The sequence below is a fragment of the Podarcis cretensis genome (assembly GCF_951804945.1).
Source record: "Podarcis cretensis genome assembly, chromosome: 11".
NCBI lineage: Eukaryota > Metazoa > Chordata > Lepidosauria > Squamata > Lacertidae > Podarcis > Podarcis cretensis.
Window position 1 is genome coordinate 37,198,765 of NC_137180.1, and position 144,179 is coordinate 37,342,943.

The 144,179-nt window shown below is 42.7% G+C and overlaps 2 protein-coding genes and 1 long non-coding RNA gene across 8 annotated transcripts; 1 reads left to right on the forward strand and 2 right to left on the reverse strand.

Moving 5' to 3' along the window:
- The first annotated feature begins 25,528 nt into the window (after positions 1-25,528).
- On the forward strand, positions 25,529-65,809 carry PDE8B (phosphodiesterase 8B). Of its 2 annotated transcripts, none has more exons than XM_079995419.1 (22): positions 25,529-25,873; positions 37,742-37,801; positions 40,917-41,107; positions 42,901-42,960; positions 43,939-43,996; positions 49,779-49,867; positions 51,490-51,568; positions 51,837-51,977; positions 52,383-52,471; positions 54,076-54,136; positions 54,602-54,653; positions 55,088-55,165; positions 55,600-55,676; positions 57,727-57,891; positions 58,490-58,535; positions 59,463-59,601; positions 60,578-60,776; positions 61,540-61,757; positions 62,248-62,377; positions 62,832-62,999; positions 64,249-64,378; positions 65,246-65,809. In XM_079995419.1, exons 1-22 carry the CDS (start codon positions 25,547-25,549, stop codon positions 65,365-65,367), a joined length of 2,679 nt encoding a protein of 892 aa, XP_079851545.1. In that variant the 5' UTR covers positions 25,529-25,546; the 3' UTR covers positions 65,368-65,809. The 2 variants fall into 2 exon arrangements, with proteins under 2 accessions (XP_079851545.1, XP_079851546.1); XM_079995420.1 differs by having other exon boundaries at positions 37,745-37,801.
- LOC307226963 lies at positions 58,555-60,706 on the reverse strand. Its single transcript, XR_013843745.1, has 2 exons — positions 60,591-60,706; positions 58,555-58,858 (listed from the first exon to the last, which is right to left on the reverse strand). It is a non-coding gene; the product is annotated as an uncharacterized lncRNA (long non-coding RNA).
- On the reverse strand, positions 63,543-92,924 carry WDR41 (WD repeat domain 41). 5 transcript variants are annotated; one of them, XM_079995677.1, is made up of 14 exons: positions 92,482-92,924; positions 89,685-89,797; positions 81,140-81,188; positions 79,226-79,357; positions 78,293-78,355; positions 76,797-76,908; positions 75,956-76,018; positions 74,701-74,808; positions 73,180-73,361; positions 71,220-71,341; positions 70,397-70,485; positions 69,753-69,886; positions 68,644-68,821; positions 63,543-63,900 (listed from the first exon to the last, which is right to left on the reverse strand). In XM_079995677.1, exons 1-13 carry the CDS (start codon positions 92,530-92,532, stop codon positions 68,669-68,671), a joined length of 1,371 nt encoding a protein of 456 aa, XP_079851803.1. In that variant the 5' UTR covers positions 92,533-92,924; the 3' UTR covers positions 63,543-63,900; positions 68,644-68,668. The 5 variants fall into 5 exon arrangements, with proteins under 5 accessions (XP_079851803.1, XP_079851802.1, XP_079851801.1 ...); XM_079995676.1 differs by having other exon boundaries at positions 63,543-63,910; XM_079995675.1 differs by having other exon boundaries at positions 63,543-63,873; positions 92,482-92,915.
- Positions 92,925-144,179: the final 51,255 nt, after the last annotated feature.

The window sequence follows — 144,179 nt, forward strand, 5'->3', positions numbered from 1 at the left end:
GCTTCCCAAATGCTGCTGGGTGGCGCTGTGAGTTAAACCACAGAGCCTAGAACTTGCTGATCAGAAGGTCGCTGGTTCGAATCCCCGCGACGGGGTGAGCTCCCGTTGCTGGGTCCCTGCTGCCAACCTAGCAGTTCGAAAGCACATCAAAGTGCAAGTAGATAAATAGGTACTGCTCCAGCGGGAAGGTAAACAGCGTTTCTGTGTGCTGCTCTGGTTCGCCAGAAGCGGCTTCGTTATGCTGGCCACATGACCCGGAAGCTGTACGCCGGCTCCCTTTGCCAATAAAGCGAGATGGGCACCGCAACCCCAGAGTCAGCCACTACTGGACCTAATGGTCAGGGGTCCCTTTACCTTTAACTACTTAATAGAGCTGAGCACTGTCTGGTTTTCAACATCATGATATACCAGCAGCTAAACATCACGATATTTCAATATATTAGGGGTAGGCAACCTAACGCTTGTGGGCCAGATGTGGCCCAATCGCCTTCTCAATCTGGCCCACGGACAGTCCAGGAATCATTGTGTTTTTACATGAGTAGAATGTGTCCTTTTATTTAAAATGCATCTCTGGGTTATTTGTGGGGCATAAGAATTTGTTTATTTTTTATTTATTTTTCAATATATAGTCCGGCCCACCACAGAGTCTGAGGGATGGTGGACTGGCCCACAGCTGAAAAAGGTTGCTGACCCCTGTGATATACATATCATTATGTCTGAAATTGGAGATCAGGTGTAGGGATGGGGAGGGGAGAGTGACCTCCACCACATGGTTCGAGTGGGAGGGGATGGGGGTGCATCAAGCCACAGTCCGTCCCTCCGTAGCAATGATGTTTGTCCACTGGCTGCTGCTTTCCTGTTGACTGAGAAAAACACCTCCGCCTCCTCAGTGCCAGGGGAAGGTAGTGCCACGGTGCCTCAGCAATGGCCATGCCTCCCGATCAGCTTAGATCAGCAGTGATGGCAGCTGGCCTGTTTTCTCTGAGACAACTCAGATCATTGGCTGAGATCATGCAATATTGGCGGTGCCTTGAAATCAGCTGCCTGGCTATCCCTCGCATGAGCAACAATGTATTGCTGAGTCAAAATCGTTGCCGTGGTGTGATTTTGAAACTGATTTGGGCCAATATGAAAAATTGCAATGCTACTGCTTAAAATTTGTACTGCATCTTCCCCTCCCTCTTATGTTTTAGATACAACACAGTCCATAATTATTGAAATAATCAGGATACTTACTGTTAGAGGGGACTGCAACTTATGTTTAACATTTGAGTCACATGAGGGCGGACTTTTTAACTCTTAGTGCCATCATCCTATTACAGCAGCTACCTGGTTTTTATGCAAGTATACACAGTCATTTTAAATTGTTCACTGATGAAGTTGCATTCAGTTACCAAGCAAAATCTTGGTATTTGGTTCCAATTACCTACTGAAACCCTTTTAGTATGCAAAGGCAGTGTTCAAAAGAGTGAATCCTGGTTAGAGAGCAGACTTTTAACTTGCAATCACATACAGAGATGCTTGTTTGTAAAAAAAAAAAAAGAAACCAAGTAGTTTATTGTAGGAAATACATACTTAGACTAGAACTAGGAATGTTTCTACCCAACTAGTCTACAGTAGAACAAAGCCATGTTGGCTCCTTTGATCTCTTGGAGGGTAGTTCCAGAATGACCTCTTAACTTCAGGGCAGAGAGAAGTGTAATCTCACAATATCATTCTAATATCATGATGCCTGACAGAGTAAAAGAGTTACAGTGGTGCCCCGCAAGATGAACGCCTCGGAAGACGAAAAACTCGCTAGACAAAGGAGTTTTTTGTTTTCTTAGCCGCTTCGCAAGACGCATCTCCCTATGGGCTTGCTTCGCAAAACGAAGCTTGCCCCGCAAGCTCCGGGGATAGCGGGGAAGTGCAGCGCGTCTTCCCCGTTGTCCCTGGACCTCTTTTGAAGCAAGGGGCGGCAGGGAGAAGATCGCTTCTCCCCGTTGCCTGCCCCGCAATCTCCGGGGACAGAGGGGAAGGCGCGCCGCCCCTTGCTTTTACCAGGTCCAGGGACAGGCAACGGGGAGAAGCAATCTTCTCCCCGCCACCCCTTGCTTCCCCTCTGTCCCCGGACGGTCTCCATAGGAACGCATTGATTGATTTTCAATGCATTCCTATGGGAAACCGTGCTTTGCAAGACGAAAAGCTCGCAAGAAGAAAAAACTTGCGGAACGAATTAATTTCGTCTTGCGAGGCACCACTGTACAGGTTAAAGGTATAGGGATAGTCTGGAAATCTGGAGGTACCTAACTGTCTTAACCCATGCAGGACCCCTCTTCTGCTGAATTGCACCCAAACTTCCCAACAATCCTCAACCTTAAATTAGATAAGATTATAATAGCTTTTCAGTAAGAGGGTGTTGGACTAACTTTCATTGTGAAATCTGGGAATGGTTCTCAAAACAAGGCAACATGTACACCTGTGTAATTGCCATAGGCATGAGCAGAACAAAAATGAAAATACAAATGTTCGATTTTTCTAGCCCACCATTATCACATATCCAAGGTAGCTAAAAAAAAGGCAGGAGAATAAAATTATTTCTAAGTAGTCATGCTGCTACTGTAGTTTCACCCTCAAAAGTTTTACACATAGTTCCATTGGTAGAGCATCTATATTTTAAATCGGGGATGGCCAACTCCCAAGAGACTGTAATCTACTAACAGAGTTAAAGACTGGCAGTGATCTACCCTATTTTGGGGGGTTCAGTTCACAGTTGTTCAGCTTTTGTGAGGGAGGAGGAAAGCCCATTTCTTTGGGGTTCAAGGCAAAGGTTTGAGCTTTTTTGAGGGGAGCCAAACTTGTTGAGCTTCTTTGGGGGGAGCCACTGAGCTACCAGTGATCTATCACAGACATCCAGTGATCTTCCGGTAGTTCACGATCTACCTGATGGACATGCCTGTTTCAAATAAATGGGAGGGGGGTGTCCACATTTTGCTTTGCATGGAAACGTATTTCTAGTGTGTCAAAGCTCTGGATCCAACTTTCACAGCTTCTCAGTCAACCTATAAAGAAAAGAGAACATTTAAGGATTATTGCCTATGGTATGACTTGTCTAAAAAACAAATAGTTTGTGGCTCCTTGTACAGACACTGTAATGGGAGCTTTGCATAACTACAAAATCTACTCCCTTAAGCAGTCATTAGGTTTTGGGGGAAAAGATATATGCAACCAGCAATACGAGTTCCTACACAGGTCAAAGGAACAGGACTTGCTTTTGCAGTTTTGATTTTGGAGGCTGTAACCAATAAATGCAGTACATTTAACTGCCTTATTTTCTCAAACCTCCATTTAATCACACGCATTTAAGAAAGGATTTGATAAAATTTATGCAACCAGGACAAGAGCAAGGTCTTGGTTCAATCTTTTTCTGCAACCAACGCAACCTTAACAAGCTTGGTACTCCCATACCATGGAAAATCTCCACCCTCGCCCTCTTGATATAATAAGCCAGAAAGAGCCTAGTAATGTTCCCACAGAGAAGTGTGTTTGCTTTACTTGAAAATTCCTTCAATGAAAGCAAGTATTTTTAGATTGTGTACTCCTGTGATTGGGATAAGGGAGGGAGGGAGGAGAACCAAAGCAAACCCCAACCCCTTTCCCCTAAAAGCCTTGCTTGTAGCAAGCAGTTGCTGTAAAAACCTCCCTTTAAGAGAAGCCCACATTGTCTGAGGGCTGACAAACTAGCAGCAGGTACTTGCAAACTACTAACATCATATGGGCTTTAAAGTGATTCTTTTCTAGTAGTCTTTCTCCTCCAACATCCCATCCTAAAACACTTACCTGAGGGGGTGGGGTGTGCAGTAATAAAAATGTCACAAGTGCAGGTAGCAGTGTTAACTCCCAGCACTTAGAAAACGGACCAGAAGTACACTCTGATGTATTCGTTTTACCTGGTGCTTAGTTTTCACCACTTACAAGGCCACTCAATACCTCACCTTGCTGCACTGATGGAGCGAGGCGTGCAGCAGCAGCAGCAGCAATGGTGCGTCTTCCTCTACTGCTGCTGCCCAATAACGCGACAACACTGGACTTAAGCGGGAAAACGCTCCGGACTGTGGCTCCGCCCCGCCCCATACCTTTGAGAAACATGAGCTATTACAGGACACCGAAGTGTTCTAGCCCGAGTTATTCACGTTACACCGCCGCATGGGCATAGCTAAGGGGAGCAGGGGGGCAGCTGCTCCCGCCCATCAAACAAAACTATAGGAATACTGAACTGACCAATCACGTCGGTTCTGCCCCCCTAACAAAAGTCCTGCCCCCCCTAAAAAAAAAAACAAGTCCTGTCCCCCCCTAACAAAAATCCTGACTACACCTATGCATAGCACTCTGGAGTAGAAATAGCAAGGAAAAGCAACTCTGCACGTGTTCAGAGGCATACTTTCACTCCGCAAGTCTAACGTGTTTTTAACATTAAAAAACAAACAATTCAACCGTGCGCAAGGAAGATGTTTCATGATCTGCTAGCGAAATAGAACTACGTACTGGTCACCAAGGCCTACACACCAAGGCCTAGGAGTAAATCCCACTGAATTCCGACAGGACTTACTTCGGAGTAAAGAAATGCGTTTGCTTGTTTGCGCTGCGAAGTCCGCGCCGCTGCTCACTGCTAAATGGTTGCAGAATCTTGCTTTTCGGATTCAACGATTATCGTTGTTCTGTATCCTCCAGTTGGCAGTCTCAGCTTGGTCCGGGTTCAATCCTACGGCGGCCTTGCAAGTTGCTTTCTCTTTCCATATCTCAATTTAGAAGCAGTTAGAGGCTGAGCGATATCTCCATTCCACCCAGCTCATTTTCCTTCCAGCCCCTTTTCAGATCTGATGCAAAGCGAGCCTTCGCTTGAAAGTCCGGGGGAGCAAAGCCACGGCGCATTCCTCCACCTTCCCTGACTCGAAGAGAGCCATCTTGTTCTGCTTAAAAGGTGCAAAACGTCACGTGCTTTCTCTTAAAGAAGCCGTGCTCTCTTCTCTTTCCGCCCTAAAATTCATTGACGTTCAAAACTCGTGTGCTTTTCCCCACTTTGAAACAGTTCAAAATTATTTTGCAGTACTCTGGGGGCGGGGAAACCCAGATAGAGCTTTCACATATGCCCTGCTGTCAAGGTAGATGTAGAATTCATGCATCTGATTTTGCCTGCATAAATACTATCTCTTGAAATTCATTTTTGTGAAAGATTGTGCCACACTGTTTGTAGCACACCACAGTATTGCGCGAACTGCGGGTGTACATTTGTGCTGCACCCCCTACTTACAAAATGTTTATGGTGTGCATCTTATGAATAGGAAAAAAGTGTGAAAACCAAACATCAAGGGTCACACATCTGGTTTCAGTCCTCACTCAAAATTTTCAAGCCATCCATGCAGTAGAAGGTGTGGGGAATCCTTGGCCCTCCAGATATTATTAGAGTACAGTAATTTTGTTTATTATCGCTGGCCACTGACTTTGTTTGCTAGGGCTGATGGGAGTTGTGGCATAGTAACATGCAGAAAGCCAAATGAGCTCTGCTCCTGCTGTAGCCAATAAAGGACTATGCACCTTATTACTATTATTGCTGTATTTACTTACACATTTGTTTTATTTCCTGCCATATTGCCTGGTGGGACTCAAGGCAGCTTACAAATAAATAAAAGAATCAGAAAAAACAAGTAAACATTAAAAGAATTAAAACTATACAAATATAAAATATGTTAAAACCTACAAATAATTACAATAAAAACAGCACTGCACCAGCCCTTTCATTAAAAGCAGTCAATTCTCAAAAGCCTGTTAGAACAAAAAGGTCTTAAGACACATGCTGGCATAAGAACAAGGAGGGAGCCAGTCTAGCTTCCCCAGGAAGGAAGTTGCAGAGTAATGCATAAATATCTCAAATATATATAAAACAGTCAAAAGTAGTGTGCCTGACATTTTTCATTATGAAAATAATCAACAGAAATAGTTGCAGAGAAACAGATGTTTATGCAATTTTCTTATGTGCCCATCTACATGAAGTTTTCTGTGTCTGAAATGCATGACATTTTAGGTGGACTCACGGATCCTTCCATTGAGAAATGTAATTAATTTCAAAAAAGTCATGTACAATTAGAGAGCAACTTCTAGCCAGAAAGTTTATGTTTTCATTGACTGACAATTTAGGTAATTTTGTTTAATGTAGTTAAAGGCTGCCGTTCAAGGCCATACCTTCACAAACCAAAGAAAAAGGCACATCAAATTAGCATACATTACTATGAGACATCACTCTTGCATCAGACCAAAACAGCAACAAAGATTTCAGTAAATTATATCAACAGCTCTGGGTGCCCAGAAACAGCCTCAGGGATAGTTTTTAAGGGCTCATTTGAAAGCTTGTAATGAAAGTACCAAGTGCAATCTACTCAAAGGAAGTTCCATTACAGTGGAGCCACAACCAAGAAGACCATGCTTCTCATGTCTAACTGGTTTTATCTGTGAGCAGGACCTCTGAAGGTGATCTTAAAGTATGGTCTGGCTGCGGGATCTTATTTACATAGCCTGGAGAAGAGAAGATTAAAGAGAAACATGATAGTGATCTTCAAATATCTGAGAAGCTGATAGTCAGGAGATGAAGCAGACTATTCTCTGTTATCCAGAAGGGAGGGCTGGAACCGGTTGCTGGACCGTTTCCTACACATGAGGAAATTATGTTTTTATTTCATGTTGTAAGGAGCATGGCGTCAAGCTACAAATCAAAACCAAATCTTCAGTTTCCAACAGTGTATCCTTTCATTGTCTACATTACATTAATTACCTGCGGAAGAACATTCTGTTCTGATGTGTTTAAAAGGCCATGAAATGTTTGTGTATATTACAGGAACATTTGCCAGTTTGTTGGCTCTTTGGAGCTAGAACATTAGATGCAACTATGATATCAGTAGGCATAATCACCTTATACTGAGAGGCACAGAGTTGCTTGGTTGGGGCGGGCATTGTTTACTTTGGGACTCTGCTGCTCTTTCTTCAATATCAGTGTTCAGCATCCTTGTTTAAAACTGGATGGTGAAATCCAGTGTCAAGCCAGCAGACTTCCACTCACCCAATGGAAATCCTCTTCCTTTCCTGCTGCTCCCAGATAATTAAAGATCAAGCAATGGGCAGCTGATGTCTTACTCTGGAAAACAAGCACAACTGGTTATCTATCACTTGTGAGAATGGTCTGCTGTCAAACCTCTCCCCCCCCCCTTTAACAATCTTTAGCAACATGGGCAGGGTAAGAATAATAAAAATTATTATTAATAATGATTAAACTTGCCAGTTTCAAAGTTTCTAGCTTTGTTTACTAAATACAAGTAAAATGAACATGCAAAAAGAGATTACTCTCTAATAATAATAATAATAATAATAATAATAATAATAATAATGTATTATTTATACCCCGCCCATCTGGCTGAGTTTCCCCAGCCACTCTGGGCAGCTCCCAATCAAGTGTTAAAAACAGTACAGCGTTAAATATTAAAAACTTCCCTGAACAGGGCTGCCTTTAGATGTCTTCTGAATGTCAGGTAGTTGTTTATCTCTTTGACATCTGATGGGAGGGCGTTCCACAGGGTGGGCGCCACTACCGAGAAGGCTCTCTATCTGGTTCCCTGTAACCTTACTTCTCGCAATGAGGCAACCACCAGAAGGCTCTCAGCGCTGGATCTCAGTGTCCGGGCTGAACGATGGGGGTGGAGACACTCCTTCAGGTATACAGGACCGAGGCCGTTTAGGGCTTTAAAGGTCAGCACCAACACTTTGAATCGTGCTCAGAAACGTAGTGGGAGCGGCCACTCCCAGTCACCAGTCTAGCTGCCGCATTCTGGATTAATTGCAGACTTCAGACAATTAGACTCTAGGACTTCAGACAATTTTCCAATTCCAAATTGCCCTAATTTTCCAAATCACAATTAAGAAGCAATACAATAACGTGTTGGGTCTGCTGGTTCAGAAAGACTTACAATCAGTGAAAAACTGCACGTGTTAAAAATGTCAAGTCTTTCACAAAGCCTACTGCATACTGAATAAAATAGTTTTGCATCGCTACAACCAGCAGACCAGGGTCATAATTTGTATGGCGAGTTTGTACTGCATTACTTTCACCCCTGCAGTAAACCTTTGTCAACAAGGGGCAAAAGTTTCAATCTTCCTAGGCTAATTCATACATAGCCAATTTTGCAGAGAATCCTCTGCTTTTTTATTGGTATCATGGCGCAGCCAAAAGCAGGATGTGTAAATAAATTATATTTTCATTTCCCCTTCACTGTTCCCACTGTTTTGGAATCTCACTGTCATACCTGACACTCTCAGATAGTTGGGAGAACTCAGCATTTTGTAATTAAATATGTTAGTCCAATTTCAGCGACTTCCATACAATGTTGTACTTGCCCATAGATTGATTCAGGCTCCTTATTTTCCATGCACTTTGGTGCATTCTGCGAAACTAAAGACAACTTGCTATGAAATTGAATCTTTAAAAGAGAATGATTTATTCTAATTTAGCTTCTCTGATCATGTTTTCCAATTCCCTTCCAATTTCACATCCCTTCATGTTCTTGATTTCCACTTTTCCCCCCCACCGAGTGCTGCTAACTGCTGCATGCCAGGATGCTTCTCCTGGAGCAACAGCAATAATGGCAAACATACTGCTGCATGCCACCTCCATCTCTGAGTGGTGTGAGATTCCAGGGGTTCCAGACACATGATGGAGGGCTTCACAGCATTAACACCCCAAAAAGGTCTTGTTTCTCTTGGATTCAAACAGAAATCAAACTGTACTCCAACGACTCTCTCTCCAGCTTGCTGCTTTTCCTCTAGCTCACATCTCTTCAACCTCACTGGCTAGGTCCTTCTAACTTTTGTAATATGAATGTTTTTTATTGAAGCTTGAAAAAGAAAAATGAAAAGTTAACATCAAATACCAAGCATTTTATTCAACATAAAAACTGGAAAAGAGAAAGACTTCAGATTTTCTTTCATCTATATATAAAGGTAAAGGTACCCCTGCCCGTACGGGCCAGTCTTGACAGACTCTGGGGTTGTGCGCCCATCTCACTTAAGAGGCCAGGGGCCAGCGCTGTCCGGAGACACTTCCGGGTCACGTGGCCAGCGTGACATCGCTGCTCTGGCGAGCCAGAGCCGCACACGGAAACGTCGTTTACCTTCCCGCTGGTAAGCGGTCCCTATTTATCTACTTGCACCCGGAGGTGCTTTCGAACTGCTAGGTTAGCAGGCGCTGGGACTGAGCAGCGGGAGCGCACCCCGCCACAGGGATTCGAACCGCCGACCTTTCGATCGGCAAGCCCTAGGCGCTGAGGCTTTAACCCACAGCGCCACCTGCGTCCCACGTTCATCTATATATAGACTTATGCAAAACAGACTCATGCTCCAGAATAACAGCCAACTCTTTTGCTTTCCACAAGCCAACCTTTTTGCAGTCTTCAAACCCGTATATCATAAATGGCTCTGCAAAGTCTCATAGTTTTCCAGTCCTGTCTGGAGATATCAGGGATGGAACCTGAAACCATTGGCATTCAAGGCAGATTCTCTGCCACTGAGCTATGATCCTCTCTGCTGCACCACCACCACCACTCCAACAGAAGCTGCCCGATACTGTGTCAAACCTAGCTCAGTATTGTCCACACTGACTGGCAGCAGCTCTTCTACCAGATGTCAGGAACTGAACCTGGGGATTGAATAGGTGAAGGGCAGACTTGCATGCTGCATGCACCTAACGTTCAGATGGCCTTTACAAGGGGCTGAGTGCCTTGAACCCCTGGTCTATCTGGCAGCAAATCACTATGTAAAGTCTGGGGGTCAAGTCACACAAGCAAAGTCCAAAGCTCAGGAACTGCAGTCCAGAGTCAATCCAAGTAGCCAAGTCTGAAGTCCGGCAGCCAGAATAGCCAGTCCAGAGTCAAACCCAAAGCACATTCTATAGAGGTCCAGGAGCATCCAAGCTGAGGGCCATCAATATGGCCAGCTGAACAGACACAGCATCTCAGCTCTGCTTCCCTTTTATACCTTGCATACTGATTGCGGCATCTGGGCTTGATGAGGCTTGTGACTCTCACCTGTTATGAGCCTGCTCCAGCTGAAGAATCACATCCCTCCTCCCAAAGCTAGTGAACCCCACCTGGCCAGCTAGGGAGCTGAGCTGTGGGCTCTTGCCTCTCTCAGCCTCCTAGAATGTATCTCCTGCTGCTCCCTAGGCCTCAGAGCCGCCATCTTTGTGAGGACAGGGGCCCCTCTGGCTCTGGTGACGGGTCCTGCTGTTCGGATTCCTGTGCATTGACTTCCATCCCTTCAGCATCCTCTGGCACCCTGTGAGTACTTCCTTCCCCATCCTTCTTGTCCCAGTGTATCTCAGTCCCAGCTACACCCCTCGCTGGGATTCTCTTCCTCCTCCCCATCATCCTACCAGTTCATGACACCAAACCCTCTAGTATGGCAGGCCCCGCTCTGTGGAACTCCTTGCCAATAGAAGTTCTCCTTGCCAATAGGAGCCATCACTGATCGTTTTAAGATGTCATCTAAAGACTGTATTATTCAGACAGGCTTTCAAACCTGAGGTTCTTTGTCAGCTAGCTTATACTGATTCAGTTGACTTGTTATTTTTTGCATTACTGTGTTTTTAGTCTACTGTGTTCTGATATTTTATGAAAATGTGGTTTATAAATATTTAAATCAATTACTTCAACATGCACATGTTAGGGAACATGGCCAATCAGATCTCTCCTGTAAGTCTCCTCAAGTCTTTAGAAATGGATGCATACAGACTTACCTGTTTACTGCAAAAAAAAAACCTGTTCTGGCTGTAACAACACAATTTGCATAATGTGTGCACAAATTGCAAAATGCTTTTAGACCTTGGCATACAAAAACTTGTTCACTCATGAAATCACTGGCTGTTCTGCCTAGGATTCTGTTTCCCATTTGTAGTGTGCGGATATTTGCTGCTCAGCCTTACGGAATCAGGACGTGCAGAATTGTAAATCATTTTATCACAGTTAAGGTACAATAGAAATGTTTTTTATTCCTATCTGCCTGGGTTGCTAGAGCTACATATATTAACACTGTTACCTTCCACCTGATGAAACCATCCCTGCAGTTCACACTTCACAAAATTTATTTGATCATTAAATAGAGATCCAGGAAGGATTCTAAGCTCCCTCAAGGAATCTGAAAGCCTCATAGAGAATTGTAAAATTCAACATAACTACATCTGCCCTCCTTCACATTGTAAAATAATAATTAATAATTAAGAACTAGGGCAACTAATTCTTAATGGAACTAAACATGATTAGAAGATGCTCTAGCTCAGTGCTACAGCACTTGCTTTGTATTTATTAATACACGTTATTAGAGGTCAATCCCCAAAATCTCCAGATACTGCTTTATAACGCATTGGACCATTGGTTTATGTAGCTCAGTACTGTCTAGCTTGGCTATAGACAGAAGTCCTCTACGGCACCAAGGTCTCAAGCAGGTAGCAGTGCTGGAGGAGACAGGCTAGATAGCATTGAATTTCATAGACCAAGAGCGGTGTGGGGTTTGGCGAAGGAGGTGGGAGGCTCTGGCAGCCCTTCCATCTCTTTCCCACAGCTTGGAAAGTGTTAACTAGGCTTTGAGAAGGAGGTGGGAGGATTCGAAGACCCTGTCAAAGCCTCCTGTGTCCTTCTCCAAACCCAGTGCCTTGTTTACCAGGCTTTGAGAAGGCGCCCCCCTTGGTTCAGCACCTAGAACAGGGGTAGGCAACCTAAGGCCCATGTCGCCTTCTAAATCCGGCCTCTGATGGTCAGTGAATCAGCATGTTTTTACATGAGTAGAATATGTCCTTTTATTTAAAATGCATCTCTGGGTTATTTGTGGGGCCTGCCTGGTGTTTTTACATGAGTAGAATGTGTGCTTTTATTTAAAATGCATCTCTGGGTTATTGGTGGGGCATAGGAATTCATTCATTTCCCCCCAAAAAATATAATCCGGCTCCCCACATGGTCTGAGGGATGGTGGACCGGCCCACAGCTGAAAAAGGTTGCTGACCCCTGACCTAGAGCATAGGCACTGCTCACACAGCCCTAAACCCACCCCTGCCTTCACAGCCACACAATACTTTGAAAGCATGTGGCATTCCCCCAAAGTATCCTGGGTACAGTATGTTGCACTTCACTGAGCTACTATTCCCAGCAACCTTAACCAACCACACGTCCCAGGATTCTTTGGCGGGGGAGTCGTGTGATTTAAATGTAGGTTGAATGTCCTTTTATGTTTGGTATGGCTGTGGGTGCTTCTTTTGTGCTTCTTCTGCCTCTCTGAAAAGACAGGTGCTCCCAGGTTGCAGGATACTTGCTGAGTCTTGGCAAGCAAGCAGTTGGTTGTCTTTGTTTTGTTAAGAGAGAGAGAGAGAGAGAGAGAGATATGTTTTTGTCTTTACCAGCTAGCCGTGCCTACACAACATATCATTTGATTTCCAAAATACTTGGGGGGGGGGATAGGCCTCCACATCTGTGCATTCATCAATTTCCCCCTTTGTTCCCAGCCTCGCTCATCACATTTTCATTAGGGAACAGCTGTTAAATGCTCCCAGGGTTTTGTCTTTGTTTCACTTATAATTCTTGCACAAACACAGAATGGCTAATTTATAGCTGGAAAGAATGACAGTGTGAAGCTGTTTTTAATTTAGCTTGCTTCGGTTTTGATGCTAAACTGCAGCTATATCAAATTATTTCTTGGTTTTTTAATGGCCATCTTCTCTATAAGTCATCCTATTTCTTTGCCTATATCACAAACGAGGAATTTGCCTGGTGGGGAAATGCAGTCCTCTGTATCGAACGGCGTGCAATGCACTCTGTGTTGCCATTAAAGTTGGCCTAGAAGCTACAGCACCAGAAGAATTGCCACAGCCCATTGATCAGGGATCAGGCAACAATGGCCATATACTACCCAGACACAGAGGCAGCCAATGAATTGGCACTGGCTTGACAGGTAGCAGGGTAGCAGGTGTGGTGTCTTCCAGCTCCATGGTAAGAGCACTTTCACATGTTGTAAAGGTGGGGGCTAACAAGCCCACAGAAGCACTCACTGCTGGGAGCATCCCGGTCACTGCTAGTGATCAAGAGGTGGGCTTCCCTCCTAGCATAGGAGCCAACTCCTAGAGGCCGTGGGTGCTTTGGCCACCACACACACACAAAAAATTGAGGACAGCAGTATAGCTAACTGCTTGGGTGCCTGGGGCTTTGTGTGTGCCCTGCACAGGGGTGGGGAGAGGTGCCCGTGAGATGGGACAGGGCAGGGTGCACCAGAATCACAGTGCCCGAGCCCCATTCCACTCTGGCACCCTGCAGGACTGCGTTGCTTTTTCAGGCAGCGCGGAGCCTGCAGGCACAGGAAATATGTGTGGCTTGGGCACGGTAAGCGCCGCCCCCTGCGGTGTGGTGCCCAGTGTCCCCCACCCCCCTAGCCACACCTCTGTTTGAGGGGGCTGGGCCCCCACAAAGTTGATGGGCATTCCCATTCAAATGGTGTGTATGCACTGCGTCATGTGATTGATTATGCGTGGCGGGGCTTACCCGGGCCCCCACAATATTTTATTCAAGATGGCACCCCTGCCTCCTAGCGTGCAAGGAGAGGGTGTGGGAACAATCCTGTTCTTTAGGAGACTGACCTGTTAGATTCAAGGGAAGATATATACAGTGGTACCTCTGCTTACGTACTTAATTCGTTCCGGAGGTCCATTCTTAACCTGAAACTGTTCTTAACCTGAAGCACCACTTTAGCTAATGGGGCCTTCCGCTTCCGCTGCATCGCTGGAGCACGATTTCAGTTCTTATCCTGAAGCAAAGTTCTTAACCTGAGGTATTATTTCTGGGTTAGCGGAGTCTGTAACCTGAAGCGTCTGTAACCTGAGGTACCACTGTAGAGCAATAGCCAGCAGATAGGGCACAAAGGCCCTAAACCTGGATGCTCAGCAGGTATTTGTGAGGGAGTGCCACATACCACAGACTTTTCCTTCATGAGGGAGGAAGAGGCTAGAGAGAGTCTGCATGGTCCTTGCATCTTTGGGGTTTCAGTGGAACTCTGTGTATGTGGTGACAGCTTGTTCTGCACCAGAGGTGAGGGCCACATTTCCTTCTAGGGAACTTTCCAGGTGCCACATGCCAGGGGCAAAAATGGAGAGAGCAATGAATGTGAATGTCACCTTTGTATAGTAGACAAGTTTCTGCACACCTCACATACCTCTTTTGTTTTCAAAGTGCCTTTCCTCCGTGTTTCCCAGTTGCCAACATTTCCTCTTTTGCGCAGAAGAGATACAGCCCTGTGCCATGTCCTGTCATCTGAGTTGTGGTCTACATATGTGGGCTTTATGTCCTGGTGATAGTGGTGTGCTGAGTTACACCATATCCCATGTTCTGTCAGGATAATGTGGGTGCGAAGGTCATTGACAGAATGAGCAGTCCTAATTCCTTCCCTCCCACTGAAGTTAATGGGGAGGAAATTTCTCCTGCCATGGCTTGGCTATAAATTCAGTATTGAAAATTGAATGTTTATTTGCAAAAACAACCTAAGGGCACTGGCATGGAACTACGCCCTTAATTAAAGTCTGATATCTCACCACTTTTTTCTCTCTTGCTTCCTTGCCTCAAGGAAGCATGCAATGTAGCCGGCATTGTGAATATTGACTGGTCCTTATAAAAGTACTGTGACTTTTGTTACATTCAGCTGACAAACACTCTCTGGAGCAATACTGTAGTGTGGATGAGTTCATTGATGCATCTTCCCACTAGAGGGTGCCTGGACTGCAATGTTAGCAGAATCACATTAAGCAAGTACCGGTGTATATATTGTTGAACGCCACCCCAATCTCTGAGCGGTGCAAGATTCCAGGAGTTCTGGGTGCTTACCCAGGGTTTGTGTTTCCTTTTGGAATGAAGCACAACGGCAACTGGTGTCTTTATGATTTACAGTATTTAATACATACAGTGGTACCTCGGATTACAGATGCTTCAGGTTACAGACTCCGCTAACCCAGAAATAGTACCTCGGGTTAAGAACTTTGCTTCAGGATGAGAACAGAAATTGTGTGGCAGTGGCACAGCGACAGCAGGAGGCCCCATTAGCTAAAGTGGTACCTCAGGTTAAGAACAGTTTCAGGTTAAGAACGGACCTCCAGAACGAATTAAGTACTTAACCCGAGGTACCACTGTATATACAACCTGAGCCTAAGATGGAGGCGTTCACAGCATTCACACCTCAATAGGGCCTTGTTTCTCCCATAGTTGCAGGCTTGGATTCAAGCAGAGATCTGGCATGGCTTTCTCTCTCTGCTTGCTACTTTGCTTCTAGGTCACATCACTGCCCCCTCTCCAACTCTCTACTTTAAACTCGGGCTTTATTTGTTGAGGGAGCGGCTCCCACCCATTTGCCACCTTGCACTGAGCCCCTTAATCCCTCTTAATGGCTCATCACCATCACCTTAATCGTTATCACCTCACCAGGAGGCTGGCCTGGCTATTCAAAGAATTAGAAGCTTTGATCAAATTCTAATACTTGTTGGATCCAGGGGTTAGAGGAGCCTGGCACACAGTTTAACACCCCAAGCTCACAGCACTATGCTCCTTAGGAGTCTGTCCTCATTCACTAGGTAACCTGTGCTCCTAAATTTCTCTCTCTTCTTTTTGGTCCCTCTGCTGCTTTGCGCACCTGCCATTCTGCTGCCAGGTCCACATCTTGGTGATGCATATGCAACAGGATCCTTGCCCTGTTTGATGGAACCTGATTGTCACAATGCCTCTAAGTAATACCTTCACACCCTCCCTCTCTTGCAGATCTCAAGTGATCTCTAAAGAACATGAACAACAATAGCAAAAGTTGCTATAATAATGTTGTTGTTGCTGTTTAGTCGTTTAGTCGTGTCCGACTCTTTGTGACCCCATGGACCAGAGCATGCCAGGCACTCCTGTCTTCCACTGCCTCCCGCAGTTTGATCAAACTCATGCTGGTAGCTTTGAGAACACTGTCCAACCATCTTGTCCTCTGTCATCCCCTTCTCCTTGTGCCCTCCATCTTTCCCAACATCAGGGTCTTTTCCAGGGAGTCTTCTCTTCCCATGAGGTGGCCAAAGTATTGGAGCTCAGCTTCAGGATCTGTCCTTCCAGTGAGCACTCAGGGCTGATTTCCTTCAGAATGGATAGGTTTGATCTTCTTGCAGTCCATGGGACTCTCAAGAGTCTCCTCCAGCACCATAATTCAAAAGCATAAATTCTTTGGCCATCAGCCTTCTTTATGGTCCAGCTCTCACTTCCATACATCACTACTGGGAAAACCATAGCTATACGGACCTTTGTTGGGAAGGACCTTTGTACTGCTGTAACAATACAGAGGGTTTAATTCCAGACAACTGAAGTCACCTGAGAAAATATGAAGATGAAGTAAATAGGCTGATTTGTACTGGCACACACCCAATTGTTTTGCTTTTAATTAGGGAGCAGACTTCCATGCCACATCAAAAACTCCATTTGAGAATCTCCTCAGTTTCCAGAGCCATCTGTAATGTTAAAAAGGGGCTTGCTGCTATTTGTGAACCACAACCCCACCCCAGGCACCCGGAAATAATTGTACTTTGTTTGTAACCAGACTTTGATTTTTACTAGAGGCACCCATGGTTGTTGCTTGTTGACATTTACATCTGGAGGCAGTTAGGCCCTTTTGTCACCAACTGGCACTTCTCAAATGACCTCATCTTTGTTTCAGAGCACAATGACTAACTCCTTGCATTGCTTCATGGCCAAGTATTGTCTCTTACCAGCTTCCACTTGTTTTTCTGGCCTCTGAAGTCTTGTTTGCCTCCTCTCTCACTGGGAAGAGTTTTAAGAGCATTAAAGGTGACTGGATACAGGACCATCTCCAGCAACATTTATTTTGAAAGAACCCATTGTATGGGTATGTTCAGTGCCATAGTTGGTAGTGAGAGATTCCCCCCCCCCCCCCAGGTTAGATTGGTTGGTGACTTTGGGAGTAAGGCTGGTTGCCTTTCCATGTAATATGTGGCTCAGCTTGCTTGAGTCACATGCTTGCCAACAAATAAGGGCAAATGGGGAAGAATGATTTCCACAACACCAGTATCTGTTTTGGAATGGGACGCTGAACAATCCCACCATTGGAAGTTGGGGAGCATATTTGTTGCTAGAAAACCCAGTTCTGTCCTACTTATTTGGACTAGGTTGAATAACTCCTTCATTTGGGGGGGCGGGTTGTGCTTTTTATTTTTATTGTTGTAAGCCACTTTGATATATTTTTCATGACATCACCATATAATTTTTTTCATAAAAATAAATGTTCTGCCACTGAGCTGCTTCCCTTCCTGTTACTTTACTGCAACAGTAGGTAATATGCATTCTACAGTGGTGCCTCGGGTTACAGATGCTTCAGGTTACAGACTTCGCTAACTCAGAAATAGTACCTCAGGTTAAGAACGTTGCTTCAGGATGAGAACTGAAATTGCGCAGCAGAGGGAGGCCCCATTAGCTAAAGTGGTACCTCAGGTTAAAAACAGTTTCAGGTTAAGAACGGACCTCCAGAATGAATTATGTTTGTAACCCGAGGTACCACTATGTTTTAAAGGGCTGCCTTTCTGTTGCTTCCTGTTTGTTTACATCCTCCGTACTAGTGGGTATGTCTCTCTTGGGACTCAGCTATTCAGCTGCAAATAAAATGTTTTAAGTGTAAAGTTCATTATACAAATGTGACACTAGGTGGCAATGGTGAGCTATGACAAATTCAATATTTATTTTTTCAAACCGTTTTTTAAAAAAGCATTTTTGGTTTTTTTTTTTATATGTGTCTAGATTCCACCTTGGGACGCAGGTGGCGCTGTGGGTTAAAGCCTCAGTGCCTAGGGCTTGCTCGGTCCCAGCGCCTGCCAACCTCGCAGTTCGAAAGCACCTCCGGGTGCAAGTAGATAAATAGGGACCGCTTACCAGCGGGAAGGTAAACGGCGTTTCCGTGTGCGGCTCTGGCTCTGGCCAGAGCAGCGATGTCACGCTGGCCACGTGACCCGGAAGTGTCTCCGGACAGCGCTGGCCCCTGGCCTCTTAAGTGAGATGGGCGCACAACCCCAGAGTCTGTCAAGACTGGCCCGTACGGGCAGGGGTACCTTTACCTTTACCTTAGATTCCACCTTGGATCTCCACTGCACAAGCACCAAGAAGGTGTGGCCTGGATTGTGGAGCTTGTTCTGCAAAGGGGGCTGCTCTGTAGGTGTTCCTGCCACTCTGCACACTTCACTTGATTTGATGGACTTTTGCAAAACTCTTCCCAAATCACACACACACACACACACACACACACACACACGGAGATGTGTATTAGTCTGTCAGCATTACAGGAATGGTCAGATTTTAAAAATGCCACCACTGAATGCAAACAACTTTGATTTATTGACTTTTCCAACACACAGAATTTCAGTTGCAGGTTTTGTGAACAACAATCCCTGGCAGCTGTGTTGTGCTCTCCCCATACTTCCTTGATCTCTGAGTTTTATTATTATTAATGACTTATTACACATACCGTTTCTATTGATTGCTCTGTGTTGACCCAGGTACATTTTTTTTCATGCATGGTTACAGAATCAGGATACAAATGCTATTGTTTAACAAAAGCAGATTAATAGGTTACGCATGGCCTCCCATAGAAACTTTTTGCATGCCCACACGTAAGTACTGCTTTGGGCACTGGGCAAGTTGGAAACTGAAGTTAAAAACAGAGAAAAACAACAACCCTAAGTCAGTTCCAAATGTGAAAAGCAAACCTCCCAAATGTTTGTATTGGAAAAGATCTCAAGTAGGTAAACAAAATCCATTACCTGAAACAACTGCTATAGGAATAACCCTGTTAGTCTGTTGCAGCAGACAGTCTCATAGTGGCGCCTTAGAAGGGGTTGCTGTCTGAGTGGATTAGGTTGCATTCTGCTTGAAGGATCAGGGAGTCTTCTTCACCCCAGGCTTGCTCCTGGAGGCCTTTGTGGTGGCTGAGTGCCTTTGTTCACTTTTGGTTTCTGTGTGCCTCTAAGCTAGTCTGCTGCCTGTACATGTGATGGAGGATGATGTCTCATCACCTATGTTGAAGTACAAGTCAGTCCAGTCAGCATGGAATGGGAGGGTAGGGCAACACAACCTTATTCTTCATCTCAAGCAGCAAAATTGTTTGGGATGGCGCTGCCAGCTGCTGGGGATGAACAGAGAGGGGTGCTTGTAAACTTCACAGGAGCATCTGGCAAAATGGTGTGTGAATCAGGATTCTGGACTAGAAGGATGCTTGTCCTGATGCAAAAGGACTCTTACAATGTTGATACTGCAGTCAGTTGGACATAACTAACTTCATTATGTATCTGAAACAGACTCAGTAAAAACCAAGTCATCTTAACACTTGCAGCAGGCAGAATAAATCCTTTATTTTGCAGGAGCGTAAAGTTTTAATATATGTAAGGTGTTGTTGTTTTTGGCCTTATACATATAGGTTGTGCTCAGATGTTATGTTAAACCATTTTTTAGTGTGATGACAATGAACTGCACCCCAGCATGGCGCCAAGGAGGAGTTCAGAAGCATTCAATTTCAATTTTCATTAACCAAAGTTTAGCATGTTGTCCCAATCCTAAACTGTGATTAATGTTAGCTATCATTTGTTTAAGCATGCCAGCTTCATAACCCATGTCTGAAGCTGACTTGTTTCAAACAAATTATATTTGACCCACAGATTGTTGAGTTTGGACAGCACAAGAAGCTATGGTTAATCTAACCCAGGAGTAAAAGTTTCCATACTTCTCAAAGCTGAGTGAGACAGAGAGAAGAACATTCATGCCAGGGCCTTGTCCTGATCATGTTTAGCTGCATTACATCCAAAGGTGGACAATAATTAACCACCAGGAGTTTTGGGACAAATCCTATGAAATCTGCTTTTCCTATGTGATATTGCTATTTCATGTTACCAGAACAACTTAGGATGCAGTCGTGGAAAAGCAGCCACCATGCCATAGTTGGAGCACCCTCAATCGTAACACATATTCTCACAAACTCCTTATAAGGGGATCTTTGTGAAGCATGACCCAGAATGGACTGCTTTTCCTGCTGGCTTTTTAATTCATGAAGATAGTAATCTGGAACTGGCCTGTACTATTGTTGGATAAAATGTTGCTGTGTGCCGTTGTATCTCTAGGAAACAGTGACCATGTGAAAGGGCACTGGTTCCTCTTACTATAGCTCAAGCATAAATGGGAGATGCTTTGAGAACCAGTCATTCCATTGGAGGGGAGGACTGTTAGGGAGGGTGGGAGTAGGAGGGGCAGAGATAACTGACCATGACTGGAAGCATATAATAGAAAGTTATCTTCAGTCACCTGAGATGAAAAGCTGTTACATCAACTAACTCTAAATTAAATAGGCATTGAAAGAAAAGCTAGTGCCAAACCATTTCCATCAGTCTTCTGATTTTGCTTGGAGTGCTACACTGCCATAGGAATCCCTTCTAATATGAATGGAAGTAGACACCAGGAGACAGACTTGCCTCAGAGGAAGGTAACGAGAAAATGGCACAGAGCTGCTAGAGATTTGCTAAGGAGCAAGGAAAACTAAAGTGACAGACGATTGGGAATGTTGGCAAAGAGATCTAACATAGAGCACCTTTAAATCCAGAGTTCTGATGGTAAATATATTAATACTAATGCCTTTTTTCTAAATAGCTGAGCAGAAGGGACAAATGAATAGTGTTATCAATGGCCTGCAGGTGCTGTATTCAGGGTTTGTTTTATCTATTGCTCAAATATAAGTTGGCATTATGTGTTTTACGTACTTTGAACGCTAATGTGGGTAGCTATTATCTGCCTCCTTGGGCTATTAAAATCTGACAGTTGTCAAAAAGAAAATGCCTAGCAAGTGTTGGTGGATTTCCCCACCTCAATAAATAGCATTAAGTGTTGCATGTGAATCTGATATATTTATGTTACTTGCTATGATTGTGACATAGATTATGGTTCCTTTGTGCTCTATCCACACCCCTCAAAAGCTTCTCCTGTGGCTTGGGGGACCCTGTGGAACAGTAGGGGACATGGCCTAGAAGACTGCCATAGACAGGGGAAATTGGATGCCCTACGTTGTATAAGTGAATTCACTTTTCTGCTAGCACAAATCCACTATGGCCTATGGCCCATTGTTGTCCTTCTAATTATTATTTTGCTACTGCCATTTAATCTGTTGTGTGTGGTGCACTTACAGCTTCTGGCTGCAAAACTAACATTCAACATAACCTCTTAATAACAACAAAGACACTGCTTTAAAGCTTCTCTTGCTGAGAGCTTTGTTTACTGCACAGTATTGGGATTTTGCCCATGCAGATCCTTTAACTGATTGCTGTCTTTCTGTTTCTGTACAGACATGCTTTTAATCTCACCATTGTAAAGGAAATCCTCCCAGAAACTATTGTTAAATGCTTCTCACTCCCCCAAGTGATGGGAAAATCCAGGGACAGTATTACTAGATTTTGTTTCCTAGGGAGCAAGAGAGCAAGGAAACTTACAGCATCTTAGCAAGATATGCTTTGTTGGCAAGTAGGCAAGCACAACATAAGTGGATGCATACAGACTCTCCCTAGAAGGCAGCAGATCCACTTTTCTGCACCAGATCCCCAGACAGGGACCCCCTAGGTGCTTTGCCTTCAGCCAAATCACAGCAGTCTCAACTCACATTTTGGGTAACTTAAACAACAGGCAGCCATTGCAGACAGGAGCTGAGCTTGGCTACTGTTCAAAATTGGCACTACTGCCCACCATTGAAAAGGATCTGGGACTCCAACAGGGAGAGCACTGAATGGTGGCACATCTGGTCTGGGCTGGGCTGGGCTGGTGAAGGGCCATATAGACTCATAGACTCACAGAGCTGGATCATCTAGTCCAACCCTGAGGATCATCTAGTTCAACCCCCTGCAATGCAGGAATATGCAGGTGTCTCTTACGAGGATCAAACCTGCAACTTTGGCATTGTCAGCACCACACACTAACCAACTGAGCTATCCTGTGTGTATGCCTGACCTGGTTGTCTGTTGGGGCCATGTCTGTTTTCTTTGAACTCTCTGTTGATAGTGTAGACAATTGCTCCCATCTTTTAAATATCTGAATCCATCAACAAATCTCACTTGTCCTTTCTCTATTCCACACCTTGAAAATTCTTTCAATACTTCCTCATAAATCACACATTCTATCTGCATTAGTATCTCAGTAGCTTCCTTCTGCATTATTTCCATCTTGTCAATATACAGCTTAAACAGATCACAAAATCCAGTTGTGGTATAGCAGTGCTCTGCTATCATCCTCCAAGTCTTGGGAAATAACTGTAGCAATCTTATGAACACAGACTAAGATGAGACAACTCCATCTCCCATCTTAGTCTGTGTTCATAAGATTGCTACAGTTATTTCCCAAGACTTGGAAGACAATAGCAGAGGACTGCTATATCACAGCTGGAGTTTTGAGACATTTCACTTTGTTTGTTTATCCAGTTTATGTTCCCCTCTACAGCATGGCAAACACATCAACAATAAAAAAGCATTTTAAATACAGTTATAAAAACATCATTGTCATGCAGTGATTCTGGACTTCACAAACAGTATATTTTAGCCATCAAACGCCTGGGTAAACAGAAACATTTTAAAAATTGTCCTGAAAGTTAGCAATATTCGAGACAGACACACCTCACCAGGGACAGCATTCCACAAATAGAGAACCACGACCGAAAAGACCCTGTCATCAACCAGGCAGCCGCTAGCGGTAGCACTACTGACAAGGTCCCCCCTGCCAATCATAGGATGTAATATGGTTGATACTTGTTTGTGTCATCTTCAATTTGTTATCCAATATAGCACATTCAACATAAATTCTTGTGGCACCTGAAAGCCTAACATAGCATAAGCTTTTGTGGCTCATGGTCTTCATCAGATGCATGAAACATTATCCTGAATTAACAAGCATACAGACACAATTCAAGATTCCAGTTTATGCATCTGATGAAGTGGACTGTGGTCTATGAAAACTTATACCTTGGCTTTTAAGCTTCTACAAGGTTCTTTGTTGCTTCTGCTACACAGCCGAATATGACTACTTTTCTGGAAATTATGACACCTACCTCTTTCTCAGAATAGCTGTTGACATACCATCATTATTAGATTTGTATTGTATGTCTGGAATCATCTTAAATCATTTATTAGGAACACAATGTACTTTTGTAGCACTTTTATCTAAGTGCTTTTAAAATGTGTGTAAAAGTAAGAACTAAGATGTGCCTCTTATGCAGAGCTAAGTGAAAGGAACCATGAAAAAGGGCACCAGAAAGTGTTGTTACCAGATTTGCATCCTTTTATGCCATCGCACTCACAGGAATCACTGGGTGTGCATGCACCCAGATGAACATCACACCCACCATGTGGTCTCCTGTGGATTATTTGTCCCAGCATTGCCTCTCTACATTTAGTGGTATGGAGCAAACACAGCAGATTTGTTTACCTGAGATCTCGAATCCTGCTCTGTAGAAGGATCAACTTTTCTTTCTACTGACCCAAACATGGAAAGCTATGGAAAAGGTGGGGATGAGGCAGCTTTCCCCCACCCCACCATCAGCCTTCTTCAGATAGGCATTCCATCAGGAGGAATAATAATAATTATTTATTTAATTTGCATACTGCCCTATACCCGTAGACTTTAATTCCGGAATTAAGATTGCCAGAAGAAATATCAACAAGCTCAGATATGCAGATGACACAACCTTGATGGCAGACAGTGAGGAGGAATTAAAGAACCTTTTAATGAGGGTGAAAGAGGAGAGTGCAAAATATGGTCTGAAGCTCAACATCAAAAAAACAAAGATCATGGCCACTGGTCCCATCACCTCCTGGCAAATAGAAGGGGAAGAAATGGAGGCAGTGAGAGATTTTACTTTCTTGGGCTCCATGATCATTGCAGATGGTGACAGCAGTCACGAAATTAAAAGATGCCTGCTTCTTGGGAGAAAAGCAATGACAAAGCTAGACAGCATCTTAAAAAGCAGAGACACCACTTTGCCAACAAAGGTCTGTATAATTAAAGCTATGGTTTTCCCAGTAGTGATGTATGGAAGTGAGAGCTGGACCATAAAGAAGGCTTATCGCTGAAGAATTGATGCTTTTGAATTATGGTCTGGAGGAGACTCTTGAGAGTCCCATGGACTGCAAGAAGATCAAACTTATCCATTCTGAAGGAAATCAGCCCTGAGTGCTCACTGGAAGGACAGATCCTGAAGCTGAGGCTCCAATACTTTGGCCACCTCATGGGAAGAGAAGACTCCCTGGAAAAGACCCTGATGTTGGGAAAGATGGAGGGCACAAGGAGAAGGGGACGACAGAGGACGAGATGGTTGGACAGTGTTCTCAAAGCTACCAGCATGAGTTTGATCAAACTGTGGGAAGCAGTGGAAGACAGGAGCGCCTGGCGTGCTCTGGTCCATGGGGTCACGAAGAGTCGGACACAACTAAAGGACTAAACACCACCCGTAGATCTCAGGGGGAAGGAGGAGGCAGCACCAGAACAGAAGACTCAGCCCCTGAACTATGCTCATTCACTGTGTAAATCCCTCTTCATGATCAGGAACCCTGCACAGAGAGAGCCTTCTCCTTTGCATGTACAGCTATAGGTGTGGGGGCACTCTTCACATTACAGTGGTTCCCATTCATTCCTATGGAGAAAGTGAAGCAGCAGCGCTCCTCACACATCCCTGTTTACCAGCTCCATTTCCTTTTGCCGACCCATTGAGATGGGGCAAATTGTGGCCCTCCGGATGACGGTGGGACTCCAGTTCCCATCAGCCCCAGCCAGCACGGCCAATGGTCAGGGATGCTGGGAGCTGGAGTCCAAAGAACAACAACAGGTTGCCAGAGCCAAACAGCCTGGCGCTCGGCCTGTGGCCAGACCTCAGACGTAGGCGCGAGAGGCGCGCAGGGCTGCGTGCGGGAGAGAGAGATGAGGGCGAGGAGAGATGAGGCTGCCACTAGAGGCCGGAGCAACCGGGATTGCAGCAGCCGCGAAAGGTGAGCGAGGCGGCGGCGGCGGCGGCGGCGGCGCAGCTGTTGGCAGGCTCTGCTCCGGGCAGCAGCAGCAGCAGCAGCGCGCCAAGTTCCCCCCGGAGGGCAGCCTTCCGGGTTCCTCTCCCGCCTCCCGGAGCGGGGTATGAAAGGATGCCCTGATGGAGCGCCGCGGCGGGCTCCAGCTGCCCCTCTGCGGCCGGCGGCTCCCGCCTCGCCGCTGGGGCGCCGTAGAGAGACCGCGAAGCAAACACCGCTTGGCGCCCTGAGGCGGTGAAAGGCGAGGCGAGGCGATGTTCAGCAGCCCCAGGCCGGCGCTGGCGGCTCCCTAGGCTGGGCTGAGCAGCGCTGGGAGCTCGGAGGGGGCCTCTCTCGGCCGCTCCTCCCGGGGGGCTTGCTGGGCGGCGAGGCGGCAGCGGAGGGATGGGCTGCGCTCCCAGCATCCACGTCTCGCAGAGCGGCGTGATTTACTGCCGGGACTCGGACGAGTCCAACTCCCCGCATCAGACCACCACCATCTCGCAGGGCACCGCCGCCACCTTGCACGGCCTCTTCGTCAAGACCGACGCGGCCGACTCCATCCCCTCGGTCCTCGCCTACCAGAGCCGCCAGCCGCCGCCGCCGCCGCCGCCGCCGCCCAACTGCCCGGCCCACAGGCGCAGGAAGCCCGCCGGCCGAGAAGGCAGGAGCGGGGTGCACCACTGCTGTGGCGTCGAGGCGGAGACTCAGACCAGCCAGACCGACGTCAAGGTAAAGGAGGCGAGGGGGGTTGGTGCCAGCACCGCGCAGGACAGCCTTGGGGGCCGAGAAGGTGGGAGACTCAGCTGGGGTGGGGTGGGGGGCAGGAGGTGAAGAAAAGGGTGGCTGGGTGTCCCGTTGCCTCACCAGGGGTCAAGGCGACCGCTTGAAGGAACCACCCTAAGCAGGCTTGGACGAATATCGACATTTTTAAAATCCACCCCAGTGGGGCCTATGCACTGGAAGGCAGAAACTTTTGACTGGCAAATCTTTTTCCCGTGGGACACCCTCAATACATGTTGGCTATTAATTTGACGTGGCCTTGGGCTATGGGAGGTGCCCCACTGGGGTGTGGGTGTGTGCTTTTGAAACTTTAGCCTGTGCCAAGTTTACCACCTTACTCCTTTTCTGACCGACTGCCTGACTCCTAAAGGGCAACCTTGGGGTGGGTGACTGCCCCCCAAAAAGGGACTTTTAGATGGGTGTCTCTTTACTTGTTTCCCAGGAGATGAGCAGCATGAGCCACAAAGAGAGGAGGGGTAAGGAAATGGCAGCATCAAGTGCGCTCTATGTTTTTGTCTCCTACACGGTGCTGTTTTCACTGGCAGTGGCAAAAAGCCTCTCCTGCTCTGAACAGAAGAGAAGGGAGCATGGTGCTGAAAAGCTGCAGCTTGTGCTGGGCAGAGATGCTGCTGCGGATGCACATGGGATGCAGCTGAAAGGAGCTGTTGCCATGGCACCCTAGTGACTCACTCCTGCTACAGGTCCCTCCCATTCTGGCCAAGTTCTGGTACATGCACATAGGTGACCACACTCACGTACAGTATTGGCAAGCAGCTACAATGCTGAAGCTCAGGGTCAAAGTTACACCACATCCCGAAGGCTTCTGTGCATTTAGCTTTTGTCAGGCCGTTTGCCTTACTCATGAAAAGTGTGCCTGCATTTATTCAACTATAGTATTCTAAGATGTGGCAGCAGAAAGATGGGTTAATGCAAAGATGTATTCCGAAAGGACAAAAGCATGAATTAATTTAAATGTGACAGTTTCCAGAATGGTAGCCATGTTAATTTGTCTGTTGCAGTAATAACAAGCCATGGGACCTTAAATGATCAACATATTCATGAACTACAACTGATGGAGTGGACTATAGGTTATAAATGCTTATGCCGTAATAAATGTTAGTCTTTACGGTAAGATGCTGCAAGACCTTGTAATATGAGTGGGAGATGAAGGGTGTGGAATACTGTGTGTCTATCCACCCCGCCCCACAGCTTTTTAATATTCTGGATAAACAATGTGTCAAACTTAGACTGTTTCTGGGAACCTGATTGATTTTTGTTTACAGTAATGGGCGACTAGGCTGTTAGCAGCCAGAAGTATTCTGAGTTCCTGGGACTGGGAGTCCATAGAATTTAGCAAGATCAAACATATACACAGCCAGGGTGGTGTAATGATTGGGGCATTCAACTTATAAAAGGGAGACCAGAGTCATATCTGTGTTTGCAGTGAAGTCCAGTAGGCAAACTTGGAGCTGGTTATCATCTCTCACCCCAATGTACTACATAGAATTCTGTAGATAAAATGGGATAAATGCATGTTACCCTGAACTCTTTGGAGGAAAGATGGGATACAATGGTGAGGAATAAATAAGGCAGGAACCAGTCACAATGGGTAAGGGATATTGAGTTTCTAGCTACAGTATCTCAGATTCATGAAATCAAGGCTAACATCAACATTTAAAAACAGATGTCAGAATTAGAAGGGGGGGGGAAGGATAGGAAAGAGGTAGAGACTAATGGCCAGAATGAAAGATCAGCACCAACTAGACAGTGTCCTGGTTCACATGCAATGCTACATTAAACCATGAATATGTGTGAGTGAGCAAACATGGGTTCCTGGACAAAAGATAATAGCTGCAGTCAAAACCTGGGGCTTAGTCAGACATAATACTAAGCCAAATCATGGCTTAGCTTTCAATAGGGCAGCAGCAGCAGCACGACCAGAGGAGGTGTGCAGTCTCCAGGCACCTGCATGTTTGCTCATCCACACTAAGGACACAAACTGGGCCAGTGTGTAGAAGACAGTACTGAGGTCTAGAGGAAGGACTAGAGAAACAGAATGAGGCAAGGACCAGGAACAGAGTTGTAGGGTAGATAAAGCTACAGTCATTAGCTTAGGGTGGGGAATTACATACTGTTCAAACAGTGACGCTGTTCAGCTTTCTCAGTGGAACCACAATACAGTCTGAAATACCATTCTTGGTACCTGTGAATTAAGACCTCAGAATTAACAGCAGTATAACAGATGGTATACCTATTGCCCTGGAGTGTTTCCATCATTCTGGACCATTTCCAATACTGGCTGGAAGACCATTGCCATTAACGTCTGGAAGAGCATGGGTCCTCACCCTGGCTGCATACAGTCAGTCTAAGTCGATTATGCTTGGCAAAGAGCAAGTTAAAGATCCGGCTATGACAGCTAGAAAAGGGATGGGGAACCTCAACTAGCCCAGGTGTTTTTGGACTCCAGTTCACATCAGCCCCAGCAAGCATGGCCAATAGTCAGGGATGATGGGATATTCCAACAACATCTTGAAGTGCTGCATGTTCCCCAACCCTGTTCTGGACTCATGAAAATAACACATTCAGAATGCCTTCAAATTAAATGGGAATATTTGGGTCTCTGTATGTATTTGGAGACATGGCGTTTCCCCTACTGTGTAGGTAAGTGAGTGCAAAGGGCCGTCCAGTACTCCGGTCGCAGAGAGCATGCTGGCAGGAAACCTTTGTAGTTGGGGATGCAACTGGCCAGTGACTTAATCTGGATCACATTTTGTAAATATGGAAACTGATAGAAATAAACATAAACACATGAAAAACTCATGCTGTCAAGTTGCAACCAGTTTGGTCTTGGTTGGACATTGTAATTTGCATTTGTTGCTACCACTTTCTGCAAACATTTGAGGGAAGGAGTTTGTAAATTGCTTAAAGGTAAAGGGACCCCTGACAATTAGGTCCAGTCGTGAACGACTCTGGGTTTGCGGCGCTCATCTCGCTTTAAAGGCCGAGGGAGCCGACGTTTGTCCTCAGTTTTTCCGGGTCATGCGGCCAGCATGACTAAGCTGCTTCTGGTGAAACCAGAGCAGCGCATGGAAACACCGTTTACCTTCCCGCCGGAGCGGTACCTGTTTATCTACTTGCACTTTGACGTGCTTTTGAACTGCTAGGTGGCAGGAGTTGGGACCGAACAATGGGAGCTCACCCCGTCACGGGGATTTGAACCGCCAACTTTTTGATTGGCAAGCCCAAGCGGCACAGTGGTTTAACCCACAGCACCACCCGCGTCTTAACACCATATTTAAAAGGAATGGTAAAGAACAGGAAGAGTCTTCAGTGACACCATTCTCCTCTTACCTCCAATTCATGTAGAGAGAAAATGTGCCACTCTGCCAGGAATTTCACTGGGTAATTTATCCTTCGGTGGGATAGGCAGGCTTACAGCTGCAATGCCATCTGTCTCCCACGCTGCAAGTAAATCATAACTACCTGGACAAATAGTCCCATTTGGGTACAATCTTATAAATCACAGTGGTGTGTCAGCAACCTTAGCAGCATATATACATTATGGTGTTTTTCTTGTTCAGCTAAAGTTTAATTACAGCCCCATCTTTTATAGTCAGGGCAGATTAAAGCAGGTATGTTGAATGGGTTTTGAACTCAGAAGTGAAAAGTAAGTTCTTAATTATGCCAATTTGCTTTGCAGATAGCTTAGAAGGCTTTGTGTAGGATTTCTATAGATAGGGGTGCTAGTTAAATGATGAGGTGCTGGCAGCAGTTATCATCATTATGAACCAGTTATATAACTCTATTATAACTTTTTTAGTATTCTTGAGAAGTAGAAAGATGTGTTCTCCTCTCTCTTCTTTTATAATAAAGTCTGAAAATTCACCAAGCAATATTATAACATAGGAAGAGCTAGAAGGAATCAATAACAACACCTATTTGCCATGCTGTGCTACAACAGGGACAGCACAGAACTGAGAGATTTCTGGATTAAGAAGGCTAGCTTAAATGCTTCATAATGCTGGTTTATATTCCAGACTTTGGAAATCTAAAAATATATCAAGTCTAGCTTTTCTTAATGATGATGAGGACCAGAAACCTATTTTCAAGAGATAGATGAAAATAATTAATAAATTCTTTAGCAACTTGAAGCTGTTGGCTCAGTACACTGCAGAATGCAAGGTCATGTAGTGTGTAAGGCAACATTTTAGGGCACAGAAACCCAGTGCAAGGGTGAGTGTTGAAAAATGTGAAGTTTGGTACATTATTAACAGGTTGTACTTCAAATAGTTATTTTAGTTCTGAGCATTATTTAGCTAATGAGTGCATTTGTACTGCAGAAATAGTTATCAATATTTCATTCCTTAAATATCAGTCCATTTTGTAGTTTCCTGATACAATAAAAAAAATTTTTTATAGGAAATAGTAGCATATATAAATACTACCAGTTACTGCATCAGTCCAATGAAAGTACTATAGGATTTCCATATGAATGAAAACAAGTTGTGTTGTAAGGGCACAAACTAGCCAATAAGCACTATGAAAGTTTTATTATTATTATTAGGAAATATTTCTTGGCTTCCTGAAAACTGGCTCTGTGTGGCACATCCAATTATAAAAGGTCTTTAAAAACAAATAGCACATGGTCTGTGCTGCAGTGAGCTTTGATAAAGCAATTAAAAATTAACAGGAATAGAAAAGACAAATATTCTTTCAGTAGGAATTCTACCCAGGCAAGGATTTCATCAAAGAGATGGTATAAAATGAATGAAGAAACAGAATTATACAACTGTAGAGTTGGAAGGGATTCTTGAGCGTCATCTAGTCCAACCCTTGAGAAATGTGTTTTTCTCTTCCTGCTGGCTAATTGTATTCTACCCACACAACACATAGGTAGTGAGTGCTGCTTGCAATTGGCTGAACTCTTCAGATGTTAGAATGGAGCTGGGATGAAGGCAGTGGGCTCATGGTACCACTGGCATTGGTTTGGGTCTTCTGCTGTCACAGTGAGATAAGCAACACAGAGTAGCAGAATATCTTAGAATTTTAAGACTAAGGACTTGTCCACAATACTTTTTGTCCTATGCCTAGAAAACATGGGTCCAGGTGGCTTTCTGCTTGACCCACTTTTTATAGGCATGGGTCCGCGTGGGTTTGCCTTTGCCCCAACACTTTCCCCGCAAAAAACCCCTCTAGCACCAAGTTGGAACAAATGTCAATCTGCAGAAAAGCTGATTGCCATTTGTTCTGATCCAGCACTAATGACTGGGCTTCCCCGGGAGAAAGTGGTGGGGCAAAGGGAGGTGTGGATAATCCCTAAGATTAATGTGTGAGTTTTGTTAAATTAACCATATAAATAGTACCTATAGGCTGATGGCTTTAGAAAGACACACTGATAATGCAAATTGATCAGATGAACTTGGGCCAGTTGTACTCTCTTAGTCTCATCTACTTTCAGAGTAGTTGTAAATTTAAAGTAAAGCAACCCACAGTGTGGCTAGGGTGTTGGACTTGGGAAACCACAGATCAATTTCCAATTTGACTATGAAGCCTACTGGAAAACCTTGGAGGCAGTCATGCACTCCTAACCTGTGTCACCCTACCAGCTCAGAGAGTTCTTATGAAGATAAATATGTATTATTTGCCCTATAATATAAACTGGTAGATGATACCATATGCCTTGGGGTTTGATTGATTTTTTAAAAAAATACAATTATAGATCAAAGCAATTATTGGGAAGAATGCCATGCAATGCAAAAAGAAAAAGGAACCTATGAACAGATTTGGTGGGGTTGTTCCTAAATTAAATTTTAAGATTAAGATGATGAGCATGATAAAGACAAATGTGAAATTTGCTTTTTTTGTTTCCTCCCCTTCATTTTATTTAGATTCATTATCAGTTATGAACAGTGATCAGATTTGGGCTCTTATGCATTTAGATTTGATGAGTAATTATTAATGGATTAAATCTCTCTCTGTGTGGAGAAAGTAGTTTTTTAAAATATATATAATGGCCTCTTGTTTCAGCCAAGATAGTAGCCAGATTCTGTCCAGAATTTTTGCCCATTCCTAAGCTAGAAAAAACAAATCTCAATCACATGAGCACTTTTTCACTGTGAGATGTCGAGACACTATTATGATAATGCACTTCTAGTAAGTTTTACCTCCTGTTTAATAATTAGCCCTTAATGCAAGGCTCTGTGCTCTTTCTTCTGTCATTTCATGCCAGATGTAGAAAAGGAGCACATCAATTCCATTAAAGCTGTCTTACAGATATTAGCTTGCTATTTTAGGGTTTTGCCTTAAATTGCTAGCAATTTAGTGTCAATGTTCCTTGCCTGTTCTAAATTCCTTTTCATTTTAGACAGGGTTTTAAAATGTGGGTGGGTGGGTTGATGCATCCTTGAGCAGAGGGGAGGATGAGCACACCATGGAATAAAAAGAAAGAAAAATTGGAGAATAAAATATTCATAAAATAGTGGGGGATAGGTATAAAATAGTGGGGGATAGGCTTGCTTCTCTTTTGCACTTTTTAAAGAAGCAGAACTGGCTTGGTAAAATCTCCACGGCCTGGTTTGATGTTAGTAAAGTGTAGAAGCTTATTTTATTTCACAAAATTTATGTGCCACTTGATTGTAATAAAACCTATAAGTTGTTGGCATCTGTCTGTCTCGGGGCACAATGAAGGAGTATGTCTTTGGGGGAGAGTTACAGCTGCAGAGTTACAGTGCCTGCTGTGTCTGAAGAGACGGATACAGGAGAGACATGTTTTGTTGCAGCTGGGGCAGATGAGGGTGTCCGGTTGTGCTGCTGCAGATGCACCATTTGTTTTCTCTGTGCTCCTCCCCTTGGTCATTCCTCCTCTGGTCACTGACGTAGATACATGATCTGGCTGTTTGTCTCCAGGCACTGAAGTCGTCTGCAGGGGGTCCCCAGATGGTGGGGTTGATGTTTCCAGCCTTCATTTCTTGTCATATCTTTGTAACGCTGAGCTGGTCTGCCAATGGGCCTGGTGCCCGAAGGCAGTTCCCCGTACAGCACATCCTTGAGGATCCTGCCATTCCTCCATTTTGTGGACATGACAAAGCCAGCATAGACATCCCTGAGACAGGAGTGCAAACATGCTGGAAATGTGGGATTGGGAAAGCACATCTTTGTTTGAGATTCCATCCTGCCATGTGATGCAAACCTATAAATGTTTTACCAAAAGAACAACAACCCACCATTACATTTATTAAGAAAAGGCAGTTGAAACAGGTATTTAAAAACATTCAAAAGATAATTGAAATCAGCACTAAGCTAAAGAGTGATTAAAACATGTATATGGTATCTGAAGAAGTGTGCATGCACACAAAAGCTCATACAAATAAGAAACTTAGTTGGTCTCTAAGGTGCTACTATCTGCAGCGTTGGTGGTATAGTGGTTAGCATAGCTGCCTTCCAAGCAGTTGACCTGGGTTCGATTCCCGGCCAACGCAGTATTTTCCCTCGCCCTCTTTTCATTCTTAGGGACGCGGGTGGCGCTGTGGGTTAAACCACAGAGCCTAGGACTTGCCGATCAGAAGGTTGGCGGTTCAAATCCCCGCGATGGGGTGAGCTCCCATTGCTTGGTCCCTGCTCCTGCCAACCTAGCTGTTCGAAAGCACCTCAAAGTGCAAGTAGATAAATAGGTACCGCTCTGGCGGGAAGGTAAACGGCGTTTCCGTGTACTGCTCTGGTTCACCAGAAGCGGCTTAGTCATGCTGGCCGCATGACCTGGAAGCTGTACGCCGGCTCCCTCGGCCAATAAAGTGAGATGAGCACCGCAACCCCAGAGTCGGTCATGACTGGACCTAATGGTCAGGGGTCCCTTTACCTTTACTAAGGTGCTACTGGAAGGCTACCTACCTGTAACTAGAACATGTATAACGCTCTACATATCTGGATAGGCTTGCCTAAACAAAAGTGCCAAAAAGGGTACAGCAAAGGTGCCTGCCTGGTGTCAATAGGCAAGGAGTTCCAAAATGTAGATACTGCCGCACGAAAATATCAATTTCTTACAGGTGCAGAGTGAATATCATGTGGTACCTGTAATAGTGCCAGTTCTGGTTCAGTGGGGACATATGAGGTCAGGCAATCCTGCAAGTAACAATTTGTCCCTATAGGCTAGTATTGCCTACTCTGACTGGCAGTGACAGTCAGGACTCCTGGTCATTTTAAGTGGAGATAAGGGTTAGATTAGAAGTTGCCCTAATTGTTTTGTTGCTTCCCATGCCAGTGTGAGCTGCCAGGCGGTAAGAGGTAACACAGTCATCTGAGCCTCTTTCACACATTGCTGAAGCAACATGGTAGCCAGTCCATTGAGCTGTCCTGGGACTTGCCACACAGCTGTGGCTACAAATGAAATAGAGCCGAGTCACAGCAAAAGGTGCAGAGGAGCATAAGGAACTGAAAGGTGCAGAGGAACGTCTGAAGGCTAGTGCCAGAAGGAAAGCCCATTCCAGGCACACATAGACTGGGCTCTTCCAGCCACTAAGTCAGCAGGGATGGTGCTCCAGCACTGATTAGAAGCTCATCTGAACATTTATGTGCTGCCGAAGAAGAAGAAGAAGAAGAAGAAGAAGAAGAAGAGGAGTTTGGATTTGATATCCTGCTTTATCACTACCCAAAGGAGTCTCAAAGCGGCTAACATTCTCCTTTCCCTTCCTCCCCCACAACAAACACCCAATGAGGTGAGTAGGGCTGAGAGACTTCAAAGAAGTGTGACTAGTCCAAGGTCACCCAGCAGCTGCATGTGGAGGAGCGGAGACGTGAACCCGGTTCACCAGATTACGAGTCTATCGCTCTTAACCACTACACCACACTGGCTCTCAGAGGAAGGAACACTTATGCAAAGGGAAATTATTTCAGATGGGAAAATGTAGGGAACCCAGCCCCTCCTCTCCACAGAGCAAAACACTCTTAACCACACAGCCACAAGAGCAGGCAGCAGGAAGGCCCCTGGTGTAATCTTCCAGGGCCAAACCCAGATACGGCCTCCTTCCTTCCTCTTGCCCTATGCATAGGGAGATTCCCAGCCATATATTATGATGGAACTGTGTGTGTGATCACAGCAAGCCAAAGGCTTTAGGTGCTCAAACCATGTCTACAGATTTCAAAGAGAAAGGACTGGGAAGAACCAAACAGAGAAGTAAGGGAAGCTTTCAGAATGACTAACACAAGGACTGTAGCTCAGTGACAGAGCACATACTTTGCATGTAAAAAGTCCCAGGCTGAATCTTTGACACCTCCAACTAGTGCTGGGGGAGACCCCTGACGAGCTGCTGCCAGTTAGTGTAGGCATTCCTGAGTTAGAAGGACCATTCATTTGACTTTGCATGAGGCAGCTTTCTGTGTTCCACTCCGGAAGCAACAGGTAAGTAAAGTCTGCCATTGTGAGAAAAGCTTGGTGCAGTTTATCTCACAGTAATATTAATTTAAAAGGCTGGGCAAAGTCAACAAAAATTTCGCAGTGTGATAATTTTGTATTATTGCTGTGTGTTGCACAGCCACAGCCCTTTGAAGTACTGTTCGAGTAAACCGTAGCGATTGTAAATACTTTGCTGGGTACTGTGGACAGTATCAGTGAAGTGCACCTAATTCCCACAGAAATTAGCTGTATTTTTATGAGTTTGGGGTGGTAAACTGGGTGCCAGAACTCCTCTAATCCCTGGATCCAGCAAGTGTTAGAATGTAATCAAGGCTTCTAATTCTCGGAAAAGCCAAACTAGCCTCCTGGTGAGGTGATAGCTTGGGTGATGAGCCATTAAAGGGGTTAAGGTGCTGGATGCAAGGCAGCAAATGGGCAGGCCCCTCTCCCTCAGGAGATAAAGCCAGAGTTTTGAGCAGAGATAGCAGTGATGGGACCTAGGAAGGAAAGCAGCAAGATGGAGAAAGAAAGGGAGAGCAATGTTTGGTTTTTGTTCGATCCAAGGCTGTGGCTATGGGAGAAACAAGACCCTTTTGGGGTGTTAATGCTGTGAACCCCTTCATAGTAGGCTCAGGTTGTATTTATGTGTAAATGAACCATATTTCATAAAGACACCACAGTCTCCGCTGTGCCTCTTTCCCAAAAGGAAACACGAACCCTGGGTAATTGCCTGGAATCTCGCAGCGCTCTGTGATTGGGGTGGGGTGCAACAGTATTGTGCTTTTTCTGTAACTCACTTTGAGAGCCAGAGTTGAGCTAATTAAGGACGGTATCATTAATATTAGAATAAATAAAGAATGTAACTTGCATCTGGATTCCACTCAGAGAGCAGAGTTGAAGGCAGATTATAGGTCAGATTATGAGTCAAATATTGAGTATTCATACTAGATTTGCTTGAGAGCTGTTTCAGGAAGGATATATTATGCTAGTATTATGAAGCACTTTAGTTCCCCCTTTGGAAACTGAAGTAGGGGACATCTCTGACTCCGAGCAAAAGCTGGAGAAGTTTGACTCTCACAGATACCCACCGTCATAACTTTCACAAACATTTTTAATATTAACTTCCATTCACTGAAGGTGAATGGAACCATCATTTTCACAACCATCATTCACTATGTAGGCCAACCTGAACCACATTGCAGTAGTGGGTCAGGTATGCATACTAAAAATAATAAACTACTGGTATATAGACACAGGTGCAGTCCACCAAAAGCTTCAAGATTAAATTCATTTTCCAAAGGAGATCCTATGAAGGTAAGAAATTGCTGTTTGTTTATTTGCCCTATGCCCAGAGCAGAAATCAAACCAGAGAATACAATCAGTATTTGCTGCTGCTGCTGCTGCTGCTGCTGCTGCTGCTGTTTTCAGCCTGCCAATGATATGTTGTTGATTACTGCCCCCTCCCGCATTTGTATTATGTTTTCTTTGCACTGAAATGAATTACCTTTGCATTGAAATGAATAGTGTATTCAAATGTATTCAAAATTACATAATTATGTAAAATTCCACCACAGTGGACAGAGAAATAATGTAGTTTTTATTGGACACCAAACTGCATCGGAAGAGGAACAGTGGTGTATCGGAAGAACATGGGTTGGAACAGAAATACATCCCAGCTTGGAATTAATATACATTATACACAACTCAATCTTATGCATTTTTCTTAGGAAATAAGTCTCACTAATGTCAATTGGACTTACTTTACATACAGGACAATGCTAGTCTGCATGTGGCTATGTCACTCATATTTAAATATTAAATCATTCTAAAAGGCATTTAGGGTCACAATGAAACTACTGTAGATTGGAAATTTAGGCTTTTCAAGAAGGCGCAGCTTGCTAGGGCATTAAACGTTAGTCATTTGTTGGGATCTTATGCCTTTGTAGCCTTGTTCAGACTGACATTTGGGAACTAGTTTACAGTCCTTTGCTGTGAACCAGTGGCGTAGCGTGGGGGGTGCAGGGGGGGCCGGCCACACCGGGCGCAACATCTGGGGGTTAGGGTTAGGGGGCGCAAATCCACGGGTTAGGGGGTGCAAATTACTTGCCTTGCCCCGGGTGCTGACAACCCACGCTACGCCACTGCTGTGAACTTTGAGCTTGAATTCCTGCTCCACCACTGTAATAAGCATTAGAGTCTGCACATGGATGCTGTGGGATAAATGTGCAGAATCCCAAGGGTCATTCTGTTACCCTGCCACATACATAACCAGGCCATGTGTGAACTAAGCCCTCGTGTAAAACTTGTCATGTTAATGTTTGTTTTGTATTAATTATATTCCCTTTTTATTTTTGTGTAATATATTCAGATAAATGCTGTTAACATGGTCTGACACTGGGGCAGAAATCTTAAACACTGTTTTCATTTAGCAGGCTTCAGCAACCGAGACAGAAATTGGGCCCATGAGGCTGACACAAGATCCTATTCAGGTAGGACATTTTTTCATTTTAGTAATAACTATTAAGTTCAGTATTAAGGTTCAACTAACTGCTACAATCCTTCAGCTCAGGAAAATACACAGATTAAACCATACACTATCTGTATATGTAAAAAAAGACCTGTACATTTTAAACTTTATTCTTAGGATGACTGCGGAGCTAATAGATCATTTGAAACCAGTTACAAAGATTCAGTAAATTGTGTGATATTCAAATTCTGAAGCAGCTTGCCTTACTTGAGAATTATAAATAAAAAAGTAATATCTGATGGTATCATTTTCTGGGAATATTGAGTGGTATCCAATGAGGTTCTGCTAGTGCAATGATGCGTCTATGCCATCTCCAAATCTGCTCTGCATGGATTGGATATTATCCCCAGAACACACTTATGGAGCACTCAAGAAGAGGAGAAGGGAGCTCTGTGGCACAGATTTTGTGGAAACTGAACTACTTTAGTGGATACCACCTCCAGCATTAGCATTAAAACACCTGCAAATTTGTACTTTCCATCTTCAGTTCTTAGTCTCCAGCATCATCCCAGAGTCAGGCTCTATCTCAATATGTGGAAGTTGTACTTCTGGCTGTCAGGACAAGTAGCCAAAGACAGACCTATCAAGCATCTTTTTCATTATAGGCCATAATATTCTGCAGCAACAAATTGCACTGGGTAATTGCCTGTGGTATAGAAAAGTACTTAAAACCTCTGGCTTTCAATTTTAACGACGAGTTCCTAAGTTTTGTATTCTGAGAGAAGGAATTAACTTTTTTACTTGCTTGCCATCTCTCAAGCAGAGCTGCCAGATTTCTGTTTTAATTAATCTTCCTGAAAGCCAATCCACATAGTCAGGGCACGGAGTGGGAGAGTCTGTCTGGGACAATTTAGTTTCAGAATGCAGGTGGCAAGTGGCATGTTTGGACATCTCCCCGACCACAGGGATAATAAGAAGGCTAGAACAGGTTTTGGCCCTGAAGCCTGAGCATTTGGTACCAAGACATTGAATCGCACATGGTTCTAATGCTTTCTAGAGGAATTCCTTAGTTCCACAGATTCAAGAGCTATTTACTAGGTGTGACTGGTCTGTACAGAAAGAATCAGTTATAGCAAAGTTTTAAAAGGATAGAACTTTTCTGCCTACTTGAGTTTCACATGCCATACTGGCTTGTCTTAGAACTTTTTGAAGTACATTAATAGTCTACAGCCGCAAGCACTCAGCTTTCTTAACAGATTAGTCATACACTGACGTTTGTGGTGGTGCAACAGTCGTATTAATCATCATCTCACTTATTGTTGGGAAGTCAGCACTTCAGATAGCTTTAGATAATGCAAAATCAAGGTCACCTTGCCAACCTGCAGATTAAATGCATTGACTTTCATATGGCAACGCCATGGCAAAGCACAGTCATCAGAAACCAGCTAAAGAGAACAAAACTTTCTTTCCTTAACCTATACACAGGATGTCCCAAGGATACTAACAGGACAATCTATTCATATGAAATAAACTGAACTTTGAAACTCTGTACATTTTATGCTAAAAGAGTTCTAGCTGGGTACTTTGAACAGTTCTTGTCAATTTTTTATAAACAACGAATCTTTTCTTTCTTGTATTATATTTATTCTAAAGCAAACATGCTGCATGACCCACTAGATCTGCCACTGTTGGAGCATCAGTGCCAGCATTGGCACTGGTTTCAGGCACAGATCTTGTGGATTTCAAATGAGATTTTATGCAATTTTGGTGAGATGTTGTCTAAAATTAGTGCCAGTGGTAGAGGCAGGGTGGGGGATAGCCACAGGAACACCACATCAGGGGCTCCCACTACCTGAGATGACGGTCTAACCCCACCTAATGGCTGTACCAGCCCTGGCGATTGCTGTGATTTAATAATTTGTGTATATTTCAAAACAGAGCAGTTCAGTTTCCTATGTTGCTGGCTATATAAATTTGAAAACGACTAGTAAATGTCACAAAGATGACAACATATTTCCTTCTTAAAGCGCTCTCGTGAAAAATCATGAATTATTTACAGTGTTGCTTTCTCACTCAGCACATCAGAAAGCAGTTCTCATTTTGTCACTGCCTTGGGATTGGCAGATCTACCACAGAGACACTACAGAAATGTACAGACATTTGAGCGCACATAATTCTTTAAAGATGCATGAGTGACAACCCTTGGAAGCAGAAAATCCACAAAAGTATCTATAATATGGCCATTTGGGTACTGTATGTACAGTTCTGAATGGGAGATGTGGTGACATGATATGGAGTATTACCTCCTAGAATGATGAGGACATTATTAAAAGTAGAATGAGAGAGGTTAGGGTGAAGCCCAGGTCTTCCCTGCCATATACTTTATCAGCCCCTGACTCATTCCCTTTGTCTCTTGAGTAGTGTTTGTCAATTCTGAATTGAACGAAACTGTAGCTACCATGGATGAATATATCACCCAAACAATTTCTGAGCTGAACATTGAAGGTGTTAAATACTTCTAGTAAAGAAAGCCATTCCATACGATCAAAGGCCTTGGCTGCATTCCAGAATAGTAACTCTGTGGGAAACTTCAAAATGTTTGCATGGTCTCTATAAGATGAGCAGCAGTCTTAGCATTACTAACCATGCTTCTCAGTTTGCTTAAAAAATAATATCCTCATTATATTAAGATTTTTTGCTAATATTGAAGGCAGGATTTTATAATCAGAGTTCAGTATTAATACAAGAAAACATGATATGTTTCCATACCTAGTTGTGAATTACTTAGAGTTGTATTGTGGGTCTGATTTCTTGCACTTTCATTACTAATAGGCCGGTTGGTCAGCTGTGTGAGTCTCTTTCCATATTTAGGAAATAGCGCTTCTGATTTCAGTTACTATTCTCATCATTTAACAGTGTTTTGCATTGGCTTTTGTGGCAAGCACATCCATAAATTTCATCATTCAAAAGTGTGTGTTTTAAATGCTGCCAACTTTTGGAAAGTGAGCGGAGCAGTGTTGCAGTAATTTTAAAAACAAATAGTGTAATTTTAACCGCAAACATTATTAGGTTTAAATCCACAGTATAGGAAGGTGTTTTAAGTGTGACGACAGTAGCTTGCCTTCTATATTTTATAGGTGTTGCTGATCTTTGCGAAAGAAGACAAACAGAGTGATGGATTTTGGTGGGCTTGTGACAGAGCTGGATATAGATGTAACAAAGCTCGGACGCCCGAGTCAGCGCTTGAATGCTTTCTTGATAAACACCATGAAATAATTGTCATAGATCATAGAAACTCCAGATACTTTGACGCAGAAGCCATCTGTAGGTAATTAACTGCCCTTGTTTTTCATATGAAACTTGGAGTGTGAGTTAACGGTTCCACAATAGTACTATGGTCACTTTATTTAGTGTTGCCATACATCCAGAATTTCCTGGACATAGCCGGGATTTGGCCATCAGAAACAGTGTCCAGGTGGAAATCTCTGAAGTGTCAGCAAAAATCCAGATGTATGACAACCCATGTTGGCAGTGTTGTTTTTTGTGATTTTCCTTAAAAATAGTTCAAAAACTTTTTTGAGATTTTGCACACACACAAAAAGCTCAAACTTTGGGCAGTACTAAAAGAAACACTCAACAACTTTTTTGTCTGCATTTTCACCTTTTGAAATATGGGAACTCTACTTTATTTCTAAGGCAAATCAGTGCCTGGACCGTGCCACTTCAGACTGCATAGTAGGAGAGATCACAGAGCATAGTTAAAACTATTTGCTACCACAAGATGTGGTGATAGCCACTAATTTGGACTGTTTCTGGAGGAGAAGACTGCCAGTGGCCGTTAGCTGAGACAACAATATGTTTCCTCCGGAAACAAAGGCAGTATGTGTCTGAATAGCAGTTACTGAAGATCACACGTGTGCCATGGAGGACTTAGCCAGATTTTGGGCTTAAATAAGGGTTTAGTTGACAACTATGCATGCCAGACTAGAAAGGCCTTGAAAATGCACTCTAAAGGACTTGATAAGCACATATATGCTTTTGTTCTTATGATTATTCTATGATTCCATAGAAGAGCTGAACTCCTGCTTTATAGAAAGTTGAATATCAAAGAGAATAGGAACATAGGAAGCTGCCTGATATTGAACAGATTGTTGGTCCATCTAGGTCTGTGTTGTCTGCACTGACTGGCAGCATCTCACCAATGTTTCAACAGACAATATATATATGGATGATTTTTTTTGTATGGAGGAGCATTCAGTTAGGTGAGCCCCTTCCTGCAGTCTGATGTGACATACATTGAGGTTTACCACCTCAACATCAAACTAGACCCTCAACACCAGGAATAAAAGGCATAAATGTGAGGTTGAATACTGCAAGATAGTTCTCTGCAAATCAAGCCAAAAGCAGTCTTTTGTTTTCACTTCTGAAAATAAAAAGGTTGTAGGCAACTAAACTCAGAGCTGACTTAGTAACCTTGTACTTGAGCTAATTTAGGGTTGTGTGGGTGTTGCAGAGCCTGGTTGCATGGTGGAACAATCAAACGACCTCCTCTAAAGTCCATCAATAGAATCATAGAACTTTAGCGTTGGAAGGGACCCTGAGGATCATCTAGTACAACCCCTGCATTTCAGTAATATGTAGCTGTTCCATATGGGAATTGAACCTGCAACCTTAGTGTTAACGACACCATGCTCTAACCAACTAAGCTATCTTACCCAGGTCTGAGAAATATGTAAAGATCGGGTATATGTTGAAAGATGAATGAAACTGATAGTTTCTTTATTTCAGCTTCTAAAAGTTACAGATTATACGCACACACACACACACACACACACACACACACACACAAAACCAAAAAACCCCCCGGAGAAACACATATGTAGCCACAGCTTTTTAAATTATTTCCTCTGAAGATGTTCTTGCTGCTAAAGAAACAAAACACTGTTTTGCTTATAAAATAGCTTATCTCTTCAGTAATATTAACTGCTTCAGACGAAACAAATTTAACTTTGGTTTTGTGTGCAATTTGCCTGCATAAGTAAGAATCCACTCATAGGTTGAAATATGGTGTTTGGTGTATTAATTTTTCAATGATTATGACATTGACTTTCCTAATTTCAGGTCAATCCGTGCTACAAAGCCTGCTGAACACACTGTAATATTAGCTGTTGTTCCACAAATGTAAGTATTTTTTGGCAAGAATGTTTTCCAAATTACACTTTTTTAATGGGTAAGGTTAACTAATGAACAAAATATCTTAGCAGTGGTTGGACTTCACATCCATAAATATGCTAGTGATAAGTGTTTTAATTGACTCTTTACTCAGAGAAGGACAATACAAGTCTCTCATTAAAATCTTAGATCAAACTATTTATTCAGACAAGAATGTCTATTCACTTCAGAATGTGGTTTGGCACATTATTGAAAATTCATACATTTCCCAAAACTCCTGCACTTAGGATATGGTGCTGTTGCCATTGAGAAAGGACCCACCCACCCCCCACTGCCGCCGCTGCCTCCACCACCACCATCATTAAATTTATACACTGCTTAATTGTACAAAAACCTCAAAGGGGGTTACAAAAAAAAAATTATAAATAATACATACAGAAAGTCATCAGCTGCCTCCATGGGAACTCCTATCACAAATCTGCAAGAGCAGAATATGGTGTTTTGAGGTTCCTTCAGGATTTAATACTTGCAGGATTTTTGTTCTCAGGCCAAAATGCAATTAAAGCACATTGTGACCAATAGCACACCAAAGCTATTTGCCTTGTGGGGGTATGATGATGAGTTTAACTACTTAGCCAACATACATTGTGCAGTCTAGATTTCTGACTCGTACCAAGCTCATGTTGGCATAACATAACAAATAAGGAAAGGCAATATCTGCAAAACTGATATTAAGAGGAAAACTCAATGTGCTAGAGTAAATATATATTTTGTGCTTTATGACTTCTATATGTATGAATAATATTATTGCACTAATTCCCAAAGGGGTAGCTATGGTAATCTGTGTTGCAGCAAAAACAACAGGCACTTTAAAGATTAACAAATTGATTGTGGCATAAGCTTATACATACATAAATACACATACTTGAGGGAATTATCAGAATTTTTCAGATCTCTTGGCTGACAACATTTTCTACAATTCCGTAGGTCTGGTAACCAAGAAGAAACGTCTGTCCTACGCCTTCTCCATGCAGGTTTTAACAGGGTATGTAGAAGTTATTTTCACTTTCTTTAAGTGATAACTAATTTTTCAGTCTCCAGTTATTTTCTCTCAATGATTTGATGCAGATGTTGTCAAACACCTGTTCGTCAGCCACCCTGAGTGATGGTGCATACGCATCAGAATGATGAGGTAGAAATTCTCATAAAAACTGAAAATACACACTTTTGTTGCATGATAGCTTTGAGAGCCCCCGACCTTTACATTTTAACTAAAAATGTCTGAAAAGTAAGCAGGGACATTAAGGGAAAGCTATTTTCAAAAATTAAATCAGGGTTCTCTAAGGGTATCTTAGTAAGCACCTTTAGCTGCCTGGTCCTCTGTGGTCAGCCCTGAGCAGAAGAGGACTGGAAAGCTGGCTGCCACTTTATTTGCCTTTAAGATCCTTATGTAAACACAAAATGAGTCTGGGTGTAAGGTCAGACTCCACAAGCAACCACCTGAACTTCCCAATAAAGACCTGGTTACACTGGAGAACTGCATTTTTAGATGGATTTAAAAAGAAAAACAAAGAGGGACCAACTGTTTGGTGTGTGTTAGTGTGTCCCCCCCTTATTTATTTATTTATTTATTTATTTACATTTCATATTTAAATTATATAGATAAGACACATAAACTTTGAATATTCAAATACTGTAAATAAAACACGTCATGTATTCTTCGCCTTTAACATTGCAGTTGTATATCCACATATTACCAACTATTGTTACACCTTTCCCTCTCCCCATGTACCCTTTTGACTCCCCGCCCCCCCCCCCCCGGCATGGCTTCTTTAATTCTATTTACTAATAGTGCTATTGTGTTTATACTTACTATCTAACTTATTCAAAATTCCATCTTCAACATCATAATTCTTGTCTTTGTGAGCTCAGTCTAAGCATAGAGTTGTGTGTGTTTCTTTGGTGCAGCCGCAACGAAAGATTTAAAAGTTTTACTTTTAAACTAATCAGACTTCTGTGTTATTTCTGAATATTCTGGTTAGTTCAAGCTATGGTCATTTCAGAGAAGCCAGGATCAGAAATGACTTATGGTGCTGATTTGTTCAGAGCCAGCAGTGTGGGGGGCATCCCCTTTTCTGTTGTTTTTGCCACCTGCTTTTTTCTTCCTCCCCACTTTGACATCCACATGAATTTAAGCCCAAGAGTCACATAAAATTAGACTTGGCTCCTGCTTTTAAGCTATCCAGGGTTATCCAGGTTCACACATAATGAGGATCCTGGTTAGTTTATTAAACAAATAAACTGGTTAGTTTATTGAACTACAACTCCTATCATCCCTGACCACTGGTCATGCTGGTTAGGAATGATGGGAGTTGTAGTCCAACAACATCTGGAGACCCAAGGTTGAGAAAGGCTGGTTAAAAGCAGGTGTAGATACTTCCTATGTCCTCATGACTACGTCAAAGGAGGTGTGTGTGTGTGTGTGTGTGTGTGTGTGAAGACCTGAGTCTGATGCAGGTTCTTGCACGTGATGCTAAACCCAAAGTTCAGTATTTGTTTCTGAATTATTTCAATGGATATGAGCTTAATGCTCTGATGATGCAATTTAGCATTGAGTCACAAAAATGGCATGCTCATTTGCAGGCTGAATTGATCTGCATTATAGCTGGCCACCTCACGAATCTGGTGACATTAGCATGCATCCAGATGGAAAATAATCAAACATCACCAACCTACATTTGTAAGCTGTGTCATGGTGCTGTAAATGCAGCTTGGTTTTAAGATGGGCTCATTTTGAACCTGCCACTGATCCATCAGCTCCCTTATGGACAGATCAGTTTGGTCTTGTGAATCAGCATGAATGACCCAGTCTAATAATCTCTTGGTGCGAATTCTATTGTCTTTCTTATCTTTCTCTCTCTCATGTATTTGCTGCAATAATTACAACCAACTTGTTCAGACAGGATCCCATTGAATATCTCCATGCCATCTTTAGGTTGTGTATTATAGCTCATTCTTGTTGCCCTTGTTCTCAAGTGACAGAAAAAGGATTAACATACCAAAGAATAGGCTTTAAAATAATACTGAGTGGGTGGACAGACACTTCCTATGCTTCACTGGTTGCCTTCTGGGCTGCCGTTTGTTCACAGGAAAAGCAGCCAGAGGCTGAGCCTCTGATTCATAGAATCATAGAATCATAGAATCGGAAGAGACCACAAGGGCCATTGAGTCCAACCCCCCTGCCAAGCAGGAAACACCATCAGAGCACTCCTGACATATGGTTGTCAAGCCTCTGCTTAAAGGCCTCCAAAGAAGGAGACCCCACCACACTCCTTGGCAGCAAATTCCACTGTCAAACAGCTCTTAGTGTCAGGAAGTTCTTCCTAATGTTTAGATGGAATCTTCTTTCTTGTAGTTTGGAACTATTGCTCCGTGTCTGCTTCTCTGGAGCAGCAGAAAACAACCTTTCTCCCTCCTCTATGTGACATCCTTTTATATATTTGAACATGGCTATCATATCACCCCTTAACCTCCTCTTCTCCAGGCTAAACATGCCCAGCTCCCTTAGCCGTTCCTCATAAGGCATCGTTTCCAGGCCCTCCTCTGGACACGTTCCAGTTTGTCAGTGTCCTTCTTGAACTGTGGTGCCCAGAACTGGACTCAACCTGGATTCAAAGCACAGTCACCTGGAAGCAACTTCATTAGTATTGATGAGGCCAAGGGAGCAATCCTAACTCCCAGTGGGGGAGCAGTATGGTTGAAAGGAGCAGCAGGGCCACCACCACATCCAAAGCTACACAACATACACCAAGGAACAATTTTTTGTTGAGCCTGCTCTAAGCTGGCACAGCAAAGAGGCCAGCTCTCATCCCTCTCTGGCAGCTATAATGGTTTAGGATCCAGTAGATCCAGTTCCAGGCCTTACAGCAGGTACTACTAGTGTGAACTTCACTGACAGTACCCTGTCCACAGTCCACACCAGGGGCAGTGAACTCTGCATCTTCACCAGCAGAGTTGGGGGGAAGGACACCTGTGCTGTATCCTAACTCCCTCCAGCAGCATGGATCAGGGGTTAGGATTGCTGTAGCCATTTCAGAGGTTTGGGGTTTGTGTGTACAATAAGAATAAATGTATATTATTCATAGTAGCCTGCTTTTTTCATTAGGACTTCAAAGTAACTGGTCAAAGAATAAGGAAAATGTAAACAAACATTATAGGGAACTACAGCGTATTAGATGCTGCCATTTGTTCTTCAAGTTCCCCCTCCCAACTCTGTCATTCCTCATCTCAGAAGAAAACTGTTTGTCAGCATTATACTTTTGCTGCTCGTTGCATTTGCCAGACCTGCTTTTTCATATATATAGCCTAAATTACGTGAGAGGGACTTACTCTATAACAGGAACATCCAATGTGAAGCCTTCCAGATATTCTAGGACTCCAATTCCCATCAGCCCCAGCAGAGGCAGAGGAAGTGGGGTGCAGTGGGGCCATCTACCCCAGGTGTCTACACTGAAGGGTGACAAAATGCCGGGCGGCACTCATCGTGGGGCCTGCAGCGTGCCCAAGCAAAGCATCTCTCCTGGGAGTGATGCAGTAGCTTGGGCGTCTGCAGGCTCCGCAGCTTGGAGGCTGAGTGGGAGGAGGTAGGCAGACTCCTTGGAGGCCCCACGGAGCGTCCTGCCCTGGCTGGCCCCACCCCGCAGGGGACTGGCCCCGCCCCAGGTGACCGATCAGCTTGCTCCACCGCTGAGCCCCAGCCAACATCAACAATCATCAGGGATGGTGGAACTTGTAGTACAACATCTGGAAGGCAACACATTGACTACCTCTGCTCTGTACCATTCTGTGCTATTAAAATGACATACTTTTTATCTGACAGCCAGCTTCTCAAAGGTCCATTTCTAGTCCTTCTACTCAGGGATTTACTTACCCTGCTGTACAATGCAGTTGTAGTTGCAAAAGCCACATCCATTCTGTTCTCCTGTCTGTTGGTACCACTTTAATTTACAATCACATATGCATGACATTTTAGGGGTTCAGTACGCAGTCTCTGCAGTTTGCAGAAGTTTTGCCCAGGCTGCTTCCCCCTCATCCACCAGCCCACATTGCTCACAAAGGCAAGATTAGGATTAAGGCAGGCTCTGCTTGCACAGTTCATTTCCCCCCCCTTTGTCCCTGAAAGCTTCCCCAAAGCATATGGGGCCACCTAAACAATGTGTCTGTCTTGTGGAGGCTATAGTAGGAGAGGGGAATTGCCCAAACTTCGTAAGTGGAACCCTGTTGGATTCAACCCAATAAAACATAAATAAAAACTTAATTCAGAACATGGAATACATTAAGATAAGCATCCAGAAGCAAAAACCAAACTGTTCCCTTACACACTGCAATTTACAATTTGCTCAATTTGCAGTGTACAAGGCACAAAGCAATGTTCCCCTTCTTTTCCTTCCTAGGGAGAAAGTAAAAATCTAAACTACGGGCATTTGCACATATCAGTCTTAAATTGCCTTTTAGAAATTATTTATGTTGACATCTGATTCATGTGAAAGAGAAGGCCAAAGAGATGCAATTGTAACAAGGATGTTATTTGGCAACGGCAGATTTTGTATTAATTAAAAGCCTGCTTTAAGACTCATTACTGAATCCCCTACTGGGTCAACACTTGTAATTCTAGAAAAGTGGGGAGAGGATATTATGGATCATGTTTTCCTTATGCAAGAAAATGTAGCATCACACCAATAACCAATACATTAAAATTTGTGAAAGTGATTTTGCGCCTACAATGGTGACTGTGACACTGCTACTTTTTCAGTGGGGAGGGGAAGTGGAGACTTGTGTGGCATATTCTTACTGCTATAATCCTTTCAGCAAAAGACTTTGAAGTTTCTTCAAAGGTTTGTTTGCTGGCCATAGAAACGTTTGTTCATTTATAAGGCAAGTAACATCAGAAAGTACCATCTGCTGAGATAGCCATCAAAGTCTCCATGTGCTCTTAAAAAAGCCCCCCCCCCCCGATCTTCAGTTAACAACCAGTCTTCCAATGCAATACAGCTACCAGTTTCACTGGCAAAAATCTATAATCGTCAGGGAGAACAGAAATAAGACACCAAATGTTGTGGCTCCTGTATGGCGCAAATTATTTTTCTCCTCTGGTTTTTACTCAGCATTGCCAGTGACCTTTCAAGCACCTTAACCTTGAGCAGTTGCTGTCACTCAATACCTGCCTTACTAGGGATAGGGTAAAATGTTAGAACTTCCCCCACCCTTCCATCTTTTAAATCGCACCTCTTATGACTTCATGATTCTTATGATTTCATAACTGAATGCTTCATCAGGCTGAACAATTTTAGGGTGAAGACACATTCTCTTTTGTGGGGTAGGATTCATGCTTTCAGCACTAAATGGCCATACCTCTTTTCTCCAGTTTTGTGATTGCCTCCTTCAGGCATGAAAAAAAATCCATTCTCCATATCACAATGCAATATGCTTGCAAAAAGCTCGTAGAAACTGTGTAAGGGGCTGGGAAAAGAGACTCATTGAGACATTATTTATGCCCACTGGTGTGGACAGAACATAGTAGGATGCAGACATTAAAAAGTACAATACTACCAGTGAAAGAGAATAGCAATTTCACTTTTGGCTCATTCTGTGTGGAACTGATGGGAGTCGCAGTTCAACAACACCCGGAAGGCATCATTTTGGTACCCTGGAATAAACAATTAGCAGGCTAGATGGACCAGTGGTCTGACAGCTTCATATGTTTCCTGTGTTGATCATAAATATATGGTATCTTAATTGCATATAAGGCTTTTTTTTCTATCCCCTAGAGATTTTTGGAGAATAGTGGCATCACTGCTTGTTACAATGAACTGATTCAAATAGAACATAGCGAGGTGCGATCACAGTTCAAACTACGGTACGTAAAAATATGTGTGAAAACTTCATGTTCTTGACAGAAAGTGTCCTTGACAGAAAGGAGGTGAGCCCATCGCTAGCATGCAGCCCGGAGGGGGAGGAGAAAGGCGGGGCGGCAGCAGGAGGAACCACCTCAGCCCGCCCTAGCCAAAATCCCAGACATATGCTTAAATATTTAAAAAATCCCCCCGGATGCCCATGTTCCGTGTACAAGACGACCCACAATTTTTTACTTTTGTTTTTTTAAAGCAAATAACCTCGTCTTATACACGGAAAAATACGGTAGTTCCAGGATTTGGGAAGTGCAGACCAAATAATTAACCATCCATCAGGAGTAAGTGCTATTTGGGGCTTGCACAGGGACTCAGCTTCTAGTCACTTGCCTCAGTCAGACTCCTTATTTCTTAAATTCCAAGTATTCACCTTTCTTCCACTGGGCTTTAGTTTCTCCTAATCAGAATATGTTCACCTAAGTAGAGCATTTTGTATATAGTTGGTATCACTATATGAAGCAAACATTCCTTTCATTTTTCTCCTTCCGGGTCCCCCCCCCCCCCACCTGCTGTTCTTCCACATGGCTTCAGGGAACTTATACCCACCCACTGTCTGAGTTTAAGGTGTTGGCCAGATGGAACAATTCCCACTCTTCTCCCTCTGCATTTTGTCCTGGAGGGGGGGGGGTCTGCCGCTCCCCACTCCAGAGTCAATTCTGTGGGAAGAGAGAAGGGAAAGTCCTGTTGCCTAAGCAGAAGAACTTGTGCAGGGTGTCCACTAACACGATTCATTATGTCAATCCCACCCAAAATGTATACAAATGTGTGCCCTCTTTTGCAAGTGGAGCTGAGGGTCCAATCTACATATAGGCAGTGACTATTCTTGACACTTCCAATATGTGTGTGATTGCATGTGCGCGTATTGTGCCGAAACTGGAAGTGACCCAAAAATGTCACAAAAATGGGTGGGGCAGTGTGTTTACAAGCTTTTCCAATGGTGTTTCAAATGTATGTGATTTCACTTCAACATACAGCACCTCAGAACATAACCCCTGCATAAATGAGGTAAGTGTACTGGGTCCAGAATATTCTGCTGGCCCCTCTGCTCCAAAATGTACCATCAGTATTTGCCATCCACAAGTCAAGGGGCTACCCAATAAATCAAAATAAATTTGACCCCCATGTGATACTAGACTTCTCTCAGCAAGTGCACATTCCACATTGTAACAGGAATGAGGGAGTCATGGGGGTGACTTACAGAGGAGGATTGCTTATCCCCTCCTTCACTTGAGAATCTTCCCCTTTTACCATTTCCCCTCACTTAAGCTTATTCATTGCTCTGGCTAAAGGAAGCATTTACAGAGAGAGAATAAAACGCAGGAGAAATGCAGACAACCAGTATTTTCTTTGCAATATCTACACTGTGAATACATTACATATTGCCTAACAATCCTCTCCATAGATGTATTGTAGAAAAATACATTGAAAATCCTGGTAGAAATGGAAACATACAAATGCAATACATCTTGCAATGTTTTTAAAATAATTCTTTGTGTTTAGTTCATGCATCGATGTAATCCTGACCTGTTACACTTGCAGATATTAATGGTGTATAATTTGTTAATTTCAGGGCTTGCAATTCAGTGTTCACAGCACTGGAACACTGTCATGAAGCCATAGAAATAACTAGCGAGGATCATGTAATTCAGGTATGGAAAAGGTACATTTTTCTTACTCTTCAGAAACCTGTGTATCGATATATCAGTTGATTGAACACCACTGACTTCTGTGGTTGTATGTAGACGTTTGTGCCATATCCCTCCTTTCCTTCTTAAATATCTGTTGGGGGAGGGAGTTCTACAATGGAAATGTATCTAACAGTATTCATACTGGGGACTGAATGTAGCATAGGCATGCGGAATGCATCTTTAAGTTCACGCTTTCCTTGGTTGCTCACATGGTTTCTTTGGCTTATAGTATGTCAATCCAGCCTTTGAACGGATGATGGGCTATCAAAAGGGAGAGCTAATAGGAAAGGAACTCACTGAGCTTCCAAAGAGTGACAAAAACCGTGTGGACCTACTGGACACGATCAACACTTGTATAAAAAAAGGAAAAGTAGGTGACTAGCTAAATTCTACCTCCTGTCTCCTTAAACCTCCTTAAACTGAACAGACCTTTGAGATCATTTTCCTCTGTTGGTAAATTACAAATCTAGGACACCTTAACTTTATTGGAGAACATGTGCAATTGGATAACCCTGTAACAAAACTGTAAGAGGGAAAGAATTGTGTGTGTGCATGCATAAAATCTGCTTTTGTGCAGAGTTTATTGCCATGTGGAGATTCTGGGATGATGGATTCTCTGCTTGTAGCTTGCTGTCAGTGCATCTATGATTCTCTCACGTAAAAGGTGTCTGAGACTGTGGTGTCACAAAATGCTACCAGCTTAGAAATATTTATTTTAAGAAAGGGGTTTGTGATCTGAGCTTCCTAGAATGTTGTTTTCACTCAACTTGTTTAGGAATGGCAAGGAGTTTATTATGCACGGAGGAAATCAGGAGACAGTATCCAACAGCATGTGAAGATAATGCCTGTAACCGGCCAAGGAGGGTAAGTTTGTTAATTAAAAGTGCACTCTGTTGTAATGGTTTTCTCTGTTATACATACGTATATAAATAGATGGAATCAGGTTTGACTGTGAATATATACACCTATATGCATAATTATATTTCTATCAAATATACTAATTCCATATAATAGTGCCATGTTTCTTGGCACAGGTCTGGGCTTTAAAGCTCTGTGTCTGAGTGTGTATTTCTTCTCTCTCAGTGCTTTCCCTAGGAAAACCCACGTTTTCTTCTCTCTCAGTGCTTTCCCTAGGAAAACCCACGTTTTCTTCTCTCTCAGTGCTTTCCCTAGGAAAACCCGTGTTTCACCGCCAAATCAGAGTAAATGGCAATTAGGTTTTCTGCAGATTGGACCCAGTTTTATGTGTTTGATTCCCCTGAATCTCTGTTCTATAAGCTGGATTTTCTGTTTGCTTGTTTTAGGATGTGTTTTTTAACAATATTAAAATAATAATAACAGTACACCGCTTGTATAAATGCTTTAAGATAAAATAAATATTATCCCTGCCTCCCTCCCACCAGCTGCTAATCCTCAACTGTACTTCACCTGTGACTCTCACCAAATGCTAGTGCCATTGCCAAGGCACAAGCCTTGTATTACCTGGATTACCTGAGAGTCAAACCACATGTGATGTGGAAATTCCACGACTGGAACACCCATCAAAGCAACCTTGGGGTTAGGGGCAAATAGTTGAAATAGGGGCAAATAGTTGAATTCCCCTATGCATCTCTGATTCAAACTACTCTCCATACGTTTTCATAGAAAAAAAAGCTGTGAGGAGTTTCAGACTGCAATTTTGTGCACCTTTACTAAAGAGTAAGTTCCCCTGAATTTAGGAGAGCTACTCACATAGGATTCCACTGCTAGTGATGGAATTCCCATGTTGCACATAGTTAGACTCATAGTTGTCCTTAAATAATAATAATAATAATAATAATAATAATAATAATAATAATAATAAAATAAATAATAATAATAATTTATTATTTGTACCCGCCCATCTGGCTGGGTTTCCCCAGCCACTCTGGCGGCTTCCATAGAAACCAAAAATACAGTAAAATATCACAGATTAAAAACTTCCCTGAACAGGGCTGCCTTAAGCCCTGAACAGGGCTGCCTTAAATAAGGTCTCATCTCTCAGTCTCATTCTTTAAAATGTGAACATAATTGACCTATTCTGTAGGATGAGATGAATAAACAAGTGACAATAATAATTATAGGATTTTTTTAATTTGGAAAAAAAATATTGAAAATACAGTAATTTTATGCAATCTATAATTATAATAAGTCAACAGCATCGTATGACTGAATATTGTCCTGATACTTATCATTCCAAAACATCACAGATTAAAAAAAATCACTCTAAAAAATGTTTCCGTTATTTGCTCTTCTGCAATATGTTAATTTAGACATTAGATTTTCTCAAACCTTTCTGACAGTGATGGAGTAGTTAATTAACAGGTTTCTTTTAATTAATCAGATCTGAATTTTTTATTTAAAGTAAATGGTAACAATTTAATCACCAGTTGTGCCAAAATTATTTTATTTAGTAACAGTGCTTTTGTTGTTTTCGTTAATATTGGCAGGAAAATCCGTCATTTTGTATCTATCAAGAAGCTATGTTGCACCAATGACAGCAACAAACAGGTACTGTGTTTTCTTTGTAGTATACAACCGCCTTTCTTGATATCATCCCATAGTAATAACTGTTTTTCTTCACACAGCCAGTACATTATGTAATATTTAAAATATGAGTGCCAAAACTCACAATCTGGAATTGTGATGCTGGTCTGTGACCGTATTAATAAATTCATTCATTCACTCATACTATCTGGAAGACTTCACCAGGTAGCATGCAAGTTTATTTGACCAAGCAAAATGACTGGGCCAGATTTTGGGGAGAGAATTATGCAGTCTTTCAAGTTACACAGAATACATCATGTAGCAAAATTTGGTCCTAGGGAAAGCTAAATTGTTTACAGGTGCAAATAGAGTTGTCAGAAGAAAAGGAAGCACACATCTGCATACCACAAGGTTGTCTGTGCAGCTAAGGTTTAGCTAAATCAGAAGTTTATGTGTCTATTTCCTTTTCTTTTTTTCACATGACACCAGACCTACAAGACCCATCGTGATGAAAAGTGCGCAGGAGACCAGTTTCAGTCAGGTTAGAGAATAATCTTTCTTCAACTGGCATCATTTTATAATCATCTAAATTCTCTCAGCAGTGTGTATGTATATATATTTAAGTACCATCAAGAATCTAGCAGAACTGGTACTTTCCCCCCTGAGGGCTTTCCTAGAATTATGCCTACAGATTATGCCTTCTGCCATGTTGGATGGTAGATGCAAAGAGATGCCTGTCTCTCAACAGATTTGCAGGTAGAGAATGTAATCCATTATGTATTGAAATGTGCTTTACATGGTGGTTCAAGGGCAAAATTATTGAGAAACATTTTGGCTAGCTTAACAACCTACTCTGATCAAGAAAATAATTTTTCTTAAATATCTTTATCCGTAAATGAGAAATTAGTTAAAACAAATGTGTGTGTGAAAATAAATTCTGGCCACTTTTAAAATACCTTCCTGTAATATTTCTAGACTCTCACTCCTTCAGATGCAAGAACAGGAGAAAAGAATCTATTGATGTCAAATCAATAACTTCTCGAAGCAGCGATGGTAAGTACACCAATGTGTGGAGAATATTTCTAGCAGTTCAGGATCCTGGATTAGATTGCTGCTGCTACTGCCACTGTTCATTTTTGAAGATTTGAGAGAGAGGCACTTGATGTGTCTTCAAGGTTTTTGTTAAAAGTAGCTCCCTATTGTCTGGGCTATTGAGCAACAATAATAGAAAGCAGTACAATTTAGAACAGTGGAAAGTATTTGGGGGCGGAGGTGTCTCCATCTCTTACTGGCAAATAATTTATTACTCTCTAAGAACATAGGATGGGACCGTAGCTTCTTTATTTATTTTATTACATTTATATCCTGCCTTTCTTTCATCATGGAACTCAAGATAGACCCACACATCTAAAATAATGCAGTGTACGAGGATGTAGATTTTTACTTTTGTTTGTTTTAAATGCCAAAATGTTTCTGTTTAATGGCAGCCCCAAGTTTACAGAATCGTCGGTATTCATCAATGGCAAGAATACACTCCATGACGATAGAAGCCCCAATCACAAAGGTAAGAGTCAACAACTTTCTGATTAAATTTCACACACATCAACAATCGGGACAGATACAGCAAGGCTTGTCAAGGCATTCAGATATCTTAAGATGCGCTCAGCCAACACAGTATGTCTGACATCACCCCAATGACCTGGTTTGCATGTAACACTAAGCCAAACCATGGCTAAGTGTGAGCATGATAGTGTGCATGTACTCTCAGTTAAAATCATAACTGCTTCACTCCCGCTCCAGTTATCCAGCTGTTACGCTACCTGGAATTATGTCATGGTTTGGGCCGGCATTATATTGCTGTAGGCAAACTATGAGTTGCAGCTACTATTTGTTTTTCGCTTACTATTCATGGTTTGTCTTGGATACACAAACCATGAGCATGAGTTCGGACATAACACTACATGCATACTGGACCAATAACTATGTAGTTTCTACTATAGCAGATAAATAAAAGGTGTGGCAACTTAAAGCCCAGCTAATTTTAAGATGTTGTTTTCAAACACATGAATGGAGACCATGCTATTTATTTATTCAGATGCCTCTAATAACTTCTTGTAAACATGTCCTTTTAAATTCACAAGAAATGTACCAAGGATGTTTTTTCTCAAATAGTAACTAATGCTTTATCTGTATGAACTATTATTACATAATAGAACTGCCCAATTTGAATCAGTAATCAACTAAGAGCGCACTCCTGTACATGTTCACTTAGAAGCAAGTACCGCTGAATTCAATAGGGTTTACTCCCAGGAAAGAAGGAATAGGATTACAGGAACAAACTTTAATTGCTTAGTCAGTGATGCCAATTTTAATCATGTAGGCAAGTGGTTTTCAACCAGTGTGCCGTCGGACCCTACGATGCCTTGAAAAATAATAATAATATTATAATTTATTACTTATACCCTGTCCATCTGGCCAGGCGTCCCCAGCCACTCTGGGCTCCTTCCAACAGAATATTAAAAACAATAAAATATCAAACATAAAAAACTTCCCTAAACAGGGCTACCTTTAGATGTCTTCTAAAAGTCGGATAATTGTTTATTTCTTTGACATCTGGTGGGAGGGCATTCCACAGGGCGGGCGCCACTACCAAGAAGGCCCTCTGCCTGGTTCCCTGTAACCTCACCAACACTTTGAATTGTGCTCGGAAACATACTGGGAGCCAATGTAGGTCTTTCAGGACCAGTGTTATACGGACTTGGCGACCACTCCCAGTCACCAGTCTAGCTGCCACATTCTGGATTAATTGCAGTTTCTGAGTCACCTTCAAAGGCAGCCCCACCTAGAGCGCATTGCAGTAGTCCAAACGGTCAGGGGTGCCGCAGGCAACACTGCCCTCTCTCCCTCTTTTCTTCCCTCCCTCTTCTGATGCCCTCTCATGTCTCTGCCTCCCAAAGGCTTGCAGCAGCCCAGGCTATAAGCTCCACAGGCAAATGGAGCCTCTGGCAGGCACCTCTCTTTGGGGCGGGGGGGGGCACTCCCTGGAGAACTCACAAGGAGAGGGGAGAGGAGAAGAAGCTGAGGGAACGCTCCACGGGGAAGGTGTTCAAAAAAGGGTGAGAAGCTGCCAGCGCTGCAGGCAAGGGGTAACATAACTGGGCTCCTGAGCCCCACAGGAGTGCTGCAGAAAGAATGTAGTCGGTTAAGGGAGCTGTAGACTCAACAAGGTTGAAAACCTCTGATGTAGGCAAATTGTAATCAGTTGTTAATGGTACATTTGTTACTGTTTAGTGTCTATTTTGCACTCATTGTAACAGGGCTTGAAAATATAAAATACAGTCTGTCCCTATAACAGTAAGTGATAGCTTTTGCTTATAAGTTTTAAATTATCATAGTACTTTCAATATTCTCAAAAAGGCACCTATTTTGAATTTTTAGCAATACATTAATCTAAATGGTAAATTAATTAGTTAATTATTTAAATAAGATGATTAATCAACTGCTTTATTCATCTGATGTTCCTTTTACATACTAATTCCTTAATGGTTTCATGTAGACTAAAAATGAGCAATAGCTCTGTTATATGTTTTTCCTTTCTGTTTGTAACCCCGTAGGTCATTAATATAATCAATTCCGCTCAAGAAAACAGCCCTGTAACTGTAGCAGAGGCCTTGGATCGGGTTTTGGAAATCTTACGGACAACAGAACTTTACTCTCCTCAGTTAGGTACCAAAGATGAGGATCCTCACACTAGTGATCTTGTTGGAGGTCTGATGACTGTGAGTAAGAAGAGACATATCAAACAACCAGTTTCACTCACTGTTGTGGGGTGTTTCAGCTGAGCTGATGTTCTAAGCAAAATTCCTGTGGCTTCTCAATTGCCTCATTACATTGATAGTACTACAAACCATAACATTCCGTCAGCCTTCTGTTGCTGGTGCTTGTTGTGGGAAAAACTGTTAAGATTTATGTAAGCAGCATATGGAACGCACAGTAGGAGGAATATATTGAACTTTGCCCTGGTTCACCAAAGCGGAGCTCTGTGGATACAGAAAATTGCCTCTGTAAACTGCTCCAGATAAGCAGCCTTGAAGGAGGAGAGCATGCAGCTTTAATGTCAGATTGAATTCTCAGTGGTGGTGCAAGTTTTATAGCATATTTATTTAAGCAAGCATTCACGCATTCATTGTATGTGCTTTTCTAATTATTTGGAGCATAATTTATATTGCTTAGTGCATAAACGTAATGATACCCTAATCCTAATCTTCCCTAACCTTTTGCGGCTTGATCACAATGTCTTTTAAGAGTGCACCCTTCTCCTTTTTTCCTTGATGTGTGGAATCCGGCAGTGTGCAAATATTTTTTGTTTTATTTCAGGATGGCTTGAGAAGGCTGTCAGGAAATGAGTATGTATTTTCCAAAAGTAAGTTCCCACGTCCAACTCTCTTTAACACATGCCTGTTTTATTTGTTGCTGTTGTTGCAAAGCAGTTAAGTCTTGCTGAAAATCACTGGTGCAGAGAATCCTTCAAACACACAATAAAAGGTCCAGTTCTTACACAGCAGTTACTTGATTCAGTAAGGAATATCTATGTATGGAAGATGTTGAGGCTTATCTTGGTGGGTATATCCAGCTGTGTCATATGTTCAACTTAACCCCGTTGAACTGGCTCATTGCATCTTCTTGATGGGCTTATACATCCCCATTCAGGGTCACCAGTTGTTATATGTGATTTGCTGCCTGCAACTAGAGGTGTATCAGGACCAGAGAAGACAGTGTTGCAAAACACAAGCAGGGTGATAGGAGTGTGTTAAACACAGAATTGCCCCAGTAACATAGAAAGAGGGTGCCTGGGCATAAAACTGCAGGGAGGTAAACTACAGGTGAGGGCAGTGCCTTACCACCATGCATGCCACCTTTGCATATGCACCTCCCCACTCCACATCAGGGCAGTTCCATTTACACACCTGAGATTGTAGCCTCTGGATTGGATCCTGACCCATTGAAATCAATGAATCACAACAAACAAGCCCCACTGATTTCAGTTACAAAGCCTGGATTCATCCCGTCGTGTCTACCTTGGTCCAAATACTTAATTTCTACTAAGAATTCTTCAGTGTGGTGTAGTGGTTAGAGTGGTGGACTAGGACCTGGGAGACCAGGGTTCACATCCCCACTTGGGCATGAAACTCATTGGGTGGCTGTGGGCCAGTCGCTGCCCCTCTGCCTAACATAGGGTTGTTATGTGGGTTAACTGAGGAGGAAGAGGAGAACCATGTGCCCCACATTGAGCTCCTTAGAGGAAAAGGCAGAAATATAATTGAAATAAATAAATTTATCATTTCGACAGATACCACGAACCAGAGCCATGGTCACCTCTCTGTGCCAATTACTATCAATGACGTTCCACCCTGTATTGCACGCTTACTGGATAATGAAGAGAGCTGGGACTTCAACATTTTTGAACTGGAAGCTGTTACAAATAAAAGGCAAGCCTTCTCTCTGCATTGTGTTAGATAGAGGTATAGAAGTGGAAGGTGTTGCTGAACAAGCTGTGGCACAAATTAAGCTTGTGTCATCTATGACTTGCTTAGTTGTAGCTGCCTGTCTAGCCAGGAGTAACTTGTGCTTCCCCCTCCTGTGCTTCCTGGTGGATGTGTGGAGTGGGCATGATTCCCAAAGCTGCCAGAATAATACCCTTTTTACTTTATGTTACATTTGTTGTGGTTAGTTTAGCAAGAACAGGATAGATCTATATGCAGCTCCATCCTTTCTGTCTTGCGACTCCCTTCAAGAGCTACTACATGGTGCCACCAATCTTTCTTTCTTCCTTTTCCTTTTCCTTTTCCTTTCTCTCTCTCTCTCTCTCTTCACTTCCCATTGAAATTAAGCTTAAGAACATGCAACTGCATGTTAAATCTATTATGCCCCTATGACCCCTTGCCTCTTCAGGCCAGAATACATTAAATACAGTTTGAGGTGTTAAAGCTCCCCCCCCCCCAAGCTGTCAGCCCTCCTAAAATGCTGCTCAGCTGCTATTTGGCACCAAAAAGTAACTGCCATTGACATCGATGACAGCTTCTCATCTGTGCCAAACAGCAACTGAGAGAGGGAGCTCTTAATTAGAACTACAGCACTGGAAGATAGTGGTAACCCTTCATGCCTTTGCGCCATGGTCCTGATCCTAATTGCCCCCATGTGGCTGCTGTTTTTAAAAAAGGACTGCACGATGCCAAGCTGTGCATTTCACGTCATGTAATTTGGCTCTTCCTTTTATATAAGTCTCCCCACTGTCAAAATGCTGATTGTCAACTTCACATGGCAAGCAAGCACACACAGGGATAGTGGTGAAATGTATCCAGTAAATGGAAGCTGTTGCTAACCAAAGTCTGCAAGAGCAAGAAGACTGATAACGAGTGCCTTTCCCGCCTTGTTTTACCATCTCCCTTTCCAATTATGTTTCAGGCCACTGGTTTACCTGGGTCTGAAAACTTTTGCCCGCTTTGGTGTCTGCGAATTTTTAAACTGTCCCGAAGCCACACTGCGAGCCTGGTTCCAGGTGATGGAAGCCAACTACCACTCCTCCAATTCCTATCATAACTCCACTCATGCAGCTGATGTCTTGCATGCCACAGCTTTCTTTCTGGGGAAAGAGAGAGTTAAGGTACAATTGTTGCTGAGATTTCCTATACTTATGTTCAACAAGTTATGACCGGGTGTTTCCATGGTATTTATTTGAAGTCCCTCACTGCGCTGCTTACTATCTGAGAGTAGTTATACAATCATTTTTATATGGAAAAATGTCACTATGTGGTGGCATCTCCCAATCATTTTTCTATGGTTATTGATATTTATAAATCAGCAGTGGGGAACCTTTGGCCATAAGTCTAAGTAGACACACCGGGCTTCCCCATTTTGGCCAAGCCATGCCCACATGCCCTACACTTGATGTCATATATGAGGTGTGGGGCATGTAATGAAGCTGATTATCAGGGAACTGTGCATGGGGCACACAAAGCATTGACAATCAACTAATGGTCAGTGCTTACATAGCTTTATTCATGACGCTATACAAAAACAGATTACTTGACATTGTTGTGATGTCAGGTGATTTGACAGGTGGAAGGAATAAGAATCTGGTCTGCTGGCCAGATCCAAACCCCCAGCTCTGTTGTAAATGGATCTTCAGAAGATGAAAATGAGCTGCATCTATGTAGCCATTGAAACTAATGCTGCATTCCCCATAGTTATGGGTGGATTACACTGGATGGGTAAATTTCCCATCGGGAAAATTACAATAAACTCCTGCCTCTAGATTCTACAAACTCACCCAGACTTGCATATCAGTGACTCTACTGGTGATTACTGTTACATTTTTATTTTGATAAATACTGTATAGGTGAACGAGACTTAATTCTTTCTTGTAGGCAAGCCTTGATCATTTAGATGAAGTGGCTGCATTAATAGCTGCAACAGTTCATGATGTGGACCACCCAGGACGGACCAATTCTTTCCTGTGCAACGCAAGCAGTGAGCTTGCTGTACTCTACAATGACACGGCTGTGTTGGAAAGCCATCACACAGCTCTGGCGTTCCAGCTCACCGTAAAAGACAACAAGTGCAACATTTTCAAAAGTCTCAATAGGTTAGCTTCCTCACAGTTCTCTTTGTTTTGAGTACATGAAGATACATTTTTTTGTGGTTGTGTGCGAGATCTGCCTCCCCCCCCCAAAAAAAAATTCTGTTTATAGATGGATGTCTGGAATTTTGTGTCAACAATCACATCAGTGCTCCAGAATGCAGAGGGTTGGCCTATATGAGATTGCTAGCATTCATCAGCATATGTCCAAAACTTGGGTTTTTCTTTTCTTTTCCACACATTTATCTGCTATGGTCAGCATTCTCATGGGAATGTTGCCTTTCTCCAAATTTTGGACACTTATTGTAACATACATATAGTTAAAAAAACACACACAACCCAAGCACCTCTATCTTCCATATCTGTGCAGTGTGTACCAATTATATTCCAAGTTGAAGTGTTATCAAAATGTATTTCTTCTCCAGAAATTTGGGATATTTGCTATTTTTTAGGAAAAATAGTTGGTCCTGTACACTCTTCTTTTCCCTTTTCCCAGAAATCATTACCGAACGCTTCGTCAGGCAATTATCGACATGGTTTTGGCAACAGAAATGACAAAGCATTTTGAGCATGTGAACAAGTTTGTGAACAGCATCACCAAGCCCATGTCCTCGGAAGAAGCACAGGTATTTTAAGTAGATGTATATTATGTGCATTTCAGTGGCACTTTCTTTTCATATTACCAGAATTCATACATCCACAACCAGGATCTGTGTTTTATGCTATTAGGTGCAAACAATGTCCAGGTGCTCAATCTCATAATAATATATTACACAATGTGCATTGTTTCTCTTCCGCTGATGGAAGGCATATAGAGCAAAAAAATACAGTAACTGGATTGCATGAACCAAATGTCACATAATGCATCACATTGTCATACAATAAATCCACATCTGTACGATATAATAAAAGGGACATATAACACGGTAGGCTCTCTTGTACTGCTTCCTAAAACAACCAGGTTTGTGCAGGGTTGTTTCTTATATTAAGGTGTAGTTTAAAAGCGTTATGATAGTGTTTTCATAGCAGTTGTGAGCAGTTATGCTAACCCCCACATTTAACTATGTATCTGCATTTCAGAATGAGGGTAGTGACTGTGAATGTACAACCAATCTCAAGAACATTCCAGATAACCAGACGTTGATTAAGCGCATGATGATCAAATGTGCAGATGTTGCAAATCCATGTCGCCCTCTAGAACTGTGTATTGAATGGGCTGGGAGGATTTCAGAAGAATATTTTGCACAGGTATGGCTTTATAATTTTTAAAACCGAATACTAACATAGCTTTTAGCATGAGAAAAATAATTTTACTTCTAAAATGCTCTTGTGTTTTCAGGTGACTAGAAAGCACATGCTAACTGTATTTCCCGCCTCAGCTTCTACCATCAATAACAGCTTCATATGCCATGACAGAATTCATTAAGTATAATTGATCAGTTTAAGCTAGCAGATGCTAAGCAAGTGCACACTCTTTTAAAAAAGATACTGGAGTGATTCAGAAGCACTTTGAACAACTGCAGCAAAAAAACAACCAACCAACCTCAATTCGGCAAAGATTTGAAGATTCTGCTGAAAATCTTTGATTGGAATGTGTTATGTAACTGAAAAAAAATGCATGAAAATAATGAAATCAGACTTGGATGATTGTGTTGCAGTCAAAGAATCTCAAATTGTGAAATCTGTTATGTGAAGTGCTATTGGGGGGGGGGGTGGCCTGGGTAGATTATTTGAACAGCCAAGAAAGGCAATGCAGTGCACTAAACAAGTAGAGAAAATGGAAGGAACCAATTTGTGAATTGACACTTTACTTATTTTTTATTGAAGGCATTTATATACTACTTAATCATTATCATTTCTAAGCAGTATACATGAGACTTTATAGCCCGGAGAAGGCTGCACTGAGGCAATAGGATGGAAATATTTTTGAGTGAGAGTGAAGTTCTTCATGCCTCTACAACATCATAGCTGCTTCCTGGTGTACAGCTATTCCCTAGTCCAGTGGTTCAATCGGCCACCTTTGAAGCAAACCATTCTGGAACTGCATCTGCTCACCTTGCCCTGTCCAACTGGTGTTAGCACTTGAGGCTGAGTGTTCATTCTTTTCCTCTGGCTCATTTTCCTGTATGGGAACAGCAGCAGCAAAATCCTAAACTGGACTTAAGAGATATTATTATTTCAATTTGTACCCTCCTTTTCTACATACATGTGCCCATGATGTGCAAAATGCCTGTTCATCTTCTGGGATAGTTTGAAGCAGAAACTAATCTTCAGGTCCCATGGATTTTTTTCTCTCATAATTTTGGGGATAGCAGTTCTGTGCTCCTGCTCCAGGTAGAATATTTTTAATTGCAACTGCAAGTAGCGTTTGTTTTCCTGAGCTATTGCTCTGTACTGTTAAGATCATATATGGTATACACACATACACCCCCCAAAAAAATTGTGTAATCTTTGCTTTGGCTGCACAAACTGACTACAATTCTTTTGTTTTCTACAGACGGATGAAGAAAAGAGACAGGGTCTGCCAGTTGTTATGCCAGTTTTCGATCGAAACACCTGTAGCATCCCCAAGTCTCAGATATCCTTCATTGATTACTTCATAATGGACATGTTTGATGCTTGGGATGGTGAGAAGTTGCATTTTCTTTTTTCTCTGTGGAAGAACAAATTTCTTACTGTTTCACCCCAAAGGTGGTAGGATATGAAAGTCTAAATCCATATGGCCAGGGACTGTGCATCACAGAATAAGCCCAAGTTCTGGGTTACACAGCACCCATGGGAAATCTGTGCTAGTGCAGATAGCACAACCTCTCAGGCTGGGGTGATTGGAAATTGCACACCGCTGGTAAATGTGTACTTTTAATGGTGAATACAGGTGAAAAAGAGCCTCCCCTAATGTACTGATTTTAGGGATTACTATGTTTTATGGCAGCTCAGTATGGACTACAAAATTGCTTTGGATTATTTTTCAGTAATTTTTAAATGGTTGCTGTTCTGAAATAAATAGAAACTATATTCTACAGCAACTGTTTGAGCGCAGAGCACAATTTTATTTTCCAGTTTCCTAACTAATGATCTAATTATGTAGCCAAAATGACACTGTCAACTCACAAGCCATCAGCAGGATTGGGAAAACAGCCCAATAAAAACTGAGCATGACAATGCAGGAATGGAAACTTGAGGGGGGGGGTGTATGCTGAGTAACCTGAAAAACAGCATGCCTGGTTGACTGGCACCTCGAACAGGAGCATATTCCATGCTGCAGCATTTTGTTGCAGGTCCCACTTGTGCTTTTGGAGAAAGTTAGCCACTAATAAAACTAGGTATAATTTTTTGTATACACTATTCGTTGTTTAGTACTAGCAGTTGACTAAATAATTCAGTACAAAGGCTGAAGACTATTCACTGTGAGAACACTTCCCTGAAGTTGACGCTATGTTTTTTCAGTTGTTGGGCTTTGACAGTAAAGCATTTCTTTTCTCTTCCTCTCTCAGCATTTGCACATCTACCTGTTTTGATGCAACATTTGGCAAATAACTACAAACACTGGAAAACACTAGATGAGCTAAAGTGTAGGAGCCTCCGGCTTCCTTCAGAGAACAATAACGGAAGCTGAAGGGAGGATATGGAACATCATAGCCTACCACTCACACTGTGAACCACTTACTGGTATGAACCCAAGAGGGGGCAATTTCCTTCACAATGAAGTAACCAACAGGGCAGCATGGAGAAGACTATTGTTTCTCAATTTTAAATTGTTCTAAATTCTACACAACTTTGTTTTTTTATATATAAAAATGATAATCGAGAAACCAATATATGCTTTATAGAGCTATTCTCTTTTTGTGGCACAATGGATCCTTTTAAATGTAATTTTATATAAAACAAATTGTTATAATTTGTCAAATTATATGATTGGTGTAAGTTGTTCGCAGGCCAGGATCAATTATACACATGAACTCCATGTAAGAGGGCAGAATTCTACAAAAAGCTAGCTTCTCTGGAATAACTATCAGTAACATTTGATAGACATAAGCATTTTGGGGAAGCCTGGTTTACAAGAACTTTAAAACAAAACAAAAAGCGATTGGAGAAAGAAATTTGAGGGGGTAAACAGCAAATTTAACTGTCCTTTCTTAGAAAAAAATAATTATTTTAATAGCAAAGTTAGTTAATTATCAACTTTGTTCTCTTTTGTATATGGTACAATTTCTGTGATCTAAACCTGTCTGTGCATACTGCTTCCCTCCTTATGCTGGCTTTCCTGCGGACTTAAATGTTAGGAGGCCGTTTGCATGCACAATAGGAATGCAGCCACAGAAGTAGCTCCATTACTAAAGTTGCACAGTAATGTGGGGACTTGACACACTGTGGTTTCTAGATACACAAGGAGACCTGGGAGCTGCTTTACTTATTAAACCAATTTTGTATAAAATTTTAGTAGGCAGTAATTAAGCCCATAAATTTGAGCCAATCTGTTCTCTTCTCTGCCTTCTAAACAGGTGACAGTGAGCCATATTGTGAAAGTCCAAACACGCAACTAAAGTCAGGGACTGGCACTTGTTGCATCTGTTGCTTCAATAGCACAATCATGCTTTGTGATGTTGTACAGTTCCAGTTTTACATCTGCCTGCTAGAATGGGGAGCAGTGTGTAACAGATGCTTATTTACATGAGCCATAAGGAAAAGAAACCCTGCTTAGATAGATATGCACACCCTCAAGCCATATTCAAAAAGGTCTCCAGAATCTACACTTGTACAGAGGCATCCTATTATCTTTCTATGAAAAGGGAAATGGCTGCTCATACATTGTATTTCCCTCATAGAGGACAGGAAAGCCCCTGTGCCTTTATAGTGTCCTGGACTGCAGCCATAGTAATTACTCTTAAGACAGTGACTTTAATATCAAGGACCCAAGACAATGTATACGCTAAATATAGTCTATAACGTTAAGAACAGAACAAAAACACAAGGTTCAGGTTGTATTGCTATTTGATGCAAGCTGCTTCAAGAGCCTCAGTTAAGAATGATGTATTTTTTTAAAAAATAAAAAGTAATATAGACCTAATAAGATTCATTTTTAAATTACGGATAGGGAGGTCCTCTTGGGCAAGCCCCATAAAAATGGATTGAAGTTGCATTCTTACCCACCTACCATTCATTTCACTAGGGCTCCTGTAGGAGTGAATCCTAGTGAGTTGTGCTATTTTCCAGAGTACGATGGAAAATGATTTCAAGTTTCAGGATACCCCCCTGGAGTGAACACTGAATAATTTTTAAATATACAACTGACAGACAGAGAATGGGAAGCTCTTTTTATTTATTTATTTATCTTTCCTTATCATTTTCTCTCTTTTCACTTTTTTTTTTATCTTTCTGTTACTTTTTATTTCCCTTTTCTGCTTTGCTCCTGCTTCTGGTTTGTTTGTTTTTTAATGTCGGTGAGGGGATTTTATGCAAATGAAGGTGGAGGATGGCAGGTGAAAGTCCCTGTGTGAGAGGCAGGGAAGATCTCCCAGGGTGGGAGAAGATTAGGAAGCTTTCAGGTGAGAGTTGGGAGGGGCCACCTCTTTCTGTGTGAGACAAGGATTGAGATCTACCTTTGAGAGAGGAATTCACATTTCCCCTCCTCTTTTTCTGTTTTTGTACTGTAGCATGAAAAGCCTTAATAAAATCTTATCAAAAGAAAGAATATGATTTATAGTTTTTGACCAGTAGTTAGCCAATTTGATGATTTTCTAAGTCAGTACAAGAACTATCAGTGACACAAGGTACTTCAAATTAGTCAACTATTACTTAACACTGCACATTACAAGGGACTCTTCTAATGCTGAAACGCATATGATCTGATATAAAGTATTACACTGCCCGACCAAAAGAAAAAAAACTTTGGCCATCTCCATATTTTTGTGCTGAGTCCAAGGAGGAAAACCAGGTGAAGTAAACAATAGTGTTACTACTGATGAAAAATGATTGTAGCTTACATGATGTGCCAACATTTTTTCAATGTTTTGTATCAAGTTATGTAAAATACTGTAAAACATTCATATACTTTCCATGCAGAGAAATGTATAGAAGCTATATTTTTGTTAGAACTCTAACAGCACCTAACTTCCGTTGCTATGTATTATAATGCTACATTGTGTTGTTTAAAGAATGGTGTGTTCACTGCAGTATTCATAAGTTCCATTATGTACTAATAGCAAAGCCTATATCTGATTAAATTTTAATTCATTTTTATTCACATAGCCTTAGCTCCAGTTCTGTTACAGTTAAATGTGTGTGCCTTCTCTTCATGCTCTCATTCAATCCAATTTTTTCATCATCAGCAGAATACACAGTAATTGAGACAGATGCAACAAAAATCCTGGGGTTCAAGGTATATAACTTACAATTAGACAAAATGCACCAGTGTAAGACTACGTTATCGAAGAAGCTCATCTCATTCAATGCCTCCCTCAGAGCAGTTTTAGTACCTTTTTGTTTGGGCATGCCCCTATTGATTGCATATTTTCTGTTAATACATGAGTCAACTTACATTTGACAAACTATCCCAACTGCTCTAGACAACCCTTTCAGAATCCACTGGTAAGAGGGGCCTCTCCCAAAGTTATCAGTCCACTTTAGTTCAACCCTACAAGATGCTATGTAAGTTAGCTGTTGATATAAAGGAGTGGTTTCTATGAGGGTAAGGTAAGCTCTTTCTGCACCTCACAGTCCACCGTCTTTGGCAGTGTCATAGAGGAAAACTTGGCAGTCTTGTGGGTTAATAGTTCCTCAATGCTGATTAAAGTGTTTTTAAAAAAGGTTCCAGAAAAAAAAATACACACAAGTTTTTTTAAAAAATACTTAAGACTTTAAATAGCTTATTTCTATTATTCATATTCCATACCTTTATCCCATATATTTATGTCCTTTTAGATCCTAAGCTGCAAATCTTCACTTTGTTCTAACTTATGAAATAACAGTAAGCTGCGCAATCTCGACTCTCGTTCTCCATCTTTCCACAAAATAACAAGGTGATCAGCAGAGCATGTTGCCAGGCCATGTTCACTGAAGTACAGGAACATCTACAACAAAAACTGTATCATCAATACAATATACTCAACTATAAGACTTTTTTTATCAACATTCACAAAATAAAGTCAAATAAAGTAACACAGTTGCCCAAAATGGTAACGCCTCAAGAACATAAAAGCAACCTGGTTAGGCTCAAGTATGTGGGAGACAGCAAAAGATATAATCATAAAATAAGCCAAACAGAACTAGAGCAGCAGGAAGTATGGAGCCTAAAACAAATTCAAGAAGTGAGAGGAAAAACCAGGACCCAATGAACTATTTTAGGAATGTTCAAGGGCACGGGCACGCCTAGCAGTTTTAAACTTTTTAAAAAAACAAAACAAAACAAAAGAATATTATGCCTGCTTCTGAAAGTTACCTCAAGAAGAAGCAGTTTTTATGAACAAGCCCAACTTTGGGGCATGTTGAGCAAGTTGCATGATTCATTTTACATGCCAAAATACTGGTGCAAACAGGACAAATACATAATTATAGTTGCAGTTCTATACACACTTACCTAGGGATAAGTCTCATGGAATTTAGTGGGACCTACTTCTGGGTAAGCATGTAGAGAATAGCACAGGAAGTATTTTCATATGTAGTAAAGACAATGTTGAATGAAGTAGTTTGCTATTTCTAGTTCCTCTAGTTTATTAGAACTGTAACTAACATACCACTCAAAGTATGAGGCACCTGAGAGTCAAGGTAAGAGTTTTCTTCCCTGCTTTGTGTCATAATAGAACACAAAAAGAACACAATGAATGCCTTCCAGGCTGAGACTTCAATTTTCACAGACTACTGTACTTGCATGTCTCAAGATCCAATTAGGGAAGAAGCTCTGACTCCTTATACAGCCTCAAATAAATCTAGTCCCTATGTAGCTGTTTAAGAGAAATAACCCTTATAGTTACAGGAACAATGGCAGCAATAATTCCAACAAACCTGAACAGCTAAAGAGTGCCCAATCAAATCCCCAATGAGATCCAAGGAGAAAACAGTGGTGCTCTCTGGTGGCTTTTTAGCTGTATGACTGGCTTGTTTACTTGTCCTTCCAAATCCCCACATACTGAAAAAACCTGGAAAATAGACAGTTGGTTGAAGTAAATGAGTTTCCTGCAGACTACATCAGGTTTCTACTTCTTCATTCGTTTGCTTCCTGCCAAAATCCAGGCATTCAAACCAAGCGGACGACCAAACTCCATGAACTTATCAGAAGGGCCATGGGATGTTTTGTTACCACAAACTAGTGGCTGTCAAATGATGGCCCTTAAGCTAACCAAGGCATATAAAATGGGATGCTGTCGAACTAAATATATTTGGCAAACATAAATATACTTCTATCCAGCCAACTCAATGGTCATTATCTTACAAGCTTCTATATGAGAACAGCTGTGTAGAAATGGCTACATGTACATTCACATTAAAATGTCTCTCTTGCTTTCTGAGCAACTTTCACACAAACAAATTTAGCAGAGTGACTAAATAACATTTTAATTTTGTGCAGCCCTGGTCACTCTACTGGCATTCACCAGCATATTCCTTCTATCTCAGATATTGTGTAAACAATCCTCATTCTGGATACAGACCTGAAGGAACAGGTTCAGCTGTAAGCTGCTGTTTTTCTCGTAATTCCCATATGCGAACACTGCCATCTTCTGAACAGGAGATTATTTGCCTGTAAAGCAAATGTGACTTACTTATTACTGGAGTGTCATGCAGAACCACATTAGCAGAATTTCACAAAACAAAGACTCTGTAATTGTGACCTAATGTTTAGAATTAATGTTCCCAGTGGGCCTGCTTTCTGAAGGATACCTTGCTATCAGCCCAGTTTCAACTAACATCGACAACAGAGGTTGATTCTGGCAGTCCCTGTCAAAGAAGGCAGGCAGGAGATATTGCCTGTCTTGAGTGTGGACTAAATCCATTGCCACAAAGACCGCTCTTGTCCTGGTGCTATTTAATAACTACGTGCTGCTGCTGGGAGAGATCTTTGGTCAGTGGTGGAGTCTGGGCTCTCAAATCTCAGCAGTGCCCTGTGCAACCCTAAAATCCCTCCCACCTCCGCCTCCCAACCTCCATTCTACGGCATTGTTGTGGCACCACCTGCAGCATGGCATCCAATGTTAGCAATAATGTGTTTAATGAGCATGAATGGGTTTCTTTTTGTTAATTGTACATCAGAATTTCAGTACTGCAATTTAAAAATAAATAAGTGAGCAATTCAGGCTAAAGACCAGGATTATCATGCAGCCAGGGAAGCAAAATATAACAGGTCAATGGTTGCTCAAATATTTTATAATGAAAGGTTGGGGGGGTTGGGTGAAATGAACAAACATCAAGTGTGGCCCTCTTCATCTTTCTGGTGCTTACATTTCCAGCGTATGAAAAATTTAGTGTAACTTGCACCTGTTTGGAACTTTTGTAATGTGCAGGACAGTGGAGTCATGAGCAGTCTTCTGGAAGGCAATCACACGCTTCATTTGAAGGTTATACACGTATATGCCCTTTCCAACAGCAGCGAACACACACTGGAAAGAAAATTCAATAGAACATCTTAACAAAGCAGACATATTACGTTGTGTAATGGATTTCCAGGAGGACTGTGACACTGTTACCTTTCAATCTAAACCAAATAGCTCAGAAGGCAAGAGGTGCGTAGCTCCTTAAACTGTAATTACCACTATAATTACTAAAATAGTTTTTGCATTATGCCTCAATTCATATAAATACTACAGTCCTATTGCTGTCGGTGGCATCTAATAAACTATAAAGCACAGCCAGCTATTTCCATCCACAACCCTTTTCAAGGCCCGTAGGTTTGTAAAAACCTTGTTCTGCCAGACCTTTGCTGGCCTATGTGTTCAGTTTCTTTCTAGCCCCCTGCTGCTGACTACAATTTAACAGATTTACTACTGACTGGGTGCATTTGGTCAAAGAAATCTCAGCTTAATAAGCTGAGATATGAAGAAGCCACACATGACCACTTTGTTTCTCCCTTTGTGCAAGCAGGAAAACAAACCAGGAAGTCTCATTTAGCCATAGCTTGCCATTACAACTGAACCAGTAGCTATGATTAATGGCTTTCAAGTAAGAAAGTAAATTTAAAGCCAATGTTAAACTATAACTTTGTATTACGACTTGTTTGGCAGCCATTAACCACAGTTTCACCATTTGGAAATTATCAGGAAACTGTGATTAATTTATTATTATTATTATTATTATTATTATTATTATTATGTATTTGTTAGTTGCTTTTCTTATTGCGTTACTCAAAGTGACATATTAAAACCAATAAAAACTTATAAACATAACCATTCAAATAAAAAGCTAAACGCAGTTAAACAAAAATGGTAGTTAAGTGAGGCTTCCTGGCTTGTTTCCCTGCTCAAACACGGGAGCAGCAAAGTGGCTGCCATGGGTACATTATGCTTGTTCATATCTCAGCTTTTTAAGATGAGATTTAATCGTTTGAACAGGGCCACTGTGTTCCTTTGCGTTTTATGACAGTATAATGTGTATATTTTATGTTATTGCTTTTATGGCAGAACCACAACCTACAAGCATTAAAAAATGCCTAACACAATGTGCTCTAAAGTAAGTTAGTAAACCTGCAACAAAACATTGCTGTATTGTCCCAGCTGCTAACATGGGTAGGGAATCCCACAATCCTAATTAGGCCTGCTAGGCCACTTTGGGCAAACCACGCCCACCCATCAGTCAGCTGATGTCATACACTATCAGGTGCAGAGATCTGTTATTTCTAGACTAAGCACTAAGGATTAAGATTGGAGTTAAGGGTGAACACCACAGCACAAAGACCAGATATAGGTCTTTGACAGCATTTCTCACTTCTGATCTTGGCGCTGTGGGGCTAAAAAGAACAACAAGCAAAAATTGACCATGCTCAGAAATGCCATTTGATAAAATTGCATCCAAAAGAAGATATCTACTTGATTTCTACTAATCTAATAATTGCTAACTTAATGAAAATGCACATTATTTTTGTGAAGAACACAGCACGCATTGCAAATCTGGCAGCCATGCTGTGTTCCTTGTCCTATTCTATTCAGTGCCCAAACCCCAAAACACACTCCATTTCAAGTCTGAAATGACTGAAATTCTGCAATCATTTAATGGGATTCTCACAGGAGTAGTTTCATTGGATTGAGCCTGTAGGAGTTCACTGAAATTTACAAAGCTAAGACAAGTTCTAAAATTAACCTTTCGCTCAGGACTCTCAATCTGCATTTCTTGTTGGGATGTGAAAATAAATAAAGCATAAGTACATATTAAATCAGCATTTTTTTAACCAGACACAGAAAAACAATTGTAAGTCTCATTTTTTTAATACTGTTTAAACGTTCACCTCCTCATCAGAAGCTAAATGTTGAATTGAAACTTCATTTTGACTGTGCGATAATTTTATTTCTTGTTGTGGGTCAACGTGAAGAGAAGCATCCCATCTGCGTTCATATGCATGCATGGTCCAGTCCAATGCATCCCAGACTATCAGCTCACCAACATGAGAGCCTGTTGCAAAAGTCAGATCTAGGCACCAAAAATATTAGAGTTTGCATAAATAAACACCTATTTACACAGAGGCTCACAAGCTAATCAGATAACAAGCAAAGTCAATGCAAATCGGGCTCTGCCTGGCCCATTTCCAACTGACTCGGGAGAACAGGAATCTGACAGACTTTAGCAACAAAGCCAGCCAAGGTTACTAGACTACCAAAATGTTTACCAGCCTGCTTTCCCACCTACACAAACCTACAATAGACATTAGTGGCTGTAATGCCTGGTCACCTGGAGGTACCGGTAAATTTCACTGGCCACATGGGACAACTATTTGCAAGCCTAAGTAAAACTCTAGCCGGTAGCTGGAGGAGAAAGCCAAACGTGGAAGCACCCTTTGTACATAAAATAAGAAATGCAATAAAAATTAAAGAGAAAAATACAACTAAACAAAAATAGTGAAACTACTCTTATCATGTCTAACAAGCAATTGCACAAAATTCAAGCGCAGCAGAAGGCTGCACACTCACTTTTGCACTGCAGAGAGCTGATGGGGGGAGAGGGGAAAAAAGACAACTCTGAGTCCAGAAGTGTTTTTTGTTTTGTTCTTAATCCACCAGCCCTGCACCCCCACCCTGAGAATATCAGAATAATTACAGTTTTGCAGGGACATCTCATATATACCCTGGATAAGTATGGTGAATGTTGTTGATTCCACAGCAATGTTTCACACTGGAGATGAAGCTAAACACAAGACACTGCTTTCACATTTAAATTGACTCTTCTGGATTAAGATTATTAATTGTACTGTAAAGACTTTAACACTAAGAGAGCCAATATGGTGTAGCGGATAGATTAGAACTGATGAGACCCAGGTTCTAATCCTTACTCAGCCATGCAGCTTATTGAGTGACCTTGAGCCAGTCACCATCTCTCAGCCAAACCCACCTCATGCTTATTTCAAGGATAAAATGGGCAGGGAAGAGCTTTGCACCCTTGTCCAGAAGAAGGATGTGACCAAAATATAACCACACACTTATTTAAAGACCAATAAAAACATTATGCATTTCATTCCAAATAAAAAAGAAGTCACTGTACATGTAAGTTAATTGAAATCAGTTAAGCTTAACTGTATTTGGATTGCTATCTCAATAAACAGACAAGCAACTTCATGTTGATTTAGGTACAGGCCAATCTATTGTGCAGAGATGTTTGAAAAAAGAAAAAGGTTTAACACAAATCAACTCAGCTGCATCTCAAATAATAAAAACTTCAGATAAACATTTAGTTACATTTGGGAAGCAACATAAGAAACTTTGTAATTTAAAAATGTGTCATGAGTTACTAGCAATTAAATTAGTAACAGTCTTACCACTGACACTGACCAACGATACAATATTGTCCTCATGGTCAAGAAGGCGCTTCACTTCAATGACATCCCATTCAGTTCCATCTCTGGAAGCTTTCAGTCTAAGAATGACTTCAAAGAGAAAGGCAGGCAACATCTTGACATTTATGAGAATACATATAATTAGGACCTGCAACAAAATGTTGCAGTGTAGCCTCACCTAACAGGAATGTTACTTTTCAGAGTTCCAGGCAGGCTGGCACATTTTCCTCCAGAATACTCTACTGCCCACACACCTCATTTTCTATTTTTTTTTCCTAAGGACACTCAACATTTTGTGGCTATTGAGCATGCAGTGGCTATTTATCAAGCTCAGGGGAACCCTAAAGTTGACAGTAGGTTTTTTAAAATTAAAATAAAATAAAATTTAAACACACAAGTCCTCCCAAAACAGCATAAGAGCACACTCTTTAAAATTTTGGGCTTTAAAATTTAAAAAACAAAAAACTACTGCCAATTTTAGGGTTCCCCTGAGCATGATAATGTTTCTGGGTTCTTTGTGGTCCTGCCAATTTGGCTCCACTTCCGTCAGCACTCACAGCCTCAGTTTTCTTCAGAAAGAATTATTTCGCTACAAGCAGAGGCGACCATAATTCTGATATGGAGATCCTTGTGTGCTGAACAGATAAGCAGCTCTGTCACTTCTGAAAGCACTGGTCACCTGACTAATGGGGCGGGTGGTACACTGCTTGCTCCTGCAAGATTTAAGTCCTTTCAAACACGAAGAGGGTATTACAGGATAGATATTTAAGAGACAAGTGTTTGGAAATCTAAGACCAAAGCTGTTGGCATGGTATGTATTTACAAAAGCTATCTGTTGGAGACTTTAAGATCTCAATATTTTATTTAGTTTTGTATACTAAGAAAATGAAATAAAGAAATAAATGTTTTTTTAAAACCTACTCTGCCTTCTTGTTGCAGCTCCCTCAAGGACTGCTGCTTTCCATGTGCAATGTACTGCTGTATCAACATACCAAATAAATATTGATTGCCCTCCTTAATTTCAAACATTGCATGAAATCATTAAAATATACAACAGCGTTATATCAAGGGACAGTAATACAAACACAAAGGCTCCAGGATTAAGTGGAATTAGTGCACAGGTGCTTGGATCTTAACCCCTGTAGACACAATGCATGTTCCTCCACATTTTAAAACATACAGAACACACAGCTAATAACATTCAAATATTTATTATACAGTATATAGCAATACTCACTCAGTTCTTTGCCAACTGCTGCCGCCACACAATTTTTAGGCAATTCTATCATAGCACTGATATCTTTATTAAGAAGATGGGGGGGGGGATAGACAGCAAGATATTTTATTACAAGTAAAAAGTGAATGCACACTCAATCTATTATAATTATTTCACAAAATTATAAAACACTATCTGACTTTCTCACAAGAAGGTTACTCAAATCATGAATTTCCATAAAGTTTTTCCTAAGAAAAAATGAAGGGAGGGGATAAGCAATACAAATCTCTCTTATATTTTCATAAAAGCCTTTTCCCTCTGTTTTTAGGACATGCAATTCTGCAAGTCTGTCCTCATTGAAAACTACAGAGCAGATTATGGTGTGCAAACTTTTAAAACACCTTTGTACATCTGCAAACCAAAAACATTTTGCAGCACATTCCTACATTATTATAAGCATCACATTTCTTTATTATATTCCAGTTACATTTCTGTATTTTGCTTATAAGGTTGGGTGGAATCTTACAGCATTTATCTAATGCCTACAGTAGATGGCAGTGGAAGAACCTAATTTAATTTCTAAAGGAATATATATTCATTTAGTGATTTATATATACCGACCCAGCTCAGTTAAGTTAACATACAGTTACTGAAGTTTGACATATTCTACAATTCATAGGACACATGAGGCTCCAAGTGCTCTTAATTCAAAAATGATTACACTGACATTTTAAAAATAGAGGTCAGCTTCAATATATGTTATCTTTAGAATTAAAGGGACTTTGCCAATTTGATTTTGTGTCATTATATAGATCCATTTTACTTAACTTTAGCTGCTATAATGAGTCATTTACATTTTTACCTGCATCAATAAGATGACTTGTCTTACACAAGAGATCTAATTTTCGGTTCCAAACACACAGATCACTCCCTCCAGACAGCCATACATCCAGCCTTTGAAGAACTGTCAAACACTGTAGAACCAAGTCAAATAATCATATCATGTCTCATAACAAAGCTCTTTAGGAAAAATTTACAGTAAGATTGCCACCAGCTTTTTCAGTAAGGGTTTGACTATTACAGAATCAACCTGAAATTCTATTTCCCAGCAACATTTCTTGTGCTTATAAACTACAAAGAAAAGTTGATGGACCATGGTGCTTGATACTGCAATATCATACAAAGGAGGATATGAGGCAGACACAAAACCTGTCATCTTATTACTAAACTTTTGTTCAAGTCTTTTAAAATATTTTTTATGTCAAATACTGTATATACAACAAGCTTTTCCATGAGATGTTTTGTTAAAAAGATACACGTTATATCAAGAGAAGGTCTCTAGTGGTGTGAATTCAAAGACCAATGAAATTCTCCAGCTTTTCAGAGGTATAAAATTAACTTTTCATGATTCGCAGAAGTAGCTAGTCATAAAGGCCATGATACTTGAACATAGCTCTGTGACATGAAGACAAGAAGAGGGCAGATGGAACAACAAAAAATTCCCTACGTTTTCCACTGATGGAAGCTTTACTGTCAGCTGAGCTACATCACTGGATACAACTCATTTTATATTAGTTTTTTCTTGTAAGCTACTTGGAGTTTATTTTACTAAGTCAAGCAGGGTGTAGGCTGGGTGATGTATCGATACATCATCTGAAATCTGTTAAGTCCGCATTGTGGTAATGGTTTCATAATATTTGACATGGGAAATTACAGTGGTACCTCTGCTTACGAACTTAATTTGTTTCTGTTCTTAACCTGAAACTGTTCTTAACCTGAGGTACCACTTTAGCTAATGGGGCCTCCTACTGCTGCTGTGCCACCAGTGCGCTATTTCTGTTCTCATCCTGGGACAAAGTTCTTAACCTGAGGTACTACTTCCGGGTTAGTGGAGTCTGTAACCCGAAGTGTTTGTAACCCAAGGTGTTTGTAACCAAAGGTACCACTGTACAATGTGTGTACTATGTAAAAGAATTGTAATGTGAGAAAAACTGTGAATCCAGTCATCCCTTGTCTCATGATTCCTGCCACCCCTGTTGCTCTGTACTATAAAATAACAGTTGTAACACCATATGTTAAAGGTAAGTAAAGTGTATCAGTTTTAGAACCATAAGTAGTAGCAGTTGCCAGGGCTTTACCTCTACATAGTTCCATCCTTATTTCAGACATCATGATATAGATATATTGCAATGTTAAGCTGGTAATATATCACAGTGTTGAAAACCCGACATTGCTCAGCCCTAGCAGGGTGCATGCTTTTAAATAAATAAAAATACCTCAGATTTGCAAATCACATGAATTGCCCCTTAACTGCCACAATCAGTACAATCAAATCAAAGCCAGTTTCATTTTTCTTACCTTTACTGTGGAATGAAAGCAGGATACTTTATGAACTTGCCTACCATTGTCACAATCCCAAACCTGGTTTCATTCATTAAGGATCTCAAGACTACAACAAGTTTAAGGCATGTATCCATATTCAAAGGCAGAACTATAGAAATGGAGATGCACAAGCACAAGTGTATTATTAATAATAATAATAATATAGCGATCTGTGCCCAGAAGTCTCAGGGTGGATCTACATAAAAACCACAATACAAATATTCAAAATAAAAACAACAACTCAATAACACCCCCCCCCCAAAAGAGCCACATTTTTAAAAGGGCATAGGATGTCAATCAGATCAACCAAAGTCCTGGTTAAAAAGGAATGTTTTTGCCTAGAGCATTCCACAGACAGGGAGCCACTGCAGAGAAGGCTCGTTCTCCTGTTGCCACCCTCCGGACCGCTTGAGGAGGCGACACATGAAGAAGGGCCTCAGAAGAGTCAGGGTCCAGGTAGGTTCATATGGAAAGAGGTGGTTCTTGAGGTATTGTGGTCCTGAGTCACTTAAGGCTTTATAGGTCAAAACCAGCACTTTGAACCGGGCCTGGAAACTAATTGGTAGCCATTGTAGTAGGACTAGGATCAGTGTAATATGCTCAAACAGTCTTGCTCCGGTGAGCAACCTGGCCACTGAATTCTGCACTAGCTGAAGTTTCCGGACCATTTTCAGAGGCAGCCCTACATATAATGCATTGGAAGGAATCTAACCTTGAGGTTACCAGAGCATAGACAACAGTAGTTAGGCTATCCCTGTCCAGATAGGGATGTAGCATAGGGTGCCACTGAAATTTGAGGCCCCAAGGTCGACCACTGTCACCCGCCACACAAATGTTGGAGGGAAAGGAGTACCAGCAGCACATCTCCCTCCCACAAAGAGTTGGGGTCTGGGTCAGATTAAAGGATACAATAACAGTTCTATCAGCACCTGCTGTCAAGATCAAGTGACATTTTTCTTCACAAGTATCTGATAGAGGAAAAGATGCAAGAGCAGTAATCTTTTGTGTATGTGCATGTAGCTCAAATAGCTTTTCTCCAGTCTGGAAAACAAAAAAGACATCTTAATGATCTGAATGAAATAAAATGTTATAGACCAATGCACATAACAGCATAATCCACTGGGATGTGATTTAATGGAGCAATGTGTAACTGGAAATACTGCTTTTACTGGTTTTATATTGTATTTTCTTCATTTTCGTACCACTTACTGTTTTTATGTTGCAGGCTGCTTAGAGATTTTTAAAGTATTACATGGCTTATAAACATTTTAAATAAATAAATAAATTAACGATTTCAAGAAGGTAACAGTCCTAACTGACACTAAAACTTCTGCATTGAAACAAGGTCAAGAACTTGGCATGGAATTATGGACTGAAGCATGTACTAGGGCTGGGCGATAACTGGTTTTCAATGTCACAATATATCACCAGCTAAACATTGTGATATATCGATATATCACGATATCTGAAATAAGGAAGAAACTATGCAGAGGCGAACAGAACAATGTCCTGGCAACTGCTACTACTTATGGGTCTAAAACTGATAAATGATGATATTATCAATCACTTTATGATCACTTTCAGCAGTAGGCAAGCCAAAATGAATCCAAATGAGACTTTGGTTCGGGGCTTGGCTACCAAATGGTGGTATTCATGACAATCCAAAGTACAGTGATGAGTCATAGTGAATACAAATAATTTGGGACTATCAAGACTGCCAGCAGGCCTGCTAGGTGGCAGAAGCAGCATCAGCCTGCGAGGCCTTGTCGTGGTGGTGGCAGTAGCAGTGGCAGCAGGAGACGGTAGCAGAAGAATAGGTGGCCTTCAAGGTCTTGCTGAGGCAGACTGCCACTGCCTCCCACTACCACCAGGAGGACTTGCAGGCTGCTGCCACTTCTTTCTACCACGGCAAGGTTTTGCAAGCCTCACTGCTTGTGTCGCCACATGGTCTCGCAGGCTGCCTCTACTATTGCCACCATCTTCTGTTGCCGCTGCAAGGCCTCAAAGGCCGCCACCACTGCTGCTGCTGCCTTCCATCACTGCCACTGAGTCCTCGCAGGTCGCTGCTGCTACTGCCATCACTATCACCACCACAAGGCCTCGCAGGCCACCACTGTTTGTGCCGCTGCCATTGCACACGTTGTGATTCGCCATTTATTGCTAGCTCAAATATTAAGAATCAATTATCACGATGTGAACTTCAAACCAGTTTTGGATGATATATAGCTATATCGCCCAGCCCTAGCATGTACATAATTCAAAATCTCAATTTTTATAAAATTCAGCATCCTTCTAGACATTTTCTGTGTTAGTGAACAGTCCAGTATTAAGGAAACATATCACAAGTACTAAAAGCTTTAAAACATTTCTCTCTCTTACACACACATTTACTTTATCCTTTATCTTTCAGATAGTTATAGAGCAACCTAGATAACTGCTAAGTCAGGAAATAAATGCTTAGCACATAATATACGCAATTCTATGTCAGGATAATGTCACAAAACATGCAATTATACTATTATTGCAGGGACATTACCTTAGTTTCACAGGAAGATGTCAAAATATAAACTGAAAATTTGAAAATCAATTTTGTCTCCAACTTTTCTAATGAGAATTAGATAAAAAACTCAGTAGGGTCATTCAAGATTATTTACAAAATGGAGTTTTTAAGTTTGAACAACTGCTTCTGTGACCTTTTTTATTATCCAATTATCTTTAATAACTAACTTTATATTTAGATAGCTCATGGGTAATGTAATAGCTCCAATTTAAACTTCACCTAATTTTCATCTGTATGCAATGCATTTCTGAACATAAACAAACCTGAGCATTCCACAAACATACAATCCCATCATCACCAGCAGATGCAAACCTGGGAAACAACAAATCAAAAATTAGATACATATATATAAAGGAAATGCTACATTTATATAGAAACAAAAAGAATAGAAAATGTTACCACTAACCATTCTTTAAATTATCTCACAGATATGCACAGGGCAAAAACACATGAAAACATGATTTTAGTGGAAGCTGTTCCTAAAAATGTCTAAATCTTCAAAATTAAAAACAGTTTTCAATTATGCAGTGAAGGCGGTGAATGTCCTGTGTGAGGTCCTATGGAGGCAGTTGGAGGATGGATGGCGGCTAATGGATTGAGTTTGAATCCTGACAAGACAGAAGTACTGTTTTGGGGGGACAGGAGGTGGGCAAGTGTGGAGGACTCCCTGGTCCTGAATGGGGTAACTGTGCCCCTGAAGGACCAGGTGCGCTGCCTAGGAGTAATTTTGGACTCACAGCTGTCCATGGAGGTGCAGGTCAATTCTGTGTCCAGGGCAGCTGTTTACCAGCTCCATCTGGTACGCAGGCTGAGACTCTAACTGCCAGAGTGGTGCATGCTCTAGTTATCTCTCGCTTGGATTACTGCAATGCGCTCTATGTGGGGCTACCTTTGAAGGTGACCTGGAAACTACAACTAATCCAGAATGCGGCAGCTAGACTGGTGACTGGGAGCGGCCGCCGAGACCACATAACACCGGTCTTGAAAGATCTACATTGGCTCCCATTACGTTTCCAAGCACAATTCAAAGTGTTGGTGCTGACCTTTAAAGCCCTAAACGGCCTCGGTCCAGTATACCTGAAGAAGCATCTCCACCCCCATCGTTCTGCCCGGACACTGAGGTCCAGCTCTGAGAGCCTTCTGGCGGTTCCCTCACTGCGAGAAGCCAAGTTACAGGGAACCAGGCAGAAGGCGTTCTCGCTAGTGGCACCCACTCTGTGGGATGCCCTCCCACCAGATGTCAAAGAGAAGAACTACCAGACTTTTAGAAGTCATCTGAAGGCAGCCCTGTTTAGAGAAGCTTTTAATGTTTAATAGACCACTGTATTTTAATATTTTGTTGGAAGCCGCCCAGAGTGGCTGGGGTATAAATACCGTATTTTTCGCCCTATAGGACGCACCGGCCCATAGGATGCACCTAGTTTTCAGGGGGGGAAATCAAGGGGGAAAAAATGATCCCCCCCCCACAGCTCTGGGAGCAGCGGACAGGCTGCACGCAGCCTGTGCGCTACTCCAAGACCTTCTTCCTGCTTTTGCAGGAGGTGGCGGAATTCCCCCACCTCCCGCAAAAGCCCACAGGAGCCGCGCGCGACTCCTGCGGGCTTTTCGACCAGGAGGGAGAAGGGACTGAAACAGCCAATCAGTCCCTTCTCCCTCCTTGGGGAAAAGCTCCCAAGAGCGGTGCATTTTTTAAAGGCTGTGCGACTCCTACAGGCTTTTCTACGAGGTGGGGGAATTCCCAAACCTCCTAGAAAAGCCAGCAGAAGCCGCGCAGCCTTTAAAGAGCGCACGGCTTTTGCCTGCTTTTGCGGGAGGTGGGGGAATTCCCCCATCTCCCGCAAAAGCCCACAGGAGCGAGAAGGGACGGACTCCGCCAGTCCGTCCCTTCTCCCTCTTTGGGTAAAAGCCTGCTTTCCCCCACCGCCAGCCTCCAAGCCAGGTTGCAGAGTAGCGGAAAGGTGTCGCGCACCCTCCCGCTGCCCCACATCCTCTGGGGCTGGCGATGGGGGAAGCGTTGCTTTCTCCCACCGCCAGCCTCCAAGCCGGGTTGGAGAGTAGCGGAAAGGTGCCGCGCGCCTTCCCGCTGCCCCCCATCCTCTGGGGCTGGCGATGGGGGAAGCGCTGCTTCATTTTTGGAGGGGAAATAGTGCGTCTTATAGGGCGAAAAATACGGTAATAAGTTATTGTTGTTGTTTTTGTTTTTTTATTATTATTAATATCTCAATTCAAAAATGAACCACAGTCTTTAAAATAGTCTGAAATATGAAGCCCAGGATTTCACATGGAGGGCTCATAGCTGAACTACCAATCCAGCAAATGGATTCTTTTCACCAAGCTGGTGTTTCATGGGTCACCTGATTCTTTTCCAGTCATGATCACCATCCTCTATAACCTTGTCTGCTTCCTGGAGGAGCAAGAAATGGTCAAACGAGCAACAGAAAAAGCTATTCTTAAAGTGTGTTATGAATTCAGTCTAGTTTAATGTGTCAAATGCTAGAGTATTACTTGCAATTTTATCTCATTCCATTTTTTGGAAGACTCTTGCTGAGGCTTAGCCTTCTTTAGTGATATTGCAATCAATATGACCCTCTCTTCATGTTCAAAAACAGAAAAGAAAAGAAGTGAAATGCAGCTGTCGGTTAGGTTGATACAGGATTTATTTAGTATCTTCAGAAACCAATCTGAGAAAATTTTCCACTCACTGGTTTTAGCTGAGCCACCGAGAAAACAAGAAAATCCTTCTGCAAAATTCTCAATAAGATGATATTATCTAAAGAGCTGAAGCGTGAAACCTGGCTTACAACAGTTGACAAAAATGCAATGAAAAAACTATGAAAACTAAATAAAACCATTTCAGAAACCAAGTAACAATGCTAATGCTATTGGAAAGAATCAAAGAAGGTGGTGGTGCCTGGTTAAAACAATGCTCTTCATGACTATATACACGCAAAAGATTTAAAAAGTTGGAATACCTACCAAATTAAACTAGTCAAAGAATAAGAATTATTTTACTGCTTATATTAGATAAATGCATTATTTTTTTCTTGGTACATATACAACATTTTGGTAATCTGACTATAAAACACCCAGTATTTTGAACCAGCTTTGCATTTTCCCCATATTTTTAGATATATTTCAAGCTGCTTGGTGACAACGGGAAGTCAGCTTAGAAGCCATGAAGTGCAAGGAGAAGGAAGTGGGAAAGAGAGAGAAAAGGAAGTACACAAGCCTAAGGCTCAGCTCTTCTCATGTTTGCTTGTGTGTGTAGCTTTACATCTGAATGCGAAGATGTAACTACTTAGTAGCCATTTTGGCATACAAGCGGTATATTAATAAAAAAATATAATAATGAAGATAGTTTTCTCAGTGTAAAACTTTATATTAAAGGGAATGCACTAAAAGGCACTGAAATATACTCAGAGTCGCAAAGTGATTTCATGCTCTTTATTCAGCTCATAGTGGTGAGGAGGAATGAATGAAAGTCCCCTCAAGGTATCTGCTTTATATACATTATTTACACAATGGGCTGCACATGATTGGCTAATTCCGGAATTCTACTGTAAGCCAATCAGGTTGTGGATTCACTTCTATCTGGAGCATGATTGGGTAGTTCCTGCCAACCAATCATACTGCTGCATTGTTCTAGGACCAATCAGACTGCTGCATTCTGAATCCTATTGTTCTAGGACCAATCAGGCTGCTGCCTTTTGGATCCTATTGTTCTAGGGCCAATCAGACTGCTGCAGTTTGGATCCTATTCAACCCAGTACATAACACCCCTCCCCTCTAAGTTCCAGTCCTGCCCGGGAGGTCGCATTCATAGTCCTCGAGGTACGCCGGCGGCCTACGTGTGCGTTGCAGCCTGGGGTGTTCCCTGGTCCGGGGTTCAGGTTCTGGCTCGTGTTCCAAGGATGCTGGCTGTGATGGGGCTGTTTGGTCTGGCGCAACCGGCTCACTCAGTCGTGGTTCTGGTTCCAGTGTCCTTTCGGCCTCGCAGGTCCTCTCTGTATTTACTGATTCTGCCTCTCCTGCTGGCCCCTCGTGCTCTATGGGCCTCACTGCCCCTCTGTTCCCTTGGGACTCCTCTGCCCTTTCCTCCTCCTGGTTTTCTCCTGGGAATCGTCGCCGTATCTGGTCGCAGTGGCGGCGCCAGCATTGCCCCCCATCCGTTAGCACCTCATACGACACGGGGCCAGTGACCCTGGTGACTGTGGCGGGTACCCATGCTGGGCCTGCCCCAAAATTCTTTGCGTACACTGGGTCCTGAGCCTCAAAGGTCCGGGGGTTCTTGCCTTCCCCCACCACTGCCTCATCCTGAGCTCTATCGGGGTGAAGGCGGTCCAATCTGATTGCAAGGCGCCGACCCATTAGTAGTTCAGCGGGGCTCCGGCCAGTCGTTGAGCTGGGGGTGCTGTGCTGTGCTAGAAGGAATGTGGCAAGGCGGTACTCCCAATCCCCTTGTGTCATACAGCGAAGGGTGTCCTTGGTGGTCCGCACCATGCGTTCTGCTTGGCCATTGGTGGCAGGGTGGAATGGCGCCGAACAGATGTGGTGGATGGCGTTCTGTGTTGTGAAGGTTTGGAATTCTCCTGACGTAAATGCAGTCCCGTTGTCTGAGACGAGAGTGTCAGGGAGCCCGTGGGTTGCAAACAGCCTGCGTAGTACCCGGATGGCTGCGGACGTAGAAGTGGACGGTACCAGTGCGACTTCCAGCCATTTGGTGTAGGAGTCCACCACTATGAAGAATGTTTTCCCCTGAAAGGGGCCAGCGAAGTCCACATGCAGGCGTGACCATGGTGCTCGGGCGGACTCCCAGGACTGGACTGGGGCCCTTGGGGGATCTGGGCGGGATTCTTGGCAGGCCTGGCAGTGTTTGACCCAGGCCTCTATCTCTCCGTCGATCCCTGGCCACCACACATAACTCCTGGCAAGGGCCTTCATTCTTACTACCCCTGGGTGTGTCTCGTGTAGGGCTGTGAGGACCCTTTTGCGGAGGGGCTGGGGAACAACGACCCTGCTTCCCCATAACAGGCACCCCTTGTGGGCCGACAGTTCATGTTTGCGGGTTGTGTAGCCGGCGAATTCTGGCCCGGGGCTGCTGCTGGGCCATCCCCTCCACACCCAGTCCAGGACCCGGGAGATGACCCTATCTTTCTTGGAATGGTGTGCAACTTCTTGTGCCTGAATGGGGCGGTCAGGAAGCAGCTCCAGGCTCATAACCTCTTGTGCAGGTGCTGGGTCGGGGCCTGTTTCCAGTAGTGGTAGCCTGCTGAGGGCGTCCGCATGGCCCATCGCCTTCCCCGGACGGTGAATCAGTGCATACTGGTAGCTGGCAAGGAAAATTGACCACCTGAGGACGCGAGGAGACAGCACTTGGGGGGTCTGCTTTTCAGGGGCAAACAAGCCAAGCAACGGCTTGTGGTCAGTCACCACGGTGAAGGGCCGCCTGTACAAGAAATCATGGAATTTTTTTACTCCCTTCACGATTGCCAGACCCTCCTTGTCGATTTGCGAGTAGTTCCGCTCGGTTGCGTTGAGTGTCTGGGAAAAGTATGCCACTGGTACCTCTCTTCCATCCAGGAGTTGGTGTCCCAGGACAGCGCCAATTCCATAGGGCGAGGCGTCGCATGCTAGCACCACCGGCAGCCTCTCGTCGAAGTGTGCCAAGACCGAGTTTGAGACAAGCAAGTCCTTGACTGCCTGGAATGCGGCCTCCTGGCGCTGGCCCCACACCCAAGGGGCCCGCTTGTCCAGGAGTCTGTGTAGGGGCTCCGCTACCACCGCCTTGTGGGGAAGGAAGGAATGGTAAAAGTTCAATAGTCCCAAGAAGGCCTGAAGTTCAGTCTTGTTCTTGGGCGCTGGGGCATCACAAATGGCCCGTACCTTGTCCCCAGTCAGGTGGACCCCTTCTGCGTCCACCATAAATCCCAGAAAGTCCACCTGAGGCACTCCTAGTAGACATTTTTCCCGCTTCACCTTGAGACCCGCCGTCTGGAAACGGTGCAGAACGGTGCCGAGGCGGTCCTCAAACTCCTCTGGTGTGGGCCTGGCAATCAACACATCATCGAAGAAGGGGGTGACGCCAGGAATCCCTTTAAGTAGAGAGTCCATTAGATTCTGGAATATGCCTGGTGCCACGCTGATACCGAATTGCAGCCGCTTTACCCTGAATGCTCCTCTGTGCATCACAATCGTCTGTGCCTCTGCTGTGGCCTCATCTACTGGCAGCTGTTGATATGCTTGGGCCAAGTCCAGCTTGCCAAAAAATTTCGACCCAGCCAGGGTGGCAAGAACATGGCTGACCACTGGCACTGGGTATGCATGGGCCGTAAGGGCCTTGTTTATGGTACATTTGTAGTCTGCGCAGATGCGGACCGAACCATTAGGCTTGACGGGTGTGACAATTGGGGTTTCCCAGGGGGCATTAGGCACCGGCTCCAGCACTCCTTGCTCCACAAGCCGGTCCAATTCCTCGTCTATACGGGGTTTCAGGGCGAACGGGACCCGGCGGGCCTTGAGCCTGACCGGTCGTACTGCGGGGTCAAGCTGTAGAGCAATGGGGGGGGCCCGTATACTGTCCCAATTTCCCATCAAAAACCCCCGGAAATTCCTTGCATATGGCGTCCACGTCCACTTGTAAGCTAGTGTGGTTCACCCCGGTGACGGCTAGCCCCAGTGGTCCAAACCATGCCAATCCCAGTAAGCTAATGTAGGGGCCCTTGACCACCAGCAATTCCAGTTGCCGCGTCCGCCCTCGGTATTGCACCCTGAAGGTCCCCACCCCCATTGTGGGGACCTTACGTTTCTGGAAGCCCCAGAGGGTGAATGGGGCCGGCCTGAGTTTGGGACCCCCAGTAGGACACAGTTTCCTTAAGGTCCTTGCCGAGATTATGGATAGAGTTGAACCCGTGTCAAGCTCCATGCGGCATGGGGCCCCCTCTATCTGTACGTCAACATAAATTTTCTCTACGTTGGGGTGGGGCAACTGGTATACCTGGAAGTCCGTGAGCTCAGTCAAGTTGCCTTGGTGCGTTGGGCCCCGGGACCTGGGGCTCTTGGATTGGTCATCTGATGCCTGGCGTCGGGTGGGCCGAGCCCGACACACCCGGGCGATGTATCCCGATTTTCTGCACTGCCTGCACTCTGCGTTGCGGAAACGGCAGGTCCTCCTCTCGTGACTTTCTCCGCAGCTTGCGCAGTTCCCTCCTTCTCGTCGAGGCAGCTGTGGTATGTGGGCTGCTTGAGTGCGCTGCTGTACTCGGTGCACCTCCTCCCTGTTGGATCCTGAGTCGTCGGTGAGGTCTTCATGGTGGACCCTCGGTTGGGATGGCTGGCTCGGCCGTGCCTCTTGCGTCGACCTCTCGGCAGCTTCCGTTGCCAGGGCCTCCTCCAGAGCGACCTGGAACGTTAGGTCCTTCTTAGCGTAGAGGCGTCGTTGCAGCTTCTCATCCCTCAGGCCACCGACGAGGCGGTCACGAAGCATGTTCTCCAGCTCTGAGAAGCTGCAGAACCGGGCGGCTTGGCGGAGAGAGGTCACAAACCCAGTTATGGTTTCCCCAGGGGCTTGCCGCTTTGCGTAGAAGGTATTTCGACGAGCCACCACTGAGGGCTGCGGCGAAAAGTGCCCCTTCAGCTGTTCCATTATTGTTTTGTATGGAACAGTAGCGACGTCTTCAGGCGCAAGGAGAGCCCGGGCGATTTCAAACGTCTCCTCTCCGCAGACGCTGAAGAATATTGCCCTCTTCTTGGCGTCTTCTTCATCGGTGACCCCTTTGGCTTCTAGGAGGAAGGTGAAACGGGAGGCGTATGCTTCCCAGTCTCCAGATGCTGGGTTGAACGTCGAAAAGCTGCTGTTGGTTGCCATTCTGAGTTCCTTGTGTCCCGGAGCTGAAGCCTGGATACACGGTGCGAGGCAGCGATGCGGCAGGTGGCGGTGCTGCGGTGCTGTGTGTGGCAGTCAGCTCAACGGGATCCCACCTTCGTCGCCAGTGAAATATACTCAGAGTCGCAAAGTGATTTCATGCTCTTTATTCAGCTCATAGTGGTGAGGAGGAATGAATGAAAGTCCCCTCAAGGTATCTGCTTTATATACATTATTTACACAATGGGCTGCACATGATTGGCTAATTCCGGAATTCTACTGTAAGCCAATCAGGTTGTGGATTCACTTCTATCTGGAGCATGACTGGGTAGTTCCTGCCAACCAATCATACTGCTGCATTGTTCTAGGACCAATCAGACTGCTGCATTCTGAATCCTATTGTTCTAGGACCAATCAGGCTGCTGCCTTTTGGATCCTATTGTTCTAGGGCCAATCAGACTGCTGCAGTTTGGATCCTATTCAACCCAGTACATAACAGGCACCAAACTCCAACAATATTTATGGCGGTTGTGGGATAATTTTTTCTGACATTACTGTGTCACATGAAGTATAAAGAAGTTGCAACCAAAGGTAGGAAAATGACTGATGATTGAGCACCTAAAAACTGGCTCAGTACTGCACTGAGAGAAAATATGTAATGTAATTTCTGTAATAAATGGCTCACTCACGCATTAAGCTTTAGTATGTAAACTGCCAATACTTTGGCAAAAAATACTATTTAAGTCAAAATCAGTGGGGGGCATATTTTAATTAGATTTCACCTAAAAGTTTTGCAAAGATTCCACTTCCCAATGTACACCCTAGATCTAAGCTACCTGTCATATATTCTTCAGTTCTGAGGAAAAGAAACAGAAGATTTGATTTTTAAGACTGTCAGCGAAATCATCCCTATGGTGCAAAAGGAGGTTATGAAAGTAATGTATTACCTGTAATCATCTATTGGCACTAGAAACCGCACTATATCATGATGACCTTTCAGCACAAGCAGCTCAGTGTAGGGATTTTGTGTTTGTTCTTCGCCAATGGTCTGTACAGATTTCTAGAAATCCACAAAGTCAGAAAAATAAAACTGTAAATCAACAACAGCTGTGTATCTGAAGAAGTGTGCATGCACACGAAAGCTCATACCAAGAACTAACTTAGTTGGTCTTTAAGGTGCTACTGGAAGGAATTTTTTTTGTTTTGTAAATCAACAAATTTGTTATCTTAATCTCTCTAGCTCATCAACAGATGTTTCTAATTACTTGTTTTCTTTTTTGCAATATGATTTATTCCTCAATAATCCTCCACAGTGTGATAGCTTTAAAATTCTAACTATGGTGCTAACTATAAAGCAGCTATCCCTCCAGCATTTTATCCTGGAGGAAGGAACCAATATGCCATGTGTTACTGCTGGATGAGGTAAGGGGTCTTATACTGTACCAAATATGATTAAAAAGGGGAACTGGTAGCGGGGACTCAGCAAACTTTATAGTTCTGCTCACTTACCGTACAAAGCAGCTGAATGCAGGCACATGAAACTTGTTCAATTTTCATATTATCTGATCACCCAAACACGGCCACTGAACTGGTTTTCACATACTGCTAGCCAAACCATAGCTAAGCATGAATGCATGAGTATGACGGTTCTCAGAGAGATCACAACTGTTGTGATAAACCACAAGCCTGGATTCAGACAACACACTAAACCAAACAATGTACCGGTATTTGCTCACAGCAGTGTTGCAGCAGCAGCAGGCCTGGAGGAGCAAAACAGTCAGTCTCCTCTCCATGAATACATCTGTTCACACTAAGTTTGGCTTAGCTTTACATGCAAACCAGCTCAATATCTTAATACCAATCCAAATGCAGCCAGTATCTTGATACGGTGGTTTGACATTATGATCACAAGCAGCATCAGACTTCCACTGACCCTTTACCCTTTCTCTGTAGAAAATCAGTTGTCATTTTGGCCAAACCCAGAAAGCTGTTACTCAAACATGGCTTTGAGATCCACGTTTGCCAGGTTTAGACATAACTGCAAACTATGGTTTGCTGCAAACTGAAATCAAGAGTTTCTGATCTCCCCTCACACGTTATGCTCATGATGCCAAGTCATGGTTTGCCATTACATATGCATGCAATAATTATATATAAATATAATGATTCCATGGAGGTTTTAAGCAGAGGTTGGATGACCATCTGTCATGGACGCCTTAAGTGAGATTCGTACATTGCAGGGGGTTGGACTAGATGACCCTTGGGGCCCCATCCAACTCTACAATTCTACGATTCTATGAAATATTGTCATTATATATACAGTGGTGCCTCGCAAGACGAAATTAATCTGTTCTGTGAGGCTCTTCGTATAGCGGTTTTTTCGTCTTGCAAAGCAAGCCCATTGACAGCTTAGCGGATTAGCGCTATTAGCGGCTTTTAGCGGATCAGCTGATAAGCGGTTTAGCGGCTTAGGAAAAGGGGGGAAAGGGGGGGAAAGCCGCAGGAACTCGCAAGACATTTCGTCTTGCGAAGCAAGCCCATAGGGAAATTCGTTTTGCGAAGCGCCTCCAAAACGGAAAACCCTTTCGTCTAGCGGGTTTTCCGTCTTGCGAGGCGTTCGTCTTGCGGGGCACCACTGTATACCCACATTTGGAATGCAGTTCCAGTTGCTCAGTCTCAGAAAGGTTATCACATTTAGGTACGGTAAATTACAGAACATGGTAACTAAAATGATCAAGGGGTGAGAAGCATCTTCTTTAGGAAGGAAAGTTTAACAAATCAGTGGTTTTTAGTTGGGGAAGGACAAAGAAAAAACATAACATAATTTCTTCAGAAATACATTAAGATTTATTAGAAATGGTATCAATATATAAATGTCTTTATTTTCTGTATCTTTTCCAATAGAGCTCAGGCCATCAATTCATTTGATTAGTGATAGGTTATAAACAAAACCAAGTGCCCCAACCAGAACACATACTTAACTCAGTCTTGTATTTAAGCACCAGCAATAATAAGCATACTTATTGCTGCCCAGTGATAAGCATTAAGGCACTGTATGCGGACGAGTACCTAGAATTCTGTGCAGTAAGAAAGGAATGAAGTGCTCCATCCCTCCTCTGTGATCAGTATAGAAACCAAATGGGCTGCCAGCAAAACCCCTCCTCTGCTAGTCCTCAGCAGACTAATACATTGGGGTGGGGTGGAGGCAGCTAGTAAATGCTTTGATTTTACAAGGCTGACTTGAGTAAAGGAACATTGCTTCGCTTCATGGAGAATTACAGTACTCTACAAATGACTTATCTATCATAGCTAAAAGGAAAATTCCACGTCTAGAGAAAGTATGCCTAATTGCCAGAGAGCAAACACTAAATGACTACATTTACCATGTGCTACTTGTGAACATCACAGGCATCTCTGACTGGCCACTGTGGGAGGTTATACTGGAAGCAATTCTTTTATAATAGCTTAAATTCTGATATACTGTTGGTAATCTGAACCCACCAAGACTGGTCTTAATCTATGCACACGAATAATATAGGCATCACCAAATTAATTATTATCATCACTGCAAAAAGACTATCGGAGGAAAACAACATGCGCCCACGCAGTATTATCAAGCGTTCGTGTTTTGAACGCGTCATTTGAGGAAGCGGCACTTTCTCAACCCAGCAATGCATTGAGCAAGAGCTGGTTGCTGAGACTCGAGAGTCCCTCACAAGCGCCCACACCAACCACCCCTTTTACCTCGGCTAATCCCTGCGGCTCGCGTCCCCCTCCTATGAGCCACCGCAGCATCGCGAGAGGTGGGGTCCGGGCGGCCCTCGCGGACGCGCCCTCGCCTCGGGTTGAAGCCGCAGCCCTCGCCCCGCGCGCGGCTCCAGTCAGTCAGCTGACGCTCTTGCTGTGAGGACTCGCCCCTCGCTTCCGTCCGCCCTGCGCCGCACGACGTAGCCGCCGTTGGACTGCGCGCGCCGCCGGCCGAATAGGACGCGGGGCTGTTTTCCTTCGAAAAGGGACTCGCTAGCACGTGCTTAATCTGAGGCAAAGCGTCGGCGACTTAATCGATCCCCGAATCTTCAGTGAACAACACAAAACGAAGCAGGGACGCGTCTTCCGCCGCTTTCAGCCTTTAGGATTGACCGCCGCGCGCTCGCGAGCTAGGCGAAGGGGTGCGAGTACCGAATCATCGATCCCCCCCTGCGACGCGCATGCTTTTAAACATACCCACGAAGATCCCCTATTCTGTATGTGTAAATGTGTACGAGAGGCGTAAGGCGCCGGTGTTCCAGTTTAGGGTTGCCACTTTTTATATGGACAGAGTAATAACAAGTATAATAACAAGATCATCATCATCATCATCATCACCAGGAGCAGTTTTCCTCCCCAATGTATCTCCGTGCCAGGAGAAGCTCGTGTTGGTTTTCTGCCTGACATACAGCTGTTAAACGCTGTAAAAAAACCCGTTTAAAAGGTGGGAGTCCCGGGTTCAGTGCCATACAGCTGTAATAAATTTCGATTTATTTGTGTATACTGTATATTTATAGCAGAATGGTTTATGCCCTCACGTGGAGCAGTCCTCGCCAGAGTGGTGGTTTTGGTTTTTTTTGCGGGAGTCTTCTGCAAGATGTCATTGATGGAATAATAATGCATGAGCAGGGAGGTTATATATTGGACTGTCCACACCTCATTCTGCTTTATTAGTTCTGCGATGCTCCCCCAGAGTTTGCCGTCTCGAGGGGCACACCTGAGCTATAGCGCAACAAAAGTAGGACAGAAAACCCAACCAACCAGTGCAGAACATGGGTGGCATGAAAATTTACCAGATTTTAGCAGGAAACTATGGGCTGTGCATCTACTGAAAACTGAAAGAAAGTCCAAACAGACTTCTCTGTAACAACCTTAGTATGAGATTCAAGTAGGTAGCCGGGTTGGTCTGCCAAAGTCAAAATAAATTAAAACAATTCTTTAAAAGCATAGTTTAAAAGACTCTTCTTAAAAACCTAAAAACTCCCTTAAAAGAATCAAGTCTTCAAAAAAGTTATATGATCTAAGAAAGTCTTTAAAAGAGTCCTTCCAAAAGAATTTAAAAATTAAAATGTAGCACCTTAGAGACCAACTGAGTAGTTTTAGGTATAAGCTTTCATGTGCATGCACACTTCTTCAGATACCTTTGTATGGAGAGCCATAAACAATGGATACTACATGGTATTATCATCTCAGGAGGATAAAAAATAATCAGCAAGGGTGTCACAGTTTGCTCTTTGAGACTACTTTTGTACAGACTTGGCTGTTACAGATTTTGGTCCGAAACTGGGACTAAATCCCTGCTTGATCATTTTTGCTCAATTCCACCATGGATAATTTTAATGGTCTTTAAAAAACCCCCATGAAAAACAGATTTGGGGAAAACCCTGTATCCCAGCACCTGGAGTGCTGTATGGGAAAAGATCCTTCTACACTGTGTGTCAGCCAGCGAAGGGGTCTATTCTCTTGAAACCATTCACTGCTGGTATCTCGGGTCAGTGCACATGGGGTGTGGAGATTGCCAGGCTCACTCACTATAAGGCAGTTTCCTATTTTCCTATGCGATCTAGGGTGGGCAGACTTGCAATATCTACTTGGTTGAGTTATTAGAATTTCAAGATCCACCAACCAGAGCCTGGTGTAAAACAAGTGCTGATGTTTTTGGCATCTGTCCATCTTGGGAGACAATGGAAGAGTGTGCCTTTGGGCGTAATGTCAAACCCTTGGAGAGTAATTGGTCCTGCTGTGACTGTAAAGACTGATGCAGGAGAGATATGTTTTGTTGCAGGTGGGGCAGATGAAGGCGTCCAGATGTGCTGATGCAGGTGTACCATGGCATTTCTTCTTTTTGTGCTCCTCCCAGCAGTCATTTCTCCTCTGGTCACTGCTGTGCATAAATGACCTGATTGTCTCCATCCACTGCAGTTGTCTGCAAGGGATTCTCCCACAGCAGGGTTAATATTGTCAGCCTTCATGTCACATTTGAATACATCCTTGAAATGTAGAGATGGTCTGCCAATGGGCCTGGTGCCTGAAGCCAGCACCCTGTACAGCATGTCCCTGGGGATCCTGCCATCTTCCACTCTGTGAACATGACCAAGCCAATGTAGATGTTGCTGAGACAGGAGTGCAAGCATGCTGGGAATATGGGCTTAGGAGAGCACATCTTTCTTTGAGACTTAGAATTAAATAATTCTGAGTTCAGGAGTTTGTTTAAAAGCTCATGGTCATTTCACACATAAAATCCCATTCCTGGCTCCCCCAAGATTTATTCATTTCAGGAATATAATTTTGCTTGTGGGGCAAATGATTTTGCAAATCATTGGGGGACCTATCAATAGATCATCCAGATCCGCCTTCTGCCCACAGACCCCCTTCAGATATTTGTATTGGAATTTAGTATATGCTCAGAGTCACTCTGCCCTGATTTTTTTAAATATTAAAATTGACAAGCCCGGTTCTCAGCCTACATCCCAAAGGACCAAGGCCCACTTTAGTGCAAAATAAAAAGGAGAATAAGGAACTGAAAGGTAGGCTGGCAGGCAAAGCCTCAGTTCCATCCCCTGTGTTTAAAGAAAATTGCTATTGATGGGAGAGCTCTTAATGCAAATGAGCTAAAAGGAGCTTTTGCTGGCATATGACTTGGTGACTTAATTGAGCCCTTCTTTTTGTCATTTTTGTATTCAAGGAAGAACTTGTAGATTGCTTAATGGGAGCCGAGAGACGTGGTGTAGAATAAAATTCAACTGATATCTCCCACAGCATCCCTAATAGCTTTTCATTCATAATTACAGTATTTCTAATGAGTGTTTTGGTGATGACAGAAATATACCATATATTATCCATTGCCTCATTCTGATGCAGGCTTTTTAGCTAATGGCTTGTAGGCATCAACCACACACAGTCAACAATGAACCATAAAAAGGTTCACTGTTTATTCCTGAGTGTTGCATTTTATTTTCCCACCATGTTATTTGGAAAACAATGATTAATAATATGACACTGTTCACATATTCATCTGCAATTTGATTAATGGAGTTCAGAGCAGGTTAGTTTGGCTGTCAGGCAGGCTGTCGGATCAGGGTTCTAAGTGAGAAATTTCCAAAGCAGAGTAGCTGTGATATTTCCATGAACCCCCAGATGGCATTATAGCCTTGTTTTTCTAATGTGTTTGTTTTCATATTGGAGGAGTCGCAATCTTCAATTTACCCCCAATTTTCCCTCATCCTTATGGTGGATTTGAACAAAGGAATCAAAGCCACACTCTCTTCTGTTTATTTTTAAAGAATCCAGTTTGTACACATCCAGGTACTCGAGTGCAATGGCTGTGAACTCACCCATGAGAGATGAAATCATGTCTGTTAACTGTGTTCAGCATGTTAAAGTCCACGGGATAACGAGTTCCTGCAGCAACTCTTCAGTAAAAAGCACCATTCAGATTTTAAAGATCATAACTATAGCCAAATTAGTTACATTCCAACAGCTTTATGAGAAAAGTGTGAATTCAATTATGACTAAGGTTTTATTACACATGGCTATTAAACTGATGCCACATTATAACCGAATCCATATAGGATTATTGTAGGCAGTGGGCAGTCGGACACCGAAGGGGGTGGGGGGAAGGGGATGTTGTCATGGAACACATGTTAATTGTTTTAAAAGCAAAACCACTTTCCCTTTTTGCTACTATTTGTAGTCTGCTTTCTGAATTATGGCAGAGTGGGTGGTTTTCACTTAGAAGATCCTTGGGTTCAATGTATGCTGCCTACCCTCAGAGAAGACGGGCTCTTTGGGAGAAGAGATAGCTCAGGTGAGATCTCCACCTGAGACTCTGAAGATTTGCTGCCCTTAGTCCAAATAGCCTAGTCTACAAGGATCAGTTTCCTTAAAGATGCTTGAATTCTGTGGTGTGAATAGGAGAAAGAAAACGTTACCGGGACTAGCTGAGGCTGATGGGAGTTGTAGGCCAAAACATTTTGATAATGGCACCAGCTTTGCAAAGGCTGCTGTAGGCTTATAGTACTGTTTAACAAACATAATACAAAAGGAGAGAGGTGGAGAGGTAGCAGGCAAACAAGCACTGAATCCTTAAAGTTGTGTAATTGTTCTTATGACAATCAGCTTGACTGGAGATGGTACAGCAGGAGCTAAATGTCAGCAAGTTCTGCCTAGCCTCTGTGTCCCATCTCTCTCTTTGCTGTTGCCAACAGTTCGGGGGGGGGGGGAGAGAGAAGGAGCCCAAAGGCACTGTTATGTTATTGTTTAGCATGCCCCAAGCTGTTTAATGAACTCACAGATAAATATCTCTTGTATATCTCTTCTGCTATTCATTTTAGAAGGCTGGTTGTTCTCTATGCAGTTTGGAGGCCTCTTGGTGTTGTTGTTGTTGTTGTTTAGTCATTTAGTCGTGTCCGACTCTTCATGACCCCATGGACCAGAGCACGTCAGGCACTTCTGTCTTCCACTGCCTCCCGCAGTTTGGTCAAACTCATGCTGGTAGCTTCGAGAACACTGTCCAACCATCTTCTCCTCTGTCGTCCCCTTCTCCTTGTGCCCTCCATCTTTCCCAACATCAGGGTCTTTTCCAGGGAGTCTTCTCTTCTCATGAGGTGGCCAAAGTATGGAGCCTCAGCTTCAGGATCTGTCCTTCCAGTGAGCACTCAGGGCTGATTTCCTTAAGAATGGAGAGGTTTGATCTTCTTGCAGTCCATGGGACTCTCAAGAGTCTCCTCCAGCACCATAATTCAAAAGCATCCATTCTTCAGCGATCAGCCTTCTTTTTGGTCCAGCTCTCACTTCCATACATCACTACTGGGAAAACCATAGCTTTAACTATACGGACCTTCGTTGGCAAGGTGATGTCATAACAAAATTTTGCATTGTGGTTGTGGGTTGTGAGGAGCAGGTTTTCACTTATGTATGGATCCCAATCAAGATGGCAGACTGAAACTTTCAAAAACGGCACTGATTTTAACCCCTTATTTCAAAACCGCGCCAACTTTTTTTGTTTGTTTCTCAAACAACCCTGGGTATGTGGCTGTTAGTACTTGAGAAGCAGGCAAGCCTGAAGAGCTTTCATCCTCCATGATTCGAATAAGGCAAATAGAGATGGCATGACAGCAACCCAGTCAGAAAAGCTGACTATCTGAAGTCTGCACCACCGCTACAGCTTAGGACTGGCAGCTTTTTAAATTTTTAAGCAGAGGTGGGGGATCTCAGGGAACCTCTGTCTTTCTGGCCCTCAGGGATCTCTCTCCCCAGGTCACAAAACCTATCCCCAGGTCATGCTGCTTAACAACTCTGCTCCATTTTGTCCTTGAGTGCTTTTGCCTGACTTGAATGTGTCTTTGAACTATGATAAGGCCTCTTGATTGCCTGGATTCAAGATGGAGGGGGAGGGGTGTATAGAAATCTCTGACTTGTGTGTGGCTGAAACAAAGTCTACTACACACATGTAAGAGTCACATTGGAAGCTCTGCTCACCTTTTGCCTCAGGCCCTGCACAACATTAATGTGTTGCTCCCAGAAGGTTACCCATAAAGGAATACAGCCCTCCAGCTGAAAAAAATGTTATCGACCCCTATTTCAAAACCCCTTGACCCCTTGAGCATTCAGTGAATCAGGAGTGAATCCAATATCTTGTGAGCTGAGGATATAAGCAGATGGAACATGGTTGTTATGGATGAAGACTGCCAGAATCTTTTCATGACATAGATCCTGTATGTGGTCATGCAACCATAGCAGGGCAGGGACCAGGGGAAGAATGAGCACTTGGAGGAGCAAAGAGAGAAGAAACACCATGGTGAATCTGCAGCAGCACAACTGGGTGCCTTCATCTGCCCCAGCTGCAACAAAACATGTCTCTCCCGTATCAGTCTCTACAGCCACAGCAGGCACTGTAACTCTCCAATAGTTTGACTTGACCCCCAAAGGTGTACTCCTACATTTTCTCCTGAGACAGATGGGTGCAAGCCAGTTATAGGAGCCTCGTGCCAGTATCTGAACTCCTAATCCTCATCCTATGAACTGTCTGTGTAGCAACTGGTGGCAAGTATCCACACTATCATCAGCATCCAAGCAATTAGAGTACTCCAGGCCTATTGGAGATTATGCACAATGACTGGAGAATGTACAAAATGTAGTCAATATATGCACATTTCCCAAGGCCTGTTGCAGATTATGTATATTGACCAGGAAATTTGCATAATTCCCTCTTCTTGGATTGCTTAGGTGCATATTCTCCATACATAAGGCCAGGTGAATGTGCACAATGGTTGGTTGTTACGCATTAACTGCTCAGCTGCTCCTGGTATCCAGCAACCACAGAGAAATGCAATCTGTGCCACAGCTGGAAGGCAAATTAAGGTAGTGGGTGGCTGGAGTTTCACTGGCTGTGCTTTGCAGTGTGCCAAGCCATAATTTAAGAAAAAAAGAAGTTTTTAAAAAGGTAGAGGGAAGGGGCATGAGATCTAGGAATGTCCAACACAAAAGACCTAGGACTTGTGCATCACTGCTTAAAACTGTATTTCTGTCTTTCCCACATGCCCACCAACAGCAACAGAGTAGTTCAAAAGTGTTTTTAAGTGGCACAAGCAATATAGTTCTAACTCTTCACCCTAATGCTTTGAGCTCAAATTCATGTCTAGTTTCTCCGGCTCTCTACCAGCAAATCCTTTGAGGTATAGATATAAAGCCTGCCTCATTACTCATCTAGTCCCTTTATTCTGCCTAAAACCACAGAACTAAATGTAGCAAGTTCACATGCACTTTGAAAATGTGAGCTATATTGTGCTTGGCCTATTAACAGAATTTGAAACAATTGTGCTTTTTCTTATGTGGTGTATGGTGTCTCTCACGTATGTGAAAGAATAGTAACTATTGGGGGGGGGGCAATCACATGTGCACATATATTTCTTCGTAGAACTGGAGTTTACAAACCTTGCAACATCAGAAAAGGAAATGAGTGTGTTTACACTGCTAGTAAGATTACCAGGAAGTTATTGCCTAGACATATATAATCTGCATTCCTTAGCAAATGTTCTCACAAAGCATCTTAGATCAGGGATAGGGCACCTTTGGCTGCCCAGCTGTCGATGGACTCCATCTCCCATCATCCCTTATAATTGGCCATGCTAACTAGGGCTGCTGGAAGTCGCAGTCTGGAACATCTGGAAATTCACAGATTCTCTATCTCCGCTCTAGACGGATCTCCATTCTTTCCCTTTTGTCTTGTAGCCAGTAATGTCTCTAGAAGTAACACATAGCAAGGGGTGAGGCACCAATGCCTGGAATAGTGAACCAGACCTTATCAACCCTAGAAGTAGTTTAGGATAGAATGTGGGACCTACAACAAAATGTTGCAGCGTGGAGTGCTGCTGCTTAGGATACACCATTTACATTTACATTCCCACCTGTTTTGACACAAACACACACACCAGCAACTCACCATTCCATAGTTCCTGAGCCTACTCAGTTCTCATTGGGTTAGTTTGGCATTTCCTCTCCCCCCGCACCGCCTTGTTTAAAGCTTTCTATATTTTGCAATCCTACTGGAGATAGCTCAATTATGGCTACGTAAGAATTGAAACTCACCTCTAAACATTGGAGGCAGGAGGAATTATATATAACCAGAAAAAGGCCTAGCTCCAATTTCATTGCCCTCTACTTCTTTCCAGTAGAAACCACTCTCATCTCCAAATCCTACCCTCTGGGAGGCCTTTCCTTTCACCTCCACTCTGATGTTTAGGTAGGAAGGGGAATGCTAATCCAAATCATCTTTGAAGCACCACTTTCTGGCATGAACAGTTTCGCAAGAATACTCTGATCCTCCATACCTATATGGGTGAATGATCATCCATAGAGGAGGAGTCTATAAGAACCGTCCATTGGGAAATGAGCTGAACCACTCTCTCTCTCTCTCTCTCTATATATATATATCTCACTTAAACACTTAACCCAAATTGCTGTCACAGTGACTCATAATCTCCCCATGTATATTCTGATGTCGGAATGAGCACCAAAATGTTCTCTTTAAATAAAATTTAAAAAACTAGAAAGCTGGAATAAGATTAATTTAAATATAAAAGACATGCCAATGGAAATTAAGCTCTTACACTGTTAGCACTAGCCCATCAGATGTTAACAACATCTGATATGCAACAGTTTTACATATCCCCTTGTGGGAGAAAGATCAACTTGCGAACCGCTTTGTAAATCCGCCACAGTGTTAGAGTTAGGCTACTGTAGCTAAATGGCTTTTAGATATGCTTCTTCTTTTGAGCTACCATATTTACAAATGAAAGCTTTTCCAAACCACGTCTTTTAATATAATTTGCATATTTAGTAATACATTGATTAACATTAAACACGGATTATTGCAATTTATTTCAGAAACAGATGGGATGCATTAAGTGAAAAAAAAAAAAAAAGCCAGCACATTTAAATAGGACAGACTCACTGGCTGACGACTGATGACTGATGAATACAAAAAGTTTGTTAATTGACAGGGGGAGTAGGAGGGGAAAGGCCTTTGGAGCACTGCTTTCTTTTTCAAGTGCTTTCCTTGCTAATGGTTCCATGAAGCTGGTAATAAAGTTAATTTAAAATGAATAATGTAGCTCAAAGGTGTGCTTCACTTTAATGAAAGCTGTAGCACAGATAAACGACAAAATCCTGACAGCAGAAGCAGATCGCAGTCTAAGAACCGAGTAGTGTAGATGGGTGGGAGGGAGAGAGAAAGGGAGGGATAAATCTGACAAACTTCTTACCTCCTCTTTCCAATGCGATTTCCCTGGTCTTTTGCCTTGTCGTGGTATACAGGCCTACCACTAGATGGCACTGTACTATAAGATACACTATCTTCACCCACTTCCTTCTCAAATCTGTAGAGCTGGTGCTTCATCACCAACCAAGATTGTCATCTTGCCAACTTTTGGGGGACCTTTCACAAGCCAATCAAAACAGGGGTGCACTGATTTTAAACGGATGGAACCAGCAATTAAAGCTTTTGTTATAAGAACAAAAGAGGAGTCCTGCTGGATCAGAACAAAAGGCTCATCTAGTTCAGCATCTCCTCATGGTGACCAACCAACCAGATTCTTCACATATATGTGCAGCACCCATTTGTTTTCTGCAGGTATTCAAGGACATCAGAACTCATAAACTAACCTGGATGACTTCTTTCAGGCAGCAGATTTTACACGAGGGATAAGCAATTTTATAAGCAGCCAAGTTACATCAAACCCACATTAACAGTCCTACCTAGCTTGCTACTGTCAGGCCTGATAGACAGCGACACGTTTCTCATCTAGATTTCCAGGAGATGGAGCTGAGGAAACTCTAGGTTCCTGGAACCAGAGGCCCTTTAACACAGCCTTCCCCAGTCTGGTGCCCTCTAGATATTTTGGACTACAAATCCCAGCCACCATTCAGCATGTTGGCGAAGGCTACTTTAACTAATATTGCTGCTGGCCTCCAGTGGTAAAGTCAAACCTCTGTGTTAGCAGCACCAAAGTGACCTCCTCAAGAGTCTATGGTGGTCCTGGCCTGCCCAGCTGACAAGACGCAGCCCTCTCAGCCTTGCTGATGTGGTCCAAAGGAAAGCAGAGCAATACGCTTGGCACCAGCTTGGCTGTAGGAGTTGTCGAAAGGATCCGTAGAAGCCGCCATCCAGGCCTTTTAGGGACTCCACTCTGGATTTGTGGCCTTTTCTTCTCCCGAAGATATCCAGCAAGGCGCCAGAGGTTTAGGATCAGAGTTTTCCTTCTTTTTGATGGGTTGATGAGCCCCATCTGCCCCCCATTTCCCTCTACAGCACATGCAGGAACCACCTTCTTGAGCATTGAACCCACGATTGGTCTCATCTGCTCAATCCGTCAGGATGTGGCTGCTGTCACATGCTGACAGTTTCTAGGAGCCACAGGTGAGAGCTGAGTGCAGGCTGGGGACCAAAGGTGGACAAACTACCAGAAGAAGCATGACATGTCTCCCAGCAGAGGTATTACCCATCCCCTGACATCCTTGACACTCCACTTGATGGTATGGACCAGGCATAGACAACCTTCGGCCCTCCAGATGTTTTGTCCTACAACTCCCATGATCCCTAGCTAACAGGACCAGTGTCCAGGGATGATGGGAACTGTAGTCCAAAACATCTGCCTGTTAGGGACAAACAGAATCCGAATCCTCATGTGCTCTCCTACTGGCTATGTTGTGAAGCCTTAGGGCAGAGGTGGGGAATCTGAGACCCTCCCCTCCCTCCTTTTTCTAGAAAAACAGCATTGCATTGCACCTTCCATTTATTTATGTAGTAAAATGATGAACTTTTGTAAAACCAATTTGGGGTGTTGCCTTTGTGGGGGGTTACCTGCTTTTTCCCCCTCTTTTGTCTGTGTTTTATTTGTTTGTGAGCATGTAGGTGTTTGGATTGTTCTGAATTCCTAGCATTATCACGTTTTCCTTCTGTGAAATGGGTGTTTGGAAGTGGCCACAAGTATCTTAGATTTCCCAATGTGTGCCTGAGCCCAAAAGGGTTGAGGATCCTTGACAGAGTAGGTGAAATGGAGTAACTAAGCAAGTACAGACTTGTTTCAACAACAGGTCTAGCAGACATTTAGCCAAATTAATATAAAAGTTGAACTTATTGGCAGATTTACTGCTGGCTGCTAAAAAGAACAAGACATGTTTTGTTTTTGCTAGTTGGTCTTGGTCTTCTTTGCTCAGAGAGCTCAAGAAGACAGCAGGTCAGTCCTCTGCATGGACACCAGTAGGAGTCCTCTGCTCCAATTATTTGCAATGCAAAGGGGGATCTTCCTAAACAACAAGACTCTGTTCTCTCCCACTGAATTTAGGCCTACCCTTTCAGAATATTAACTATACAATAGCAGAGTAATATATACAGTCTTCCTCAACATAGCTACCAAAAGCCAACAACCATGCATCTCTATGAAATTAAAGGCTGCTATTTTTATCTCTCGCCCATCTCATTTTAAACTTCGGCTAAAAAATTGCTCTCCTGAACACCTTTATCACATCATCCCTCTGCCATTTTTCCATTTTAATGCTGTAGCTCTTTATTGCACTTCTCTATACCGATAGGAGAGACAGCCATTCATCACAACAAAGCTGTGTGTAAAACACACAAGAGTATAAACCAACAGGCTTATGCTTTTGCAGAACAGCTGAACTACACCGAGACCCACAAACTAATTAATCTGGTGTGCTTGGATTTAATTAGATTTATCCTCTAATTCCTTGAGAAAATTACTGGTCAGAATGGGGCATGAGCCAGTCACCATGCCATTACAGCATCGTAATTTATGGTTTGTTGCTGTTGCAACCAGTCGTATCATTATGGCAATTCTGTGGGCCGTTGATATTGTTGTTGCTGTTGTTTAGTCATGTCCGACTCTTCGTGACCCCATGGACCAGAGCACGTCGTTGATATTACCACATGCCTAACAGCCAACTCTGAGCAAACCCATGTCATGGCGCCAGATGTGGGTGGGCAGGGCTGGAGTGGATCTGTTTATCCAGGCACTATGGAAGGGTGGGGAAATTGTTCAATTTTCATCAGCTGCAGCAGCATGGCCAATGATCAGGGATGATGGGGGATGGAGTGCAACAACAACTGGAAGGCCGCAGGCATAGCTTATTCCATCTCAAAATCTCAGGACTAGGAATGATGCAGCAATGTTAATGGTCAGGCGGAAGACAGGTAAAACTGCTTTGAGCTACACCACCCTGGTGCTGGCATAGCAATCAGGCCTGATGCTGGTGAGCAATGGCAGCGGGTCTAACTTGGGATCTGGACGATCTCAGGCTGGCTTAGTTCCTCCCCACTGCCACTGGTGGGAATCCTACACTTTTGGCCCAAATAGCAATGTTTCTAGAGCAGCAAGAGGCTGCAACGAGCTTTAAAGCATCCCTGCACTGCACACCTATTCCATCAGCCCCTGCAGTCAGAGATGATGGAAGAGACCACTGTTTGAAACCCTGAAGAGTTGCTGCCTGTAGACATTACTGAGCTAGATTGGCCAATGGCCTGGTTCACTCTAAGGCAGCTCCCAATGTCCCTAAGCATCTAATAGCATATGGAGAGGTGGCAGCAGAATGAGGGCTTGATTACTAACATTACCTACCAAGGGCTCTCATTAGAAAAATGAGGAAAGCACAAAGCTTACAGTGCAAGACTTTCTAAGCAACTGGGGCTTAGAAGGGCAGCATCACCTGGTGTTGCTATGACGTTCCATATCTAACACGTGGATGAGCCCCTACCCAGTGGCGTAGCGTGGGGGGTGCAGGGGGGGCCCGGCCACACCGGCCGCAACATCTGGGGGTTAGGGTTAGGGGGCGCAAATCCACGGGTTAGGGGGCGCAAATCCATGGGTTAGCGGGCGCAAATTACTTGCCTTGCCCCGGGTGCTGACAACCCACGCTACGCCACTGCCCCTACCCACCTGTTAAATTTGGCCCACTGGGGTGAGGAGATTGTTACCTGGCCCACCGACCAGAAAAGGTCCCCCAGTCCTATTCTAGATGTTGTTGTTGTTGTTTAGTCATTTAGCCGTGTCCGACTCTTTGTGACCCCATGGACCAGGGCACGCCTGTTGCCTTTGTCCATGGAGTTTTCTTGGCAGGGATGCTGGAGTGGTTTGCCGGTTCCTGCTCCAGATGGATCACATTTGGTCAAAACTCTCCACTATGACCGGTCCATCTTGGGTGGCCCTGCACGGCATAGCTCATAGCTTCTCTGAGTTATTCAAGCCCCTTTGCCACGACAAGGCAGTGAGTGATTCATGAAGGAGATTCTGAACTGCAACTTTCATTAGCCCCATCAAGTGGCCAGGAGGTTTTAGTCTGGCAACAGCTAGAGATCCACAGGTTCCTCAGTCCTCCTCTAGAATGTCAGAACTATTTCAGAGAAGCCCCAACAATCACCTGTGATTACCTATCTCAATTAGAACAGCACCAGAAGAACATAAAGGATCCCATTTGTTCAGAAATCCTGTGAATATACCCCTAGTTGGTACTATTTATACCTACAACAGCAGCCCAAACAGATATGTTTAACTACATTTCTAAACCTTTCTCAGGCTGGAGCTTTGATAGGTCTCCAAAAATGAGCATCACCATTACGGTGATTCAATCATGTCTTTGTGTACCTCCTGGTTAGCCAGACATGTGGTACTGCAGCTCTAGTTAAAAGAGCCCTCTTGGTCAGAGATTATGATGAGGCAGGGCAGAGAAGACTATCACTTTGAGTATGCTGGATGCAAAGTGCTCTCCTTTCCCCTAGCTGTCCACAGTCTATGGGTCTATACTGGTATTTGCAATACCAGCCCAATACATCTTACTGCCTGTAGCAGAGTCCCAATATGTCACTGCTGCTAGCAAGTAACACTTAGGAATGGACGAATATGTCAGTTTTGGGTTCTCTCAGTTTCTCATTTTTTCAATCTTATGTCCAGTTCTCCACATTTCCATCTCAGAAATGTTTTTAAATTCCACACATTGTGTCTGCACAATGCTGCCCCAGCTGCCCATCACGCCCATTTTCTTTCACAATTCTCCGAATACAGATATTTAGGTATGCAGTTTTCCCCAACATACACATTTTTGCAAGCAATTTCCCCTGGAACTGCAAACTTTGGAGAGAAGTGTGAATTGCAAAGCAGAGCATAATTTCAGCATGCATGTTGCTTCATTTGGTGCAAATTAAATAGGCTCTCATTAAAATGCAAACTGAACAAAAATTCTCCCCATCCCTACTGACACTTGTGGGCCTGTTGGGGGCTGGGTGACTTTTCCGCACCTTCCCACCCCATGACTGGGGGCTGGGTGACTTTTCTGCACCTTCATCTCTTCCTCCCACCCCATGACTGAAGCCAGTTGGTTCACTGTGCTGCATGGCAGTGCGGGCTCTGTTTGTTTCATGGGGGAAGTGTATACCCGTTTTTACAAAGGAGCTGCAGAGCAATCCCTAGGGCATATCTAAGGTTTCCAGGTTTACACATTTGGAGACATGTGTGTAAAATCATACAACTGAAAGAAAGCCAGTGGGGTCATGTAGTTCAATCCCCTGCCTTCAAGCAAAATATCCTGTACATGAACAATGAGTACCTACCTCCACAATGCACTTATACCTCCACCACAGCCATGCAACAGTAAATAAATTTATGCCTAAATAACCTCGCCTAAATGGATTATGGATTAGGCTGCATATCTAAACACAATCAAGATATACCACCTTTAAAAAATCATTATAATGCTTAGCTTTGTTACTTAATAAAGAACAGAATATACATGCATTATTATTATTATTTTGTACCCTGCTATATTTGTGGTTTTAGTTGGAGTTCTATATATCAACAATAACATTAGATCTCAATTATTATAAAAATGGAAATCCTTTGTTCAAAGTGTGGCTTGGAGCAGCTGAAAGTCGGAGCTTCAGCTGCAGTATAAAAATTACCCCAAAATTACAAACGACCCTTCTTCAAAGTTTGATTAAATACTCCAAAGTGCTTTAAAAAGGGGTCAGTTTACCCCTTTTGCCGCTATCAGGGATTATTCTAACATGACATGTTTGCCTCCTATTGTGAGTTGCGAAAATCCCCCTGTATCCAATGTGTTTTGTTTGGATTGAGATGGCATGCAGTTGATGGCTGTGACCTTCATGGTGGCTTAGATCCCTGGCTGGCACTGATTTTTGATTTAGTGCCGATCTGCTGCGCTTGTCACAGGCTGCAAGGTGCTTTCCATGCACTAATGGAACAGCTCAAGGGCAGAGGGGCCCTGTAAATGTCTATCTCACACCAGCAATGTGTTAAATAGAGAGCTGAGTTTTCTACATGTGAATGACAGACACTGAAATTGCATATGGAAAGGAACACAGAGCTCTTGCACCCAGATCGCTGCTGGAAAATAAATAACTGCAATTGTAAAAGTGCAAACCTGCTCTTGTTCCAGGTGCTAATGAATATATATGCAGAGTGTTAAAACCGAATGCTTAAGACAAATACTGATAATATATCTTCATTTAATACAAGAGGGATAACAGTGTACATTCAAGATGCTGTATTAAACACCATTCAAGTGAAGGGAATCTCACTGGGGATGGGTTTGTGCTTATGTGTCCAGCGATGCATCTAAAGTTGCTAATAAATTTTGTTACTTAATGATATATTCAGCTGGGGGTGGCAATAAATTCAGCCAGAAATTTTGCCTTGTAAGAAATCATCAGAATATTTTGCATGCTGCCCTAAGCCAAAATTAGGAAGGGTAGTATATTTATTGTCTTACCTTAGTTGTGAAATTTCATGTGCAATATGATCAATGCATTGCTATTTACAAAGATTATACTTCCATGGCAGTCAATGGATACTTTCCCATACATACAGCATTTTTAACCCAATTGCAGAGAGAAAGAGAATAATATGCAAAAAAAAAACCCCACAATTTGCAGCATTTAAAAGAATCTGAATATATTCTATAGATTTATACATAGCCTTTGGCTAATTAAACCATCTATGGCCTTTTAAACGGTCTGTTTATTGTTTTTGTTTGTTACTACAGTGTACCGGTATTATGTATTTTTGTGGTTTTATGTTGCAAAGCACCCTGTGCTCTTCGGATGAAGGGAGATATAGAAACTTTATAAAATAAAAATAAATAAACTACAGTAATGTTTGATATTGGCTCAAGGTATTGATATTGAACTCAATGGGAGCTACTTCTAACTCAACATTTATAGGATTTCACTGTTGGATTATTCAATCCAGTTTGACTTATGTGAAGTCAAGAAAGGGAACCTGGAAGTGTAGCTTGTGCTTGACCCCTAGCATCAACAGAGGTTGGCTTGGACTGCTTCCCGGCTTCAAAGGGAATAAATTAAGAGCTACAGGTTCCATTTCAGAATCTGGAGGGAGACTTCAGTCAGGAAAGAATCACAGTGAGGAGTAAATATCTGGTTTTAACCCTCATAACAGTATTTATACACCACAGCAGCGTTAGCAATAGGTGAAAAACCAACCCCCTTTTAAGCAAAGAGATTTGTGCTATGCTTGGCTAGTACAGGTAAAGATAAAGGGACCCCTGAATGTTAGGCCCAGTCGTGGCTGACTCTGGGGTTGCGGCACTCATCTTGCTTTATTGGCCAAGGGAGCCAGTGAACAGCTTCCAGGTCATGTGGCCAGCATGACTAAGCCGCTTCTGGTGAACCAGAGCAGCACACGGAAACGCCGTTTACCTTCCTGCCAGAGTGGTACCTATTTATCTACTTGCACTTCATGCTTTCGAACTGCTAGGTTGGCAGGAGCAGGGACCGAGCAATGGGAGCTCACCCTATCACGGGGATTCGAACTGCCGACCTTCTGATCGGCGAGCCCTAGGCTCTGTGGTTTAACCCACAGCACCACCCGCGTACAGACATCCATTTAATATGGGGATGGGGAACCTGTGGCCCTCTAAATCAACTTCCATCAGCCCCCACAGTCAGAGATGATGGAAGAGACCACTGTTTGAAACCCCAAAGAGTTGCTGCCTGTAGACTGTACTGAGCTAGATTGGCCAATGGCCTGATTCAGTATAAGGCAGCTCCCAATGTCCCTAAGCATCTAATAGCATATGGAGAGGTGGCAGCAGAATGGGGGCTTGATTACTAACATTACCTACCAAGGGCTCTCATTAGAAAAGTGAGGAATGCACAAAGCTTACAGTGCAAGACTTTTCTTGCCTCGCGCACGTTGGTGAAATTGTTCAGGAGCATTTCATTTATTCCCCATTAACTTCTCTTCCATAATGCCACCAAGGTCAGGCAGACCTTGGTTCATCTGCTACATAAGTGCCGGTTGCTTAAGTTAAAGCTGCTGTGGGACAAAGTATCTGAAAACATTTCCACCTTTCAAATTTGTGAATTGGTGTAGAACCTCGGGGCAAATTTGTGTCAGCTCCTCTTCTGCCTGTCTGTCACTGCACTCCTCTTTCAAATTTTCCACAGTTGCATATCTCCCTGCGGCTTCCCCTCCGCAGTCCTTTGTGCAATAATGCAACCTGATAGCTTAAATACCCATTTAATATCAGTAAAGGGGAAATGTTTCAATCGGCCTTTTAGAGGTGGTGGTAGTTGGTTACACCTACACCCCGCAAATAATAATAATAATAATAATGATGATGATGATGATGATGATGATAATAATAATTCCCTATAAAACACAGAAAGTATTTACAATGAATGGATAAATCCCATTGGAACAGTGTGGGACCGTGTGTAATTTCTGCAGTGGTGCAAACTTCCACTCTTCAGATTCAGTAATATCTCAAAAGCCAACTCATTTTTGCATAACCTTCTTCTCTGGGTGTATACACACACACACACACACACACACACACACACACACAAGTCCCACAGAGGACTTTTGCTAGCACCTTGCTAGCACTGTTCAGAGGCATCCACTGTTTGCATGAGCAGCCAGGCCTTTATGCAAGGCGCAAGCCTAGGTATACTTACTTGGGAGTAAGTCCCATTGAACTCAGTAAGACCTATTTCTCAATAAACATACAGAGGTTGGGACTGCATGTTGTAAGTAGCATAGCTGACAAGCTCTATTTCATGGGTAGGGAACCTCTAGCCCAGGGGTAGGCAACCTAAGGCCCATGGGCCACAAGTGGCCCATGGGGGTCGTTTAACTGGCCCACAAGCCGCCCTCGAACTGAACCACCCATTTGGTCCCCACGTGCTGCGCTAAACTGGCACAGTGCGGTGCAGGGACTCGCTTTCACAGTGCTGGAAATCACGTCTGCGCATGCTCAGATGCTGAAAATCACATCTGTGTAAACGCTGACTCCGGAAATCGTGTCTGCGCCGACACAGATGCTGGAAATCGCAGTCGTGCTCACTCACACACACACACAATCTGGCCCACAGAGGGATCTCCACTGGAGTGAACTGGCCCAGGCAAGTTAAACCTTGCTGAGCCCTTCTCTAGCCCATGCGGTTGGATGGGAGCGGGGTGTTAGGCCTCCCAGGCTTCTATCAGGACCTTGGGATTCTCCCTGTGTCCTCCATAAGCCACACTCCTCACAAGCCCTGCTTTGTGCCCTTCTCCAGTGCTTTTGCTCAAACTGTAGTAACAGTGATAATCCCTCTTGCTTTCCTGGATGGAAGAGCAAAAGAGCGGTGGTTGTGTAGGAACTTCTTGCTCTTGTGTGACTGGAATGTAGCCTATTCATCAAAGGGTCACATCCTTTGCCCTGCCCACTTTTGCTTCTGGCTCTGCCCATCACTGACATGTGATCCACTCATCCCCACTCCCAAGTCCGCTCATGAGTAAATGTGCCACACTTTGGCCAAAAAAGGGTCCTTACCCTTGCTCTTAGTCAGGCTTGGGGAATCTTTGGCCCTCAAGATGTTGCAGTCCCCCTTTTCCCCAGAAGGGGTTTGGTGAGCTGTAGTTCAGCAATGTCTAGAGGGCTACAAGTAAAGGTAAAGGGACCTGACCATTAGATCCAGTCGTGGCCAACTCTGGGGTTGCGGTGCTCATCTCTCTTTATTGGCCAAGGTAGCTGGCGTACAGCTTCTGGGTCATGTGGCCCACATGACTAAGCTGCTTCTGGTGAACCAGAACATCACACGGAAATGCCGATTACCTTTCCACCGGAGTGGTACCTATTTCTCTATTTGCACTTTGATGTGCTTTCGAACTGCTAGGTTGGCAGGAGCAGGGACCGAGCAATGGGAGCTCACCCCGTCGTGGGGATTCGAACCACCGACCTTCTGATCGGCAAGCCCTAGGCTCTGTGATTTAACCCACAGCTCCACCCGCGTCCCAGAGGGCCACAGGATCCTGCTCTAAATGAAGGTTTTTTTATTGAATTGTTTACAGTTTTGCTTATGGAAAGGGTTGCCAAAATGTAATATTTATCAGAACTAGCACGTGTCCTGATACTTCAGTGCCTAATGTTGTAGGTACTTCACAAAGGTATTTGTTTATCTGCTTACTTATGTTATTAAGAAATGCACCTGATTATTAGGGCTCTAGCTTGTGAAAGCTTATGCCACTGTAAAATTTGCTGGCCTTTCATTTACCCCAATCCAATGGAAGTTCATACTCATAAACAAGGGGGCTTATTCCCTAGGAAGTAAATCATGCTGAAGTCCATTGGACGTCCTTCTGAGTAAGCATGTTTAGATGTTTAGCATTGTGCTGCATTGCTATAATCCTGTCCACACTTACTTGAGAGTCAGCCTCCTTGAATTTAGCATGGCAGAAAGGCACAAGATTGGACTGTTAGTCTATAATATGCCATAGGCAGAACCCTTTGCTCTTTCTGTAACAGACTAAGGCGCCTATCCCTCTATTATTATTATTATTAATGATAATAATGCAACTACTATTTTGATGACTACTATATTAAGGGCACCAGCAATATGTGGATCATTCTTTCAGGTTTCTTAATCAATTCTGCACAAACGATCATGTTAACTATTAATGAAATAATATTTAAAAAGAAAAATGTTCCTGGAATCCTGCAACATTTTAATGGCTCATTAAAATCATTAGTAATACTAATATTAGAAAGAACTTCCTTCATCTTTCAGGGAACCCCAAAATAAATCATAATCAAACATTTGCTAATGCATAGGCAGAGAAATAATTTATACGTTGCTGGCATATAGGCATCGCGTCCTCTTCAAAAGATGATCTAGTAAGGTCACACCATGCAAACATTTGCAACTAGTTCTGCCTTTGGAAACTCACTGTAGACAATATTCTCTTCTAATTTTCATTAAGTACACTGAATATTGTTTATGTTGTTTTTTTTTATCTATGAGAAAAATATATAGTGTGCCTATCATCCAGCCGGGGCCTTTGTGGAACTCTAGATGCAAACAATGACATGCTTCACTGACCTGAATGACTTACAAAAGCCATTTATATTCAGTACTCTCATTTAGGCTATCTTTAAAAATGAGTAAGAGACATATATTAATAGCAAGAAACGGGGAGGATGATTGCATCACTACCCATCTCCAGACTTATTGCAACACTTCATTCTCCATCAGTTCAACTGACATGGGAATGTAAATGTCGTATATAATAGTCAGATAAAATTTTTACTACAGAGAGGAAAGGAGCCAAGATGCACCATTTCCATCACTTTAGGGCCCAATCTCAGCCCAAAGGCTCCCTCACATCTTTCACACACTTATACGGGAATAAGGGCCACTTCACACATTTCAAAATGCCTGCATATATAACATTTACACATGAAAACAGGGTGTATATGGCTTTTCTTCCCATGCATGGTGATTTTCTGTGGCTCTTCCCAGCACATGAAGACTGTATGTACACGGTGCAAATGTGGAGCTAATATATGCTGTGTGATCACTAAATAGAGCTGTCTACCTTCTGCAATGGAATTTTGTGATGTGTGACGTGTCTCATGATTACTCAGAAGTAAGCGCTATTGCATTCTATGGAACTTACTTCCAAGTAAGTGACAGGGGTTGCCACCGGAGTTTCCATGGATGCCCTTGTATGGAATACACAGAAAATATACTATGAAAACAAGGAGTTAACTGACATCCAACAATTATCTCTCTGAGGGCTTATTTAGAGTCTGTGAATCTGCTTAACTACCCTTTGTTGGCGTTGTAATACCTGCCTGACCACACCACCATTTGTACCAGCAGAGGCCAGTTGTATCAGCAGAGTTATGAGGTGTGCCACCACCTCCCCTTATTTCCTCTAGCTCTGGCCAGGTAAGAATTCCAGTGCTATGAGCCACTAACTGCGTCTAGCTATCCCCTTGTTGTCTCCATGGAACTTGCTTTCATCCTAGGCCCACTTAGTTATTATGAAACCAGTTAGTCTAGGAACAAAGCCCCAAAGCCAGAGTCAAGAAGGATGTTATCAAAAAGATGAGACACAAAGGGAAAACAGAATGGCAATGTACAGTGTATGAAAATAATGTTAAAAAGCTAGCCAACCTGTGGAAAACTTTTAGTTATTATCTAGCAACTCTCATAGTGAGAGAAGAGATGGTATAATAGGTGAAATTGGCCGAGGAAGAGCTGGGGGAAGGGGTAGCTGGTACTTGCGATGAGGAACAGTACCATGGTTTAACTTGATTAAGATGGGGGGGGGGGGAGATTTCCCTAGTATAATATTTGACTAGTGTCCTCAAATACTTTTGTATCGCTATACCATAGCCTACCAGCAGGTTATGAAGTCTATGTTGGTCTTCCATTTTGTACATCCCCTTTGAGCTTATGATGAGAAATACATTGAAAGTTAGGGTACCATGTTGTTCTATAAATTTCTGTTCCTGTTTGTATTATAGTCTGTGGCTTTCCCCTCGCTTTTATTGCAATCTGCTCTATTAGCTATACTATAATGAACTACATGTTATAGGTATGAATATGTCAAACATAGGTTTTCATGAAAGACTCAGTTCTTACGCATACTGCTTACTTTCTTTATGGTATAGAACATTGGACTGTGGGCCCTTTCTCAGGTCAAATTTTCTGTGAAAAAAATTGACCTGGTGAATGACGCATTAGAATATTTGGCCCACAGCCAGGTTAAATTAAATGCTGAACTAATGTTCATCCACAGTCTCCTATTTTAATAACCCATTTTGCATAGCTTTTAAAATTGTTCTTCCATTTTACCTGAGACCACTCTTCTGTGCACCTAGTTCTTCCTGTGCATTTTCAGGAGACTGATTGCTACACCAATGCTTCTCTTCAAGAAAATGGAATTTTGGAGTCCTGGAGAAATCCATCTTCCCATATGATTTTGGAAGTGTTTCTCCCCATCCTGCCCAATTCATCAGTGATACTAGAAATGGGCACAAGCCACAGCATGCTTAGTGAACGGATGTTAAAGTGTGAAAAGGGGCCTACAGATTACACAGAACTCTTCTGCAGGAATAGAGAAGATATCTATGCAGCACATAAACTTGCTTTGTTCTCATTGTTCAAAAAAAGAGAAAATCATTAGCCTCTTTGGATCCTACCCATATTCATACCCGTTACTTTAAAATATAACAATATCCTGACCAAGTTATCCCAGTAACACAGGGTTATACCTGGAAAGTCTGTTTTTAGGCTTTCCAAACCAGATTCCTGACTCTTCATGCTTTCTACTCAATTTATATTTTCTTTAAACTAGAGAATAATTTTGTTGGCTCTTAAAATATTTAATACCATTCAGTAACAAACACGGTCTAAGAATGAGAAAGTCATTTGTTTTGAAAAAAATCGGCTACATCATTCTCATCCAATAATGTTCCCATCACAGCTAAAATTAATTGTTCCAATCTAGTAAGCTTCGAAAGAAATACAGTCGACAAAGGGTGAAATATGAACATCAATGGTAAGTTTTGAATTTACCCTATTTATCTTGAACGCAAGATCTCATGACCCACTAAAATTCAGTTCACAGTGTTTTATGAAAAATAATGGCTGAAATTGAATGTCTTAATTTACATTTAATGCAATTAAGAATGGTTTAAATTATGACTGATGAACAGCACACACAGATGTCAGTCAGTTTCATCAGAATAAATTGAAGTCAGTGTCAATGAATGCTCCACTGATAAATCCCACTTTACATAAAATTAATAAAAATAAGGAAATATAATCCTTAACTAATTGCAAAATGTGTTGGAATTCCCCTGAATTTTGAATGAAAAGAGAGAGGAAAGTATAGCTAGAGACAGCTATGAAGTAGTTTATAAAATTGATCTTTATTCACAAGCTGCACTGCATAAAATTGTTAGGATTTTTTGTCAAGTGATCAGAAGGTTTGCAATTGGAATAGCTCCTCTATAGCAATGTTGGCTGTACTCGTTGAAAAGCTGGCAAGGGGTAAAATCTGGAATAGAATTAGGCATCAGTCAGAGAGTAGGACTGCACTCAGAAATCATAGGATGTAAGCTAGAATGTACCCCAGATTTCCCCACCCTGAAAATCCTAGCCGTTTGACAGGACAAGCCTATTAACCTACTTCAGCTGCAGAGGTACAAACAATGGCATGTGCAGTTGTAGTGAAAACAGGGTCTGGCTCCTAACTCAGTCCCTTCCAGGAGTATTTTCTTTCTGGTACCTTACTATCAGGCAAGTACTGGAGTGATATTTCCTCTTTCCAGCACCAGTTTACCTTAAAGCAAAGTGTTATAGCTCAGTAGTGGAGCGACCAATTTATATGAAGAAGGTCCTCGGTTCAATCCATGTCATCTCCAGGTTGGACTGGGAGAAAATCCATTTGAAATCCTGGAGAGACGTTGCCAGTCAGTGCCCAGCAATAATGAGCTTGATAGACCAAAAGTCTGCCTCAGTATAAGGTCTACTCCTGTCGTACGTCCCATTACTCCATTTCTGTGTTACATAATGCAAGTGTGCACAGCACAGCAGTGTGCCTGACACACGTGGCTTTTGGTTTACAGTGTTAATGCAATTACACAGTTTTCATACTGGGCCAGACCAGCAATCATATTATACATTCTGGTGCAAGAACATGGCTAAGTGCACATTACCATTCACTCCGACTCTAGTGTGCTCCCGCCGCATAATGTTAGCCACAATCCATATGTATCTGCTGCTAGATGCATTTTCTCTCAAACCAGCTTTCATCCAATCTGAAAACATAAGCCACAGTTAAGCTGAGATGTGTACATTTGAGACAGCTATTGCACATGTGCAAATGACAGTGCACACACAGTTGGCAGCTTCACTGAATGGGAGTTTGGCACAGGGAAACAAATCAGGTAATGGGCACTAAGTGAAGACATCCCCACTCTGGTGTGTACAGCAACATAACAAGAGACTTGAAGCTCAATGAGGCAAATGGTACAGAGATTAGTATTTCCCCTTGCTAATGTTTGCAGATGAATCTTCTGTAAAAGGCAAGTGAGTAGGAATCAGTTAAAAGTTGGCAATCCTAGGCACCCTAAAGATCATGTTAAAAGCTAATTGTTGAGTAACTTTGAAAACAGCATTGCGACGTACCTGATTTAGATATTGTGTCTCACTAGATAATCATACCATGCTTCTTTTAGAAGATGCATATTTGCAATTACCTGAAATATCAAATTAATCAGGATGCCTTAATTGTGTATTCATTTTGCTTGCGGATATTCATTGTCGGTATGCTAAATAGCCAGTTGTCCTACCTGTCCTTATAGAGTATGGCCACCAGGCCAATCTCTTTGACAGATCAATTGAAAAACAGGTTATCCTAGAGGAGATTTGAATTATTTATGTAGGTCCCTCCCTTGACCCCAAAAAATCACACTTCTGAAGTTCTGTCTTTCATAGCATAACATTGTACTGTACTATATTCCCTGTCCTTGTACACCTGACATAGTACATCACATTATGAATGGCAGGTGTATCCTTTTTTGCTTTCTCCTGAGAGACCTATACCAGGGTAAAAATGTTCACAGGTGGAAATTGAAGTCTCAGGTGATGGAGCTTCACAAAAGTACTTCTGCAAATATGGGATCATATAGCTGCATAAGCATACACGTTTGTTTGTTTGTTTGTTTGTTTGTTTGTTTGTTTGTCAGTGTGTGTCCAATATCTATCACAGGATTCTCAATTTAAAAAAATATTTTAATTTATTTTTAGAATTGGACACTTTGACTGTGAAATCTGAGTTTTTACTGCATTATACAGTGGTACCTTGGGTTACAAACACCTCGGGTAACAAACACTTCGGATTACAGACTCCGCTAACCCGGAAGTAGTACCTCTGGTTAAAAACTTTACCTCAGGATGAGAACAGAAATCGTGCAGCAGCGGCCCCATTAGCTAAAGTGGTACCTCAGGTTAAGAACGGTTTCAGGTTAAGAACGGACCTCCGGAACGAATTAAGTTAGTAACCAGAGGTACCACTGTACATCAGGGAGTTTGAGACACTAGAATTATGGGTTTTCTCACTGTTCATACATTCTCTTCACATATTAAAATAAAACCTTAAATAATTATAACTTTGCATAATTTCCAGGCTGAACCCTAGCACTGAAAGCCAGTTAGTTTGAGGGCTAAGCCCTGTCTCAAATTAAGCCTGGCATTATTATGCACTATTTTTGTGCCTCCATTACCTCATGCTGTGGTTCTTTATTTTGCTTACTTGTCCAGACTGTTTACTTGTCCAGAAATCATAGCTGAAGCAGAATCTCAAAAAGCTAAGGCAAACATATTAAACTGCACAAAGCCAACTAGTTTCCCCTAATGCCTGCACTGTATTTTCCCCTTCTTTCTTCTTTTTTCCTCAGCTGCTTTGTCCAGTCTCATTTTAAACGTCTTATGTGATGAGGCTTCACACCTTCCCTTGAGAGATGGCTCCACAGTTGTATAGATTTGACTGTCAGGAAGCTTTTCATGATGTTTAACCTAAATTTTCCTTTTCTTAATTTTATGCCATTACTCCTACTTAGACCTTTTTTCCCCAGGAGTACACTTTGATCCACAACTATGCTATGTTCAAATACCTCAGTCCTCCACACCACCCTCTTTTAAACTGGTTCATGCTGAAGTCCTAACATTTTTACTGGAACCTGGGTCCCATAGACACCAATAGAACTTACCTCCAGTTGATTAAGGAAAAAAGAATAGAACTACTAAAAACTATGGGAAAAATGGGAATGGATTTGCTGATAAGATAAATGAGATTAGGATACAGAAGGGGGAGCTGTGAGGAGGTCAGTGAAATTAGGTTTAGAAAATAAGGTTTGAACTTATACTTGTTTTTGTTTTATCTGTTGGTTTATGTATGTTTTTATTGTTGTCTGTGTTTGTGTTTATATGTGTTTATTCGAAACTTTAATAAATATCATTTTTTAAAAAAAATAGAACTTACCTCCAAGTAATGTGTTAGAAATTCAATAAATGCCATTCATATCGTTCATATTAAATCCAAATAATTTGACGTAACTCGGCTTTAGATCATAGTCCATCCTATATTGTTATTTCCAGCTCTACAATTCTATGGTTCTATGGCTTATCTCAACCCTAGTCATGTTGGGCCCAATCCACAGAATGGCAAGAACCAGTGCATAGCAAGCTGCACACAGGGTTCAGGAAACTTCTGTGGCACAAGGTATGAAGCTACAAGAAGAATAGAGGTGGCAAAATCCAGATCTTGTGCACGGATACATTACATTCTCACTCCTAGACTAAGGGTAGCCAACATGGTGCTTTCCTGATACTGCTCCTCTGGCACAAAACTGCTTCCTTTGTTATCATACCGCACAACTGTCCTGTTTCAAGCGAGACATCCCACATTGACAGAAGCCCCAGCTTTTGCATAGGACCAAAAGATTTGTGTGTTTTTGTCCTATCCTGTGACCCGAGTCAATTTGTTCACACCAGAGCGCCAGGGGGAAAATGGGAAGCCAGAGCCTTCTGCCTCCTTCCCGAAGTCCAGTACCTCAGTTACCCAGCTTTGAGAAGGCAGGAGGGGGGTGTCAAATGTTGGCCTTCAACAGGATGCCATACTACCAAGGTCCATCCCTGCAAATATCTCACGCTACCTAATGTGAGGGGCAGCCCTGCCCCCAGGGGTATTATTAATGGGAGAGGCCCAAACCATGAGTATTTTGTGCCATGCCCCATATGTTTTGCCCTTTCCAGTTTTTGTTAACTTTGCTTATAGCTAAGCTGGGGAACCTATGACCCTCCACAAGTTGTTGGACTACAAGTCCCATCATCCCTGACCATTGGTCATGCTGGCTAGAGCTGATGAGAGTTGGAGTCTAGCAACATCTGGAGCACCATGAGTTCCTCATCCCTGGCTTATAGGGCAGCTGGGCATCCTGCAAAACCCAATGCTGGTGAGAGCTTACCCACCTGCAATTTTTAACATGCCATCTTAACTTGCCAGTGGTAGCTATACATAGTCATTAACATATGTAAATTTATACACATATGTGCCATGGTACTATGCTCTGAGTTATTTACCTGCCCTAGCCTGCCATATGAGGTGGTACAACAGAGACCTAGGTTTAGTTTCTTGTTCCCTCCCTCCTGATTCGCTGTCTATAAAAGACAACCCACCAAAAAATGAAGCAACAACAACAACAATAATAATGTTGCACTGTTGATATACCAGGTTTCCTATAATGTCCACCAATTCATGTGTGCATATGAAACGTACAGACAGAAGAGCCATCTGACATATGCTCACATATGTAAAATAGCAGTGCTATCTTTTTTATTTAAAAAAACACTTTTAAGTTTTCAACAATGCATTTTCTCTCATTTGTCTTTAAGAGATCATTACTCAGTGCTATGTCTTGGACCAAAAGAAACCAGAAGCAAATGCTTTGACTTGATATTTAAAGGCACTGATTCCCTCCCCCACCCCCCACTGGTATAAATAGTATGGACACAGTAAAAGTACTTGAGGAAGTCTAATGAACCATTTCTTACACCCCATTACCTTTAGTCTGATATGACTGAGAATATGGGTGCTAATTATGCTCTCTCTCATAGACACCAGCAAAGATCTACAGTCACTCTTAAAGCACAATATTCTGTACAACTCTTGGCAGTTTCTCATATGATACATTTCTGGCATTTTGTTTCTAATTGAAATATAAATTAGTGGTCTGCCAATTTCCATACAACCTATTCTCCGCTCCTTACTGGGAGCAGAGGATGCATGTACTGTATTTTATAGACAGTTCTTCATGGCAATTTCATATTGTCATTCACCCTCAACATCACTGATATGTTGAAAGAACTCTAGGAGAGAAGACCCTGAAATATGTGAAGTAGCAAAAAACTAGCAAAGGCAAGTTCTGAACTACTGATGGATATTTCCTTTCAGCCAAGGGTTGGGACCATGCTGCCTTTTGACAGAAACCAGGGGTAGTCTAAAAGCTGCATTCCCTCATAGCTAATCATGTGGAGCCCATATACCAGTAGTAGGTGGGGTCAATGTAAAAGTGGACAGGGTCACCCCAGACATATTCTCTTTCTTCTCTTTCACCTCCCTCCCCCACATGCATAAGATCCACACAGGAACATCCACACACATTTATGCACATGCACATAGAGGCATACACATGTGTGTTTGATATAATTTAATATATTTTTGGGCAACAAGGCATATCTCAGCATTATGTGTCTTTTCTCCTCAGATTCAGAATGAGACTTCTCAAAACTATTCTCATGCGAAATCTTTTCCCCTCCTTAATTCAGAAAGCTATGCACATGAAAGTCTACCAGTCACCAGCTCACAGGTAAATAAAGGGTAAGTAGCACTATAAAACGTGTGAGCTATATGACACTTTGCAATAATTTACAGTGTCCATTTCCACATGGTGTCAATCGAAGTCACACCAAAATAATGGAGAGTAATATTTAAACCTGTGGCAGGCAGGAGATGGAGTTGGAGTTTTCCGCTGGCTAACGAGGAAACACTTGGAAACATATGACCCGCATATTAGGATGCAGATGGTTCTATAAGGCAGTACATACATTTATAAAGGAGACGTGTAAGGTCACAGGGAACCATCTGTTTAAATATTTAAATGTCCTTACACTAAACGTATGATTAGTTTTGCCCTGGACTTGTAATCTTATCAGTCTACCAATTTTTTATAATAATGCTGAAACAAAAGAAAAATGGAAGTGTGGATGGGAAGCTATGGTAGCCAATTTACAGCATATGGGCCTTGCATAGTCAGTTTACAAGCAACATTAAATGTCCTGGCGCTCTTGACGTCTTTGAAATAGATCTCACTAGGACAAATCTATAGTACATGTTGTTCTATGCCAGTGGGTAAATTCACACAGGTATGTTTTTTCCACACGATGATCACATGCATCACTTGACAAACTGGACACCAAATGGCTCCATCACTCACCAGCTTTCATCAACGGTATTTTTTATTTTATTTTAATCTCCTTGTCCTTTTGGTGAAAGAAGAGTTGGATGGTTGTGTGTTGTGGCAGTTGAGCATCTTCCAATCTAATGGATGGCTGTCAATTGGTCCTAGACATTTAAAGTCTCCCTGAGCAGGGCTGACAAGAAGCAACGATTACAGAATTCCTGAGGACCAATAGCCATGTAGCTCATATAGAAATTGTACCCTCCCTTCCATGTTCGTTGCAAGGAAACACAACCATTTAAATGCAAATACGCCATCCGCAATTGACAGACTCTTTGGTGTACTTTTTTGCCATTCAAAATGCAACTTATTAATTGGCCCAGAGTCCTCGGGGGGGGGGGGGCCTTGTCTCTCAGCTTTTCAAGGCCAGAGCAAGACCATGGGCAGCTGTAAGCAGAGTCAGGCTTAGGGGCTTTCCAGCTCAAGGTTCTGACTTGAATTAGGAGCAGCTGGGGCCTAAAGGACAGTAAGTAGGATGTACTGCTCTGCTGATCAGCAGGCAAGTACAAAAAAAGGCTTTAGTGTGTATGAAAGACCAACAATTGCATATCCTCCAACATTTTTCTGATGAAAATAGGGACGTTCCATTCCATAATGATAATTTTTCTATTTATAACCCACACATTTTACTGGGTTGCCCCAGCCACTCTGGGCAGCTTCCCACATATATAAAAACATAATAAATCATGAAACATTTTTAAAAACTTCCCTACACAGGATTGTCTTCAGACAGCTCAAGATTCGGATAGCTCTATACCCTCCAACATTTCTCAAGTGAAAATAGGGACACCCTAAGGAAAAGTAGGACATTTCAGGATCAAATCAGAAACTAGGACAGCTTCTTTAAACCAGGGATGTCCCTGGAAAATAGGGGCGCTTGGAGGGTCTGCAATTGTGTTGAAACAGAAACTTTGTGAAGTGCCTCTCCCAAGGAGATAGCCCCTCCTTTCTTGAATTCCACCTCTCGTTCCTATTCTCTCTTTAACTCATGAAGTATCATGCCACAAAAGCCAGTAGACGTCTAGGGTTGCAGCCAACCAAGTTCTACTCAGAGTAGACCGATTGAAATTAATGAACCCAAGTTAGTCCTGTAATATATTCATATTGGTTCTGGCAAATCCAGCAGCTTCATACTATCTGCCAATCACAGAAGATGATGTTGCATACACGTTCCTTTTCTCCTTGATGAAGTGGAAACTAAAGGCTGAGCATGCACAGTTCATGGTAGTTTACGATGCCTATCAAGATCCATGAGCTGACACTCCTCAGTCTAGGTGGTAAGCTACCAGACCTGAAGTACTGAGAATCTCCCTGGACATTGTGGACAATCCTCTTTATGGAGCTTTATGGAGCTCTTTATGGAGTCTTAGGAGGTTTGTCGATTACTTGGGACACACCTCTTCACTCAGGCCTTTAGTTCCTACTGATGTTTTTTCTAAGGAGATCTTTGACATCCTGATATGCTGAACAGATTATAGCATGTATTATCTTGCTGCTGTCGGCATCAGTGAGAGTTTATTGGATTTTTAAGAATACTGTTTTATTAGGGGTTGTGCTTATGTTTTTTGTATTATAGTCGTACCTTGGAAGTCAAACAGAATCAGAAGCTGTGGAAGCCCTGTCAGATGTTCGGGTTCCAAAAGAACATTCACAAACCAAAACAATCACTTCCAGGTTTGCGGCGTTCGGGAGCCAAAACGTCCGAGTTCCAAGGCATTCGGGATCCAAGGTACGACTGTACCATATATAATAAAACAATAATCTATTCTCATTTCTGGATTGGCCCTATCCAACCAAGACTGAAAGGGCTTCCTGCTCTGCCTGGTCTCCCTTACTCTAACATGTTGTGGTTTGTTCTTCAGCTCTGACTCCAGACTTAGCTCAGTGTGAGAACATCTGCTTTGCATGCAGAAGATCCCAGGTTCAATAATCCCCAGCATCTCCAGGTAGAGCTGGAAAAGTCCCCTGCCTGAAACTCTGGGGACCTGCTGCCAGTCACTGAAAGCATTACAAAGTTAGATGGACCAATGGTCTGACTCAATATAAGGCTTTCCTATGTGCCTATGTTTCAAATCTCCATTCCAGATTCCTGGTACAATCCTTGGCTCCCCCCTGACAACTACCTACAGCCCAGATCTGACAGAGTCACAGTTCCTGAGGTTCCAAATGCAAGCCCTGGAGTCCTACCCTTAGCAGAGGTTCTGGTGAGGTAATGTGATTCTGCGCAATTTGAAGAAAAACCAGCCTAAATAATAATAATAAATGAATGAGTGTAGCATAAGCAACTGAAGGTGACGCTCCTTTCTTCATCATATTCATAGCCTGTGAGACTAAGAAAGGACAGGAAATGTATGGCTGGTTATTGTTCTTTTTAAACCTAGTAAAAGATAAAGAGAAGATTCTGTTAAAAAAACAACAACCAACCACACACACAACCCTAAAAACTAAAAACAAACAAACCCAAAACCACGTTGGTATCTAAGATCTAAACGGACAGCAGAGATCAATGAGTTAAATTAATTTTCTGTGTGTTCGAATGAATTTTAAATCTATACAGTTACAGGCCAATTAAAAGCCCTCTAACAACAATGCATTTGTGAAAAATATGACATTCTTCTGCAGCATTAAATGGTCTCTGTGACACGGACAACCTCTCATCCTTTGGCTCCACAGGTCCTTCCAACAGTGATTTCAACCTGTCAAAACCACAATGCAGCTGCTCCATCTCTGGAAACCAAACAGCTCAGCCCTCCCCTCCTTTCCCCTTTCTATAGCAACAAGCTCTGAGCCCTTCACAATCTGACCTGCTGAGGAAAACCTGTTTTTAATTAAATGTTAATTGCTTTAATGCAGCTTGCATTATGTGGAAAGCTCAAATTATTTTAATCTGGATTAAAAAGAAAACATCTGAGGCCTCAGGCCACAACTGGATGCAGTTTATAACGGATGGATACCAAGTGGTTCCTTTAAGCACATCCAAGGATGGAGCGTTCTCAGTGGGATTTTAGACCACCACCACCCCAACTTGGATTTACTTTGTCCAGGGCTATAACCAAAGAGCTCCAGGCTACTTCCCTGAATTTTCAACACTTAAAAAAACAAGTCTCTAGTCTCTTTTGTTTGTGGAGTTATGAGGAATAGCATTCAGACAGGATTCGCCACAGACCTCCTTACAGGTTTCTCATAGATTAAACAGAATGCTGCACTAGATGGGCCTTTGGCCTGATCCAGTAGAGCTCTTCTTGGCTACCCTTGACTACTTGCCATGGTGGTAATGTTCTCTTTCCACGGTGGGAAGCAGTATTCCTCTGAATACCAGTTCTATATCCTATATCATACAATTATTTTATTGTAATAAAGAATTCAGTATTTTTGACACAAAAACTCTGTTTTTGGCTGGATTCACATCATCATCCAGATTACCACAAAGCGGAAACTTGAGAGTTTAGTAGGAATGACTTTTGGCAGGGGCATGTGAGCAACTTATCTGTGGAGAAAAACATTTGATGGGCAATTATCAATGGTTACTAGCTATGTTAGCAGTGCTCAACTTCTGCTGGAGGCAGAATGCCTCTGAAGACTAGTTGATAGTGTTAAGTTGTGGGTGAACATATCAGACGACACAGCGATTCTTCAAACATCTCTTGTTTATTCACAGGCCAGAACAGAACTGAACTGAAGGGTTCAGCCAGCCTGCTTATATGGAGCGCCACTAGAACGCAACAGTAACCATTTTCTGTAACTATCCAGTCGCTGAACGTCACTTTCGATCCCTTATTTGCATATGTGGACCTGAACTATCTACAGTATCTCCCTTCTGGCCCAGGGTGAGAACTTCAGTACATAACAGATAGGAATCACAAGTGGGGAGAGTGCTGTTGTGTTTTATATCCTGCTTCCCATTGGCATCTGGTTTGTCACTGGATGCTGGACTAGATGGACCTTTGGTCTGATCCAGAAAAGCTTTTCTAAGGATTACGAAGAAATAAGTTTCTTAACACTATATTTCAGTGTCTAAGGCCCTCTTTTTGTCCCTGGCTTGTAACACATAAAAGAAACATAGCAAAAATTCTACCATGAACCACTCCCTTTGTCAATATTAGCTCATTGTCTCATCAATAGCATACATCTCTTCAACTAGGATCAAGTTGTAGGAGTGTTGTTTGTTTGCATCTATAGAATGGACAATACAGCATAGATGGTGGAGGTCTTCTTTTTGGTTTTGTACATGGCACATTTCAAAAGACAAAACAGCCTCTTCTCAGAATTTATGGAAGATCAAACTAGCAAGCATTTGTTTTCGGACCCGATTTAAAATTATGGGATATGGTAAGTGAAACCTTATGGAGATAAAAAAAAAATCATTGGTTTAGTATAACTCTTTTAAGAAATAGATTCATTGAAAAAAAGAATTCCACATTGGTCCCAGTGGACATAAATCCCTTTCATTGCACCTGCATATGGAATGTCTGAATAAGATCCAATAAGCTTATAAATTTTGGGACTGTCTCATTGTTTTCATAATTTTATGTGCATTATTTTTCACATCCTAAAGCTGTCCAAGTATAGAAAAACACAGGACTTCAATAACAGTTACCAGCATGATTTGCTTTTATTACCTTTCCGTTCAAGACCCTTGTTTCCCCTTGTAGCATGTCAAATTGCCCCCAAAACCATATTATACAGCAGAGAAATGTCGTTCACACTTCACTGGCTATTGATTTACTTTATTTATTGGCACAAAATCAGCCTGAGATAAACATTTTGTCCCCCATTTCCACTATTGTAAGCGCTACAGTTCACTGTGAGATAGGTAGGCCCAAATGTGCTGGGATCACAATTCGACATGGCTTTCTAATCAATGTGTGAAAAATTACCTAATGAATAATGGGTTGCACATTTCCACAAACAAATTAACCAGGGTGAGACTGAAACTAATGATTATATTTATCTAATGTAATTTCACATCTGTTACTAGTGGTAGTAATTCCGCCCCCCTTCTACTGTTCTCAGAATTAGGAGTAAATTTTTGTGATATGGCTTCAATATGAGGTTTTAACTAGGACATGTGCCACTTTTGTTTCATACTTTATTTATTTTTAATACAATTTTAACCCGAGGAAATGGTATAATGCTGTGTTAGATCCTGGTATATTACAAAAGCTCCTGTAATGTAAAGTAGCTTCCTTTGCAGGATTTTTAACATACATCTTGATTGCTTCTCAACAATAGTGTCACTTTAATTACTTGAATTCTGCTTGATAGAGAGGTATAATTCAAAAGTCTATACACACCCACAGCAAGCATAATTCACAGAATCAGACAATGTTGCCTTATACTACTGGTCTATCTTGCCCAGTATTTTCCACTCTGACCGGCAACATCTGTCCATGTCTCAAGCACAGTTCCTTCCCAGCACCTTCTGAGCTGTGCTTACATCAAAGTGTTATCATGTAAATTGCAAAACTGATTTTTAAAATCTCCTACCATTCCAGTTGGTGCCATTGTCAGACTGCCACTGTCAGACTGCCAAATATTTTTATTAATGCTAAGCATGAGGAAGAACTTTCTGATGGTAAGAGCTGTTTGACAGTGAAATGGACTACCTCAGAAGGTGGTAGACCGTCATTGGAGGTTTCTAAACAGTGGCTGGATGGCCATCTGTCAGGGATTCTGTAGCTGTGATTCCTGAATTTCAGGGGGTTAGACTAGATGACCCTTGGAATTCCTACCACCTCTACCATTCTATTATTCTAAAACATATTTTGGACTGCATTTTTTAAAACAACAACAACTGTGAATGCAATTGTGCAGTAACAGCAAAATTTAAAAGTGCTTTAGCACAAATGGAACAATGGATTAAAAATGATTTATATGATCAGTTTTAAAATTACAACAGTAGCAAACCTTGGGGTCTCAGATTTCAGTGGCGCCCTGTGCAATGCCAAAATTCACCTCCCGCCGCCTCTCACTTTCCATTCTACACCACAGCTGCTGTGTCCTCAAGACTCTGCACCCAGTGTGCCTGAACCAGTCAAGTTCCCTGAAAATGTTCTCTACCCCAACCAGGAAACAATAATGATTTTTAAAAGCCATTCTGCCCACAAGTTTACTGTGAAGCAGCATGGGAAGAAATCAAAGGGAAGCAGTTTTCACACACTAAGTAATGTATGGCTTAGCTCTTACTTTCAAGTAAATGTGTTCAGAATTATTGTATATTAGATACCATGGGTGGTATTCAGCTGTTTTTTAGTCAGAGTAGGACCAGTGCAATTAACATGACTAAGTTTAAGTCCATTAATTTCAGTAGGTCTAGTCTGAGTTTTTGGTCATCACTACCTCTATGGTTTAACTATGCATTGTGTGAAGAAGTACTTTATCTGTCCTGAATCTTCCAACATTTAGCTTCATTGGTTCTCCACAAGTCCTAGTCTTAGGAGAGAGGGAGAAAACTTTTCTCTTTCCACTTTCTCCATGCCATGCAAAACTTTATAAACTTCTATCATGTCAACAAAGGTCTGTATAGTAAAAGCTATGGTTTTCCCAGTAGTGATGTATGGAAGTGAAAGCTGGACCATAAAGAAGGCTGATTGCCGAAGAATTGATGCTTTTGAATTATGGTGCTGGAGGAGACTCTTGAGAGTCCCATGGACTGCAAGAAGATCAAACGTATCCATTCTTAAGGAAATCAGCCCTGAGTGCTCACTGGAAGGACAGATCCTGAAGCTGAGGCTCCAATACTTTGGCCACCTCATGAGAAGAGAAGACTCCCTGGAAAAGACCCTGATGCTGGGAAAGATGGAGGGCACAAGGAGAAGGGGACGACAGAGGACGAGATGGTTGGACAGTGTTCTCGAAGCTACCAGCATGAGTTTGACCAAACTGCGGGAGGCAGTGGAAGACAGAAGTGCCTGGCGTGCTCTGCTGACCCTACAGGAGCCAGAATCTAGTACGAAAAAAGTATTACAACTGATTCAAGAGTTTGGTCGGGTAGCGGGATTTAAGTTAAACAAGCAGAAAACCAAGGTATTGGGGAAAAATTTGACAGTTACAGAGTCAGAACGGTTTCAGAAAGAGACAGAGTTGAATGTGGTTAAAAAAGTAAAATACCTAGGGGTAAACATAACAGCAAAAAATCTGAGTCTATTCAAAGATAATTATGAGAAATGCTGGGCAGAAATTAAGAGAAACTTAGAAAGTTGGACAAGATTGAAACTTTCCTTGTTAGGCCGAATCGCTGCTGTAAAGATGAATGTATTGCCGAAAATGCTTTTTTTATTTCAAACATTACAGATTGTGGACAAAACAGAGTGTTTCCGAAAGTGGCAGAGAGATATTTCCAAATTTGTCTGGCAGGGCAAAAAGCCCAGAATTAAGTTTAAGATTTTAACTGACGCGAAAGAAAGAGGGGGCTTTGCCCTGCCAGACTTAAGGCTGTATTATGAATCAGCAGCTTTTTGCTGGTTGAAAGATTGGCTGCTTCTCGAGGACACTGATGTTTTAGATTTGGAAGGCTTTGACAATGCGTTTGGCTGGCATGCATATTTATGGTATGACAAGGTTAAGATTAATAAGAATTTCAAGAACCATATTGTCAGAAAAGCAGTGTTTAATGTCTGGACAAAATACAAAGACTTATTGGAAAATAAAACTCCAAGGTGGCTCTCACCACTGGAAGCTAAGGCCCGGAAAAGACCCAATATGGAGGCCAAATGGCCGAAGTATTGGGAAATCTTAGAAAAAGATGGAGATAACTGGAAATTGCAGAGTCAGGAGAAAATGAAAGACAAAGTGTGGGATTGGTTACACTATGCTCAGATTAAAGAAGTTTTTAAACTTGATAGAAAGTTAGGATTCCAGGTGGAAAAATCGAAGTTAGAAACTGAACTGTTAGAGCCTAAGACTAAGGTACTTTCAAGAATGTATAACTTGCTGTTAAAATGGAACACACAAGATGAAATGGTTAAATCGGCTATGATAAAGTGGGCACAAGACATTGGGTATAATATCGTTTGAGGACTGGGAAAAGTTGTGGACTACTGGGCTGAATTTCACTGCATGCAATGCTCTGAAAGAAAATGTAATGAAAATGATATATAGATGGTACATGACCCCAGTCAAACTTGCAAAAATATACCACTTGTCTGATAATAAGTGTTGGAAGTGTAAGGAAAATGAAGGAACGTTCTTTCACCTTTGGTGGACTTGCCCCAAGGTGAAGGCTTTCTGGGAAATGATATATAACAAACTGAAAAAGGTATTTAAGTATACCTTCCTTAAGAAACCAGAGGCCTTCCTTTTGGGTATTGTTGGCCAAGGGGTGTTAAAGAAGGATCGAACATTTTTTATGTATGCAACAACAGCAGCAAGGATACTCGTTGCCAAGCACTGGAAAACCCAAGATCTACCCACACTGGAAGAATGGCAGATGCAATTGATAGACTATATGGAACTGGCCGAGATGACTGGCAGAATCCAAGACCTGGGAGAGGAGACGGTGGAAGAAGACTGGAAGAAATTTAAGGACTATTTGCAAAAATATTGTAAACTGTATGAATGTTAAGGAGGATGCTTGATCATAAATAATTTGGCACCATTGAATTAGATGAAGTGAATTATGAAGATAAGTTAAATTCATGGAAAAATCAATTTTTTAGATAATGACTAGGCTAAGCTAAATGTTATAAAGAGTGAAATGAATATATCTAAAATTTAAGATATAACATTGGAAAACTAGATTCTAAGGTGGTGACAAGGTGATAAATTGCTGGACCAATTTTTTTATAATTTTGGAACGTAGGAGCGGGAGATGTGAGGAAGTCCAAAGAGGATAAGAAAATATGTTATAAAATGTGATATTTTTGTATGCTTTGTTTTTTGTGTTGTAATCAAAAAAACCTTTAATAAATATAATAAAAAATAAAAAGAAGTGCCTGGCGTGCTCTGGTCCATGGGGTCACGAAGAGTCGGACACGACTAAACGACTAAACAACAACAACATCATGTCACCTCTTAATCAGCTTTTCTCTAAATTATAAAGCCCCAAAAGTTTCAACCTTTCCTTATAGGTGAGTTTCTTTAACCCGCTGATCACTTGGGTTGCCCTTTTCTGAAGCTTTTCTAACTCTCCAATATCCTTTTTGAGGTGAGGCAACTTACATTCCCATGTACTTAAACTCAGATCCCTGATTACAGGTAGGTAGCCGTGTTGGTCTACCATAGTCAAAACAAAAATAAAAAATTCCTTCCAGTACCACCTTAAAGGTAAAGGGACCTGACCATTAGGTCCAGTTGTGACCAACTCTGGGGTTGTGGCGCTCATCTCGCTTTACTGGCCGAGGGAGCTGGCGTACAGCTTCCGGGTCATGTGGCCAGCATGACTAAGCCGCTTCTGGCGAACCAGTGCAGCGCACGGAAACACTGTTTACCTTCCCACCAGAGTGGTACCTATTTATCTACTTGCACTTTGACGTGCTTTTGAACTGCTAGGCAGAAGCAGGAACCGAGAAACGGGAGCTCACCCCATCACGGGGATTCAAACCACCTACCTTCTGATCGGCAAGTCCTAGGCTCTGTGGTTTAACCCACAGCGCCACCCGCGTAAGGTAAGTACCACCTTAGAGACCAACTGAGTTTGTTATTGGTATGAGCTTTTCGTATTTCCTTCAGATCTCTGAGGCATCAATGGTGCTAGTGTGTTCGGGCATGTAGACATGAAGCATAAAGATGGATACTTACAAAGCTACTATAGTTTGGATGGGTTTTTTATCCTAGAGATGAAGAAGATGCAGCTAGTTTGCTCCCTGATGTTAGTTTCACATGGATAAAGATCCCTTCCTGATCCCCACATCGTACCTCTTTGCTCTCATGGTTTACTTCTACTGTCCTACCTACCAACATATTTTAAGCATTGCGTGATAATAAATAAATAGGAACTCCAAAGTGATGTCACCACCTGAGCCAACATTATTAAACAATTTCACAACCCATCTTAGTTGTGGTGGCAGCTTTCATAAGGATTTATTATCCAGAGAGCAGAGGCGAAGGGAGGGTATGTGGGTGCAAAGGTACATGGAGGCTTGAAAATCATTGTACCGAGAGTTTAATTATTGTATTTTCACTGAACTTGAAAGTATGGAAAGAGAGGGAAAAACTAGCCAATTTCATATTACCTCATTTTATTAAAGAAGTTGTATGATTGTTCAGAATGTGCAATTACCATACCAAACACTGGGTAAGAGAACAGCTTCTGAACTTTGTAACTTTAATATCCATCTGTAGTTTAATGCCTCCTCCAAACAAGCTGCATTTGTAACCTTAGTCTTATTCCAAATACATTAAAGGACTAATTCATGTGAAGATGCTTTTTTGTTAATAATTCTTAACATGGAAAAAAATAAAATGTTTAAGCTTCATCATAAGCAAAGGAAAAATATCATCCCAACGAAACATACAGGTTGCATCCAACCATAGCCCAAAATCCAAAGAACTGTGTTGTTGTTTCATGCAAAACACACAGGTTCCTTTAGCAGGTGAAGTACTAGGCAGTCCTTCTAGAAACAGAGGCATAGATTAATTTTAGGTGTTACACAATACCTAAAGCATAAATCAGTTTTTGCCTGAGGATGGAAGCAGAACTAAGTAATGGTTGCTTTTTGTGTTTGAAGAGATCTGGGATCAACCATTAAGTGTTTTCTCTTTCACAGGGGGCCTGGGTGGAACCTGAAACCTGCAAAGTGCCTGAAAGGGTCTCATTTGAATCACTGCTATCTCCTCCTATACAGTATTTGATAGATGCTTCCATTCTTTCTTGCCCTCTCCTCGATAGATTAGTTGTCATTTGTGATCCTTGTGGGGAGAGGACATGGCTGTGGAGCAAATAACTTTGAAGCTTTTGCTATCATGAATATGAGGATAATATTCAGCAGCACTGTATGGTGTGGAAAAGTATTGAGCTGAAATGTCTCAGAAAACGTTATGAAATTTCATTGAACATTTTCTATTTTGACCTGTTGGGGAATTTTGTTACTTCTCTGGAGAATATTCAGAAAATGGCATCCCCACTTTCTTTATCTATGAATTTTAGGTAAAATTGCTGATACAGCATCATTATTCTTTCAATATTATATTAATATTCTGGAGGGAAATAATGGGTATAGCTCTACTCCTTCAATTAACTTCCTCTTAGGCCGTTGCTTCCTTTATCTACCAATATGGTCTAACAATGAAGTTTACTTCAATATTAAGTCAGCAGAAATTTATCAGAAGTGTTTTCTGATAACAATTGTTGAAGAATTTTACCTCACCCCCAATAATATTTGGTGAAATAATATTCAGTGAACCCACCACCAAACCACAAATAACATGAAAAATCTTGGGAGTCCATTTTTCACTTGGCCCTAAAAAATACTAAAGGAAGCAGTATAGCCTTATGTTATATTTTCACTCAAGAAACTGGTGGCAGCTTTGGCACACTCTGAAGTCCATGATACCAGAATGAATTCCTGCAACATGATTTGTGGCAAGGCCTTATATCACTCCTATCCCCAGAACATTGGGTAAAAGTGGAAGGATAATTAGGCGCGAGTGATCATGCTCTTCTGAAGTTTACTATACAGCAGAAAGGGGCAGCCAAGCATACTAGGACTCAATTTCTTGACTTTAAGAAAGCCGACTTCATAAAACTTAGGGAAGTGCTGGGTGAGATCCCATGGACAGTAATACTAAAAGGAAAGGGGGTTCATGATGGCTGGGAGTTTGTTAAGAGGGAGATAGTAAAAGCACAACTTCAGGCAATACCAATGAGACGGAAACATGGAAGGTGCCTAAAGAAGCCAGGGTGGCTATCTAAAGAACTTTTAACTGAGTTAAGATTAAAAAAGGATGTGTACAAAAAATAGAAAAGGGGGGAACCACCAAAGAGGAATTCAAACAAATAGCCAGCACGTGTAGACACAAAGTCAGAAAAGCTAAAGCACAGAATGAACTCAGGCTTGCTAGAGAGGTTAAAAGCAACAAAAAAGGCTTTTATGTGTATGTTCATAGCAAAAGGAAGAACAAAGAAACAGTGGGGTCACTCAGAGGAGAAGCTGGTGAAATGCAAACAGGGGACACAGGGCTGAACTCCTCAATGCCTTCTTTGCCTCAGCCTTCTCCGATAAAGAAAACAATGCCCGACTTGAAGAATTTGGAGCAAATGATTCAGCAGAGGAAACACAGCCCAGAATAACTAAGGAGATAGTACAAGAATACTTGGCTAGTTTAGATGTATTCAAGTCTCCAGGGCCAGATGAACTGCATCCAAGAGTATTAAAAGAACTGGCAGATGTGATCTCAGAACCACTGGCAGTCATCTTTGAGAATTCCTGGAGAACAGGCAAAGTCCTGGCAGACTGGAGGAGGGCAAATGTTGTCCCTATTTTCAAAAAGGGGGAAAGAGAGGACCCAAATAATTACCGCCCAGTCAGTCTGACATCAATACCAGGGAAGATTCTGGAGGAGATCATTAAGCAAACAGTCTGTGAGCACCTAGAAAGGAATGCTGTGATCACCAATAGTCAGCATGGATTTCTGAAAAATAAGTCATGTCAGACTAACCTGATCTCGTTTTTTGACAGAATTACAAGCCTGGTAGATGAAGGGAACGCAGTGAATGTAGCCTACGTTGATTTCAGCAAGGCATTGACAAGGTGCCCCATGATATTCTTGTAAAGAAGCTGGTAAAATGCGGACTTGACTATGCTACCACTCAGTGGATTTGTAACTGGCTGACTGACCGAACCCAAAGGGTGCTCATCAATGGTTCCTCTTCATCCTGGAGAAGAATGACTAGTGGGGTGCCACAGGGTTCTGTCTTGGGCCCGGTCTTATTCAACATCTTTATCAACGACTTGGATGATGGACTCAAGGGCATCCTGATCAAATTTGCAGATGACACCAAACTGGGAGAGGTGGCTAACACCCCAGAGGACAGGATCACACTTCAAAACGACTTTGACAGATTAGAGAACTGGGCCAAAACAAACAAGATGAATTTTAACAGGGAGAAATGTAAAGTATTGCACTTGGGCAAAAAAAATGAGAGGCACAAATACAAGATAGGTGACACCTGGCTTGAGAGCAGTACATGTGAAAAGGATCTACGAATCTTGGTTGACCACAAACTTGACATGAGCCAACAGTGTGACGCGGCAGCTAAAAAAGCCAATGCAATTCTGGGCTGCATCAATGGGAGTATAGCATCTAGATCAAGGGAAGTAATAGTGCCACTGTATTCTGCTCTGGTCAGACCTCACCTGGAGTACTGTGTCCAGTTCTGGGCACCACAGTTCAAGAAGAACACTGACAAACTGGAACGTGTCCAGAGGAGGGCAACCAAAATGGTCAAAGGCCTGGAAACGATGCCTTATGAGGAACGGCTAAGGGAGCTGGGCATGTTTAGCCTGGAGAAGAGGAGGTTAAGGGGTGATATGATAGCCATGTTCAAATATATAAAAGGATGTCACATAGAGGAGGGAGAAAGGTTGTTTTCTGCTGCTCCAGAGAAGCGGACACGGAGCAATGGTTCCAAACTACAAGAAAGAAGATTCCACCTAAACATTAGGAAGAACTTCCTGACAGTAAGAGCTGTTTGACAGTGGAATTTGCTGCCAAGGAGTGTGGTGGAGTCTCCTTCTTTGGAGGTCTTTAAGCAGAGGCTTGACAACCATATGTCAGGAGTGCTCTGATGGTGTTTCCTGCTTGGCAGGGGGTTGGACTTGATGGCCCTTGTGGTCTCTTCCAACTCTATGATTCTATGATTCTAACATTCTAGGGCCACATTTACAATACAAATTTGAATCAGTATGAACCTGTTTGACTGTCATGGCATACATTGTGTGAGTAATGCAGAATTGGAACTTAATATTATTCTCAGCATGTGTCAGCTGCCTAATGTATGAATTATAGGCCTTAAATCCAATACTGTGAGAGAATGTTGACTGTGAATAAGTATAGATGGGTGTGCAGTAATTATTTGCTATATAATGACATATGTGTTTTACATTTTTCACTCTCTGTTAGAAAAAAACAAAATCCTCCTTGTGGGCACAATCCACAGAGGGTTGTTGTTTTTAATTAATTAGATTCACTCATTGGATATTGCAGAGAATTTCCTGCTTCTCTGTTTGTCGCTATTAGCTAGGTTCGGGCTGAACTGAGTCAGAATAAAAGTTTATTAGCAATTTGGTAATATATACTGTCCTAATAATTATTTAGCACAAATATCATCTCTTCTGAAAAAGCACCAGCTATTTGCTCTTACATCCTGATACGGAAGGAACCATTTTCAGAGAGTATTGGTGTTCTCCTGTGAAGTCCCATTTAAAGTCCCCTTGCATGGGCCATTTGAATGGGTTGGTGCAAGGGAACTGCTCAGTGACTTATGTCTTTTGTCCTCTATGTTGTTTTTTTCATGAAATGCTTTGTTTAGTCGTTTAGTCATGTCCGACTCTTCGTGACCCCCTGGACCAGAGCACGCCAGGCACTCCTGTCTTCCACTGCCTCCCGCAGTTTGGTCAAACTCCTGCTGGTAGCTTCAAGAACACTGTCCAACCACCTCGTCCTCTGTCGTCCCCTTCTCCTTGTGCCCTCCATCTTTCCCAACATCAGGGTCTTTTCCAGGGAGTCTTCTCTTCTCATGAGGTGGCCAAAGTATGGAGCCTCAACTTCACCATCTGTCCTTCCAGTGAGCACTCAGGGCTGATTTCCTTAAGAATGGATACGTTTGATCTTCTTGCAGTCCATGGGACTCTCAAGAGTCTCCTCCAGCACCATAATTCAAAAGCATCAATTCTTCGGATTCGGGAAGAAGTAGACTCCACCGTGGGAGCAGGGCCAGGGCGGGAGAGTGCTAGAGTCCTGTCTAGTCAAGTTGTGTGGGATGAATTCCAATCTGTTACCTCCAAGGATGTGGACGGGCTGCTTGGACGAGTGAAGCCAACCACCTGTCTCCTGGATCCTTGCCCATCCTGGCTTATAAAAGCTAGCCGGGAAGGACTGGGCGATGGGCTTTGTGGGGTGGTGAATGCTTCCCTCCGTGAGGGAGCCTTCCCAGACCCACTGAAAGAGGCGGTTATTAAACCGCTTCTTAAAAAAACATCTGTAGATGCGGCCACGATGGCCAATTATCGCCCAGTCTCAAATCTTCCATTCTTGGGCAAGGTGATTGAGCGAGTGGTTGCTGAACAACTCCAGGCATGCCTGGAAGAAGTGGACCATTTGGATCCCTTCCAGTCGGGATTCAGGCCTCATCATGGGACTGAAACTGCCTTGGTCGCACTGGCTGATGATCTCTGGCGGGCTAGGGACAAAGGTGAGAGCTGTTTCCTAGTTCTGCTGGATCTCTCAGCGGCGTTTGATACCATCGACCATAACATCCTTCTGGACCGTCTTGAGGGGCTGGGAGCTGGGGGCACTGTCATACAGTGGTTCCGCTCCTTCCTCCTTGGCCGTGTTCAGAAAGTGGTGGTGGGGGATGAGTTTTCAGACCCCTGGACACTCACTTGTGGGGTGCCTCAGGGTTCTGTCCTCTCCCCCATGCTTTTCAACATTTACATGCAGCCACTGGGAGAGATCATCAGGAGGTTTGGGCTGGGTGTTCATCAGTATGCGGATGATACCCAGCTCTACCTCTCTTTTAAATCAGAACCAGTGAAGGCGGTGAAGGTCCTGTGTGAGTGTCTAGAGGCGGTTGGAGGTTGGATGGCGGCTAACAGATTGAGGTTGAATCCTGACAAGACAGAAGTACTGTTTTTGGGGGACAGGAGGCGGGCAGGTGTGGAGGACTCCCTGGTCCTGAATGGGGTAACTGTGCCCCTGAAGGACCAGGTGTGCAGCCTGGGAGTCATTTTGGACTCACAGCTGTCCATGGAGGCACAGGTCAAATCTGTATCCAGGGCAGCTGTTTACCAGCTCCATCTGGTACGTAGGCTGAGACCCAATCTGCCTGCAGACTGTCTCGCCAGAGTGGTGCATGCTCTGGTTATCTCCCGCTTGGACTACTGCAATGCGCTCTACGTGGGGCTACCTTTGAAGGTGACCCGGAAAATACAACTAATCCAGAACGCGGCAGCTAGACTGGTGACTGGGAGCGGCTGCCGAGACCATATAACACCGGTCTTGAAAGACCTACATTGGCTCCCAGTACGTTTCCGAGCACAATTCAAAGTGTTGGTGCTGACCTTTAAAGCCCTAAACGGCCTCGGTCCAGTATATCTGAAGGAGCGTCTCCTCCCCCATCATTCTGCCCAGACACTGAGGTCCAGCTCCGAGGGCCTTATGGCGGTTTCCTCACTGCGAGAGACCAAGTTACAGGGAACCAGGCAGAGGGCCTTCTCGGTAGTGGTGCCCGCCCTGTGGAATGCCCTCCCATCAGATGCCAAAGCGATAAACAACTACCTGACATTCAGAAGACATCTGAAGGCAGCCCTGTTCAGGGAAGTTTTTAATATGTGACATTTTCGTGTATTTTTCATCTTTGTTGGAAGCTGCCCAGAGTGGCTGGGGAAACCCAGCCAGATGGGCGGGGTACAAATAATAAATTATTATTATTATTATTATTATTATTATTATTATTATTCGGCGATCAGCCTTCTTGATGGTCCAGCTCTCACTTCCATACATCACTACTGGGAAAACCATGGCTTTAACTATATGGACCTTTGTTGGCAAGGTGATGTCTCTGCTTTTTAAGATGCTGTCTAGGTTTGCCACCGCCTTTCTCCCTAGGAGCAGGCGTCTTTTAATTTTGTGACTGCTGTCACCATCTGCAGTGATCATGGAACCCAAGAAAGTAAAATCTCTCACTGCCTCCATTTCTTCCCCTTCTATTTGCCAGGAGGTGATGGGACCAGTGGCCATGATCTTCATTTTTTTGATGTTGAGCTTCAGACCATATTTTGCGCTCTCCTCTTTCACCCTCATTAAAAGGTTCTTTAATTCCTCCTCACATTCTCTTTCTTGCTAAAAAGGCATAATTTCCTGCAGTGATCCACATGGGCATGATCTGTGTTAATACCAGACTGAAGGTGACTATTTTATGGCAACCCATTAATATTTTTTCTTAGATACAAAGATGGCCTAGTAATAATAATAATAATAATAATAATAATAATAATAATAATTTATTATTTGTACCCCGCCCATCTGGCTGGGTTTCCCCAGCCACTCTGGGCGGCTTCCATAGAAACCAAAAAACACTAAAATATCATACATTAAAAACTTCCCTGAACAGGGCTGCCTTAAGATGTCTTCTGAATGTCTGGTAGTTGTTTATCGTTTTGACATCTGATGGGAGGGTGTTCCACAGGGCGGGCGCCACTACCAAGAAGGCCCTCTGCCTGGTTCCCTGTAGCTTTGCTTCTCGCAATGAGGGAACCACCAGAAGGCCCTTGGCGCTGGACCTCAGCGTCCGGGCAGAACGATGGGGGTGGAGACGCTCCTTCAGGTATACAGGGCTGAGGCCGTTTAGGGCTTTAAAGGTCAACACCAGCACTTTGAATTGTGCTCGGAAACGTACTGGGAGCCAATGTAGGTCTTTCAAGACTGGTGTTATGTGGTCTCGGCGGCTGCCCCCAGTCACCAGTCTAGCTGCCGCATTCTGGATTAGTTGTAGTTTCCGAGTCACCTTCAAAGGTAGCCCCACGTAGAGCGCATTGCAGTAGTCCAAGCGGGAGATAACTAGAGCATGCACCACTCTGGTGAGACAGTCCGCGGGCAGGTAGGGTCTCAGCCTGCGTACCAGGTGGAGTTGGTAGACAGCTGCCCTGGATACAGAATTGGCCTGCGCCTCCATGGACAGCTGTGAGTCCAAAATGACTCCCAGGCTGCGCACCTGGTCCTTCAGGGGCACAGTTACCCTATTCAGGACCAGGGAGTCCTCCACACCAGCCCACCCCCTGTCCCCCAAAAACAGTACTTCTGTCTTGTCAGGATTCAACTTCAATCCATTAGCCGCCATCCATCCTCCAACCGCCTCCAGGCACTCACACAGGACCTTCACTGCCTTCACTGGTTCTGATTTGAAAGAGAGGTAGAGCTGGGTATCATCTGCATATTGATGGACACCCAGTCCAAACCCCCTGATGATCTCTCCCAGTGGCTTCATATAGATGTTAAAAAGCATGGGGGAGAGGACGGAGGATTAGTTATTAATCCTCATATAATATACAAAACACATTCCTAGTCAGTTGTGTTCTTTCATTTCTCTCTGAACATGAGTGCAACCTGTATTAGTATGTAGGAGCAAATGGCTGCTACTCTCCACCCCCTAGGAAGATATATTTATGCTGAATTATTAGGGTAGTCTGTATTACCAAATTACTAGTAAACATTGCTTCTGCCTCAGCTCAGCCTGAACTCAGTGAACCTAGCCAATAGTGACAAATGGAGGAAAAACCTGCTCTGAAATCTCCAATGAATGAATCTAACTAATCAAAGAACTGCGAAGGAAGTAGATGCCAGGATTAATGATCCAGGGGTCTCCCCATGCCATGGTTCTATTTCTTCACATAAATGTCCTCAGATAAGATTATCTTTGTCATGAAAAGGAGAAAAGGAAGGTTACGCACTTTCATCTGACAGGTTAACTGCCATCACTCCATTACTGCAAGAGACATTTTCATGTTCTGAGGTTTTTATTCTGAACATGAAAATTTAAAGTGCACAACACAAATTAATACACATTTTTGTTGCCAGTGGCAAGGATGATTGCTGGTGATACTAAAAAAGCATAATCTATTCTGTAGCATCCCTTTCCCAAAGTTTCTGCAACTGTTAATTATTGCTCACCAGAGGCAGTTAGAGAACCATAAAGCAGGAAGTGGCATGAGAGTTCATCTTCTAGTGTAATCCTTCCCTGCCTTTCCAAGTTACAGTAGTTCAGATTCTCTGGATTGCCATTCACCAAGCAGAGAGCATAAGATTCATCCACAAGACATTACACTAGTGCTATACATGAATCATGCCCAATGCTACAGTCTACAAAGTGATGGAATTTTGCATTCCCATGAGGAAGAAGACGAGAGGGAAGTGATAAACCATTTTAATAGAAGTAAATAAAAGCTTCTTCCTAATTACACAGCCATCTGTAGGTATAAGGGGCAGAAATATTTAAAGGGGAATAAACATGTTCGCAAGCCTGTTGGCATGGAAATAAATCAATATCTACTTGCTAATAACTGAATCTTATTAAAGCTCTATAAATATTAAAACTAAGGGAGGCAAATATGTCCAGCATATGCAAGTCCTGACAAACAGTAAAATATTATATTAATGCTGAAAGCTTTGAGAAAGCTAAATGTAGGCTAAATATAAATTTCCTCTGTGTGTGTGTGTGTGTGAGAGAGAGAGAGAGAGAGAGAGAGAGAGAGAGAGAGAGAGAGAAATGTTTCCTCTTTCCTGTTTCAATTCAGTATTTGTTGCAGTTGTTGAAAGGATATTCGGTTTATTCCATTTTCCTGCCTTTCAGAAAAATATTAGATGAACAAGGTTGGCTATATCCCAGGTACCTTAGTTGTGTACGTAGCCAGAAATGTGACCCTGGCCTACTGTCACCTGAAATATTTATAAATAAAGTATTGTACAGGCCTGGAATCTAATAACTGATCCTTGCTTAAAAAATACTTTTGCTGATGTTTAGAAACTGATAGCATTTTTCCAGTTTTATAGAAGAAATTCATCTTTGGCCAGGGAGTTATGAATAGTCTCCTTTCTCGTTATTAGGAGAACCTTTAAGAATGTTTTTATTCCAGTCTGTATTTAATGGAGCTCTGTTTTATCAAATATTCATTAGCTGAGGCTAATGAGTGATATTCAGTGTTAGTCATACTTAGAATAGTCATACTTAGAATAGACTTGTTGAAATAAAGGGATATCACCCAATATTTTTTAATGTTAATGGCTTATTGTTGTCTTGTGAGGTTAGATACCCCATCCTAAAAAGCGGGATAGAAATCAGTAATAATAACAGTAAGTAAACATCATCATCTATTGCATTATAATCTTTCAGCCCAGTCCAACAGGGGGGAACCATGTGTGATGCTGATGCAAATACATTTGCATTTAGATGCATATTTTCTGGGTTACCTTAAAAAAATCATATTCTGCTTTACCCCTCAACGGTTGCTCAGTGTGGCATACACATAAGTAGTAAACATGAAAACAATAATAACCATTAAAACAACAGCTCCCCCCCAAAAAACAAAAGCCCACCAGGAGTAGTACCATCGATACACTAATTAGCAACAGAATCAAAATCTTTCTTAAAAAGCAAAGTTTTATACTGTCAACAGAATAAAAATAAAAACCCAATGAGAGCTAACCTCTTGGGCAGGGGTCAGCAAACTTTTTCAGCAGGGGGCCGGTCCACTGTCCCTCAGACCTTGTGGGGGACCGGACTATATTTTGAAGAAGAAAAAATGAACAAATTCCTATGCCCCACAAATAACCCAGAGATGCATTTTAAATAAAAGAGCACATTCTACTCATGTAAAAACATGCTGATTCCCAGTCCGTCCGCAGGCTGGATTTAGAAGGCGATTGTGCCGGATCCAGCCCCCAGGCCTTAGTTTGTCTACCCATGCTCTTGGGGTATGGAGGTGGAGCTTCTGTGGGATGGATGCCACCACAGGAAATGCCTTCTCATGTGTTGTTACCAACCTTGTCTCAAAAGGCCAATGGACCAGGTCAAGAGAAGCACAACATGAGCAAGTGGATTCACGCAAGAGATTCTATTTAAATAGCTTGGTCCCAAACTGTTTTTGGCTTTATGGATAATAACCAGCACCTTGAAACTGAATTGTACTGGAAGCCAGTGATGCTCTTCTGTTGGACAACAGGGCTTCATGTTCCTTTTTCCTTGCTGCCCTCAGGCATGATAGAGGATGCTATCCCCCATCACCAATGTTGAAGGAAGATACACCAGGCAGTATGGTTAGTTTCTAGCAGGGGACATCATGCTGCCCATCATTTCAGAAATCAAAATGTGTTCTGCAAGCTCTGAAAGCAGCCTGCCCATTTCCACTCAGTAAGCCCATGGGGTTCTTCCCAAGATTCCACTTAATATGTGAGCTCTTATTGATATGTTTATTTTGGTGATTTGTTATGTTTATTTTGGTGATTTGATAATTGTTAGAATGTTTTTTTTATGGTTAGCCATTTGAAAAGGACACTCATTTGTGAGCAAATCACCCTATGGAAATATGCTTGAGGCCTTTAACCTCAGGACTGCTGAGATTAATCATAAACAAAACAAAAGCAAACCAAACCCACAGATGAGGTAATCACACAGAATGATCTACTACACATATGTTTTGCAGATATTCCAACATGAAAATGCCTTTACCTGTGTTTTTAAAATATCTACATCCTTCGTTTCAGAGTGGCTAATTAACACGTGATACAACCATAAAACCAACAAGATGAATAAAAAAGAAAAATGATCACAATAAACAGCACAAGTAGTTAAATGAATTCAAATTTACTATGAGTGAAGATTTTATCAAGTGTGAAGTAACCTTCCACATAGTCCAATGTTTGTACAGTGGTACCTCGGGTTAAGTACTTAATTTGTTCTGGAGGTCCGTTCTTAACCTGAAACTGTACTTACCGCTAACCTGAAGCACCACTTTAGCTAATGGGGCCTCCCACTGCCACTGCGCCACCAGATCACGATTTCTGTTCTCATCCTGAAGCAAAGTTCTTAACCTGAGGTACTATTTCTGGGTTAGCGGAGTCTGTAACCTGAAGCGTATGTAACCTGAAGTGTATGTAACCTGAAGCGTATGTAACCCGAGGTACCACTGTACTGCTGAAGTTTGATCTGGATTCAGATTCTGTGATATGCAGTTCTAGTCCATTTCTGTTTACTCAGAAGCAAGCCTCATTATGATCAATAGGGCATATACCTTAGTACGCTCAGATGAGGCTCATTAACAAGTAGCCCATCTAGAGGAAGGAAAACTCTGATCCTAAACCTCCTCTGCCTTGCGGCAATACTCATTCTTGAGAAAGGCTTTGGGAGTAAACCCCAAAGAAAAATCTGTACCCATTACCTTGCGGGATATATTCAGGAGAAGAAAAGACTAAGGAGTAAACCCTAGACAAATCCAGGGTGGAGTCGCTGAGACGGTTGGATGGCATCTTGTATACCTTCTTCTGGCAGTTCCAGCAGCCAGGCTGGTGCCATTTGTATTGCTCTGTTTGCCTTTGGACCTCATCCGCAAGACTAAGAAGGGGTCTTATTGTCTCGACAGCCCAGGGCCTCCATACACACTGCCCAGGCTTGCCCCAGAGAAGTAACTTCAGGACTGCTAATGCATCTCCAGAGGTTTGACTTCACCCCCGCAGGCTCACTCAATTGTCCCTTGAGACAGACAGATGCCAACAACACCCTAGTAAGCATGTTTAGAATTGCAGCCTCCATTTTCCTCTGCAAAGTGAAGTTAATGACCAGTCAGACGAGAGACTTACAA

Bases quoted from the DNA above. Each gene is read 5' to 3' on its own strand.
- PDE8B (XM_079995419.1), top strand. From the start codon at position 25,547: ATGGGCTGCGCTCCCAGCATCCACGTCTCGCAGAGCGGCGTGATTTAC. The intron at 60,777-61,539 runs GTACAATTGTTG...TCTTTCTTGTAG, and splicing joins TGGGGAAAGAGAGAGTTAAG to GCAAGCCTTGATCATTTAGA. The intron at 64,379-65,245 runs GTGAGAAGTTGC...TTCCTCTCTCAG, and splicing joins CATGTTTGATGCTTGGGATG to CATTTGCACATCTACCTGTT.
- WDR41 (XM_079995677.1), bottom strand. From the start codon at position 92,532: ATGCTGCGGTGGCTCATAGGAGGGGGACGCGAGCCGCAGGGATTAGCC. The intron at 76,019-76,796 runs GTAAAAATGTAA...TTCTTAATAAAG, and splicing joins AAGTCATCTTATTGATGCAG to ATATCAGTGCTATGATAGAA. The intron at 70,486-71,219 runs GTGCAAGTTACA...TTTGCTTTACAG, and splicing joins ATTACAAAAGTTCCAAACAG to GCAAATAATCTCCTGTTCAG.